The 140,681-nt window shown below is 44.4% G+C and overlaps 13 protein-coding genes across 16 annotated transcripts in view; 6 read left to right on the top strand and 7 right to left on the bottom strand.

The window, feature by feature from the left end:
* The window catches only part of LOC310816200 (uncharacterized protein), a 4,843-nt gene extending 2,581 nt beyond the window's left edge, over positions 1–2,262 (bottom strand). The window contains exons 1-2 of the mRNA XM_083686246.1: positions 2,248–2,262; positions 561–2,118 (exon numbers count right to left, since the gene is read on the bottom strand). Coding sequence (XP_083542372.1) covers positions 561–2,111 — 1,551 coding nt within the window. The 5' untranslated portion in view covers positions 2,112–2,118; positions 2,248–2,262. The remainder of the gene's footprint in view (positions 1–560; positions 2,119–2,247) is intronic.
* Positions 2,263–4,739: 2,477 nt separating this feature from the next.
* Positions 4,740–11,986, bottom strand: LOC310816182 (uncharacterized protein). Of its 3 annotated transcripts, none has more exons than XM_083686220.1 (11): positions 11,891–11,986; positions 10,151–10,210; positions 9,684–9,822; positions 9,348–9,521; positions 8,863–9,036; positions 8,221–8,394; positions 7,736–7,909; positions 7,094–7,267; positions 6,609–6,782; positions 5,967–6,140; positions 4,740–5,264 (listed from the first exon to the last, which is right to left on the bottom strand). In XM_083686220.1, exons 2-11 carry the CDS (start codon positions 10,182–10,184, stop codon positions 5,081–5,083), a joined length of 1,575 nt encoding a protein of 524 aa, XP_083542346.1. In that variant the 5' UTR covers positions 10,185–10,210; positions 11,891–11,986; the 3' UTR covers positions 4,740–5,080. The 3 variants fall into 3 exon arrangements, with proteins under 3 accessions (XP_083542346.1, XP_083542344.1, XP_083542345.1); XM_083686218.1 differs by lacking the exon at positions 11,891–11,986 and adding an exon at positions 10,685–10,876; XM_083686219.1 differs by lacking the exon at positions 11,891–11,986 and having other exon boundaries at positions 10,151–10,588.
* An 8,358-nt stretch (positions 11,987–20,344) lies between these two features.
* On the top strand, positions 20,345–29,356 carry scyl1 (SCY1-like, kinase-like 1). Its single transcript, XM_083686731.1, has 18 exons — positions 20,345–20,472; positions 21,290–21,430; positions 21,887–22,009; positions 22,198–22,421; positions 22,696–22,786; positions 22,917–23,072; positions 23,474–23,632; positions 23,922–24,029; positions 24,234–24,347; positions 24,654–24,809; positions 24,947–25,135; positions 25,412–25,487; positions 25,610–25,801; positions 26,089–26,234; positions 26,406–26,498; positions 27,344–27,652; positions 27,764–27,842; positions 28,203–29,356. The coding sequence occupies exons 1-18, from the start codon at positions 20,365–20,367 to the stop codon at positions 28,325–28,327; spliced, it is 2,589 nt and encodes an 862-aa protein (XP_083542857.1). The 5' UTR covers positions 20,345–20,364; the 3' UTR covers positions 28,328–29,356.
* Positions 29,357–29,703: 347 nt separating this feature from the next.
* On the bottom strand, positions 29,704–32,736 carry LOC310816500 (phospholipase A and acyltransferase 3-like). The gene is made up of 5 exons (XM_083686733.1): positions 32,705–32,736; positions 32,228–32,283; positions 31,759–31,867; positions 30,993–31,261; positions 29,704–30,871 (listed from the first exon to the last, which is right to left on the bottom strand). The coding sequence occupies exons 2-5, from the start codon at positions 32,240–32,242 to the stop codon at positions 30,749–30,751; spliced, it is 516 nt and encodes a 171-aa protein (XP_083542859.1). The 5' UTR covers positions 32,243–32,283; positions 32,705–32,736; the 3' UTR covers positions 29,704–30,748.
* Positions 32,737–33,097: 361 nt separating this feature from the next.
* On the top strand, positions 33,098–37,508 carry ints5 (integrator complex subunit 5). Its single transcript, XM_083686594.1, has 2 exons — positions 33,098–33,311; positions 33,742–37,508. Exons 1-2 carry the CDS (start codon positions 33,235–33,237, stop codon positions 36,707–36,709), a joined length of 3,045 nt encoding a protein of 1,014 aa, XP_083542720.1. The 5' UTR covers positions 33,098–33,234; the 3' UTR covers positions 36,710–37,508.
* A 465-nt stretch (positions 37,509–37,973) lies between these two features.
* ganabb (glucosidase II alpha subunit b) lies at positions 37,974–49,033 on the top strand. Its single transcript, XM_083686588.1, has 24 exons — positions 37,974–38,142; positions 39,001–39,102; positions 39,340–39,448; positions 39,631–39,758; positions 40,195–40,374; positions 41,528–41,597; positions 41,779–41,863; positions 41,981–42,077; positions 42,317–42,497; positions 42,698–42,851; positions 43,190–43,425; positions 43,604–43,730; positions 43,889–43,968; positions 44,282–44,422; positions 44,636–44,732; positions 44,908–45,009; positions 45,366–45,609; positions 45,811–45,875; positions 46,185–46,261; positions 46,439–46,513; positions 46,884–46,997; positions 47,153–47,265; positions 47,378–47,478; positions 47,611–49,033. The coding sequence occupies exons 1-24, from the start codon at positions 38,123–38,125 to the stop codon at positions 47,718–47,720; spliced, it is 2,808 nt and encodes a 935-aa protein (XP_083542714.1). The 5' UTR covers positions 37,974–38,122; the 3' UTR covers positions 47,721–49,033.
* A 1,185-nt stretch (positions 49,034–50,218) lies between these two features.
* On the top strand, positions 50,219–66,933 carry LOC310815882 (uncharacterized protein). Its single transcript, XM_083685832.1, has 22 exons — positions 50,219–50,253; positions 50,924–51,031; positions 51,343–52,044; positions 53,108–53,809; positions 53,992–54,681; positions 55,074–55,775; positions 56,158–56,865; positions 57,283–57,987; positions 58,627–59,325; positions 59,769–60,473; positions 60,986–61,621; positions 61,747–61,824; positions 62,190–62,267; positions 62,496–62,582; positions 63,235–63,312; positions 63,774–63,860; positions 64,382–64,459; positions 64,882–64,968; positions 65,489–65,566; positions 65,807–65,893; positions 66,124–66,201; positions 66,647–66,933. Exons 2-22 carry the CDS (start codon positions 51,016–51,018, stop codon positions 66,784–66,786), a joined length of 7,221 nt encoding a protein of 2,406 aa, XP_083541958.1. The 5' UTR covers positions 50,219–50,253; positions 50,924–51,015; the 3' UTR covers positions 66,787–66,933.
* Positions 66,934–67,066: 133 nt separating this feature from the next.
* Positions 67,067–69,020, bottom strand: LOC310815883 (vacuolar ATPase assembly integral membrane protein vma21-like). Its single transcript, XM_083685833.1, has 3 exons — positions 68,856–69,020; positions 68,524–68,633; positions 67,067–68,354 (listed from the first exon to the last, which is right to left on the bottom strand). Exons 1-3 carry the CDS (start codon positions 68,915–68,917, stop codon positions 68,209–68,211), a joined length of 318 nt encoding a protein of 105 aa, XP_083541959.1. The 5' UTR covers positions 68,918–69,020; the 3' UTR covers positions 67,067–68,208.
* A 6,094-nt stretch (positions 69,021–75,114) lies between these two features.
* LOC310815637 (melatonin receptor type 1C-like) lies at positions 75,115–85,881 on the bottom strand (the record flags this gene model as incomplete). The annotated part of the gene is made up of 2 exons (XM_083685493.1): positions 75,115–75,980; positions 85,680–85,881. 2 exons carry the CDS (start codon positions 85,879–85,881, stop codon positions 75,115–75,117), a joined length of 1,068 nt encoding a protein of 355 aa, XP_083541619.1.
* A 3,424-nt stretch (positions 85,882–89,305) lies between these two features.
* LOC310816209 (trypsin inhibitor ClTI-1-like) lies at positions 89,306–90,548 on the top strand. Its single transcript, XM_083686264.1, has 4 exons — positions 89,306–89,421; positions 89,659–89,690; positions 89,870–89,979; positions 90,251–90,548. The coding sequence occupies exons 1-4, from the start codon at positions 89,376–89,378 to the stop codon at positions 90,294–90,296; spliced, it is 234 nt and encodes a 77-aa protein (XP_083542390.1). The 5' UTR covers positions 89,306–89,375; the 3' UTR covers positions 90,297–90,548.
* A 100-nt stretch (positions 90,549–90,648) lies between these two features.
* On the bottom strand, positions 90,649–101,325 carry neurl1b (neuralized E3 ubiquitin protein ligase 1B). Its single transcript, XM_083686166.1, has 6 exons — positions 101,080–101,325; positions 95,846–96,090; positions 95,224–95,557; positions 93,096–93,830; positions 92,118–92,243; positions 90,649–91,835 (listed from the first exon to the last, which is right to left on the bottom strand). The coding sequence occupies exons 1-6, from the start codon at positions 101,108–101,110 to the stop codon at positions 91,588–91,590; spliced, it is 1,719 nt and encodes a 572-aa protein (XP_083542292.1). The 5' UTR covers positions 101,111–101,325; the 3' UTR covers positions 90,649–91,587.
* A 21,040-nt stretch (positions 101,326–122,365) lies between these two features.
* dusp1 (dual specificity phosphatase 1) lies at positions 122,366–126,081 on the bottom strand. The gene is made up of 4 exons (XM_083686456.1): positions 125,403–126,081; positions 124,965–125,110; positions 124,529–124,748; positions 122,366–123,771 (listed from the first exon to the last, which is right to left on the bottom strand). The coding sequence occupies exons 1-4, from the start codon at positions 125,803–125,805 to the stop codon at positions 123,416–123,418; spliced, it is 1,125 nt and encodes a 374-aa protein (XP_083542582.1). The 5' UTR covers positions 125,806–126,081; the 3' UTR covers positions 122,366–123,415.
* A 3,463-nt stretch (positions 126,082–129,544) lies between these two features.
* ergic1 (endoplasmic reticulum-golgi intermediate compartment 1) overlaps positions 129,545–140,681 on the top strand; it is a 14,542-nt gene continuing 3,405 nt past the window's right edge. For both annotated transcript variants that reach the window (XM_083686639.1, XM_083686638.1), the window contains exons 1-5: positions 129,545–129,671; positions 133,437–133,498; positions 136,042–136,114; positions 136,727–136,821; positions 139,128–139,252. In XM_083686639.1, coding sequence (XP_083542765.1) covers positions 129,652–129,671; positions 133,437–133,498; positions 136,042–136,114; positions 136,727–136,821; positions 139,128–139,252 — 375 coding nt within the window. In that variant the 5' untranslated portion in view covers positions 129,545–129,651. The remainder of the gene's footprint in view (positions 129,672–133,436; positions 133,499–136,041; positions 136,115–136,726; positions 136,822–139,127; positions 139,253–140,681) is intronic.

Below are 140,681 nucleotides of genomic sequence, written 5' to 3'. Positions count from 1 at the left end.
TTACCATTAACTTGGTTTGTCACTTGCTAATAAAACCCCTTAAATGTAATTTAACGTTTTTTCGACAGAGATACGTTGAAAAAAAAAGCTATGAAGAATGACAGTGAGAGAGAATGATAGGGACACGATTCGAGCAGGAGAGAATTGATTTCTGAACTCTTACGTTCCAGGAAAAGCAATTGATTGTGCATCACACGGTGCAGTGAACTTAATGAAACAACTCTAGCAGGGTTACCCCTCTCTGTGTTAGCTAGCCCTAACTTAACTCCATACCTACGTAATGAAGGGCTCTTCATTACCTAATCTTGTTCAGTGAGTACAATCATCACAGAAGGTGGATGACGCTTGGGTCCTACTGATGTAAGTGGTGTGTGACGTTTTTGTGGTTAAGGGCATTCTTTGACTCCTCCTGCATAGTTTAAAGCGCTTTGACTCTTACTGCCTGGTTTATCTGGGACTTGACTCCACTAGCCTTTTTCAAAGCAGTTTGTATAGTTCGAAGCGCTTTGCATCTAACTGTGACTCTCAAAGCACTGTGACTCCCTTTAGCACTGACTCACCCTGTGTGCTTTAGGGCGCCCCCTATGGGCTGCTCGGCTGTCTCTGTCACTCTGCTCGAAGCTGGGGCTGGCTGTGGAGGCGTCTCGGTTCCTTGACGAGTCAGACTTGCTGGAGGTAGACTCAGTGTCTGGGCCTGGTCCTGGGGGAGGGGAGTGCATGCGCCCCGGATTCCCAGGGATGGGGTGGGGTTGTTGGGGTTGTGGTGGTGAGGAACGGTGGCTCTGGTGTTTGTGTTGGCGGTGTTTGGGGGGGTGCTGGCTGAGCTCAGGGCTGGTGCTGGTGCCATCGGTAAGGAGGGGGCCATACCTCCCTTGCCTGTCCCCTACGGGGCCCTGGAACTCAGCCTGGGACAGAGGGCGGTCTTTGTGGCTGGCAGGCGGGTAAAGGTGGCCGGGGTGTTGTTGTGGGGGGCTACCCGGACGAGTGTGGTTCTTAGTAGAGTACAAGATCTTGGAGGGGTGCAAGATTTTCCTTGATTGTGGGTGAGAGGCGTTGCTGGGTTTCCCTTGAGGGGCCTGCTGTTTGGTTGGTGGCATCTTCTCCACCCCCTGGCCCTCTGCGTGCTTCTTGAGGGGAAGTTGGGGCTGGGTTTTGGGGGCAGCTGGGGTAGGGGCTGGGGCTGGAGCTGAGGCATGTCCTGGGGTCTTGGTGTTGACCCCCAGGGTATTGAGGCGAGAAGGGCTGATGACCTGCTTTGTGATCTCATCCAGGAAGGCAGAGAACTGCAGCTTCCCCGTCACCATTTTCTGCCTTGCTGCATCCCTCTGTGCCTGTAGATCGACCCCCTTCCCCCGGCCTCGTGCCTGGCCTCCCACCGGCAACCGGGGGGACAGTACCTCCATGGACTTTGCCTTGCGGATATCCGGCCGAGCTTCCCTACTCTTCAGGATGCCTTTACTGGGCAGATGGATGGACGACACGGCCCTCTTAGGTCCAGCGCCCAGCATGATCTCCTCGTTGAAGGCCAGGCTTCGGCTCAAGCTGGCTGACTTGTAGAGGGCTCCGTGCTCCCGGTGGGGGGGTTTTCGTGGTGCCCCTCGCTCACTGCCATGGGTCTGCAGTAACCCCTCTGTGCTGCGGCTGTGTCCGCGGTGGAGCTGGGAGTAGTCGGGGGCCTGACGTGGGACCCCCCCCTGGGCCTGACGGGGACCCTCTGGGCTTCCTCCGACCGGGCGGCCATGTTTGACGGCGGCGTACACCATTGGCTCAGCGTCGTCCTCCGGGAACTTTCCCCGGGCTTCCAGAATGTTGGAGCAGGACATGGAATGCAGGGGCCTGCTGGCGTGCTTGAGGGAGATGGGGTCGTTCAGGCTGGTTTCAGAGGTCCAGGAGGATGAGGAGGAGGAGGAAGATGAAAGTGAGGAGGAGGATGCTCTCGAGAGGGTGACAGAGGTCCGGTGTTCAGACGTCTCGTCTGCCTCGTGGAGATGCTGAGGCTGTTGATGGTGTGGATGTTGGTGCCTCTGGTGGTGTCCACGGTCGTCCTGGAGAGGGTGACCGTGGTGATGATGGTGATGGTGACCCTGGATTTTGTCATTGTCTGCTAACATGGGGTAGCTGTGTGTGTGGAAAAGATAAGAGTGACGTGAGTTGTTCATTCAATAGCAACACACACTGGTTGTCTCCATAAAATGTGGAATTCTTCTGTGAAAATATAAACCTTTAAAATCAATACAGTTATCCTACCTGTGTGTCTCTCTGTCTTGGTGCTGGTGATGATGGTGATGAGGAACGGGATGATGGTGCCTCCGGGGTTTGACCTCGTCCTCGGAGTGGTTCTGAACAGGCATAAAGTACTTCTCCATCACTCGTCTCTTCCCTGGGGGAGCCCGTCGATGCCCTTCTGTCTCCTGTGCGGATGATGCCGTTGATCATGCGGGGGGGGGGGGGGGGGGGTACAGGTTTGCAGCGGCACGATCCTCAACTCGTCACTGCCCTTCCGATGTGGGTGGCGGTCCGACGGTCCCCTTTCAGTTTTTACTGCACCCTGGCCGTCGGCCCCGGAGATCACCGCTCCAGAGCAGAGAATGGGCTGGGCTGAACCACCATCACTCGCCCAAGTAGGCTACCAGTATGAATTATGTCAGGATTAACAATACACTTGTCCATAGAAGACACCTCAAATGCGTCAAGGTCAAAAAGGTCAGGGCGCGAAAAGCTGCTTTGTTCTCCAAATAATTAATTAAGTTAAAATGGTCTAGGATAAAAGTAATTGTCTCAATGAAGTATCCCGCTGTAAGAGAGTTAGGTAAGGAACCTCTGGAGTGTTTCTCCAGACAGATCTGTCTGTGTCCCTCACCGTCCAACTTCAGAATGACTATGTCACAGGGAAGGGGGAGGTTTGCCTCACTGCCCTGGCCCATCGGACCCTGATGTTAATTGTCTGGCATGAGCATCGAACCAATTCAACGCAGGAGACAATTGTCCTGGTAAATTCAGAACAAAATCGAACGGACGCGGGAACAAGAACATTAGTCCGGTTCATTTACTCTATTGATACGGACTACGTGTAGGGTTGTCGCGTGCTTGTGCTGCTGCATTTGAGGTGCTCGGGTTGTTAACAGGCCCAGGGATCATAATCATATGTAATAGGCCTATATTCTCACTGACACAACTTTAACACTGTCGGGCTGAGTGGAAAGTTCTAGTAAGCTTATTCAGAACAAGAGAGTGGATGTAACTGCACTGCCGGGAGGTCATGTCAGTCATGTGTTTCGTAGCATGGGTTCTTGTTAGTGAACTATGAACAGCTGAGGGATGGGGCTGGAAGAGATGTAACCTCTCTCAATTTCATAGAGAGAGCTATGGATGCAAGGACTGACCACCCATGAGATCAAAGTCATAGTTTTGATGTGTTGAAGCTAATCAGTGTTTGTATACAATTGCATTGTTCACAAACAATGTAGTAAAACAAGCTTATATTCTGGGTTCTGATGGGGTAAGACAGTTGAACTAAGCTCATGAGGCAGTTCTAAGTTATATTCTTCAAGAATCAGACATGTATTTCATAGCATGGGGTCTTGTTAGTGGACCATGAACTTGGTGGTTGGTGTGACACAGCGGCTAGTCTCTTCAAACAATAGTTTGTCATATTTACCTTACCCAGCAAGGCATTCTAGAGATGTTTTATTTATTTATTTAACCTTTATTTAACTTGATAAGACCCCTGAGGAAATGTCTTTAGTGACTGCAGCCTGGCAAGAATGTAACCTTTCTGTAGTCTGAGCTGAATGTTCTCTCAGGCTGATCATCATCATCATCATCAACAGTGACCATTCAATGCAAATTGGCAGTAATTGTTCAGTGTCTCACACCCAGGCACATCCAAATGGGGCTGTTCATCAGCCTCGCAAATAGGCCTAACTGCAACATTTCTTTAGGATGATTCTCTTTTCACTTGTTCCTTATTTAACATATGCCTGCTTAAAATCCACCCAACTACAATGATTGCGTCCAATCTTTTTTTGAGGTCACCAGGGACTGAAACTCACGCAACAACTGATTCAGAGGACAACCCTCCACTCCCTACTCTTGCAGATCAATAGATTCCTTGTGTAAGGGAGGGCTGCCTACATTTATAATCAATAGTCATGTAGCCGCATGTTGTCCGGACCTCCGAAAATGAACACGTCTGATAGTGTTCTCGCCTAGAGCCACAGACACATTGTGTAATTTTAAATGTTGTCTATTGTAGCGTATGTGGTCAGAGGCTATGCTTGTTCTTTTTTCCCCCCTTTTTTTTTTTTACCAGATCATTTAAAGGGTCACTTGGTTGTATTTAGTTCCCCTCAGTAGTACAGCCCTAATGCTTTTTTTCGGAGGCTAAACCCAAGCACCAAAATGAGTAACGCACACAGTTCAGAGAGAGACAGTACTGTACAAAACACAGTGACCAAGTGTGTTTAATCATACACCTGTATACAAGTTCTCTGGTTATTGAAGAAGAAAACGTCATAGCAGCGTCATTAGCCATCAAGTTGATTCATTTCAGGTTTCGAGTTGATTTAGTTTTAAAGTGCATGTTCACCGAGGTCTCAACACACTTTGCATCATATACAGTGCCTTCGGAAAGTATTCAGACCCCTTCACTTTTTCCACATTTTGTTGTGTTATAGACTCAATTTAAAATGGATTAAATTAAAATAATTTGCCATGAATCCACACACAATAACCCAGAATGAAATTTCAGTAAATTTATTAAAAATGAAATACAGAAATACCGCATGTACATAAGTATTCAGACCCTTTGCTATGACACTCTTAAAATGAGCTAAAATGCAAAAATATCATCAACAAATCACTCAATAAGTTGAACTGAGTCCATCTTAATGCAAGGATAATAGTTAATGTAATTTTGGAATTAATATCTTTGTTTTTATAGGGTCCCTGATTTGTATAGGAATCACCGTATGCAGCTCTGAAAAGGTGGGTCTTGAGGTTAGTTTTAAGGGTGGGCAGGCTATTGCATATTGTTGAATTGTTTCAACACAAGTCATTGTAGGTATTTAGATAATAGTTACTATTTAAATGTCAATGTCTCCAGTTTGCAGTGTGGATCCTCCAGAATAGCAGAAAGCAGCTCTATTCCTGCGTGTCCTGGTTTATTCCGACTCAGATCCAGCTCACTGAGATGGGAGGGGTTTGACCTCAGAGCCAAAGCCAAAGAAACACAGCCCTCCTCTGTGATACTGCAGTCTGGCAATCTACACAGAGAGAACCAACTGTCATTCTTACAACTCTGGGATAGTTCACTCTAACATCACATTTCTGTGATTAACGAAATACCTTCACTCCTGTCGATATACCAAGACACCTTTTACGTCCATTTCGCGGGTTATTAAGCAACTTGCAGAAGACACATTTTCTATTATATTGGAAGTGGACAGGGACCAATAAGGTGAAAATGGCGACGACATCCACTTCCAATATACTAGAAAATGTGTCTGCTGCAAGTTGCAAACAAACTGGGATATGGACATGAAACGTGTCTTGGTGTATGGATTGGAATGAAGGATGTGGTTCATCATTGTGTAGAGAACTATTAATGTTTGTATAAGTTTGGTTTAGAAACATCTGGAACCTGCCAAATCTTAACTGTCCCTCCTAAAGACCTCCTCATCCCCACTACCCCCCTGTGCAAGTTTCTCTCCTGAAAGTAAATTTAAAAAAAATAAAATAATAATAAAGATCTTTTTTGTGACTGCCAATCGCCCCTGGTCCTAGCATAGATTACTTTCTCTTATGATGACTGATGGGTAGATGATTCACTCACTTAGACAAATGTATTTGTTGTAAGTCGCTTTGGATAAAGGCGTCTGCTAAATGCCATGAATGTAAATGTAAACGTAAGACATAACAACAAGTAACTTTAGCAAGATGACCTCACCTCAGTGTCACAACCTCACCTCAGTGTCTCCAGTTTGCAGTGTGGACTCTCCAGTCCAGTAGAGAGCAGAATCACGCCATAGTCCTGCAGTTCATTGCCGCTAAGGTCCAGCTCTGTCAGACTAGAGGTGTTGAAACGCAGAGCTGAGGCCAGAAACTCACAGCATCCCCCAGCCAGGTTACAGCTTTTCAGCCTAGAACCAGCCACACAGGACCAGACACACAGATGCTGGTAAATGGAGTTGAGTGGTTTGTTATTATACAAGCGGAATAAGGAACATTCATTATCATGTTATTAACGGTGGCCTAGAGGTTAGAGAGGCCGGCCAGCAATCGGGAGGTTGCTGGTTTGATCCCCACCCTAGGAGGGAGCCGGGTGTGAGCTGGTAACTGGAAGGTTACTGGCATCATATCTAAGGCTCCTACCACTGCCGTTGTGCCCTTGAGCAAGGCACTTAACCCCTGCTCCAGCGGCGCCGAATATGGCTGCCCTGTGCCCAGAGCTGTGTTCTCCCTTGGGGGTGCAGTGTGTGTGTGTTGTCTGGTGTCAAATTCCTACAATTGATGAGAATTGATTGCATGCCAAGTAAAGAGTCTTCTTCTTCTTCTTAAACATCTTATCAGGATTCTTCTACCTACTAAGCAGTGTCACACAGCCTCACCTCAGTGTCTCCAGTTTGCAGTGTGGACTCTCCAGTCCAGTAGAGAGCAGAATCACGCCATAGTCCAGCAGTTCATTGCCGCTAAGGTCCAGCTCTGTCAGACTAGAGGAGTTGGAACTCAGAGCTGAGGCCAGAAACTCACAGCATCCCTCAGTCAGGTTACATTCATTTAACCTGGGGGTAGACATGTTTACATGGTAAGTCCTCAAATGAAGATGAAACAAGCAATGGTAGCACTCACAGATACTGGTTGTGACTGTACAATGTTTGGTCACACTTTACATCAAGTTGCCCTTACATCTGCAGTGTAACAATTACTTGTGTACAACATTGTATCAATATGTTAGATAATAACTTAGTCATTATATGGGAAATGGAGTGGAGTGGTCTGTGTCATTACATAAGTGGAACAAGGAACAATAATAATGAGCATCACAACATCTTCTACCCATCAAACACTGGCTCAGTTATTTTCACAGCCTCACCTCAGTGTCTCCAGTTTGCAGTGTGGACTCTCCAGTCCAGTAGAGAGCAGAATCACGCCATAGTCCTGCAGTTTATTGCAGCTAAGGTCCAGCTCTGTCAGACTAGAGGTGTTGGAACTCAGAGCTGAGGCCAGAAACTCACAGCATCCCTCTGTCAGGTTACAGCTTTTCAGCCTAGAACCAGCCACACAGGACCAGACACACAGATGCTGGTAAATGGAGTTGAGTGGTTTGTTATTATACAAGCGGAATAAGGAACATTCATTATCATGTTATTAACGGTGGCCTAGAGGTTAGAGAGGCCGGCCAGCAATCAGGAGGTTGCTGGTTTGATCCCCACCCTAGGAGGGAGCCGGGTGTGAGCTGGTAACTGGAAGGTTACTGGCGTCATATCTAAGGCTCCTACCACTGCCGTTGTGCCCTTGAGCAAGGCACTTAACCCCTGCTCCAGCGGCGCCGAATATGGCTGCCCTGTGCCCAGAGCTGTGTTCTCCCTTGGGGGTGCAGTGTGTGTGTGTTGTCTGGTGTCAAATTCCTACAATTGATGAGAATTGATTGCATGCCAAGTAAAGAGTCTTCTTTTTCTTCTTAAACATCTTATCAGGATTCTTCTACCTACTAAGCAGTGTCACACAGCCTCACCTCAGTGTCTCCAGTTTGCAGTGTGGACTCTCCAGTCCAGTAGAGAGCAGAATCACGCCATAGTCCAGCAGTTCATTGCCGCTAAGGTCCAGCTCTGTCAGACTAGAGGAGTTGGAACTCAGAGCTGAGGCCAGAAACTCACAGCATCCCTCAGTCAGGTTACATTCATTTAACCTGGGGGTAGACATGTTTACATGGTAAGTCCTCAAATGAAGATGAAACAAGCAATGGTAGCACTCACAGATACTGGTTGTGACTGTACAATGTTTGGTCACACTTTACATCAAGTTGCCCTTACATCTGCAGTGTAACAATTACTTGTGTACAACATTGTATCAATATGTTAGATAATAACTTAGTCATTATATGGGAAATGGAGTGGAGTGGTCTGTGTCATTACATAAGTGGAACAAGGAACAATAATAATGAGCATCACAACATCTTCTACCCATCAAACACTGGCTCAGTTATTTTCACAGCCTCACCTCAGTGTCTCCAGTTTGCAGTGTGGACTCTCCAGTCCAGTAGAGAGCAGAATCACGCCATAGTCCTGCAGTTTATTGCAGCTAAGGTCCAGCTCTGTCAGACTAGAGGTGTTGGAACTCAGAGCTGAGGCCAGAAACTCACAGCATCCCTCTGTCAGGTTACAGCTTTTCAGCCTAGAACCAGCCACACAGGACCAGACACACAGATGCTGGTAAATGGAATTGAGTGGTTTGTTATTATACAAGCGGAATAAGGAACATTCATTATCATGTTATTAACGGTGGCCTAGAGGTTAGAGAGGCCGGCCAGCAATCAGGAGGTTGCTGGTTTGATCCCCACCCTAGGAGGGAGCCGGGTGTGAGCTGGTAACTGGAAGGTTACTGGCGTCATATCTAAGGCTCCTACCACTGCCGTTGTGCCCTTGAGCAAGGCACTTAACCCCTGCTCCAGCGGCGCCGAATATGGCTGCCCTGTGCCCAGAGCTGTGTTCTCCCTTGGGGGTGCAGTGTGTGTGTGTTGTCTGGTGTCAAATTCCTACAATTGATGAGAATTGATTGCATGCCAAGTAAAGAGTCTTCTTTTTCTTCTTAAACATCTTATCAGGATTCTTCTACCTACTAAGCAGTGTCACACAGCCTCACCTCAGTGTCTCCAGTTTGCAGTGTGGACTCTCCAGTCCAGTAGAGAGCAGAATCACGCCATAGTCCAGCAGTTCATTGCCGCTAAGGTCCAGCTCTGTCAGACTAGAGGAGTTGGAACTCAGAGCTGAGGCCAGAAACTCACAGCATCCCTCAGTCAGGTTACATTCATTTAACCTGGGGGTAGACATGTTTACATGGTAAGTCCTCAAATGAAGATGAAACAAGCAATGGTAGCACTCACAGATACTGGTTGTGACTGTACAATGTTTGGTCACACTTTACATCAAGTTGCCCTTACATCTGCAGTGTAACAATTACTTGTGTACAACATTGTATCAATATGTTAGATAATAACTTAGTCATTATATGGGAAATGGAGTGGAGTGGTCTGTGTCATTACATAAGTGGAACAAGGAACAATAATAATGAGCATCACAACATCTTCTACCCATCAAACACTGGCTCAGTTATTTTCACAGCCTCACCTCAGTGTCTCCAGTTTGCAGTGTGGACTCTCCAGTCCAGTAGAGAGCAGAATCACGCCATAGTCCTGCAGTTTATTGCAGCTAAGGTCCAGCTCTGTCAGACTAGAGGTGTTGGAACTCAGAGCTGAGGCCAGAAACTCACAGCATCCCTGAGTCAGGTTACAATCATTTAACCTTAGGGAGATAATGTCACAGCTATGTATTAAATTCATATTTCTAACAAACAAACACACACACACACACATACACACACACACACACACACACACACACACGCACACACAGTACTTGTTTCCTTAGAGTCTGTAAGTACTCACAGGGCTACCAAATACTCACTGAGCTGTTCTGGAGGCTTCAACTACTGGCAGCAGCCTCAGAAGGCCCTCATCTGATCTGATGTATTTCTTCAGGTCAAACACATCCAGCTTTGCCTCTGAAGTCAGCAACAGTGCCCACTGTGCAGGGGGGAGATGGGCTAGGGGGGAGGGGGAGGGGGGTTCAGGTTAGTTTACAGTCCACTTTAGAGTTGACAGTAAAGTGCTATCACCCTTTTATGTCAGTAAGGGCCCTGCTTCCCAATTCTCTATCTTTTTTGCTGAAGTGTGGACACAGTGCTCCAGTGCTTTTAAATATGCAACCTTTATGTTTTTTTATTTTTTTATCATGCCTCATTATGGGAATCTCTCAGGACAATCTGTGCTTTACTTTCATGGTGGTGTAGCATAGTAGTCCACTATTCTCGGTGGGGTGTTAATTTGAGGGAATCTTTCTATAGTTTATTCTGAGTAAATATTCCACATTACCAGCGTCCTCCTCAAGACTCATGGCTGCAGCCATGATCAGGTGACGAGAAGCAACTTGATCTGTCTCGATTGAAAGGATGGGGTAGAGAGATAGAAAGAGAGACAAAGAGAGGGGGAGGGGGTAGAGATATAGAAGGAGAGGGGGAGGGAGATAGAAAGAGGGACAGGGAGAGGGGGAGGGGTAGAGAGATAGTAAGAGAGACGGAGAGGGGGAGGGGGTAGAGAGATAGAAAGTGCCTAAATACTGAGCCTCAATGAGAGCAGAATGTTGTACCTCATCTTTACAAAGCAAGTAGGCCACGTTACATTGTTTACATTTTTGTTGTCATCTGAGACTTTGTAAACAAATGATACATAGCAGCAAATAGTACGCTGCTCTCATGGAATGGCATTCCTTGAGCACAACATATACAGTATGTTGTAGAAAACAAGTGCTATTTGTATGTTAAAATGAACTGTCTCCATTGTTTATGTTTTTGGTGGCTCTGCAAGTAGAAATCACTGACAGTGCCTTCAACTCTGATGCTTTCTTACCTCAGTGTGTGTGTGTGTGTCTCTCTCTCTTTCCCAACTCCCTTTTAGTGTGAGACAGACAAACAGTGAAAGCTGAATAAAGGTCTACTCGGATATCTTCTAAAATGTCAAAGTCTATTCTCATACGGAAGTAAGATCCTGGTGTGTGCTTATTGGTATTGGCGGAGGTTTTGCTCTTGCTCCTCCTCCCTTGTTCAACCTTTGCAAACAATGCAGTTCCGTACTAGAAACCAACCATAGTTATATAAACAATAGAGAGTGCACTTCCCATCTTTTCAATTCATTGCTTTTGTAACAGCATGGGGAGCACCATGAAAGGCTGTCTCCATTTAACATTTGTTTGGTCATTTGTTTTTCGCCTTCTTTCTAACTTTAAATTAGGTAGTGAGTGATTTTCAAAAAATGTCTAGACAAGAAACCAAAGTAGTGCCTCAACAATGAGTGGTGAAAAATAGGGCACTTTACAAGTTAATAATGAAATGATGGCCTCCAAATCAAAGATGCGAATTGCCATTCTCATAGATTAGGACAAAAACTGGGTGCTAATTGCTTGAACCAAGCTTTCTTGGTACAACACACTTATTTACATGGCTACGTCACTCCCTCTAGCTTTAACTTCTTGTCCTTGGTGTGATGTGTAGAAATCTGATTCATCTGTATCCAAAATGTTAAATAATTAGTTTATTCATCTGTTCTGTTCATCTGTTCAAAGGTTCAAGTAGAGCCTAGATAACTGTTTGATAGCCAAAATGAAAGTTATGGTAAAAGGTTTGTCTCCATGGTTTCATGTAATGCATGTATGGGCTGGTCAACGTATCTTGACATGTTCTAGATGCTGAAATAAACCACATTTTAGTTCATTAACATTAGCTCGTTGACAATCACTGAGCATTCATTGGATTAATAGAGGGCGGCAAGAGGCAGCATACGCCCTCTGGTGGTCAGTGAAAGAACCTAACCCCCCCACCCCACCCAACAGTATTTTTCTACACAGCCTTAACAACTCTTCAAAATCTTTTGTCCGACTTTCAGAAATCCCGAGACCCAACTGGCCTTTACAAATGCAATCAATTAATAAGCTTTTTCTTCCATGATCTGATCAATATGTGGGTGTAGATTTGTTCGTACATTATGCGAGATTGCGTTGACTAGATCGGAGAGGATTATCAAAACAAAGCGTCCTCTATCAACGTGGCTTTTACTTACTGCATGGTCTTGGTTTGAGAGCTGGTCAAGGCGTTATTTTTGGGGTGATCATGTTATTTTTAGGGTTATCATGTTACACATCTTCCACCCAGATTTGTGTCTCAGGAAAGAGTGTAAAACTTAGCTGATTCTGTTCCACATATCACACACATCCATCTATCACCTAACTATGCTTGTTTATTGGGCACTGCTAGGAAAGAGAAGTGGGTGAGACTGGCTTTTTCGCATTGTTCTTTGCCGTCAATCATACAAACAAACCAGCAATGCACCAAGAGAAGGAGATCCGATAAATTCCAGTGAATACTGGTTTGATCCTGTTTGCCGGGACTGTTCACATTTAGCACAAAATCAATCCGCGCTCCAGTTCCATTGACGTCAGCTGTTGTTTTTCGAAAAGTTTATCGAACCACTTCGAATGACTCATCACACTGACTGAAAGTGACAATCTAGTGAAATCAAACCTAATTTACTATATGTTTACATTGATATAGTGTATATTCAACGTCTACAACATGTTGATACGTTTAGTTAAGGTGGCTGTGTGTCATTTAAAGAGGGGTGTGGCAGCATTTGGTATCAAACACGATATGTGCCCTTCTTTTTGACATGGGTATGTTTGCGTCTCCTACATAACTACTAATACGCTGAAAAGTAGAAAATAAACCGTTATTTTATACTGCAATTGGCTTGACAGAGTGGATCTATTTTCTCGAATATGTAGGTCGGAAGTATTTATATTGTGACGTTAGCCGCTTCACACCTACCTTATAAATAGCGCCCATCTCCCCCATTTTGATACACTGCATTGATGCGAGGTCGTTGCTGCGCGGTTCGTCTTGATTTTATTTTGTATTTCCTAACTTATATCGTTTTATTTCCTTTGATAGAATATACGCAGATACTCTAGATATAGGAAGTTACTTACAACGAGGAATTTAGATTTACAAAATCTGCTAGATAGTCGAGTTATTCTCAGGCAGCTAGGTAGTTAATAATATTGATAGCGTGAGCTAGCTTTCACTCGATCGTCGACGCCTGTGCGTCTTTTTTTCCGTTTTGATCAACTCTTTTCTTTGAGTTAAAGACGTTATAAAGCAGAATTGCCGAAAAAAAAAAAAAATCCCTAGATAGATTCGATGTCGTAGGCATAGACCGTGTAGTGTTATACTATTCTATCTAGCTAGGTAACAACAGCAGTTAACGTCAGCTAACTCAGTCAAGTGAAGTCAACCTTTTGTCTGCCAAAATAAGTTCTAACTTGATTTAGCACGTACCAAGCGTAGCACAATAATATAACTTACCCTAGGTAACTAATTTATCAGCGATGGTGATCACAATAGGGTTAGGGTTAACGTTTTGTGGCATCGTAAATTTATTTTGTCCATCGGCAGTTACGTGACGTTCGAGTGTGACTTAAGTTAACTTGATTTAACAGAATCGACAATAGAAAATGTCGACTTTAGCACTATTGCTAGGTGGGCAGCGACCGTTTTGTGGCGCAATTGTTGGCCCAACTCAAAATGGCGTCGAGTGAAGAGATGACCAAGAATGGCTGCCGCTGTTAGGGCGAAGACCAAAGAGCTGTTTGTCTGGGTAGCGTTACTTGTGAGTCAGCTAGCTAACCAGCCATGTAATGCCTAAATGGCGATTGTCATGTTTCAGTCAGAGCTATAAGCTACCTTTAATGAGCAGGAAAGTGCTAGGTATATGTATTACGGCAGGTTAATGTTATAGCAAGAACATAAGACCATAGGCTATATTTGAACCATTTGTCTGCTCGATCAAGTATTGAAAGATAATTGGGGACCAAAGCCCCTTTCATCAGATGTTCCAACGAGGTTTTTTTTTTTTTTTTTTTTTTTTTTTTCTCGAGAAGAGTGAGTCATGCTGCTGATTATTGCGTATCCAAGTGACGTTTGTTCTGACGTCAGAGCTCTAGCGACAGGCTTATGAAAAACACAGGCTCATTATGGTCTGTACTGTCAATAATTTGATAGACTTTTTAAACACAATTTGCTCTAGCGAAGACAGAAGATGTTCATCGGAGGAGAAAGGACTGAGTTTGTTTCATGAGGAAAAAGGACGTAGCTAGTCATTAGTGAGATCAAGGAAGGAAGAATTTCAGGACCAGAGGGAAGCCAGGCCATGGGAAACGGGGAGGACCAGAGGCGAGCAAGGCAGGACGCAGATGGGGGATGAGGAGCAGAGGGAATCCAGAGGAGCAGGAAGCAGCCGGGTGTACTCTTCAGGGAACGAGAGCCAGAGGGCAGGGTAGCGTCGCAGTTGGCCTCCAGTGGAGCAGTCGATCCAGGGTTGTCCAGAGCAAACAAGCCAGCCAGTGATGGGAGGGTCCCAGCAGCAGTCAGGGAGGGGATTGGGCACAAGTGTCATCTAGCTTCACAAGTCACAGGAGAAAGTGTTGGGTTTGTATGTTGGGTATAGGTATTGCTGTAATATTAATTAGCAAAACTATAATTTAAAATGGTCAAATCAAGTCTCTTTAGAACACAATTGCTCGCGAAGTTCTGTCTCTTCCTCTTTCAGGCAAGGTGTGTAAAGCGTTGTATTCCCTCGTCACCCCTCCTGTTGTGAGCTGAGTGTGGTGTCTGCAGTGAGTCCCTTGGTAGTGCGCTGGAGAGAGAGGACGTCATATTGGACTTCTCATCCCCCTGCGCTCAGATGTAGTACCCCCTGGCCGGAGAAATTTCTGTCGTTGAGTTCAATAGGTCGGCCCCCGGAAGTGGTCTACAGCGGAGTTTGTTGAAAGCGGAAGTTCTCCTGTACGCCCGTACCACAACGTCCTTTGGTGCTGAGCAGCTACATCTGCTGGTTAAAGTGAGCAGTGAGTTTAACGCATGAGATGATGTGGGAGTAATTATTTCCCTACATATTGATATCATGTATACGTAAACAGTATTTACAATGGTAACTGAAGGGACATTTCCCATAATTGCATTTGGATTTTTTTTTTTTTTTAGTTAACTGCATAGCCTTTTGTGGATAGTGGGGTTGAAAAGGGGAGGGGGGGGGAGAAACGTGTCGAGTTCTTCTTTTCACAGGCTCACCCCTTAAAGCTGACCGTCCAAAGGAGTCCCACTCTGTAGTGTCCACGTTATTCAAAACAAGTTGCGCTCACCACGTTAACCATAGTACTAAGGATGGGATCAAGTGAAACCACTTCAGTAAAGGAATGTAGGAAGGTATTTTATGCTGATCTTCTGTCGTAAATTAAATCTTCGGATGTCTACTGCCATAGCCATACTCAAATGTACAGTGTTTATTCCAATGTATTGTAATTGGTGGTACACATCATTGGGGTCTGGGAAGGGGAGGGCTGTGGGGGGCGTTAATCCAAATCTCTTCCTAGATTTCACAGCTTCGTGTAAAGCAGCTTTTAAAGGTCCAAATGGCTTGAATTGAGGTTTGGGAAGGAATCATCCAGGTGTTCTGCATCAATCGGGTGGACGTTTTTCCTTGTGGTGTAGCAATTCCTCGCGCATTTCCATCTAGGTCACCCGGTGTAGCCAGTGGCGTGCCGTGTTGGCGGATATCGGCTCATGGTGTTTTCCCAGGGAGTGTGGTAACAGTTACCTATAGATGTTGGTTCAATTCTGTCCTGGAATTTGATTTGAATTTGGGGTGTCTGGGGGTCAGGGGACTGCTTAATTGTGACTTTTCCAGATAATTTAAAATGACCCACCCCTCAATGAAAGCAACTGGAGGCCCACATCTACCCCCCCTTCGTCTTAAGGAGCAAAGCCTTCGCGTAGAGGCCAGTGGTATTAAAACAATTTCTTATGGCAAGTAGTTGTAAATTGCGATGTGTTTTAATTGTACCATGTAAAGATACATTTCTGGTTCATTCATACTGTATTGGTATATTGGTTGGTTACTACTGTTTGGGGAGGGTTGTCATGTACCTGTGGGTGGGATGGTGGAAGGCTTGTTTTCCTCTTTGCATTTTTCAGTGTGCTGTGTGTCCTGTGCGCTTTCGATACTCAAGACCGTCAGGAACTCTCCTAACTCATTGTATGTAAAGATTTACTTGCGCATCAAAACGCCACGTAAGGTCACAAATGTGTTTTCCCTTTTAATATTAGAAATTTTTTGGCAGCTTGCCTCATTTGCTCTCCTTTTGCAATAAGTTAAGAATGTTTTGTATTGATGAAACATAGAACTACTTGTAAAGGACTCATTGGATAATAAATGCATAGATTGTTGTGATTGAATACATTTTGGTATGCATTTGTTCTTTTGGGAATTTGGGGCTTGTCTGGGGGCTTTTCTTGTGCTTTTTCAGGTGTGACTTATGAGCTTGGCGCTTTTAGAGCACGGATGTGACCTGGGCTTGATGGCAGCTCTTACAAGGTGGAAATTGAAAGCAAGATAAGTTGAATACAGCAAATATTGATGTCCAAAAGTGGGAGGAGATTTTGATCCAAGTCATGACATCTGGTTGTCTGTTGAACGGGCCCAACTGCCCTAGTTGATTGGTCTTGATTACAAAAGAACGTAGCAATGCAACAACTCAGCACTACTCGTGGTATGCTTTGGTTTCTTATAAATCAATGGGTGCAAATCTCTCCTGTGAGAATGGGAAGATTTGTTAGAGACCCCATGTCTTCTGAAGTTGTCAGAAGTTTAGTTTAATACCATTGGTTAAAGCATAATGGGTAAGGGTAACAATGATACTGTGAGGGTGGGGACCGGTGTGTTGCTTGTTTGCCTTTTTGATCTTGCAGAATTGCAAAAGCCCTAAGGAAGAATGACATCCACCCGTGAAATGGCCACAGGAATCATCCAGTCCTTTGAACACATCTCTACAGGCAGGACAGTTTGAACACTTACTACACATAGAAGATAAGACCGTTGTCTTGTATGTCAAGATTTTATTTTAGACCTCAGCTACCATCTCTTGTGCAAATGTGCAAGTGGCAGTCTTATCATAGTAGCCTTTTCATTGCTTTGCAAATGTGTAGCAAGTTTGGTCATGATCTTTGCGGCCGCGCAACTGTGTGGCAAGCATTCCAAAAAACGGTAGCTGAGGAAAGCTGTGCAACTGTGCAGCTGTTATTCGGACTGATTAGCAGCGCAAATGTGTTGCTTAGGATTGGTATTTGTCGAGCTTTGGGTTGGGTGGGGTATCCTACACTTTTTTTCTTTGCAGAAATCTGAGTGCCAGACTGGTGCAAGCGCGAATGAAGTCTTCTAACCTGGAGCATGTAGTAAGGTGTTGGTTTCTAAACTTACTCTCAAAATCAAACTCAAAAGCCTTGCCATGTTAGTTTGGTTCAATGGACACCTCAAACTGGCTTTCTGTTAACCTGAATCATTAATACCCATCAACTGGCATATGCCTTTTCTTTGGCCCCAGAGCCCTACTGGTTTGCATCTTTTAACAAACAAGAATAGTAGAACTTGTGAAGTTGTGAGTACTGTGTGGTGGGAGTGTGTGTGTTTGTGTAGGAGACTCTTTGTTTCAGATCCATTTTCGTCTATCAACTCCGATTGCGCCTGCATCTGAATGTAAAGCCGTCGCTGGGAGCTGTCTGCAATGTGTGTGGCCCCTGAATGACGTACCAACCCCCCTCTGTGCGCTTGAGCTTAAAGTGAATCCCTGAAGTCCTTCACGGAAGTTCCTCGCTGTGTGTCTGTGTGCCTTTTTTTCCTTTCCCTTTTGGTTTCTCAGGTGACATTTCTCAGAAGTTAATTGTCTTTGATGAATTGGCATCTGGGATCATCTAACTGCGTGATGAATACTGAGAATCCAGTCACTTTCAGATCAAGAGTCACAAGCTTGTCTTGCTGCTAATTTGAGCATCACTTCAGTTTCTTGGGTACTAAGTTAAGTCAATTTGGATTCCTTTTGATTAACATTCCATGGCTATGTGTAACTCCCAACTTTTGACTCTGCATGCAACATCAGCTCTGCATAACAATTTGATCACAAAATATGCAAATGTAATGTTCATGCAGCCAATGCATAAAATGTAGTCAAAACACGTTTCAGTAGATTGGGGGTCGTGGGGGAGGGGCAACACTTTCTTTCTTCCTTTCAGGTTTTCTCTCGATACGTTAGTCACTACTGAGCCCGGGACAACTCGCACAGTTGCAGGGAGTCATGGGGGATACGCGTCATGTGTCTTGGTTCGATCCAGTACTAAAATAAGCCCTCCGTTGTCGTCTGGAGTGATGAGCGTCAGTGTGGAGAAACCTGTTTGTGGTTTGTACTTTTACTCAGGCCAGTGAAATGACGTCCGTCTCAAAGCGGTATTATTTGGAATGTCTGAAATCAAGGTGTACGGATAATGAACAATTTATTGGGTATGAAGTATCGGGGCACTTGAGTGGGAGGGGGGGAGGGATGGTATAAATTGTCCCTCTTTTCTCCTTACAGCTACAAATCTAACCGTGTGTACGGCACAACCTTGCAAGCCATCCCGTTTGACCTCAGAGTCCGGAGCAATGTCGCTGATAAGTTGATATGTGGGAGAAATATCTACAACAGTAAAGTCTTGTATTAATTGAATCATACTGGAACCATGGATTCATAAGCAAGGAAACCTTAAAGTTTATGTTGTGGAATTGCTCTTGTAGCATTAGTGCACAATGCAGTGTCTTTCTTGGGGTGTGTTGGGGATGGGGAAACCGCAGTTCTTTTCCTCTAGTTTCAGCCTCGTGATGAAGTCAAAATCCCCAGGTCGTGGCGGAAAGTTAGAAAGCAGCAGGTGTTAAAAGGGTTTTTCTTTTCCTGGAGGAACAAACCCTTTGGATTTGTTCCTCCAGGTTTTGCTTTTTGGCCTTTAGACAAAACAAAAGCAAAAGACTCTGGTGGTGGCACTCCTGGTTCTTCAGGACGGGGTTCAATTCCCTGCGGTGTCTTTGCTTTTTATACCTGCTGCTCAGAGAGGGAATCTAGCTGTGATGTGCTGGACAGTCAAAGGGCATTCCTTTGAAATCCGGTTATTAGATGAGGTTGGTTTAATCTGTCCAACCAAGCCCCCCCATTCAGTCCTTGTTCTGGTGTTGTGATTTTCTCAATAAAAAAAAATGTTTTTTGAATCCATGTAACTTAGCCTCTATAATAAAATGTGAAAGTATGTTAGTGGGTATCATGACTAGTTCCCAAAGAAGATGCTGGAATGTCAATATTCTGTTGTGAATAAAAGTATTTTTGCATTGGATTACAGTATTCAAATATTTTTTTCACTTGTCATATCTGTACTCATCACAACATTAAGGTGTCTTCAGTGATTTATCTTGACTCAGTGCTTTGAAGTGTGGTGTAAGACTAGTCAATACATCCTAGGGCAGGGTTTGGTTAGTGGGGACAGCCATATAATTATAACTTGGTAATATTTGTAGTCTGGTGCTTCCTTTCCATGGAAGTTGTCAATGGGTCAGGAGAAACTAACCCAGGGGCCAAAAGAAAAGTTCAACATTTGTAGCCACAGTCATCTCAAATGAACTCTGACTTGGTTGGAAGTTACTTCGAGCTAATTTGGCCACACATCTTGGAACTTTTTCAACACAAGGAATTGAAGTTCCTTACAGAAACTGATGGGAGGGGGTTATTTCTTCTGCGTCCATGTGCGCAGCTGCTCATGCTTCTGGTGTAGCAGGTAGAATAACTGCGCTGGCGGGTGTGTTTGCTTTATGCATACTACCCATGCAGCAGCTATATCTGGCCCATGTGACAAGTTGCCTATATTTCGTTTATGACTAATATTTCACACCTTATATGGATAACACTGATACACTCACACGAACCACAACTTGAACCAATAGTTGTACTTCCTCTGTTATATCAATATCCATATTAGCTAATAATTTAAACTGCTTATACGATAGTTTAGCTCTTTTCAATGGTGTACATTATTTTTTACTTACCTAGGTTTACTCCTTGGGGGGCCACATAAAGCCACATAAAGTTAGTGGTCTGTCAGTAGACGACCGCTGTACCTAGGTGTGGGTTAGCTTATACGGTTGTCTTATAAACCATACCTTGAAGACATTACTTCACTGTTTAGCCATTACTCAGATCTGCAGGGCAGGATAGGCTCACCTTGTGGGAAATAGTACGTTACTACGGTATTTTCATGCATACTTTGAAATGAACTGATGGGGTTGGGACATAATGTTGTGATACTCTCTGGGCTAACATTGACTGGATAGCACAAATTCAAAGCAGAAGTGTATAATGAGTGCAACGACAAAACATTAATTTGTATGTGCGCATTAAAATCATTTCATAAATTAAGTCGGAGGTGCAGATTGGACAAATTGAAGGTGATGCTACACTGCATTTCACCAAAGAGTACGACTTCACTGCACAACACCACAGAGCGGTACTCTGCCTCCCTCAAGCGGTGGAATCCAGTCTTTGCAGTCCTGACTCGACTCAGGCAGTCGGCAGTGCTCCTGTGTTTCCCCATAGTTGTTGTTTGCTTTATGAAGGCTGGAAGGAAGGGGAGATGTGGTCCTTTTTCGCACGGGATCCAGTCAAAGACTTTAATTATGAAATTTTACCGGACACCCAAGAATCGTCCGGAATATGGACTCTTCATCGGGGCAAACGAAAGGTAATGCTAAACTCGGGAGGAGGTTGAAGTATCACCATTTACCGAAGGCGATTAGCTAGTTAGCTTCACAAAAGGGCCTCGACTCACTCGCCTTGTCTAGCTAGCTAGCTAACCGTTGGCCAACGACTTTACCTGGCCAGTGATGTTATCCCATGGCTGAAATGTATTTGTCCTTTGACTGTAACAGAGTGGACACAGGCTGACATGATGACGTATACTAATTGTCTACGTTAGCTACCTAACAAGCTAGCTGCTCGCTGCCAAGTTCGCTAGGTAGCTAACTAGCTAGGGATGTTCACGCAGCCACGTATTCTCGCCACGTCAAGCCAGTTAAGCGAGCTACAAAACAGTCTCCAAATCAAGCTACAACTAGCTAGGGGCACATATCCTTTTCCTTTCTAAGCTATACATGCCATCAGATGATGAACTGTCATTTTTGACAGGCAAGATGTTTAGCTGCCGGGCCAAGACAGCAGCAGTCATGTATGGTCCAGGCAAGGGCCATGTTTAGTGACCATTTCGCCTCAAATAGTGATCGTTGTAAAGTAATAGAGACATTACGTTACTAAAACACGGATACAGCTACATATATGGTTATTCAGACTACCAGCTAACATCGAGGCACCAGTACTTTTATGTGCATAGAAATAGAATTTCAATGTATTTCTATTATTGTGTGCCTCATCTCCTCTAGCCCTCTCCTCATGCAATTGCTAAACAAATGGAAATGTCAGGTGCTGAAACCTGACATTCAGTGTTCTCTAGTGAAATCAGGTGGGAGATGTGAACATTTGCACACTGGCCTCTCTGTCTTCAGACAAGCGGGGAGCCGGTGTCGGTGTTCGTGTACGAGGTGTCTCAGGGGACAGAGGAACAGACACAGCTAGCCAAAGCTGCCTTCAAACGCATGAGGACTCTCCGACATCCCAACATCCTGGCCTACGTGGATGGATTGGAGGTGTGTGTTTGTATTGAAGGCGTGTGTGAGAGAGAGAGAGAGAGAGTGAGAGTGTGTTGTTTCACCTTGAATATAATATCCCACAGTCTTTGTGTGTATGAAGAAAAATTAGTTAGACTACATTACATTTAATTCAATAAGAATTCCGGTTTCCAACTATCTTTTAAATACACCTAAAAGTCAAGCAAGGGGATTCAGTGTAATACCTACACTGTCACCATTGTCTCAGTCTTCTCCTGTGTCTCTTTCTCTTTGCATTTATTCATTCAGATTGGGGTGAGTGTCAAGGACCAACCAGTTCCCACTGGGCTCTAGCTTTAGAAAGAGATTGTGTATTCAGTAGCCTAGTGAACTAGTCTGTGCTGCGTCGTAGAAGAATGCACCTAGACTTAAATGATCTTTTTAACCAAGTAAACATCAAAGCGTTGACGTTGTTTCTTCTTGGGTGACTTGCAGACAGAGAAGAGCCTCTACCTGGTCACAGAGCAGGTCACCCCCCTGGCAGCCCACCTGAAGGCCCAGGCAGAGAAGGGGGGCTCTGGGGAGCTGGAGGTCTCCTGGGGCTTGCATCAGATTGTGGTAAGTTGACTCTGGAGGGGAGCCATTTGAGCCATCAGAATTCTTGGTTCATTTGTTGAATCATGCCACCTCTGTCAGTCCTCCTTTTCTCTCAATTCAACATCAATTCTGTCTGTCTGTCTGCCTGCCTGCCTCACACACACACACACACACACACATACATTAACATATTCTCTCTCCTCCTTTAGAAAGCTGTGAGTTTCCTGGTGAACGACTGTCACCTGCTACATAACAACCTGGGGATGTCGGCCGTGTTCGTGGACCGGGCCGGCGAGTGGAAGCTGGGCGGCCTGGATCACATGACCCCAGAGCAGGGCGACGCCTCCACGTCGCTACCGTCGGCCAAAGCGTTCTACCCGGACATGGAGAAATACGACCCCCCCGAAACGCCAAACAGTGCCGGGGAGAAGTGGTGAGAGGGAGAGGATGAGTGGGAAAGCTTGTGGGAATGTAGCAGATTGATAAATGTTCTGTGTGTCTGACCTACAAAGCTTATAAAGTTCCCACATTAGTCTTTTTTTCCTTTTTTTCTAGTTGTTTTAGCTTTGTGACTGACTAACGTCACCACTCAGTGCTTCCGTTCTTTGAGTGTTTTCAATGAAAAGCCGGCGGCGTGGGCCTTTAAAGCTTTGCACACTGCCGTACATTGTTCTCACGTGGTCCCTCTCTCTCTCTCTACCCTCCAGGGCAGGGGACGTGTGGCGGCTGGGCTGCCTGATCTGGGAGGTGTTTAACGGGCCACTGCCTCGTGCCTCCTCCCTACGTTCCCTGGGAAAGGTACCACTCCACCCCCCCCTCCCCCCCCCACACACACACTAAAGATGAAAAGTCATGCATATTACTGGAATGGGAATTATGTGATGTGAGACAACATATGATGCCTGTGTGGTTGTGCCCCCCCCCGCAGATCCCCAAGGCGCTGGTGCCACACTACTGTGAGTTGGTGGGGGCCAACGCCCGGGCCCGGCCCAACCCCGCACGCTTCCTCCAGAACTGCCGCGCCTCCGGAGGCTTCCTCAGCAACAGCTTCGTAGAGAGCAACCTCTTCCTGGAGGAGATCCAGGTACAGGGGGACCTGACCAATCACTCACGTTAAAGGTGGCATCATGCGTAGAGATGGGGCTGGCCGATCACGTTAAAGGTGGCATGCACGGGCCGCTCGGTGCCGTAATACCACATAATGGCTTTGTTATGGAATGAGGAATGATTCCATTCCATGCATTACAGTGAGCCTGTCCTTAGAGATGACGCTGCTCTCTACTATCCCACAAATAAAATAAACATCAAATGCCTTGAAGTACCAGTACGACAGCACAATGAAAGAGCGATAGAGCGATAGGTTTTTTTCTTCTGTAAAATGTCTCTCAAAATGTGTGTGTCTGTCTGTGTTTGTCTGTGTGTGTGTGTCTGTGTGTGTGTGTGTCTCTGTGTGTGTGTGTCTGTGTCTGTGATCCTGTGATCCAGATCAAAGAGCCGGCGGAGAAGCAGCAGTTCTTCCAGGACCTGAGTGAGAACCTGGACTCCTTCCCCGAGGACTTCTGTAAGCACAAGGTTCTGCCACAGCTGCTCACCGCCTTCGAGTTCGGCAACGCCGGCGCCGTCGTCCTCACGCCGCTTTTTAAGGTGTGTGTGTGTGTGTGTACGCCACGACAGAGAGGAGAGGATTTAGGGAAACGGACCAGTCTTCTGGAATTACCGTGCCCCTTTCTAGTGCCCAAGACGAGGGCGTTTAACCGTAGTCCAACAACGATGTGAAGCATTATTGGTTTGGGATAGAAGCTTTTTCCTATTCAACAACTAAACACCTGCTGTTGGTATTTGCTGCTAATGTCCTCTGTTTCTCATACTCTTCCCTCCTTCCCTCCTCTCTCTCTCTCTCTCTCTCTCTCTCTGTTCTGTCTCTCTCTGTCAGGTGGGGAAGTTCCTGTCTGCGGATGAGTACCAGCAGAAGATCATCCCCGTCATCGTTAAGATGTTCTCCTCCACTGACCGCGCCATGAGGATACGACTGCTGCAGCAGGTAGAGAGACAGAGAGAGAGACAGAGACATTACTGTAGACAGTTCACCCAATAGCCTAGTTATCTAGTCCTCTTTTAATCTCCTTCTCTCTCTCTCTGCTCCTTTTTTTCTCCCCAACTCATTATCCCCCCCTCTATCTCTCCCCCTCTCTCTCCCCCTCTCTCTCCCCCCCTCTCTCCCTCTCTCTCTCCCTCTCTCTCTCAGATGGAGCAGTTTATCCAGTATCTGAACGAGGCAGCGGTTAACTCCCAGATCTTCCCTCACGTCGTTCACGGCTTCACAGACACAAACCCAGCCATCAGAGAGCAGACTGTCAAGGTACTGACACACACACACACACACATTACACACTACTCACACATTCCACACACACACACACACATACACATTACACACGCAGGCATGCACACACGCACGCACACATTACACATGCACATTACACATAACATACACACCTGTATGATCACTGTGTGCACACACACACACACACACACAAATTACCTCACACTGTCAACAACTGTAGATTTCAACATAACTAAGTTCCCCATCCCCGTGTATATAGGCTATGGGTGTGTGTCTTCTTGATAGAAACACTCTTCTGGATCTCCTCTCCTCCTCTCCTAGTCCATGCTGCTGCTGGCCCCCAAGCTGAACGAGAGCAACCTGAACCAGGAGCTGATGAGGCACTTTGCCCGGCTGCAGGCCAAGGACGAGCAGGGCCCCATCCGTTGCAACACCACTGTGTGTCTGGGCAAGATCGCCCCCTACCTCAATGCCGGGGTAATTGCACCTCACACAGCAATGTCTGTATAAACTCTCTGTGTGTCTCTCTCTCTCTCTGTCATTCATCCACTCTCCCTGTCCTCTGAACTGACACTGGCCCTTCTGTCCATTTCCCTGCCTCTCTCGTCCACTAGACGCGGCAACGTGTGCTGATCTCGGCGTTCTCGCGGGCCACTAAGGACCCGTTTCCTGCCTCGCGGGCGGCCGGGGTCCTGGGCTTCGCGGCGACACACAACTACTACAGCGTGGTGGAGAGCGCGGGGCGGGTCCTGCCCACACTCTGTACGCTCACGGTCGACCCCGACAAGAACGTCAGAGAACAGGTGAGGAGTCTCCCCCCCCCCCCCCCCCCCCAACACATACACACACACACACACACACACACAACCCCCCTAACCTAACATCCAAACAATACAATCTATCCTTTGAAGGAATCCTTTGAATCGCTCCATTCTGTATTGTACGGAGAGGAGAGGCCATTGACGTTTTGGTTTATAGGTTAGATTGAAACATATGTAATAGTCTAGGTCCCATTCTCTTCAGTAGTGGAGCCAGACTCATATGTTTTCCGTCATCCCCCCCCCGCCCCCTATCCTCAGGTGTTTAAAGCCATCAAGAGCTTCCTGACCAAGCTGGAGACGGTTTCAGAAGATCCAACCAAGCTGACTGAAATAGGTTTGTGTACCATCAGAAACCCCACGGACACCAAACACAACAGCAACCTCACACTGATGGAATCCCAACAACCTCTTACACATTTCCTCTCTCCTCCTCTTCTTCTTCTTCTTCCCCTCAAGAAAAGGATGTGATGTCGTCAGCGCAACCGGCTGGCTCAGCGGCCAGTTGGGCAGGGTGGGCCGTGACAGGCGTGTCCTCCCTCACGTCCAAACTAATCCGGACTGCCCCGGGGACGGAGGGAGCCCCGGCAGAGCCCCCCCCTGCCGCCCCCCCCGGCGCTGGGAGCCCTGTGACAGACGGAGGCCCCCCAGGTGGGGAACAGGCTAGCTTCTCTAACAGGCTGCTTTACCCACTTCTCCACTCTGACAGTTGTTTCTGTTTCTATAAACGGGGTAACATGAGCTGACCTGTTTTGACCACATCTTTCCTTTGCTCCTCTCATCACTCACTCCCTCTCTCCTATTCTCTCTCTCTCCTATTCTCTCTCTCTCTCTCTCTCTCTCCTATTCTCTCTCTCTTTCTCCTATTCTCTCTCTCCCTCTTATTCTATCTCTTTCTCCCATTCTCTCTCTCTCTCTCTCTCTCTCCTCCCTCCCAGGTTCCGAGGCTAAAGCACCAAAGCCCTCTGTGACTCGCCCCGCTGCTTCTTACCTTGCCAACCAATCAGACACTCCCGAGGTGACAGACAAAGATGAAGAGCCAACCGGTGACCGGTGGGAGGATGAGGACTGGGGGAGTCTGGAGGTAATTGGGTGATGGCAAGAGTAGGAACTGTTGGAGGGGTATGTGTATGTGTGTGTGTGTGTGTGTGTGTGTGTGTGTGTATATGTGTATATGTGTATATGTGTGTGTGTGTATATGTGTGCTCTGTCTTGTTGAATACCACCCCACGGTCTCCCGTTCCCTCACCTACAGGACCCAGAGAAGCTGCAGGCAGGACCAGATGACTGGAACTCCTCGGATTGGTCAGGAATGTCGTCAGTCAAAAAGAAGGCCACTGAGAAAGCAGTACGTATTACATTTTTACATTTACGGCATTTAGCAGACGCCTTTATCTAAATACATTTGTTTTAGTAAGTGAATCATCTATCCATCAGTCATCATAAGATAAAGTAATCAATGCTCAGACCAGGGGCCATAGGCAGTCACAATGCTAGAAGATTTTTTTTTTTATTAACGGGAGAGAAACTTGTACAGGGGGGTAGTGGGGATGAAGAGGTCTTTAGGAGGGACAGTTAAGATGTAGCCTGAAGAGATGAGTCTTCAATCTACAGCGGAAGATAGGTAGTGACTCTGCAGTCATGACAGCAGTGGGAAGCTCTTTCCACCAGCGGGGCGCCAGGACAGTGAAAAGCCGTGACCGAGTAGCGCGGCTGTCTGTTAGTTTGAGTCAGACAGGCAGGAATCCCCCACCTGTTGCGTCTGCTGTTCCATCCTACACAGTAGGCCTGTGGTGTGAAACCATGTCAGCGTTCTCCCCCAACAATGTCAGAGCGGCGCTGCGCCACGCTGTGAACTTGGCGGCGCCACCATGTAAACATTTCAAAGCAAATTAAACTAAATATTTAGTAATGACAGAGTAACTGTCTCTGATCGCCAACGACATCGTTGTCAGAAACGAAAGCTAAAGCGCTATGATGTTCCTCAGTTCAGCGCTTTAGCTGGTATTTTTTGCGCATTTTGACATTAGCGAACACGAGTCGGGTTTTGATAATGCAATCCAGCGCCACCATGTTCAAACGTCCTGGGGAGAACCCTGCATGTCCTGCTCCATTGCATCATTCCCCTCTTATCTCTCTCTCTCTCTCTCTGTCTCTTCCCTCCCTCCCTCCCTCCCTCCCTCCCCACTCCAGGTGGGCCCCACGCCCTCCGAGGCGGTGAAAAAGCAGAGCGCTGATTGGAGCAGCTCGGGCTGGGACGCCGATGACAGCTGGTCCAATGAGAAGGAGGCCGATGGGCAGGGTCAGAGTTCACCCGGGGAGGAGGGGTGGGGCAACGACTGGGAGGAGGAAGGGGGGACGGCGCCGCCCCCGACCCAGGGCGCCCTGCCGGAGGGCGTGAGGCTGGCCAGCGACTATGACTGGGACACCAGCGGACCCAAGGGCCCCACTCAGAGTGACTTCTTCTCCAGTGTGTCCCAGAGAGCCACGCCCATTGCCCCGGTGAGGACATGAACACAGATGGAGAGAATAGGAGGAGGAGGAGGAGGGTCAAATGGATGAAATGAAATGGTTTAGCTGGAGTCAGGTGTGTGTGTGTGTGGTCTGTGGCAGGCTGGTGATGGCTGGACTGCGGAGCCTGCTGGGGACTGGGGAGCAGAGGAAAGCTGGGAGTCTGTGGATGGAAGTCAGGGTGAGTGTCTACAACCTGCTCTGATCATTGATACCCCTACATCATCACCTCTCTCAATGAAATGAAAAACACGCACACACACACACACACACACACACACACACACACACACTCTCCCTCTCCCTCTCCCCCTCCCTCTCTCTCCCTCTCCCTCTCTCTCTCCCTCCCCCCTCCCTCCCTCTCCCTCTCTCCCCTCCCTCCCCCTCCCTCTCCCCCTCCCTCTCCCTCCCTCTCCCCCTCCCTCTCCCTCCCTCTCTCTCTCTCTCTCTCTCTCTCTCTCCCCCACTCACTCAGTGCTTAACCCAAGCATTAGCGTTGTTGTCTTGGTGATGACAGCTGTCTGTCTCTCTGTCGCCTCAGGCCTCAGCAAGGCCGAGCTGGCCAAGAAGAAACGTGAGGAGAGGAGGAAGGAGCTCGAAGCCAAGCGGGCAGAACGCAAGGCAGCTAAGGGTCCTCTCAAACTGGGCGCACGGAAACTGGACTGACTGACTGAGTGCGGGCGGGCGGGCGGGCGGAAGACAGGAAGGAACACACAATGCTATGACTGTTCCCTGACTGCCACAGGAAGGACGGCCAAGTATGGAAGGTTCAACATTCCATCATCAAATGACAAGAGAGGAGAGAGTGATGGGGAAGTTGTGGACCTCACTACCACGCTAGAAGCTGCTCACAGGCCGGGAGGAGGAGCAGGAGGAGAGTCCTGTAGTTCACCATTACCAGAGACAGGACTCAGCAAGACTATCACGGGATTAACGCATCACATCACATCTTTCCTTTGTTTTATAAACACAATATTTCAGTTGTAAAGTGTACATAGCCGCATTTGTCTGAAAAATGGCATCGGAAAAAATCCAAACTCTTTTTTTTTTTATATATAAAAAACAAATATATATATATATATACATATATATATCGATAAGTATTTCATGGAGGGTGTATATGCTGAATGTTTATTTCACATATCCGCTGTTGTGGGTTATGAATGTTGTTAGATGAGCTGTCATGAAAGGCAGGAATAAGTGTTTGCATGCGTCGATCTGTCCGTGTGAACGACCTAACGGTATACATTTCCACAGTACTGTGTAAAACCTTCCGGAAGAGTTTCGCTACTTTCTGGTTATAAACGGTGCCTCATGCAGAGTCTGGAATCGTACACACCTGCACCCATTCAAAGCGGATTGGCTGGAAGTGGCGGAGGGTTGACCGAAGCCTTCGTGTTCATTATACACGGTATTATCATGCATTTTAACTGTAGTCTAAATCCCATCGAATCGCTGGATTCACTTGACTATCTTACAATCCTAAGAGTTCAAGATCGTTCTGCCCATCAACGACTAGCAGAGATTGTTAATGGCGTGGGTCCAGGGTGAAGGAAGGCTTGTCTAGTTTCTATGTCTCCTTATTTCTGCCTTTTTATTTGACGGCAGCACCGTCCCCTGATGGGAGGTCAGAAGAGGGAAGATGCTGCTGTGTCATTCTGCATTATGTGGCGGGTAGAGAGAGAGAGAGGGGGGGGGGGGTTCCATGTCTCTGTGGAATCTGAGGTGTTGTTTTTAAAAGAGCTGGAATCTTATGTACCATGTGAACTATTCCAAAATAAAACCATGACAACAAAATGATCCAGATGCGGTGTGTCTTTGGTGACAAGAGACAGACATTGAGAGAGTTTGGCTCAGCCAAAGGTATTATGCTGCCTAATGTGGTGTTTGAGGTCAAAGTTGGCCAGACTCTGTGACTGATGAGAGGTTGTGCCCAGCGTTGCACAATGCATAGAACAAGTTCTTATTGTGTAAACATTACAGACACTGGACAGGGTTGGCACAAGGATTTCAAGAACCACAAAGGGCTGTTCTGTTTGCTAAAACAAGTATAAATTATTCAGAACACAAACTTGGTTAGATACTAGCAGAGAAATCACACACTTGCTGGAAACGGCACTTTGAAAAAGTTCCACAAGTTTTTGTTTCTCAACAGACTAATCTTTATTTATTTAATGTTTATTCAAAAATGTACAAACTATTAAACCACGGACAGATCAAGACCAAATCTATTCTCAAATACAAATCAGGTTCAGTCAATTACACATCAATAGGTTTCATACAAACATTTTTTTACAGATCAAACATTGGATAATGGATAATTACACATCCAATATATTAGATTGCAAATGTATTATTTCCAAAACGTCATTGCATTTACATTTACAGCATTTAGCAGACTCCTTTATCCAAAGCAACTAACAACAAATACATTTGTCTAAGTAAGTAAATCATCTATCCATCAGTCATCATAAGAAAAAGTAATCTATGCTTGGACCAGGGGCTATTGGCTGCCACAATGCTAGAAGAAGGAAGAATTACTTCTTTTTTTTAAATTTAATTTTATTAATTGATTTACAGTAGAGAAACTTGTACAGGGGGTTAGTGGGTATGAAGAGGTCTTTAGGAGGGACAGTTAAGATGTATCCTGAGGACCCACATGTGACTCTGAATTCTAAAGCGATAAGCAGCAGTGGTCAAATGCACTTGATCAGAATCAACGCAGATTGGTTCAGGCAAACACCAGTGTTGTAATTCAATTACAAATTGTAAAATCTGTTTACTGTAATAAAGTTAGCTTGTTATGTCAAGTTAAAACAGCTTAACTCTAGCTGCCTTCAAGCACCTCCAATAAAGTAAATAAATCCACTCAGTTGTAGACAATAGGACAATGTGAAATCTCTGCTTTGTGCTTTCAGTTCATGTCAGTTTAATACTCAAAGGTTTTAAAAGTATCGAGAGAAATAACCCTCCCCCCTAAACCTCAGGGTGAGTGTTACAGGTGACAAGGGCTAAAGGATTGACCGATTAGGCTTTCTGGTGATTGGCTGCTCATGAAGCTCTCCTATAGGTAGTACGGGGTGTCACTCATTGAGTATTTTTCTTCTCTTTGCTCCCGCCTCCAAAGATGGCACCTGCAAGAGCAAATACTCCGAAACCAACTGCCACGGCTACACCCATCCCCACACCTACTTCCACGGCCTTACGAACCTGGAACACACACACACAATCAAGAGAGAGCATGGTAATCTACCAATGGTGTGTCAAATGTCTAACAAGTACATCATATATTCTATGTTGAGCACTATCCTTGAGCCCTCAGTGTACTTACCTGCCGAGACTCTGCCTTGCCGTACCGTAGCTCTGTGGCAAAATGCTCACAGTTGCCACTGAAGACGCAGTAGGGCAGCTCTTGCCCCAAATAGAACTCTGCCTCTCTCAGGATCTCACGGACGGGTCTGGCCTCAAGCTTCTTATCCAGCAGGTTGTTGATATGCCACTCGTCCATCCCCACCACATCCCAGATCTCCTCCTTCTTAACCAGGGCCTTGTCATAGAGAACTGACATCATGCTGCTGGCTCCTGCTCCTGGCACCTCCGCTGGGGGGAGGGGGAGGGGGAGGGAGAAGAATTTATAACAAAAACAAAGTTACCACATTTACTGGGCGAAATACCCAAATGTTAAATCTTAGCAGCAAAATGTGTAACTTTGTGCCACATCCTAAGGACATCCAGTGGGCCATAAACTGTACCATAACTGTTTATTGGTTGTTTCTAGTTATTTCCCTTATTAGCTTATTAGTAACAGATTTTTTAACTTTCTGATTGTTTTACCTGTTTATCTATGATTGTTTGTGATGCTTTGGCATTGTAAACATTTGTTTGTTCATGCCAATAAAGCCAACTGAATTGAATTCAGAGAGAGAGGGAGGGGACATTCACGGGACATGAGATGTCATCAAAACAAATCATAGGAAGGCAGTTTTTGTCACTTAAGTCTTTACAACTCATTCTATGTCTCATGTAGAATGCCACCATATTTCCTCAAATAAAGAAGTGAATATCCTACAGCATATAATATAGTAGTTTAAACTCACAGGGGGGCGCCAGGTGAACAACATAGCCACTGCCAACGTACACAGCCCAATGCTGGTAGTTCCCACGGAATATTTCTATCAGGTCTCCTGGCTCGGGTTTCTCATCGTACTGGGAAGGGATACATTAATAAAATAAATCAGTATTGATTTAGCAATGTGTGTGTGTGTGTTGCCACATAAGCGTTGCTGGACTCTGGACTCGTTGGACATGAAATTGCCCAGGAAAGACAGCTATTCTGGACTAAAAGGGAGAGTCCTGAGATTCATTTGGGAAAACAATCAGTCAGGACAATACATCGCCTACATTCTCCACATTTTATCTGATCATGCCAAGCGAGGAAGAAGTATAGATGAACATGTTTCCTTTGATGTTAAATCCCTGACTTCTCATGTTGTCAATATTTAACTATAATCAGCATGGTCCTTAATATGCTGAACAAATAGCCACAATTGGTCGGACTTGACTTACCAATGTTGGAGCCATGATTCTCAAGCTTATCCGACCACTTTGAGAGATTTCCTCTGCTGCTCCAGAAATAGGCATCGAAACAGAAAATGTAAACAAGAATGCGACAAAAAAAACCTGTTAGTCTTGGGCAAGTTATCCCTCTTTTTAGATGTCTCTCTCTCCTTTTACAGGGATTTTTTATACATGGGTGTTTCATGCAAATAAATTACAGTTTCACATAGCATTTCACCACAGTCATAAATCTGGTAGCTATTAGTGACAGTGACAGTGACACTGCTGACGCTGAATCTCTCTGCTACTTCATCGTCGGTGTTTGGGGTCTGTTTATATTCAAACACGTCAGCTAAGCTAAATAATTGATTTGCTTGCTCTATAACATGAGGAGCCATGGCTGACATGCATACATCGAGATTCAATAACCTCACATCTACAATTTATTTTATTTGAAACCACAACTTCCAGTTAGTATGTTCTTACCGTGACTGTCTGATGCGGTGACCTCGGCGAAGCATTCACCACAGTGCGATCAGCTGTCAGCGATCAGCTGACGCTCCCAAAAGGCAAAACAAATGGGCGTCACTCCGCTGGCGTTCCCAGGGTGCTGACGTAGGCAATATGAACAGAATCAGCGTAGACGAAAGCGAAGCCAAGCCACCCAAAACATCTCAAATTATTATTATATTTCAGTTATGCGTATTGTATACATAATCTACCCATACAAGATTTGTTTATTTCTCGCCCATATTCCCACCCATCTTCTTCTCAGTGTTATTAATGATGCCAGCCCGGTAGATGGCGGTAAAGAGACGAACACGTTTGCTTTAGTGCCCGAAAATCGCCATCGAGGAAGTTGGGAAAATACTTCCGTTTTATGGGGCGCCCTTTTGATAATTTTGTTCTGAATAACACCAGAAAACATAACATTTCACGTAAGGTACTGGTCATTTTTTAGCTTGTGACCAGGGTAGAGTTGTTAATGTGATATTATAAAGTTGAAAAATCAAACTATGTCTGCCGTGTTTGACGGGACACCCCTGACAGCGATGCAGACCTCTCACAGTCACACGCCGCAAAATCCATTCAGGTGAGTAGCAGTAGTCTGGTTGAGTGTTTTGCTTGCCAAATGAGCTTGCTGTTGTACTGTAACACCTACAACTCAACAATACATGGCACTTTGGAAGTTATCATCCGACAAACCCAGTTAGTATTATGCCATAATGCCAAATAGTGATGTGAAAGTGCACTATTGTCTAAACCAGTTGTGTATTGGATGAAGTTACATTTTGATGATGAATGATAGCATCAGGTTAGGCCTATACTTATTATAATATACTTATTACTTTTGCAACAGTGAGAGGTTTTGTCTTGGAGTCTATTATGAAGTGTCTTTAGTAGATTGTCAACCTTAAGAATGCTATGATGTTTTCAATGTTCACATTTTCTCCATTCTCACAGGTTCCCCAAGTTTAACTAACCTCTCCTTCTTCTGCTCTCTTTGCTCCCAATGCGTGTAGCCCTCAGGAGCTGTCCCAAGAGATCAAAGCCTTCATCAGTGGGGTGGACCAGACTCAAGGACGGAAGCTAAGCGTCCGTGAGCATGCCCGCTGTGCGGTGCGCCTCCTGCGCTCCGTGCCCGCCTGCCGCGGGGCGGTGCTGGAGCACCTGAGGGGCGTTTATGACGAGCACGTATCCGTCTTCCTGCACAACCTGGAGATGGAGGGCGACAGCAACAACAGCGTCAGCTCCAACCTGGAGGATGTCATCCAGGAGGTCCACGGCGTGCTGTCTGAGTTCATCCGCCTCAACCCCCGGGCCTGGGCGCCGCTGGTGTCCGCCTGGGCTGTGGACCTGCTGGGCCAGCTGAGCAGCAAGCACGCGGGCCGCAGGGCAGCCCCCCACTCCTCCAGCCTCAACGAGCTGCTCCAGCTGTGGATGTCCTGCGCGGCCACCCGCTCCCTCATGGAGGCCTACTCCCAGTGCTTGGCGGCCATGTTGGCCTGGTGCCCGGACGCCTGCGTGGACGCGCTGCTGGACACCTCCGTGCAGCACTCCCCTCACTTCGACTGGGTGGTGGCCCACATCGGCAGCTCCTTCCCGGGCACCATCATCAGCCGAGTCCTGGCGTGCGGCCTCAAAGACTTCTGCTCCCATGGCGAGAAGGCCAGTCAAGGAGGATCGATGGGGCCAGACAAGAGCAGCCGGGTGCCCAAGATCGGCTCGGTGGTGGGCATCCTGGGGCATCTGGCAGCGCGGCACTCGGACAGCATCCGGCGGGAGCTCCTGAGGATGTTCCAAGAGAGTCTGAGTCCGCCTCTGCCGCCCAGCTCGGGGTCCTCGGCCTGGGAGAACTCGGCCCAGCTCCGGAGAGCTGCGGTGCCCTTCCTCCTCCAGCTGGCGGCGCTGTCTCCCTCCCTGCTGGGTGCCGTGTCGGCAGAGCTGGTGGAGTCCCTGCGCCCCCCCGTACTGTTGCAACTCCAGGCCGTTCTCCAGGGCCTGCCGCGGGACGAGCTGGACAACATGCTGGGGCTGGCCGTGCACCTCATCAGCCAGAGCCCTGCAGGGGGCGCCCGCGTGCTCCGCTTCCTGGCCGACACCGCCACGCCCGCCTCCGTCATCATCTCGGGCCCCACGCCGTCACCTCACGAGGGGGTACGGGAGGCCTGTGACCGCCTCCTCCAGATGCTCCTGCTGCACCTCCACAAGCTGGTCTACAACCGCTCGGACGGGGACAACGTGAACCCTCACTCCCCCTCCTCCCAGGCGCCGCGGGTGGTCCCTTTCCTGGAGGAGCTGCAGTCCCACGTGGGCGAGCTGTGTGCCGAGACTCTGAGACTGGAGCGGAAACGTCACCTCTGGCTGCACCAGCTGCTGTGCCTGTTGTCTGTGTACGGAGGCCCCAGCGTGGCCACGGAGGCCCTCTGTCAGCTGCTGACTCAGGCTCGTAACCCAGAGGAGCTGGCCCTGGCCTGGCAGCTCCACTCCCCGCTCTCCGCCTGCCTCCCGGGCCTCATCCCCGCCGCCATGGCTCGCAGTGTGGCCCAGATCCACACCCACACCCTGGGCCCGCGCCAGCTCCGGCAGCTGCTGCTCAACCTGGCGTCGGCCGTGCAGAGTCAGGAGGAGGAGCGAAGGGCAGGAGGCGCGGGAGGAGGCACAGGGGCAGGTGCTCAGTCCTCCATGGCTGTGCAGGTGGGGGCAGCGGCCTCGGGACACCTCCATGACTTCTGCCCGCTCCTCCTCCACGGTGACCCGGCAGTCTCCCACGCCACGGTGCGCCTCCTGTCCTGCAGCCCCCTGCCCCGCGCCGCCTCTCCCGCTCACCTGCTGCTCGTCAGCAGAGCTGCCGTCACACATTTCTTCCTGGCCCTGCGGTGGAGAGCAGACGGAGGGAAGGGGAGAGATGGAGGTCAGGCGGCAGAAGCCGTGAACTGTTCAGTTCTCCTTCTGTCTCGCCTGGCAGCCTACTCCCCCCTAACCCTCAAATCTGTACTACAGCAGCTGGTGGAAGGAGCCCTCCACAAGGGCAACTCTGATCTGTTTGGAGGGCAGAGTGAGGACGTCGGTGGGGACACCCCTCCCTCCTCGTCCCTCACCCCCGACCGGGGAGGCTCTCTGCTGGACATCAACTGCAGGTTCGGCACCACGGTCAACTTCTCCGGCAGCGTGTGGTCTGTGTTCCACGCCGGGGTGATAGGGAAGGGCCTGAAGCACCGCAACGCGAAACCACATCCGGACCCAGCGGGGGTCATCCAGAACGTGCAGACACTCCTGGCTGTCACCGTTCAGTGCTGCAGCGCCCCCGGAGGCACTGGTGGGAATGGCAACAACGGAGCGCACCACCTGCCCTCAGATCCCGATGAGCCACCACCCATCAACGCCGAAGCGGCCAAAGTGGTTGCGGTGACCCTGGTGGAGAACATCTGCCCTGACGTGGCCAACGGAGAACTGACGTGGCCGCCGGAGGACCACGCCCGCACCACGGTGGAGCGTGACATCCACATCCGCCGCTGCTTCGAGGCCCACCCCGTGCTCTTCCCCCTCCTGCACATCGTGGCCTCCGGCCGGCCGGCGCTCTGCTACTGCTCAGCGGTGCTCCGGGGGCTGCTGGCCACTCTGCTAGCCCACTGGGAGGCATCGCGGGAGGCCTTGGCGGTGGACTCCCCCTGGCACCTCGGGGCTTCCTGCCTGCTGGTGTCCTGTATGGGTGAGGGCCAGCTGCTGCCCCCAGTGCTGGGTAACGTCCACGAGGCCTTCCCCTCTCTGACGCCCTTCGAGGTTAGGCTGCTGCTGCTGGCCGTGTGGGAGTATGTGAGGGGCAACGGCCCGATGCCCCAGAAGTTTGTCTTCAGCGCTGAGAAGGGGCTGTTCTGCAGGGACTTCTCACGGGATGGAGATGTGGCGAGATACGTGGCACCTATACACAGCGTCCTCCATAAAAACATTGACCGGCTGGGGCACCTGTGCTGGCGTTTCCAGCTCTAGGGGCGGGAAGGAGAACTGATGAAGGGAGGGATGGCGAGGAAGAGAGGGGGCAAGAAGAGGAAGGAGAATGTGTTCATGAGGAATTTCGCTTTGTGTTTTTCAAAGTTGTTGGTCTCACTGTAATCTAGTTCTGTATGCACTCAAACATAGTTCACCAAGTGTTGAGCATGTTATTGCTTCTGTTTTATCTTTCCTATTTTGTATAATTTTTACATTGAATAGAATTTTCTAAGAAGCGGCTGTAACTATGCGGTGAAAAAGTAGCATCGATAAGTGACCAGAAAATGGGAAATGGTCACATTTTCATTGTCCCAAAAATTTAGCTGTCTAGGTTTTTTTGGCACTGAGCTTTTTGGGGGTAGAAGGTTATAGTAAAAGCAATAATATTCTCAACATTTTCTTTCCTTCATCTTGACAAAGTACTACAACTCTGTTATGGTACACTGATTATAATGTAATTATAGATCACCATCACAGCCCCCACAAGTCAGTGGTGATCATGAGGTATGGTCAAATATGCCTTTATGACTTTCTTTACAGACTACTGTAGGCCTACACAATTCACATTTGAAATCAATCTCATAATAAACTTGCAAGAATGCAACAAAACTCAATGTTATCTTTTTGCCAACCTATAACAAGCTGTTGTGTCATGTCACCCGGGTTGTACAGGTATCGGAAATACATACATACATACATTTTGAAGTATTCAGTATTCTGATACGATGCATTTTTAAAAAAAAATTGGTGTTCAGAATAGATACTTTCATAAATAAGAAAATAAAAATGTGCAACTGTCAGCAACTTAATCGATCTCAAAATGTTGCTCATACTCATTGTGTCCACGATGTGTTTTCTTCATGCTCCTGTGTATAAATGAAAAGGTATTCTGAATACTGAATACATTTTGAGCCATGTATTCAGTATCTGCATCTGTGTTGAGTACATTTTCAAAGTATTTTACACAACCCTGCATGTCACTCACTCCATGCTCTATGATAAGGTTTCGGGTGTTTATATTGGTAGAGCTTGCAAGTGTGTGAGGCCCTGAAGCCAAGCAAGTGCAGTGCACTGAATAGAGTAGAAATAAATCAAATAGGATTACAGTCAGTGTCTTGACTACCAAGCTGACGTGTCCGTGCCTGAGAGGATAAAGAAATAGGAGCAAGATATCCGTGTAGTGCACTCACATCAAGCAAAGGGTGTTGCTATATCTTCTCTATTTGCGAAGGAAAGTTGGACTACAATTTGTTTGATGCGTTAACCAGTTTATCACAGAAACCGAAAACTTGGATGTCAATATCCAAGAGGTCTCTAATAGACTCCAGTTACTGCTTCCACACTGTAGGTGAATCTTGCTCTTCTATATAGTCTTTGCTAGTGCGGGGCTGGACTGGGTTAGAACATATCAAGATGGCCGCCTTCATAGCAAGGTAAGACAAAGCAATTCCGCTGTTTAATCAAGCATCTAATAGTTTTCAATGAATATTGATCCAGCGATCGTAGTGTTTGTCATTCGCTTGCTTTACATGACAGTAGACTGGTTAAGATATTACGTTTACTGTCGCCAGGACTCGCAGGGAGAAGTCGAACCCCTTTCAATTGAATTAACGGCTTGAAACCCCGTTAGAGTGTGCTACCTCAGCTAGCTAACCTCTTAACCTTTTCAATCTGGTTATTAACCAGCCAGACAATGAGACACGACTTATAACGACAATGAAACTGGTAGGCAATATAAGTTACATATGCATCAATGTCTACGTAGATGTCGTAGCGGTTTCTCGTTGGAGGAAGACCAGTTGGAGCTAAGCTAGCTAGCAATACCAATAGCTACTCGGTCATTTTCAGATTTGACAGGATGTTGCAAGAGATGCTTCGATTTCGGTGGGTTTTAGAGAACGATATTAATGATATATGGTTAATTATCTTGTAGGTTTGCCAGGCTTTAAGGTTTATTTACACGTAAGTTATTGGATAGCGTTAAGTCTCAAGAATAATTTTAAAAAACCAGCACTACATGGAAACAGGAAACAGCCTATCAGCTATCGACATTTGTCTCCACCTTTCACCAGTGGAGGATGCACCATCAGGATGCTAGCTAGCTACAACATTAACCCATTGAGTTCAAAGTTCAAGGTCTATCGTTATCCTCTCAAATGCGTTCATTTCTGACTTGTTTTTTTGCATGATCATTGTCTACCACACACTACAGAACTGGATGGCCTTATCTTTTTGTTTTTCACTTCCACCTAACCTTTGCCTCCTCTCCTTTGCCTTGCCCTCCTTGTCAGTATGGGGCCTCTTCTTGTGCTCTGGCTGGCTCTCTGCCTGGGTGGAACCTGGGCCGTGGACCGGGGGAACTTTAAAACCTGTGACCAGAGTGCCTTCTGCAAGTGAGTCCTTGCCCATTTGAAGCTCAACCATAGATGACTTCTATTGATGATCTATAGTTAGTATCTTGGTGACTGAGTTTGAAATCGGCTCAACAAGTCCATGTCCATGCCCCCCCCCCCCCCCACCACCTGTTTACTCACAACATACATGTGCCTAGATATATCATACAGGAGATGTTTGCTAGCTAGGGAGTGCTGCATGTACGTGTCATTCTCAATGCCTGTGTTTGCACTCAGGCGTCAGCGAGCGTTGAAGCCTGGGCAGTCTCCGTACAGAGCCCTGCTGGAGACCCTGGAGCTTACCAACACCAGGCTCACCCTGCAGCTCATCAATGACAATAACAAGGTCTGTTACAGTCACACACACACACACACACACACACACACACACTCGCACTCACACAGACACACACACACACGATTTCACATATGATGATGTAAGTGATGTTATACAGTGCTGTGGTACAGTATGTTTTCTCCCTCGTGCCTCTTGTGATTTCTTTTCTTCTTTTTAACCCTCTCCCTCAGGTGCGCCTCTTGCTGGAGCTCTACCGTCTCCAGGGCAACATGACCAGGGTGAAGATTAACGAGCTGAAGCCACTGAGGCCCCGGTTTGAGGTCCCCGACGTGCTCATCTCAGACCCCCCCACTGAACCGTAAGTCTCTAAGTGAGGAGGAAGGAGGAGGAGGAGGAGGAGGAGATGATGATGATATAGGGACCAGGGACAGAAGGAGTCAAAAGAAAATGTAGCGGAGGAGGAAGCAGATGGACATTGCTCGGGGGGGATACATTAGATGTGCTGGCTAATAGGCTGTATTGCAGAAATGCTCATCATTGATTGCTGATCATGAATCCTTAGGGGATTGAGATAGCATCCTTGTGGATATCATGCCACAGACTTATCCCACTGAAATGTAATGGATGTTTTCTGCTGTCTTATTGCCTTCTAAAAGTATTGTACCCCTCTCAAACACCTTTTATCTCTCTCTGTCTCTCTCTCTGTGTGTTTGTGTGTGTCTTTCTCTCTCTCTCTCTCTCTGTGTCTCGTGTGTGTGTGTGTCTCTCTCTGTCTCTCCCCCCCCCCCTTCCAGTCTGTCTCTCCTGTCTCAGGATGAGAATGGCGTGGTTCTGTCTCTGGGGGCGGACTCTCAGCGAGTGATTGTCAGCGCCCAGCCATTCCGATTGGACATCATGGAAGGGCGGGAGGTGCTTCTGTCACTCAACTCCCGCGGGCTGCTCGCCTTCGAACACCTGCGGATCCGCAAGGACACGTGAGTCTCGCACGCACACACACTCACGCACACACACCATCTACAATGCATGGTTACATTCTCGTGCTTAACATAATGCATGGTTGTTTGTTTGTTTCCTTTCACTATTTTTTTGTTGTTTTTTCCTTTTTTCTCATGCTGTTCCGCCATGTTGTTTCTTCTCTTCAACCTCCCCAGTTTCTCCTATAAGATAACTAGCACAGTTGTTAGCATATTGGATAATATCAAGTGGGTATTCTCTAGGTAAATGACTAAAGCCTTGTAAGTTTGTTATTTGTGTGTGAGGCTGTATTGAGTTGCTGTCTAGACTAGTCTAGAATTGGCGTGCCTTGATGGGCCAAAGGTGAAGGATGTGGTGACTTGACCTGCTAGGCCTTTTAAAACCTACTTGAAACTGAACTAGCTGGATGTGAGAGCCAGCTCTGGGCTGCAGTCAGCTGGTCCGCTCTGTCTGAACTAGCTGGATGTGAGAGCCAGCTCTGGGCTACAGTCAGCTGGTCCGCTCTGTCTGAACTAGCTGGATGTGAGAGCCAGCTCTGGGCTACAGTCAGCTGGTCCGCTCTGTCTGAACTAGCTGGATGTGAGAGCCAGCTCTGGGCTCTGTCTGAACTAGCTGGATGTGAGAGCCAGCTCTGGGCTGCAGTCAGCTAGTCCGCTCTGTTCGCCGACCTCCATAAAAGATTCCTCACTCCTGTTTCTTAAAAGTCTGTAAGAACAGGTCATTTCACCACACCACTGACTTAAAGTAGTTCAATAGTAGACCTGTGTGTGTGTGTGTGTGTGTGTGTGTGTTCTCTCACTGGAATAGTTTGTCCTCAAAGAAGGCCTGTGTGTAAAGTGTAAACTAAAGCCACTTGGGAAGTTGTCCCTTGGTGTGTTTTAGCTCAAGATAGCCCCAAGGCATGGAGTTGCTCTCCTCCTGTTCCCCTTTGTCATTAGACTGAAAGAGGGCTTAGTTTAGCACTATTGAAAAGGCTAGGTTGGTCCATCATGGTTTCTCTCGTCTCTCTCCCCTGTATGTCTCTTGTACTCATTTATGGAATCAAATGTGTGTTTTGTTGTTATTTTTTTGGTATTATTTCCTCAGTTATCAGTAGTGTATTCTTCTGTCTTAGTGACGTGTATGTGTCTCTCTCTCGTTCTCTCTCTCCAGTAATCAAGCGGACCCAGAAGGTGCTGAGAAGAAAGAAGACACTGAGGCTGCCAAAGAACAGGCGGGGGAGGTGTGAAACTGTAGACCAAAATTTAACCCCCTCTACTTTCTTTTTACCTCCTGTTTTCTTTCTCTCTGTATGTATGTGTGTGTATATATATATCAGCTAAATATATAGTAACACTGTTACTCTCCCATGTCTCACTTGGTCTCACCCGTGTGTGTCCATTGTCTCCTCTTCTCCCTCCTAGGCGGCAGCGAAAGAGGAAGATGAGAAAGTGGAGGATGGGATGTGGGAGGAGACATTCAAATCACACACAGACAACAAACCCAACGGTATGCAACCCCCCTCCTCTGCTCTAGTCCACTGAAGAAAGTCGCCTGAATTCTGATTGGATTGTGTGCTAGCTGTGCTAGCTGTGTTAAATCCTAATTGGCTGTGCTCCTCCTCAGGCCCCTCCTCCATCAGCCTGGACTTCTCTCTGCCGGGGGTGGAGCATGTCTACGGCATTCCGGAACACGCAGACAATCTCAAGCTCAAAACCACCGAGTGAGTGACATTGATGTAGGCCATGGCATTAGGTAGGGATTGGAAGTGGATGGCACTTTTCCACAGAGCTTTACACTGTAAGGGAGGGAGGGGGACTCACTTCATTCACTACCAATATGTCACACCCACACGGGTTTACTGAGATCAACGTAAGCCACTTTCGGCTTTCAGATGTTTTCCTATGTACCATGAGTCCTTTTGAGCTGTAACGTGTGTGTGTGTGTGTGTGTTCGTTCCAGTGGAGGGGAACCCTACCGGCTCTATAACCTTGACGTGTTCCAGTATGAACTCTACAACCCCATGGCCCTCTACGGAGCCATCCCTGTAATGCTGGCCCACAATGCACAGCGTACCATGGGCATCTTCTGGCTGAATGCTGCAGAGACCTGGGTGGACATCAGCTCCAACACGGCGGGCAAGGTAGGACAGCCAGATACACACACACACAGAGTCACTGTTGCTGTGCAGGGTGCCAGTAAGAGATGGAGAAATGCAGAGCACAGTACACACACACACACACGCACACGCACACTGAGTCACTGTTGCTGTGCCTACAAGGAATAGACACATGCAGTGCCCACCCACCCTAACCCTTGCCTGGTTCTCTGGTTGCTGGGCAGACTGTGTTCGGCCAGATGCTGGACTACGTCCAGGGCTCCAGCGAGGCGCCACAGACAGACGTACGCTGGATCTCCGAGAGCGGCATCATCGACGTCTTCATCATGCTGGGACCCGCCCCCACGGACGTCTTCGCCCAGTACGCCTCCCTCACAGGTCAGCCCTCCTGTCCGTCACGTCCTAAAGATTGATAGCAAGTAAAGCCGATGGCTATGCACCGTCCGTTTTCGACGGTCATTCTATTGGCTTAGTCTGACGCGTTGCTCCACCAGAGCTTTCGTGCAAGTGTCTGTTGGTGCTGATTGTTTTGAGGTAAAGCCAGGGTCTATGCGACCAGCATTTTCCTCCCGGCCTTTCTGTTGGGTAAATGAAGGCCAAGTTTGACATTGTGTCTCAGGCAGAGATGAGTATCCCAGAACTACGTATCTCCTCTAAATGACCCTCTCCTCTCCTCTCCTCTCCTCTCCTCTCCCCTCCCCTCCTCCCCCCTCCAGGCACGCAGGCCTTCCCTCCCCTCGCGGCGCTGGCCTACCACCAGTGCCGCTGGAACTACAACGACCAGGAGGACGTGCAGGCGGTGGACCAGGGCTTCGACGACCACGACATCCCCTACGACTTCATCTGGCTGGACATCGAGCACACGGACGGCAAGCGCTACTTCACCTGGGACGCCCACAAGTTCCCCCAGCCCAAGGAGATGCTGCAGGGCCTGGCGGACAAGAGACGCAAGGTCCGGGGGGGGGGGGGGGGGGGGGGGGGGGCACGTCTTACCATTCATTCATTGACGCATCTATTCTGCTGATACTGCATGTGAATTGTACAGTGCACTGCTAGTGTATTCAAAGGAATGATTTTGATCTTCATCGTTCCCTCCCCCCCTCCCTCATCCTCCTCCCCCGCTGCCGTAGATGGTGGCCATTGTGGACCCCCACATTAAGGTGGACAGCAGCTACAAGATCCACAACGATATCCTCTCCCGAGGCTTCTACATCAAGAACAAAGATGGCGGAGACTACGAGGGCTGGTGCTGGCCTGGTGAGTGACGCGTGTCTGTGTGTGTCTGTCTGTGTCTCTGTCTGTCTACTGTAGTGTACTAAGTGACGCACTCAGTCGGAATACTTGCTGTTGCTAAATGTTTTTCTTTCTTTTTTTATCCCCCTGTTTCTGTCTTGCTCCCCCCCTCCTTTCCTCAGGTAATGCTGGTTATCCAGACTTCACCAACCCAGAGATGAGAGCTTGGTGGGCCAGTATGTTTGCCTACGATCAGTATGAGGTGAGAATCAGGCTTCTCTTGCATCAGTCTGCCATATGTCCATCAGGGGAGGCTGGTGGAGGTAGAAATCGGGACGGGCTCATTTTATATATATAAATATATATATATATATGCCATTTATCCAAAGCGACTTCCATTGCAATGAGTGCATACATTTTTCAGTATATATGATCCCAGTGGGAATCGAACCCCCAACCTAAGCGTTGTTAGCGACATGCTCTACCAACTGAGCCACAGAGGACCACATTTTAATGCAGGGAATGAGGAATGGTGTCTAACACGCCCTCCCCCCCTCCCCCCCCCCCCCTCTCAGGGCTCTATGGAGAACCTGTACACGTGGAATGACATGAACGAGCCGTCGGTATTCAACGGCCCTGAGGTCACCATGCACAAGGACGCCGTGCACGGAGACTGGGAAAACCGCGACGTCCACAACCTCTACGGCTTCTACGTGGTGAGTGACCTGCCTGCCTGTCTGTCTCTCTCTCTGTCTGCTTGTCTCTCTCTCTGCCTGTCTGTCTACACACTTGTCTGTATGAGTGATGATTGTGGAGCTTTGCGACTAAATGAAACCTATTTCACATCTTTACCTTTTGCATTGCACTGCCACCACCTGCGGTCTCCCCGCTGCTTTGACCCGTTGTTATCCACCTCTCCCCTCTTTCAGCAAATGGCCACGGCGGAGGGTTTGATCGAGCGCTCCGGGGGAGTGGAGAGACCTTTTGTTCTCACCAGAGCCTTCTTTGCTGGGTCACAGCGCTATGGTGAGCCCCAAACCCCCCCCCCCCCTCCCCCTTCTAGTGGGGCCCTGCAAACCAATACCTTTTAACTTTTTAAGTACTTAAGTTTTAAGTAACCTTTTAACTGCATGTTTATTTTCATCTCTGACTGAGAGAGACAGTTGATACTGATACTGTGTGTGTTTGTGCGTGTGTCCAGGTGCTGTGTGGACTGGTGATAATGCTGCAGAGTGGGACCATCTGAAGATCTCCATCCCCATGTGTCTGAGTCTGGGCCTGGTGGGAGTGTCTCTGTGTGGAGGTAAGCAGCAGACCTCAGCCTGCATCCCTGTACCCCACCCCCTCCACCCCTGTACCCCACACCCCGTACCACTCAGCTGTTCCCCCTCACAAGGAGCCACACTGAGGCCATTTGATGTCCTTTTTTTTTTCTGTACTATGAATCAGAATATTAACATGGGAATTAGTAGTTCCTTAAAAACCCTGCCTGTTTAATATGTGTTCGTCCTCATCAGTCACTGTTAAACTGTACTCACAGACGCACCCCCCCCCTCTCTCTCTCTCTCTTTCTTTCTTTCTTTCTCTCTCTCTTTCTCTCTCTCTCTCTTTCTTGCTTTCTTTATCTCTCTTTCTCTTCTTTCTCTCTCTGTGTGCTAGCTGACGTGGGGGGGTTCTTCAAGACCTCCAGTAGTGAGCTGCTGGTGCGTTGGTACCAGACCGGGGCGTACCAGCCCTTCTTCCGCGCCCACGCCCACCTGGACACGCCGCGCAGGGAGCCCTGGCTGTTTGGGCCCGACAACACGGCTCTGATCCGCGATGCCGTACGCCAACGCTACGCCCTCCTGCCCTACTGGTACCAGCAGTTCTACCACACCCACCGGACCGGCCAGCCTGTCATGAGGTACCATGGGGGGGGGGGCAGGGACGTGGGTGTTGTTTCCATAATATCTGTATGACCTTGATTATATTTCTTCATTGGTTCTTTGATGTAATGCTTTACTGTGAACCCAAAGTGTGTGTGTGTGTGTGTGTGTGTGTGTGTGTGTTTGTGTGTTCTCCTCCACCTGCATGCTGTGTCTCACCTACCTGTCTTTTGTCGCAGACCCCTGTGGGTGGACTACCCTGAGGACACGTCTACGTTCTCCATGGATGACCAGTTCCTGCTAGGTGAGAGCCTACCATATGTTCTGAACTTTTAGCCCCAACTCGACCGTACCCAGGCGGGTTCGGATTTTTATGACAATTGATTCGAGCTGGGCCAGGCTCAGGTTTTCCGCGACAGAACTGTGTTGTTTAGATATAATCTTGCATGCTTGAAAGAATTCTTTGATGTCGGGCTCGGGCTGGGCTCGGACCTGATCTCTTTTTTTTGTGAGTTGTTACATTTTACATTTATGGCATTTAGCAGACGCCTTTTTTTACGATGGTGTAATACTAAAGCCTCTGTCTCTCTCTTCCTGCCCTGCCCTGTTTCAGGGAGAGATCTGCTGGTGCATCCCGTGACTGAGGAGGGGGCGAGGGGTGTTACTGCCTACCTGCCTGGGAAAGGAGAGGTGTGTGTGTGTGTGTGTGTGGGGGTGAGAGCGTGCATGCGTGCGTGCGCGCGTGGTGACATTTAACTGTCATAGCTTCGGAGGTGTCACCCCAGTGACAGCCTTACGTAGGTGTTATGACAGCTGTCGTAGTTAACCTTTCTCCTAACCAGTCTGTCTGCTTTGTGTGACCCTCAGGTGTGGTTCGACGTCCACACATTCCAGAAACACAATGGAGCGCAGAACCTGTACATCCCTGTCACCATGAGCTCTGTAAGAGACGGCTACAACACACACACACAACACACACACACTCCCAAAAGGTCACAAGTGTATACTGTGGGACGCTTAGTGGCGTAGCACGCTAATGCGCATACCACATAATCGCAAGGTTCCTGGTTCGATTCCGACCCCCGACATATCTTGCATGTCATCCCTCCTCTCTCACCCATCCTTCCTGTCAATCTCTACTGTCTCTATCCCAATAAAGCAGAAATGCCCTAAAAACATATTTACAAAAACAAAACAAGTGTATACTGTAGTATTAAGTCGAGCACTTTATAAAAAAATAAAATGGGGAAAAAAAGAGCTTATTGTCACAAACTCAGAACCTGATGCACTTCCTGTGATCTGTCGTTGCCAGATTCCCGTATTCCAGCGCGGCGGCTCCATTATTCCCAGGAAGGCCAGGGTTCGAAGGTCATCCTCATGTATGGAAAACGACCCATACACCCTATATGTCGCTCTCAGCCCCAAGGTAACACACACACGCACTCTCAGACCCCCCCCCCCCCCACACACACACACACACACACCTGTAGTAACTCCTACAACCCTGCTTGACTTCGATGTTTACCTGCAAAATACTGGGAAATGGCCGCTGACTGTTGTCTTCTGACACGTCCATTGCAGAGAACTGCTGAAGGCGAGCTCTACACGGACGATGGCCACACCTTCAACTTTGACAAGAAGAAGGAGTTCATCCACAGAAGACTTTCCTTCGCCAACAACATCCTCTCCTCCAGGTGTGTAACAGCATTGACTCTGTCTGTCTCTCTCTGTCCTCTAACTCTGTCTGTAGAGAGTGTAACTCTTCAGGCCTTCCATCTCTCTCTCTCTCTCTCTCTCTCCGTGTAGTAACCTGGCCCCTGACGCCCACTTCTCCTCCCCTTCCTGGATCGAGCGTATTCTCATACTCGGGGCCAGTAAGCCTAGTAAGGCCACCCTGAAGACTGCTGGTGAGTGCCTGAGTGGTTTGAGAAAGGGGAAAACGGCATCAAAATATTCACATAAAGTGTTCACATAAAATACTGCGTTAGCAAGTTGAATACTGAACTACTCTGACATCATCGTTGTCCTTCTATCCTCAGATGGCACGGAGAGCCTGCTGGAGTTTGAGTTTGATGCCTCCATGTCGGTGTTAACCCTGCGCAAGCCGGGCGTGAGTGCCGGGGAGGACTGGTCCGTCATGCTTCAGTAACCACGGAGACTGGAGAGAGGGAGAGGGGGAGACGGGGGACTGTGTGGACTCGGGCTCCAATCGCAATGAACCAAGCAAGATACAGGAAGGACTGCTTGAATGTGGTACACAAAGTGACCAAGAGATACTGGATTATGGACAAATAATAATGCACACTCCCTCCCATACACGCTAACTACAATCTTACACACACACACACACACACACACACAAAAGTAGACTGGGCTGTAGATCTGAGCCATAACAGGTTGTCTCTTCCATGTCCATCTTGAACTCGGGTCTGTCTATGACAGTTGGTCAACTTGCTGAAGGGTTGCTAGATAGATTAGTATTGTTTGTTGAATTTGTTTGGTTTAGAAAAGATTGATTCCAATTATGATATCATTGTGGTAAATGTTTGCGAGGTATGCAAAGACATTCAAGTGAGACCCGAATGAATCCGTCGTTACTACGCCATTTTAATATGTTTGTTGTAAACGACGACAAACGTGGTCATCGACTACTGAACGGAAGGAGACATGGCATTCTACAGTGGCTCGTAAGGGGAGTTGTTCAGGGGATAGAACCACTCATTCTGTAGAAGCTCCTCATCCTACTAATGTGTCTTCTCTGGTTTGACATGTTTCATTTGTTCTGATTTGTCTATGTCCAACTTTATTTACTTGATTTTCAAATGCACTTGAGGAGAATGCCTAGAGTTTTTTGTCTAGGTATAGGCATTGGGATTTTAGATACGGGGGGAGGGAGGGGTTGGGGACAGCGTCATGGTCCAGGGTCTTCAGAGTCTATCATGCTCTTTACATTCATTATTTGAAGGCCAAATCTAAAGGTGACTTTGCAAAGAAACATGTTTGTTTATAAGGATGCAGTGACACCTCTGGAGACAAACTGACCTGTCCTGTCTCGTCAAAATATGGATCCTTGTGGGGTTGAATGTCCTACTGTCCTTTTAGTGTTTTTCTTGATTACCTTGTGGTCAGGATGAAAATCTTGCTGCAACTTTCTTAGGACCTATGTTATTTGGAGAATTAAAATGGAGTTGTTGGAAAGGGGAACAATGGAGACAACCTTTATCATGGCGAACGTTGAATTTGACAAGATGAGACCAAGTGATAACAGACTTGACCAAATGTAAGAGGGTATTGTTTTTATGAATTAAAGTGGTATAAATAGTTTAACAAAGACTGGAAATAAAATAACTACATTCCCAAACGGATGTCTCTCTCTCTCTCTATTCTTTCTCAAATGGAAGGTCTGAATTCAGTGTACTATCCAGAATGTTGGCTTTTTTAATACAGAACTTTTGCATTGTTTTCAGTGTGAAATTATTGTTGTTGCTCATACGTGTCATTATTATCATAATTAGTGGGCTTGCTTCAGCAATGGTGTGTACAAAGCATAGTGAAGGCCTAGATCAGCCCTCCCCTTGGCAGACTGATGCAGACAGATATAATGCAGGGCTAGATTGCATTACTGCAATGTAGACTGACCTTCACACTGAACACACACACACACACACACACACACACTGAATAGACATACAGCTACACACACACACACACAGCAGAATCCAATAAGTCCATTATTTATTACATGTTTATTCAGCAGACCAATGAGTATGGAATAATAACCTGTTTATCCCAAATGATCATTTCAGTAAAACGTGATTTACAATCATGCTCAGTAAATCCTCTCCTCAACACGTGTTAAAGAAGCAGCTAAGTGACACCGTGTGGTTGCCATGGTAGCGTGTGTGTTGCAGAACCAACAGTGGTCCTGGTCTCTCCTTCGTTGTGTTGGTCCCCAACTCGAATTTTCCTCCACAAAAGGCTAAAGTTTTACCTTTGACAGAGAGGCTGAGGTTTTCTCTCACAGTGTTTCCCCTTCTGTTAATACCATGAAATGCATGGGAGAGTCGTTACTTTACCCTATCAGACAACTAGCAACGTAAAACACATACAACACATATTCGACATGCTTGAACACACACATGCCGCTTTGACCATGACTTTCTGTAATTCCTCTCAATCCCATGTTCATGTCTCTCACACAACAAATAGTCACTCATGATGACAAAACTAACACCTACAGCTCTGCTTGTAGCTGTGATCGCCTCCTGTAACTTGAAGTAACAGCACCCTCTGGTGGTACTGATGAAGAACACACAAGGAAAATACATATTCCAAACTGCTGTGCTCTGACAATTAGCCAGCAAAAACAAACAACAACAAAAAAAACGTAGAGGACATTCGTACATCAAATACAATTCAGTGTGCTTGACACAAATAATAATAATAATAAAAAACTAACAGCATTTCAGGTTTAGGCGGTTGCTCTACTACAGTGTATCATATAGGATGAATAACAACATACTACTAGTTTAACACAACCTTACATTGAGAGACTGACATCTTCCCCCAAAGAAGCTGAACTCCCGACTTGACAGTTACATTATTTTTTCACTTTCACTTTCATCTTCACTACCAATTCACTTTTCAAGTGCCCATTTTCTCATCTTGCATGCGAAAGAAAGGTAAGCATTGTTTCTGTGAATTGTTTTGATAAAAGTTGATCGGAATCGAGAATCAGAAGTTGTTGATGCCTGTTAATAAGCTAACATTAAATGCTTTACAGACCTAGGCCTGTCGATTTTTTAAAACCACTAGTCTAGAATAATACAATTTGAGTTAACTTTGAGCAGGAGTCGTGCTGCTGGGGCCTATTTCCTTCCATGTTCTGTTAACAACAACACATCTACCAGTTTCGTAGCTCATTGTTGTACTGAAACTTCAAGCTCATTATAGATGTGATTTGATAGTGTATCTTCGCTTTGTATGCTATATTGCACACCGTTATGGCATATCGAGTACAACCTCGCCACCACGTCGATTCCAAAGTCCACAGCGGGTTCCAGCAGAGGAAGACATTTCTCCCATATGCAGATTCCAATACCAAGCAACATTGCCTGGTGGTTGTGACGCCACTCACGTAGCCTACTGGTTATGTTCTACTGCATAATGTTCTGATAGTCATATAATATTGTATGGGTTTTACTCCTGTACTTGTGTTAGTGGAACTCCACCTCTGATCGCAGGAGTCCTACACTCCATGCTACATTTCACACTGCTGGTCATTCATCCATTAAGTACATCTCATACAGTGTTCTTGAAAAACTAAATGATTTTCTTTCTAATCTACTGCAGGAGTGATTGGATGTTTCAGGCTGCAGAGAGAGAGAGAGAGAGAGAGAGAGAGAGACTGAGCGAGAGAGAGACTGGGCTGTGGAGAGGCTATTATGGCCACCTATTCAGGTAAACACTATGCTTTGTAAACACCATAATCTTTGCCAAAGATACATTTGGCATTTAAGTGGCATTCATAATTCAGAAATTCTGAGAGATATTATCTGACAAAATACTGTTGTGATTTCAATGATCGGTTTCACAAATACAATTCAGTGTAAAGGCTAATGATACCCAAGTACATGTGAAATAACAACTTTATTGAAATAAATGATCGTGAATGATATATAATAATAACAATCAAACCCAAACTATATTCGTTAAGTACTGAATCATTGTGTTGAGATTGAGTTGATTAGGTGGTGTTTATTTCATACCAGGTGACTCCTGCGGTCTCTCAGAGCTGAGGATTGTGCTGCTAGGAGGGAATGCAGCAGGGAAAAGTTCAGCAGGAAACACCATCCTGGGAAGAGAGGAGTTTGACCTGGAGACAGCTGCTCAGTGTGTGAAGAGACAGGGAGAAGTGGCAGGGAGGCAGGTCACTGTGGTGGACACTCCAGGCTGGTGGGCAAATCTCTCTATAGAGAGGACTCCTGAGGTGCGTAAACAGGAGATTGTACGCAGTGTGTCTCTGTGTCCTCCAGGACCTCATTCTCTGCTCCTGGTTATACGGGCTTCTGGTTCATTCACTGAGCAACGCAGAAAATCAGTAGAGGAACACCTGGGGCTTCTCAGTGAGAGAGTCTGGAGTCACACTATAGTGCTGTTCACCCATGGGGACAGTCTGGGAGACAAGACCATTGAGCAGCACATTGAGAGTGAAGAGAAGGCCCTCCAGTGGCTTGTTGAGAAATGTGGGAACAGGTATCATGTCCTCAACAATAAGAACAGGGGTGATGGCTCTCAGGTCACAGAGCTGCTGGAGAAGATAAAGATGGTGGCAGGAAACGAAGGAGGCCATTATGAGATGAAGATAGAGATAGTAGAGGAGATGGAAGAGAGAAGGAAGGCAGAGGAAGAGAGAGCCAAACAGAGACTGATGAAGATGCAGGAACATAGAGAGAGCCTCAGATCACTAATGGGTAAGTTTGCAAGCCAAGGTTGCCAAGCCAAGCTGTTTATCTCCACCACTCCACCAGCCTCCTTATATGGCGTTCCGTCTTCAGAATCAGAATCAGAATCAGAATTCTTTTATTTGGCCAAGTATATTTGCACATACAGGAAATTGACTTGGTGAGGTTGGTGCATGGACATAAAAAACAAATAGCAAATATTGACAAGTAATTTACAAAATAGCAAAGTATTAATTAAAGACTACAAACAAACAAAAAAGTGCGCACCAACACACCGTGGCAGCCGTATGAGGCGCCATCTTGTCACACACACATAGTCATCTGCCAGTATAGCTAAACGCATCAACCAGGACACGATTGGGAATGCATACTGTGTTGTTGTGTATAAGTATGAGATTTGAGTAGGAGGCCAGTCTGTTATAGTCATATACTCTGCCAGCAGAGCAATGAAATGCGTAGTTTACACAGGGTTATACACAATATACAATAAATATACAATATACAATAAAAACTAATTAAAGTCTAAAATACACCTAACTAAATTTCACAATATAAAATACTGGTTATTAGCAATAGATTATGACATTAACATTATAAGTGTAGGTGGTAGTGGGCAGTGGAAAATACAGTATGTACAATCGTATTGAAATCATCTATCCATGGTGCAAATTATCCAATAGGTAGCAGCAGTATAAAAGTCAATAAGGCCGCGTGTTGATGAGTTGTGTGGGAGAGTCAGTGATCAACAAGATATGGTGGTGGGGGAGAAGCTGTCACAGAACCATTGGTCTTGGGTGAGGCTCTCCGGTATCGTCTGCCAGACGGGAGCAGGGTGAACAGTGGCTGGGGTTTTTGTTGGCCCCCCTCAGAAACATGTTGGTGTAGATGTCTTGGTATGGATTACGGATATGGGTATTGAATATGTAAATTACAATAAACACCACTGTATGTACAGTAGAAATGTGACTTGCATTGTAAGCTTACAAACACACACTTTCTCTCTCTCTTTCTATCTATCTCTCTCTCTCTCTCTCTTTCTCTTCTGCTTTCTCTCTCTCTCTCTCTCTGACAGATGACTCCCTCCATCTCTCAGAGCTGAGAATTGTGCTGCTGGGATGGAAAGCATCAGGGAAGAGTTCAGCAGGAAACACCATCCTGGGCAGAGAGGAGTTTGACCTGGGGAGAGCTGTTCAGTGTGTGAAGAGACAGGGAGAAGTGGCAGGGAGGCAGGTCACTGTGGTGGACACTCCAGGCTGGTGGGCAAGTCACCAAGTAGGGGCCACTTCTGAGTGGGTTAAACAGGAGATTGTATGCAGTGTGTCTCTGTGTCCTCCAGGACCTCACACTCTCCTCCTGGTCATAGATCTGGATGACTCATTTACTGAGCAACGCAGAAGATCAGTAGAGGAACACCTGGAGCTTCTCAGTGAGATAGTCTGGAGTCACACGATAGTGATCTTTACCTGTGGGGACTGTCTGGGAGACACAACCATTGAGCAGTACATTGAGAGTGAAGGGAAGGCTCTCCAGTGGCTTGTTGAGAAATGTGGGAACAGGTATCACACCCTCAACAATAAGAACAGGGGTGATGACACTCAAGTCACAGAGCTGCTGAAGAGGATAGAGGAGATGGTGGCAGGAAACAGAGGAGTCCATTATGAGATAAAGGGAGAGATACTTGAGAAGATAGAAAGATGGAAGGCAGAGGAAGAGAGAGCTAAACAGAGACTGATGAAAGTGCAGGAACAGAGAGAGACCCTCAGATCACTAATGGGTGAGTTTGATTCAGTCTGATATTGAAGTTACATGGAAGCCCTATTGGTTACATGGAGTGCCTCGAGGTTACATGGAAGCCCTACATCTGGTTACATAGTGTCCTTTACAGATCTCTCTCTCTCTCTTTCTCTTTCTCTCTCTCTCTCTCTCTCTCTTTCTCTCTCTCTCTCTCTCTGACAGGTCACTCCCTCCATCTCTCAGAGCTGAGGATTGTGCTGCTGGGGTGGAGAGCAGCAGGGAAGAGTTCAGCAGGAAACACCATCCTGGGCAGAGAGGAGTTTGACCTTGAGAGAGCTGTTCAGTGTGTGAAGAGACAGGGAGAAGTAGCAAGGAGGCAGGTCACTGTGGTGGACACTCCAGGCTGGTGGACAAATTATCCTCCTGAGCTTGTTAAACAGGAGATTGTACGCAGTGCGTCTCTGTGTCCTCCAGGACCTCACACACTCCTCTTGGTCATACGGGTGACTTCTTCACTCACTGAGAAATTCAGAAGAGCTATAGAGGAACACCTGAAGCTTCTCAGTGAGATAGTCTGGAGTCACACTATAGTGTTGTTCACCCATGGGGACGGTCTGGGAAACATGACCATTGAGCAGCACATTGAGAGAGAAGGGAAGGCCCTCCAGTGGCTTGTTGAGAAATGTGGGAACAGGTATCATGTCTTCGACAATAAGAACAGGGGTGATGGCACCCAGGTCACAGAGCTGCTGGAGAGGATAGAGGAGATGGTGGCAGGAAACGGAGGAGGCCATTATGAGATAAAGGGAGAGGTACTAGAGAAGATAGAAAGATGGAAGGCAGAGGAAGAGAGAGCCAAACTGAGACTGATAAAGGTGCAAGAAGAGCGAGAGACCCTCAGATCACTAATGGGTGAGTTTGATTCAGTCTATGCTTTAGGTCCTGTGATAATTCTACTGTGTTGCATGCAGTATATGCCAGCAACTGTGGCACAACTGTAATTGTGTTCATGACACACAGAGAAAACTGTTTTCTATATAAACAACCCTGACATTGTAAGACAATTAACCTTTATGTGTGTCCAGTTTGGCAATAAACAAGATCTATGACACAAGGGACAAAACACATTTCTATTGAAACAGAAACATTATTTGTAATTGACATCATGACAGCATATGTTTATTACAATAAACACCACTGTATGTAGAGTAGAAATGTAACTTGCTTTGTGATCTAGGGGAAAGAAACAAGTGTATTCTCTTACAAACATGCACACAATCTCTCTCTTTCTCTCTCTCTGACAGGTGACTCCCTCCATCTCTCAGAGCTGAGGATTGTGCTGCTGGGGAGCAGAGGAGCTGGAATGAATTTAGTAGGAAACACCATTCTGGGCAGAGAGGAGTTTGACCTGGGGAGAACAGCTCAGTGTGGGAAGGGACAGGGAGAAGTAGCAAGGAGGCAGGTCACTGTGGTTGACACTCCAGGCTGGAGGAAGAATGCCCCTCTAGAGAACACTCCTAAACTTGTTCAACAGGAGATTGTACGCAGTGTGTCTCTGTGTCCTCCAGGACCCCACACTCTTCTCCTGGTCATACAGGCGGATCTTCCATGTTTTGAGGAACACAGAATAGCAGTGGAGGAACACTTGGAGCTTCTCGGTGAGATAGTCTGGAGTCACACCATAGTGCTGTTCACCAATGGGGACGGTCTGGGAGACACCACCATTGAGCAGCACATTGAGAGAGAAGGGAAGGCCCTCCAGTGGCTTGTTGAGAAATGTGGGAACAGGTATCATGTCTTCAACAATAAGAACAGGGGTGATGGCACCCAGGTCACAGAGCTGCTGGAGAGGATAGAGGAGATGGTGGCAGGAAATAGAGGAGGCCATTATGAGATAAAGGGAGAGATACTAGAGAAGATAAAAAGATGGAAGGAAGAGGAAGAGAGAGCTAAACAAAGACTGATGAGGGTGCAAGAAGAGCGAGAGAGCCTCAGATCACTAATGGGTGAGTTTGATTCAGTTTCTGCTTTTGAGTTAATTTGGCAAGTAACTGTAAATACAATAAATAGATGTTGCCCTATTTATCAGTGGAGATCATTTCAGGTCATTATTTAGATACTTAATGCCTAATCAGCATTTAGAGCATCTTTTGGCCATTGTTTTCCTATGGAAACTCTGCTAAAAAGGGATTCTGTCGAAAAATAAAATAATTGGCAGCCATATTGGTTATCTGTGAATTTTGCCCCCCCACAAATCGGCATTGGTATTGGACCGGAAAATCCAGTATCGGTCTGGCTCTAAAAATAAACAAATGTATTTACTTACAAACTCTCTCTCTCTCTCTCTCTCTCTCTCTCTGTCTCTCTCTCTCTTTCTGTCTCTGACAGGTGACTCCCTTCATCTCTCAGAGCTTAGGATTGTGCTGCTGGGGTCCTGGACTTGTTCACATGGGAAGAATTCAATAGGAAACACCATCCTGGGAAGAAAGGAGTTTGACCTGGGGAGAACTGCTCAGTGTGGGAAGGGACAGGGAGAAGTAGCAGGGAGGCAGGTCATTGTGGTCGAAACTCCAGGCTGGTTGGCAAGAGACTCTGTAGAGAACACTCCTGAGCTCATTAAACAGGAGATAGTACGCAGTGTGTCTCTGTGTTCTCCAGGACCCCACACTTTCCTCCTGGTCATATGGGGGGATGGTTCATTTACTGAGGAAAACAGAAGAACAGTAGAGGGACACCTGGAGCTTCTCAGTGAGATAGTCTGGAGTCACACTATAGTGTTGTTCACCCATGGGGACTGTCTGGGAAACACCACCATTGAGCAGCACATTGAGAGAGAAGGGAAGGCCCTCCAGTGGCTTGTTGAGAAATGTGGGAACAGGTATCATGTCCTCAACAATAAGAACAGGGGTGATGGCACCCAGGTCACAGAGCTGGTGGGGAAGATAGAGGAGATGGTGGCAGGAAACAGAGGAGGCCATTATGAGATAAAGGGAGAGGTACTAGAGAAGATAGAAAGATGGAAGGCAGAGGAAGAGAGAGCCAAACTGAGACTGATAAAGGTGCAAGAAGAGCGAGAGAGCCTCAGATCACTAATGGGTGAGTTTATATCATTCTCTGATTCAGTTCTTGGGATTCTACTGTGTGGCATGCAGCAGTAGACGCCAGGTCATGAAACAGTATAGTTTTACTGACATTCTGTTCATGGATATGTGGAATGTCAATAAAATGTCTAGAAACAAACATGCCTCTTCATTGAGAATTTACCTTGAATATGAGTCCTGTCCTGTCAGGCACAAGCAAGATTTTGAAAAGGAAGTACAACACACAACCATTACGTAGCCAGAAAAATGTCTATAAGTGATAACATGGAACAGTTGCTTTCTATGAATACAATGGACACTTCTGTATAGAGAGACTAGAAATGTGACTTTCATTTTTGAACAGGGGAGAATAAAAGTGTTTTTTCTCTCTCAATGTCTCTCTCGCTCTCTCTCTCTTTTCTCTTTCTGACAGGTGACTCCCTCCATCTCTCAGAGCTGAGGATTGTGCTACTGGGGTGGAGAGCAGCAGGGAAGAGTTCAGCAGGAAACACCTTACTGGGCAGAGATGAGTTTGACCTGGAGACAGCTGCTCAGTGTGTGAAGAGACAGGGAGAAGTAGCAGGGAGGCAGGTCACTGTGGTCGACACTCCAGGCTGGTGGAAAAATTATAGTTCAACGAACACTCCTGAGCTGGTTAAAGAGGAGATTGTACGCAGTGTGTCTCTGTGTCCTCCTGGACCCCACACTCTCCTCCTGGTCATACGGGTGGGTGTTTCATTTACTGAGGAACACAGAAGATCAGTAGATGAACATCTGGAGCTTCTCAGTGAGATAGTCTGGAGTCACACGATAGTGCTGTTCACCTGTGAGGACTGTCTGGGAGACACAACCATTGAGCAGCACATTGAGAGTGAAGGGAAGGCACTTCAGTGGCTTGTTGAGAAATGTGGGAACAGGTATCACACCCTCAACAATAAGAACAGGGGTGATGACACTCAGGTCACAGAGCTGCTGGAGAAGATAGAGGAGATGGTGGCAGGAAACAGAGGAGGCCATTATGAGATGAAGAGAGAGATACTAGAGAAGATGGAACTGTCAAGTAGAACCAAGGAAGCTAATGCGAAACAGAGGCAGGTGAAGGTGATGGAACAGAGAGATATCCACAGACCATTCATCGGTGAGGTCATTTCTGTTCATGATTGAAGTATCAAACTGTTTGTCAGACCTCTGTTACAGAATGATGGGCTGGACATGGGTGATATGTTTGATATGTAGCTACTTATCAGTAATGACTTGGGTAGGGGACAGCTATGCCTGCACAAGGACGTATTTTAGGTTTACTTGATTTAGCTTGGATATTACATACATATTACATATATTGTAACATGTTTTTGAGACTAGTTTATTATTTCCATTGTACTGGGCAAAACTGACTTTCATTTTGAATACTTTGTATGGCGCTTCAATCACAAGTTTGGAATGCAACAGATCCTAATTCCATCATAATAGCATAACACCTTCTAAATGTTATCTTAAACAAGCTTAAATGATCATCACTTAGTGACTAATGTGACATAAATCGCATTGCAAATACTGTTAATTCAGTCTTTTTTTTTTCAATTTCACTGTGTTGAAATGCAGGCAGAATTTGTTTTACAGTGACAGTGCATTTATTGTATTATGTTCAACACCCAGTGTTGAAATATCACCCAAAAGGTCATGTCCAGCATGTAATCATGTTATCAAATCACACAATCATGTGTTACAGAGGAGGTTCAATGGGGATTAACTGAACTGGATTCTCTCTCTCTGACAGGTGAATCCCTCGACCTCTCAGAGCTTAGGATTGTGTTGCTGGGTTGGAGACATTCTGGAAAGAGTTCAGCAGGAAACACCATCCTGGGTAGAGGAAAGTTTGACCTGGGGAGAACTGCTCAGTCTGTGAAGAGACAGGGAGAAGTAGCAGGGAAGCAGGTCACTGTGGTCGACACTCCAGACTGGTGGACAGGTGCCCCTGTACACAAGATTCCTGACCTTTTTAAACAGGAGATTGTGCGCACTGTGTGTCTGTGTCCCCCAGGACCTCACACTCTGCTCCTCGTAATCCAGATGAATAGTTCGTTAACTGAGGCACACAGAAGATCAGTAGAGGAAAACCTGGAGCTCCTCGGTGAGGTAGCCTGGAGTCACACTATAGTGCTGTTCACCCATACGGACAGTCTGAGAGACACAACCATTGAGCAGTACATTGAGAGTGAAGGGAAGACCCTCCAGTGGCTTGTTGAGAAATGTGGAAACAGGTATCACACCCTCAACAATAAGAACAGGGGTGATGGCACTCAGGTCATAGAGCTGCTGGAGAAGATAGAGATGGTGGCAAGAAACAGAGGAGGCCATTATGATATAAAGAGGGAGATACTGGAGAGCATAGAAAGATGGACGGCAATCGAAGAGAGAGCCAAACAGAGACTGATGAAGTTGCAGGAACAGAGAGAGAGCCTCAAATCACTAATGGGTGAGTTTATATCATTCTCTGATTCTGTTTTTATTCTACTGTGTGACATGCAGCAGTAGATGCCAGCTATAGTGACATAACAGTCATAACAGAGTATAGTTTAACCGACATTCTGTTCATGAGTATGTGAGGGGTCAAAAAAATATCTAGAAACAAACATGCCTTTTCAGGAGAATTTACCTTGGATATGTGAGTCCTGTCAGGCACAAGCAAGATTTTGAAAAGGCAATACAACACGCAATGCAACAATACAAAACTTAAAAAAACACAGATAGATTTCTTCAACAGATAACATATTAGTTTACTATAACTACAATGTACACTTTATTTATACAGAGACTAGAAATTTGACTTTAATTTTGAGCAAGGTAGAATAAAACTATTCTCTCTCCCTCTCTCCCTCTGTTTCTCTTTCTTTCTCTCTCTCTCTCTCTCTCTGACAGGTGACTCCCTCCATCACTCAGAGCTGAGGATTGTGCTGCTGGGGTACAGAGTAGCAGGGAAGAGTTCAGCAGGAAACACCATCCTGGGCAGAGGAAAGTTTGACCTGGGGAGAACTGCTCAGTGTGTGAAGAGACAGGGAGAAGTAGCAAGGAGGCAGGTCACTGTGGTCGACACTCCAGGCTGGTGGTTAGATGTCTCTTTAGAGAACACCCATGGGCTGGTTAAACAGGAGATTGTACGCAGTGTGTCTCTGTGTCCTCCAGAACCCCACACTCTCCTCCTGGTCATACGGGTGACTGATTCCTTTAATGAGCAACGCAGAAGATCAGTAGAGGAACACGTGAACCTTCTCAGTCAGATAGTCTGGAATCACACTATAGTGCTGTTCACCTGGGGGGAATGTCTGGGAGACAAGACCATTGAGCAGCACATTGAAAGTGAGGGGAAGGCCCTCCAGTGGCTTGTTGAGAAATGTGGCAACAGGTATCATGTCCTCAGCAATGACAACAGTGGTGGCGGCACCCAGGTCACAGAGCTGCTGGAGAAGATAGAGGAGATGGTGGCAGGAAACAGAGGAGGCCATTATGAGATGAAGAGAGAGATACGAGAGAAGATAGAACTGTCAAGTAGAAGAAAGGAAGCAAAAGCAAAACAGAGACAGGTGAAGGTGACGGAACAGAGAGAAATCCACAAAACATTCATCGGTAAGGTCATTTCTGTTCATGATTGAAGGATCAAACTGTTTGTCACACCTCTGTTACAGAATGATAGGCTGGACATGGGTGATATGTTAGATATGTAGCTACTTATCAGTATTAACTTGGCGAGAGGACAGTCAGCCTACGCAAGGCATGGATGATTTCAGTGGCAGACCTTGGTCAAATACATATATGAAATACTTTAAAGTAATATAAATAAGTAATATAAAAGTAAAGTAATTCAAGGTATAGTTCAAAATCACATATTTGGTTCCTTATCTTGAAAGGAGTCTATGGACAAGGACGTACTTTAATCCACTTTGGTTCTGTTTATCTGGGCACCGTCATTAACTGCTAACTGTTAGCATTTTCAACCAAAAAACGATGGAAGTCAATGGACCCTGATTGGAATTATTATGTACAGCATGTAATGATATTATGTTACCAAATCACACAATCATGTGTCATGGAGGATGTTCAATGAGGATTGACTGAACTGCATTTTCTCTCTCTGACAGGTGAATCCCTTGATCTCTCAGAGCTGAGGATTGTGTTGCTGGGTTGGAACCATGCTGGGAAGAGTACAGCAGGAAACACCATCCTGGGCAGAGGAAAGTTTGACCTGGGGAGTACTGCTACTCAGTGTGTGAAGAGACAGGGAGAAGTAGCAGGGAGGAAGGTCACTGTGGTCTATACTCCAGGCTGGTCTTGGAAGGCCACTGAAGAGAAGACACCTGAGCTGGTTAAAGATGAGATTGTACGCAGTGTGTCTCTGTGTCCTCCAGGACCCCACACTCTCCTCCTGGTCATACGGTTGGGTGTTTCATTTACTGAGGAACACAGAAGATTAGTAGAGGAACACCTGGCGCTTCTCAGTGAGATAGTCTGGAGTCACACTATAGTGCTGTTCACCTATGGGGACTATCTGGGAGACACAACCATTGAGCAGTACATTGAGAGTGAAGGGAAGACCCTCCAGTGGCTTGTTGAGAAATGCAGCTACAGGTATCATGTCTTCAACCATGAGAACAGAGTTGATGGCACTCAGGTCACAGAGCTGCTGGAGAAGATAGAGGAGATGGTGGCAGGAAACAGTGGAGATTACTTCAAGAAACCATCACTGCCAATACGGGGAGCTAGGAGCATTACAAGCAGTGAGTATGGTACTCTGTAGAAGAGGATAACATCAGTCTGGCAAAACATTGATAATTCATAGTTTGTGGGAAATGTAAAGTTACCCAGTCAGTTGTTGTTTTTATGTTTTTGTTGTGTTCTTCAGTGACTGGAGACAGCAAACCAGAGACTGGGTTTTACTCTGACCTGATATCTGAGGCTGGATCACTGCTGTGGTCTGATGGTAAGAGGACAGAATAGTGCAATGCCTTACATTTGATTTCACCTTTACAATATAAAGAAGTTTACTTTATACCAATAAACCTATATCAGGTAATATGATGAGAATAAATTCAAAAGTTCCGTTAAAAACGTGTTTCATATCAGGGGTTCGGAAGACAACTACAGTAACAGTACAAGTAATCTAAAGGTCCTTAGAGTCACAAAATAAAACATAGCATATGCCTCATGACTGACTGTTTAAATCTATAGATACTTGCCCTTTGTTATGAAGTGTCAAAAGGAACTCACAACAAAGAGCACCAACATTACAAATGGGCTTGCTACTGTATTTTAGTGGAGTAATGTCCTAACGTGATTTTCTCTAAGGGACTGGGTTGGAGGAGATGTGGAAGAAACCGTCACTGCCAATAAGAGGAGCTAGGAGTATACTTCCTCCACCAAGCAGTGAGTATAGTACTTTGACTAACTTAGCAGAACAAGAATGGTGGTACTGTGTGCCTATTGCTCACAGGACAAGAACATCTGATGTTGATTTTAAGAATAAGTTTGTTTCTAAAGATTGATTGACTTAATGTCATGATACTCTATCTTGGCAGTTGCCAATCATTATATATCAGGAGAGCAAAGGTCCCAGAGGATCTGAGCTGTTGTTGTTGTTGTTGTGTTCTACAGTGAGTGGAGACAGCAGACCAGAGACTGGATATGATGGACAGATGTCTGAGGTTGGACCAGTGGCTGAATCACTGCTGAAACCTGATGGTAAGATGACAGAGTTACTGTTGATTATACTGATGTACCTCCTCAAAATAGGTTGTGGACGTCAATAAAAGTTTGATGATGACTTGAATCCAAATGTTTAGTTCAGATAGTGATACATATTAGGAGGTATGGATGTGAAACAAATACTGCAAACACTTTATCTGAAGAGAAGCAAATCCGTGCGATCCTAGTCCCGTCCAGCCAGACAGGCATTAACAAGACTTCATGTCCGGTTCATCAGACTACAGCAGTCCAGACTCAGCAACACACTGTAGGTGCCGGAAGGGGAGGTCCACAGTGTCCGCGAACCCCCCACTTTTAATCTCACCCTCCATAGAGCATATGGAAACAATATATCTAATGATATCAAATACATATCCTGGCCCCCCTCACTTCAAAACTGATTCTGCCGCCCCTACCCAGCGACAATAACTGATAAAGTTCACCCAAATGACAAACCATCTTACTTTAATGGACAACTAGCAAGTCATCCACAGATCCTGAGAGCCAGTGACCAAAACATATATACTGTAGCTACTGCCTCACTGACTGACTGTTTTGCCCATTCCTACGAAGTGTCAAAAGAACTCACAGCAAAAGGACGTGCCACTGTATTTTCGTGGAATAATGTCCTAACGTGATTTTCTCTAAGGGACTGGGTTGGAGGAGATGTGGAAGAAACCGTCACTGCCAATAAGAGGAGCTAGGAGTATACTTCCTCCACCAAGCAGTGAGTATGGTACTCTGACTAACTTAGTAGAACGGGAATGGTGGTACTGTGTGCCTATTGCTCACAGGTCAAGAATATCTGATGTTGATTTTGTCATCTAACCTTCATCATTAGAACCAGTGAGTGCCTTGGTATTCTGACCACAGGCTTAAAACAGCAGACATGGAGATGAACTGATTTATTAAAGAAAATAACACATTTGATCTGTCTCTGTTCTTAAACTAATAGCAAGATTGCAGTCCTGCTAAAATAACACATCTAAGGGAAAGTACATCCAACCTCATAAAAATCTGCTGTCCACTTTGTTTCCAAAGATTGATTGACTTAATGTCATGATACTCTATCTTGGCAATTGCCAATCATTATATATCAGGAGAGCAAAGTTCCCAGAGGATCTGAGCTGCTGTTGTTGTTGTTGTTGTTGTTGTTGTTGTTGTTGTTGTTGTTGTTGTGTTCTACAGTGAGTGGAGACAGTAGACCAGAGACTGGATATGATGGACAGATGTCTGAGGATGGATCAGTGGCTGAATCACTGCTGAAACCTGATGGTAAGATGACAGAGTGACTGTTGATTATACTGATGCACCTACTCAAAAAGTGATTGTAGATAGTGCCCACTCATGGTAGTGTGGAAGCCTTTGTGGAGACCCCCTAAATGTGTCATTTAGGTATACTGTAGGATAAACTCTTGTTGGGTGGTTATTGTTTTGTAGCTATACTGACAGTGCCCTCCATAAGTATTGGAAAGAAGAAGAATTTTGTATTTGTTTGGCTCTATACTAAATAGCAATTGTTTGATTTCAAATCCAAACTGTTGAAGTACAGAACTCTTTCCAATACTTATGGATCGCACTGGATAATATCAGAGTTATTCAAATCTATAAAGTCAAGGACCTTACGTCAATAAAAAAACATAGCGTATGCTTCACTGACTGACTGTTTAAATCTATAGATACTTGCCCTTTGTTATGAAGTGTCAAAAGGAACTCACAGCAAAGAGCACCAACATTACAAATGGGCATGCCACTGTATTTTAGTGGAGTAATGTCCTAACATGATTTTCTCAAAGGGACTGGGTTGGAGGAGATGTGGAAGAAACCGTCACTGCCAATAAGAGGAGCTAGGAGTATACTTCCTCCACCAAGCAGTGAGTATGGTACTCTGACTAACTTAGCAGAACAAGAATGGTGGTACTGTGTGCCTATTGCTCACAGGACAAGAATATCTGATGTTGATTTTGTCATCTACCCTTCATCATTAGAACCAGTGAGTGCCTTGGTATTCTGACCACAGGCTTAAAACAGCAGACATGGAGATGAACTGATTTATTAAAGAAAATAACACATTTGATCTGTCTCTGTTCTTAAACTAATAGCAAGATTGCAGTCCTGCTAAAATAACACATCTAAGGGAAAGTACATCCAACCTCATAAAGATCTGCTGTCCACTTTGTTTCTAAAGATTGATTGACTTAATGTCATGATACTCTATCTTGGCAGTTGCCAATCATTATATATCAGGAGAGCAAAGTTCCCAGAGGATCTGAGCTGTTGTTGTTGTGTTCTACAGTGAGTGGAGACAGCAGACCAGAGACTGGATATGATGGACAGATGTCTGAGGATGGATCAGTGGCTGAATCACTGCTGAAACCTGATGGTAAGATGACAGAGTGACTGTTGATTATACTGATGCACCTCCTCAAAAAGTGATTGTAGATAGTGCCCACTCATGGTAGTGTGGAAGCCTTTGTGGAGACCCCCTAAATGTGTCATTTAGGTATACTGTAGGATAAACTCTTGTTGGGTGGTTATTATTTTGTAGCTATACTGACAGTGCCCTCCATAAGTATTGGAAAGAAGAAGAATTTTGTATTTGTTTGGCTCTATACTAAATAGCAATTGTTTGATTTCAAATCCAAACTGTTGAAGTACAGAACTCTTTCCAATACTTATGGAGGGCACTGGATAATATCAGAGTTATTCAAATCTATAAAGTCAAGGACCTTACGTCAATAAAAAAACATAGCGAATGCTTCACTGACTGACTGTTAAAATCTATAGATACTTGCCCTTTGTTATGAAGTGTCAAAAGGAACTCACAGCATGAGCACCAACATTACAAATGGGCGTGCTATTGTATTTTAGTGGAGTAATGTCCTAACGTGATTTTCTCTAAGGGACTGGGTTGGAGGAGATGTGGAAGAAACCGTCACTGCCAATAAGAGGAGCTAGGAGTATACTTCCTCCACCAAGCAGTGAGTATGGTACTCTGACTAACTTAGCAGAACGAGAATGGTGGTACTGTGTGCCTATTGCTCACAGGATAAGAAAATATGATGTTGATTTTAAGAATAAGTTTGTTTCTAAAGATTGATTGAATTTATGTCATGATACTCTATCTTGGCAGTTGCCAATCATTATATATCAGGAGAGCAAAGTTCCCAGAGGATCTGAGCTGTTGTTGTTGTTGTTGTTGTTGTTGTTGTGTTCTACAGTGAGTGGAGACAGCAGACCAGAGACTGGATATGATGAACAGATGTCTGAGGTTGGATCAGTGGCTGAATCACTGCTGAAACCTGATGGTGAGATGACAGAGTGACTGTTGATTATGCTGAAGTACCTCTTACTTTAATGGACAACTAGCAAGTCATCCACAGATCCTGAGAGCTAGTGACCAAAACATATATACTGTAGCTACTGCCTCACTGACTGACTGTTTTGCCCATTCCTACGAAGTGTCAAAAGAACTCACAGCAAAAGGGCGTGTCACTGTATTTTAGTGGAGTAATGTCCTAACGTGATTTTCTCTAAGGGACTGGGTTGGAGGAGATGTGGAAGAAACCGTCACTGCCAATAAGAGGAGCTAGGAGTATACTTCCTCCACCAAGCAGTGAGTATGGTACTCTGACTAACTTAGCAGAACAAGAATGGTGGTACTGTGTGCCTATTGCTCACAGGTCAAGAATATCTGATGTTGATTTTGTCATCTACCCTTCATCATTAGAACCAGTGAGTGCCTTGGTATTCTGACCACAGGCTTAAAACAGCAGACATGGAGATGAACTGATTTATCAGGTCATCTGATAAATCAGTTTGTCCTCTTATCATATGAATGATCTCTCCCTCTCCTGTGAATATGATGGTATATGGACCTCAAACTCAAAACAGAAGACAATGTATAAAGGACCTGATCTCTCTTCTTAAGCTATCTATTATCAGGATCCCTGTAAACAAACAGAAAAACACGAATGAAACGCCAGCCTCATGATATATGCTGTTGCTAACTAGTAAACATCTTTCCCCAGGATCTGAACTGTTGTTGTTGTGTTCTACAGTGAGTGGAGACAGCAGACCAGAGACTGGATTTGGTTCTGAGCAGATGTCTGAGGACGGATCAGTGGCTGATTCACTGCTGAAACCGGAGAGAAGGATGAGAGATTTCCACTCCGAGGACCCAAATGTTCTTCAGCAGTAGACTGGTGCTGAGGGCTGTGGTTGATACTTTTTTTTTTTTTAACAATTGAAGGACAAAGGCTTATGAATGTCAGGATCAAAGGAAGGGATTTTACAATATTTTTATTGGATGTCTGAATCAACTTTCAGTAAATTAATTTGAATTGTCTGTTTGCTAAGCAGTCTTTAAAAAATATTTTAATCAATCAACATACAGTATATTAAAGCAGTTGGTCTGCTGTTTAAACATATTTTCCATTTCAGTAATAAGCAATGTTGCTCTGATCTTAGATAACATCAAAATGATAACATCAAAATGATAAGCAAGGTTGCTGGTTCGAGCCGGATGTTAGCTGGTGACTGGAGGGTTACTGGCATCATATCCTGGTGCCTACCACTGCCGTTGTGCCCTTGAGCAAGGCACCTAACCCCTAACTGCTCCAGGGGCGCCAGAATATGACTGACCCTGTGCCCAGAGCTCTGTTCTCCCTTGGGTGTGTGCACGTGTGTTGTCTCGGAGGGGGGGGGGGTGCAGTGTGTGTGTTGTCTCAGGCGGTGCAAAAATTAAACAACGTAATAATAAACAACGTTTTTTTTTTTTTTGGGGGGGGGGGATTAGAATAGATTAGAGTAAACAGCAATGTTCTGATGTTCACTTTTAATTAATTTATTGATCTTATTTTACTGTTTGGCTTTTTGTGAAACAAAGTCAATCTTTGTTGTACCCATAAACTATTATACACAATGTATCCACAACACAATCTAAATGTTCATAGGTTATCACACACAGTAATGTAAATAAGTAATAGATTTAGTCATTTAAGAATTTCCTAATATTTACTTGAAAACAGTCATACAAAAACAACAGAACATCGCCAACATAACTTTGGCAGGAAATGCTAGAAGTAGTATACTGATTATGTTGACAAAACACTTGAAATCTGGGCCAAAAAGAAGGTCTACTGTACAGTCACACGCATTTGAAATACACAACATTCCAAAAAAAAAAGAAGGAAATACAACCCACGAGGATGGACTAATGAGATCACACAACGGTACCGTCAGTGCCGAGATGGCGTTTTTACAGCCTGTGGTCAGGCGCCACTTTATGACTGAGATACAGTACTGAAGCTACTGCACATGAGCTGTATTCAGTCAACAAAGGTATCACAGTTCATTCCAATTACACTGGGTCAGCCGAGGTTCACAATACACTGCCAGTATACTTCTCAACACAAGTAAATGTAGAGTAGCAAGCAGCATCAACCTGCCATTTGGATCCCCAGTAGGATCACCCGGGTTGGGTGTGAGACGGTCCTTTGGGTGGGGAGTGGGGTGGGCTGGGCTGGGCTGGGGTGAGGTGAGGTGAGAGCAGGGGCTCCAGCCCCTGGTCCCTACTCTCTCTGCTGGTCGTCGGAGCAGGAAGCAGGAAGCAGGACCTGCGTTAGTCATGCTTGCCCTTGCTTATGGTGGTGCCTGAGCCTTCATTCCAGGCCACGTACACAAACAGGGCGAGCACCACGTGGACGGCCAGCACCGCCACGATGGCGGCGTAAAAGTAGCTGTCAGTGTTGGACATCTTCATTGTCCCTGGAAAGAGTGAACAGATAACTCAACTAACAAATGTCTATGGAAAGCACTGGACACCCAACCAGACAATAATGCAGAATGTTCTATCATGCAATTAGCAAAGGATAGTGTGTGCCTTTGTCAACAACGGTTTCACTGTCATATTATAATAAAGAAAATAGATAATTACCTTCAAAGATGTATGCCTTTGATGCAAAGTATAGTCCTATGGGTAAGGTTACCATGAGAATAGTGAAAAAGAGCAGTGTCTTCAGGGCAGACACCATGGAGCTCTCATTTCTGACGGAGAGAAAACACACCATGTCATCATGGTTAAATAGCAAAGACAGAAGAGAATGGCATGAACCAACAGATTGAGAAAATGAAAACGTCACACACAGCCAGCTGATCTTGCATAGCTCGCTATCTAGACTAGAGTAGCTTCCACTAAAAGCAGTGGACACACAGACAGCTTCTATGACGACAGGTTATTCTATCCACAGACACATCACTTTTTCTTACCCTCTGAAATCAGGAGCTGCACCAGACGTGGTGCTAAGCGATGTTTTGACAAACCCGTCCATTATGTGACAGCGTAGCTAATCGGATATCGATTGAGAATACAGAGATAGCTTGCTGTTGTCGTTGTGGAAATGTATACACTTCCGCATTTAGTCACGGGACAAGGGTGACTCTTCTTCGTCCTTCTAATCTTGGTGAATAAGAGGGTTAATGCGCCACCTACTGAGTTGGAGTGTATAGTTATAGTGTGGAGATATCTGTAATGCACATAAATAAATAAGAAAACAAAAAATAAAAATTGCATTACTACCAAAATTCTGAATTATGTTCACTTCAGTTACCACACAGCTTTCTCAAAAAAAGATCTATGCCACATGACTGGGTTTTGACTTACAGATTTTGCTAAATGTATGTCCCTCATTAAATGCTTATCAACACAGGGAATGCAGACACCAACTTGGATTTCTCAAAACCTATGTGTTTTATCAAAAGATTAAGATCGAAAAAAAAACCGTTCTGCTCCAGTTGGTTTTGTTGTAAACACTCCTGTGCTCAGCAGGTTTCCAAACCCATTTCACTTGAAGAGGCTCTCAAGAAGGGCTTATCAAACCCCTCTGAGCTAGCTCTTTGTATGCTTGATGCTCGATCCATTGACATTTCCTATCTTTAAGAAACGCTTTAAAGGCTAATACATATTTCTTTTAAATGTAGGTCTACACGTCATAGTTCAAGTGTTTGTGATTCCGTTTAAAAAACCTAAGCCTTCCATTGTCAGACTTCATGTCTGCAGTTGAACTACTGTTGAACTACAGAAAGCCCTAAAAGATGTCATCAACTATTTACAGAGATTAGAGTATATGTGTTTCATGGCATCTCAAAACAATATCTGTTCTTGGCATTTTCCAAAAAGTAAAGGAATAGTAGAGTTTGTGATGCTTACACATATATATTTATACATAACAGTTCAGGCATTGCTGTTGTTCAAATTGAAATTGATTGGAAACATCTGTTAAAGATGAGAGAGACACACACACATCTCTGAAAACAGATGCCAGATTAAAAAGCAATCAGAACATTTGGAAATAAAACTGAAATTAGTTAATGATCCTGAGAAAGCAGCCAGTGAGACCATTGCTCACACATGCACTAAACACTAAGATGTTTTTGTAGAGATATACTACTAATTAAACACTATCCAGTTTGAAATAAACACACCTTTTCTTATAAGATTTACATCATGGACATTTTCAATATTCTATACATTGGATTCAAGAGAGAGTCTCTGGGTCTCCCATTGCAAGGTCAATACTAGGGTCAGAACATTTTCCCTTCCAGTAGCATTTCCCATGGCTCTCTCCATCTAGATTCTATTCCCCAGACTCAGCTTGGTCCATTCAAACTGTAAACAGCACTGTACTAGTATGGACCATGCTACATATCCATTCCCTTGGTTATGCCAATTTTCCCAAGCAGCCAAGACAACATGCTTGAAGTAATTGCTCAACAACACTTACAGGGGGGTGTTTAAAAAAAGATTAGAATTCAAGCCATGTTGGGTAATACAATCTTTGACAGCTGCAGGGCATGGAAACATTGCCAGCAGTGTTGGGTCATATACACTGTATAACCTACAGTACCAGTCAAAAGTTTGGACACACCTTCTCATTCGATGGTTTTTCTTTATTTTTTATTATTTTCTACATTGTGGATTTATATTGAAGACATCAAAACTATGAAGGAACACATATGGGACTATGTAGTAAACAAAAAAGTGTTAAACAAACCAGAATATGTTTTATATTTTAGATTCATCAAAGTAGCCACCTTTTGCTTTGACGACAGCTTTGCACACTCTTGGCAAGGTGTGTCCAAACTTTTGACTGGTACTGTATGTGTATGCATGCCCTATGTGTATGGAAACACAAGCTGTCAAGCATGGATAAGAACATGAATAGAAAATCATCTGCGTAATCCCAACCGTATTCGATTCTGTCGAAAATGAAGTTTACAATCTGATGCAAACAATAATCATCTCTCACTTCCTGTTCTCAATTGGCTTCCCTGAACCCGCATGGTACCTAAGGGTCCTGGAGTAGCGACCCAGTGGACTGTGGAACACACTGTAATGCATGAGAACACATGCTCTCCTTAATCCATTCATTACACAAGTCCATTAGGAGGCAACAAAGTTTATTAAATGTGATAGCCACCCCACTGTCTGCTTCCTGTGCAATTAAATGCACTGGTGTGTAAGAGCTGTATAAATTCCACTGTGTACAGTAGTGACTGTATTCTACCTCATCCAATGGGGCAGCTGGGGTCTAGTCATGTCTGTGATACACTGTTTCTATCATGGAAAATGTTTATGTTTATATAAACATATGGAAAAAAATATGTTAGCCAATGTGTACACTAGCTGGGGAACTGTTTTGTCCCAGAGGTCCAGGGTGTTTCAGAGCACTCAGGAAGTGGAGCGTTGTCTCCAGAGGACATTTTACTTTTACGACTTCCCAATTCGCATCAGGCTGGGATACATATAGTAATCATTCAGTGACAGTACGTGGATAGAGGGCAGAGGATTCTGACTCATGCCTCCTGTCTTGTTGGATTTCAGTGCATTTGCAGAGACAGATAGGCAGCCATGTCCTGCACTGGCAGGCTCCTCTGTAGACTATCTTATATAGGGCAATAAAATGATGTTGAATTCTTGACGTATGCTCGATGACAGTTTAGAGGAGATTTATATCATGACTCATATTAACGGGCTCTTGAAAACTCACCTGAGGCGGACAGAAAAGCCAGGAGGCGGTGTAATACTGTATGAGGGGAGACAGGGGACTGGTCGGGCGGGGGTCATAAAACATCATTTGGGAGCAGAACCACAGATGTGTGTGAATTCTACGAATAAGGATGGAGGAGTTACTGACCCAGTAGGCCGCAGCAGAGAGTGTCTGAGTGCACAGGGACGGATCATACTGTCCTTGAATACAGCAATACGACAAATGTCTCTATGACACAGCGCTGAGATGACAGGGGGGGTTCTGCCAGTGGCATACAAAATGTTCGTGAAAAGTTGATCCAAAACAACATCACTTGTGATTATATCGTCATTGGGAGAGAGAGAGAGAGAGAGAGAGAGAGAGACACACACACACACACACACACACACACACACACACACACACACACACACACACACACACACACACACACAGAAATAGAAAGACATTTAGAGAGGTGCAGAGAGAGAGCTAGAGAAAAATAGATAGAATGTGTGGACCCTGGCATCACACCACGGCTGTGGTCTGGCGGAGCCCACAGTGTCCGCCCTCCTACTTCTCTCCGCTCCCAGTCACCCGTCAGTGGTCGACCTTGTGCTGTCTGCCCACTGGCATGTGGGCGGCTCCTTTATCAGATCAGAGCTGACAGGCTGTAATATCACCTGAGTGGAGGACTGAGTACTTTCTTGTCATTCTACAGTAGCCTACTGTACCGTTGGGGGCATAGCAGCAGGACAGTGCAATTTCTGTGTTTTGGCGCCTCTCGGATCATGGGGGGAGAAAGATTCCGATCTAATGTGTTTTTCCAAGTGTATTTTACCCCAGGTCTTACGAATTGTCAGAAAACAGGGGTGAAAGAAAAATGAGCCAAAATGCATAAAAAAACGAGAAATAATCAATTTTATGTCATACCCCCAGCATCATCGCCGGAAAGTTCCACATTTCCATTTCATCCTGTTTCCTCCGGTATCTATCTCCCTGTGAGGTAAATCATTGCTCATGTTCGTGAGGTGGAAGTTGTGCTTTAGGGTTGTCAGAGCTCATCCTGGGTGGGGTGACATGCACTCAGACACTCGTGCTGTAAAAAGATCTATATGCGCATTGATGTGTCTCATATCCTCTGGCCTTTTGAAACAAATGTTGTCTTTGTTGATCATTTAAACCATAGTTTCTTAGCATTTCAAGTTTTTTTTGTATTTTTATTTTTTTTTTAACATTTTCCAGAGACACATGTAACAGGGGTTAATTGTAACACTGTGCTTTTCTCCAATCAGAAACTCTCCAATTAGAGAGATGAAAATCACTCAGTACATGCACAGTTAGGTTTACTCCCTTCATTAAAAAATTCTGTCAATTAATTGAATTTATAGTCTGCTGTCTTATCGTGTCTATGAATCCTAACTCATTATGATTACTGTTCTGCTGGTTCCTAGTTGACATGATTGACTTGTCAGAATTGTTAAGGTTTGTTATGGCTGCTAGGGTTGGGGGCAAATACAACACAGTGTTGGGCAAGTCCTGAGCATACGAGGACTGCACAGATGGGAGTGACTGCTACACTTTCCACCATTGTGAATTACAATCAATCAATCAATCAATCAATCAATCAGCCAATCAATCACTCACTCAATCAATCCGTGGCTGGGCATCGGGTTATTTTAAACTAGAGGCTCTATATTGCCGTAATGTGATTATGATATTGGATGGAAAACCCTTATTGGTGCATCTGGTCATTGGACTCAAATCAGTGTTGCGGTATCGTGGAGGGACTGATTTAACATGTCACTGGAGCATTAGCGTGTGTTTATTTTGTCTTTCGCATTTTGTTTGGAGTTCAGTGAGTTTATTTGGTGTGTTTTTTTTAAAAAGTGTTATATTTGCCCCAGCCTACTGTTACAATGTTCAATACTGTAATCCAAGCGTCCTCTTTGGACACCCACACATTTATGAATGGATTAGGGTTAGTTCTTCTGGCTATTAGTAGACAAAAGTTTCTGATATCAAAAACTTACTGGACTAGATGGGATGGTCTCTGAGTAATAGTTAATAGTTAATTGCAAAAAAAATTACAATTGCCCGTTGTCGCCTCTACTCTACTATTTTCCAATTTGACAAGTCAGAGATAGATAATGACAAACCCAACAAGGAGTCCACTGTGTTTAATTGCACACACCAAATGAAATGCCCGTACATGAAAAAAAAATTTGGTGCTCCAAAACACAAAGGGTGCTCTCATGCTGTCTTCTGTAGTTAAAACACACAGCTCTTTCACAATCTCAAAAAAAAAAAAGAAGTGTGTTCTTTGAGAGAGACACCCATCTCTTGGAGACAAGCCCAAGGAAGGAGCAGTATCACATTGCATCTGGATGAGCTATGTTAACACTGTGTATGGAACACGGAAGGCACAATCACACATCAACACAACATCCCCTCTACATTGATGATGATGATGATGATGATGATGATGATGATGATGATGATGAGATGCTTACTGCTGCTCCCATCTTTTGGTACTGCAGTTCAAAGTGTCAGTGCCAGCCTGCCTAGAAAAGGTCATTCTGCTTCGCTGCCTACGTTGCTCATTATGTGGTCTGAGTCACAGTGAAAGAGAGGGACTATACCTCACTTAAACTATTCTTAGTCACAAACGGGCACCGTAATGACTCTCGATCCGCCATAATTGAGCCCTCCACCGCATGTCTGAGGGGACAAATACTTGAGTTTGAATTTAAGAATAAGGTTGTTTCTTTGAGGACAGCACGCAACCTGAATGTTTTGTGGCGATTATAATAGATACTGAGAGGTGGAAAAACAAAACCTTCATGGAGTCAAAAAATAGAGCCATTTGCTAACCTAATGTTCCCAACATATTTGGCATTTTTATTTGTGCAAATGCAGCTGTGCGTCACGCTCTTATACATTGCATGAGGTGAATTTAAAGTTTGAAAGTGGTGTTTGGCTTGACTGGACATCAGAGCTTGATTCTTTTTGTTTAACATGTTCACTCTTTCACATGCAGTAAGTAAGATGATAAGGATATGGTTTTTGGATTGCAATTTCAACTGAAATATTTGACACACAAGAAAATGTGTTGCTAAGCAACAATCTACTGCATTCAAATGTACTGTGTATAGAAGTCATTGATTTGGTGGTTGTTATCCCTTTAGCTGTTGTGTTTTTGTTATTTTCTTTTAGAGTGATAACACACTCACGTTGAATCATAATGTGCAGGAGGTGGAAGTGGCATTATATTGATCGTACTGTACTGTATCCCAAACTGCATTATAAAAATATTATACTGAGGTGACCAGTTACAAAGGGATGTGATTGCATGTTCTGTCAGAGATCATGACTGCTCCATTTAAGAGACAGAAACTTTTCTAACACAAGCAGAAATAAAGGCACAGTGTGATACATCTCAATTTCAACAATAAGGCCCAAATTAACATATTTCCTATTTTAAAAACCCTAAAAAGTCTTCATACGTTTATCTCTGCCATGTTATTGTTAGTTACGACCGGTGATGGTTTGCTCTTCAGTCCCTCAGTTCCACACCTCGAGGTCTCCATGAGGAACATACGGGGGATGCATATGGCCAGCAAGATTGTTTTATACTCCTTACGGAAGTTCTGATTTAGCAGCCCGTATATGATAGCATTGAGGCAGCTGTTGAAGTACGCCATGAAGTAGCTGGTGACAAAGAGCCACTCTGGGATATGAGGTGCCACCCTGGCGGGGTTAATCGCTACAGCCAGGCCGATCAAGTTCAAAGGGGCCCAGCACACGGCGAACAACACAAAGACCATGAACATAGTCAGGAAGTTCCTCACGTCGCTGGGCATGACTTTGGTCCTGTACTCCGGCTTGACCCTGTGCTTCACCTGGATGACCAGGACCCATATCCTGAGGTAGCAGAAGGACACCACCAGCAGCGGTATGAGGAAGTGAATGACCACCACAGAAATGGTGTAGGACGCACTGACCGTCTGGGCGAAAGTGCACGAGTAGATGCGCGGGTCGTACTGCAACGACCCCACGTAGAAGTTGGGGACCGTGGCGATGGCGGTGAGCAGCCAGGTGAGGCCCAGGTAGCAACAGGTGTTCCTGAGGCTGTAGAGGCGATCATACTGCAGGCTGTGGCAGATGTAGCAGTAGCGGTTAATGGCGATGGCCGTGATGTTGAAGATGGAGCCGATGACGCTTAGGCCCATGATGAAGCCGCTGGCCTGGCAGTGCAGGTCTCCCATAGTCCAGTCGTTGTGGAAGATGGCCATGAGGACCAGCGGGTAGGGGTACACCGCCACCACCAGGTCAGCCACTGACAGACTCACCACAAAGATGTTCCCTGGAGAGAGAGAGAGAGAATAGAGTTAGATTAGATTGAGACCGTTTGGGATTATAGCGACACAAACACTTTCCAGAAACAACACCCAGCCCCTTCACTTATTTCCTACCACTTCAGCATTCACAGATTTATAGGAATCTGATCGATATAAGCAAAATGGTGATAGCTCCACCACCTAGCCTATTAGTAAGCTTCTGACAAAAAAGTCTGACAGAGCTTCTGTCAGACTTTTTTGTCAGTTCCTTCCTATCTGCCAACATCTAGATGGCTGGGCAAAGAGGAAGGGATTATTTCTGGACCAGGCCCTTTAAAAAAGAAAAACGGTTTTGGTTCATCCGGTCCATCCAGGGATAAACAGAGTGAGTTATTGTCAGGTCAATATAAATTATTAAATATACCCATCTCTGTAACTGGTCAAATTGGGACATCTTTGAGGTTTCTTTTGAAAATCTCTGACACGGCCCTGAGGATAGGCAAGTGAAAGGCTCTATTATATCAAAACAAGACATGGATGATTTCAACCTCTGATTGCAGGCAAATCAGTTCCTGCCTCCCCGTAGTTGAGGTTTATAGGAGAGTGACAGGATGTCTCCTCTGAGGACATGAATCATACCAATGAAACGACTTCTGACTTTGTTACGATGCAGCTGTGTTCTGGGTGGGGGGAATTAAAGCATAAATCAGATATGTAATGGCCTTGACAGATATCAAGATTGACAACAATGCTGAGCAGTGCTAAGCAGGGATTCAATCAAACCTGCATTGCGTACAAATGACATTGTTCCAGCTCCATGAAAATACACAATATAGCTGACGCAATTGTTTATAAAATGCCTAGTTTGTGATAACATCAAAAGTCATTTTGATGGGGGCGCTTAGTGGCGTAGCACACTAATGCGCTTACCACGTAATCGTAAGGTTCCTGGTTTGATTCCGACCCTCGACCTATCTTGCATGTCATCCCTCCTCTCTCTCCCATCCTTCCTGTCAATCTCTACTGTCTCTATCCCAATAAAGCAGAAATGCCCTAAAAACATATACAAAAATAAATTTAAAAAAAGTCATTTTGATTCTGAACGAGGGTGCATTTGCACAGGGCAGGGAAATTGTAATTTACCTCAGCGCGGGTTTGACTGAATCCAGCTCCTACAAAGAAGGCAGAGACGGAGGGGAGATATGAGGAGACAGCAGCTGCAATAACTGAGTTCTCTGGCACAGGAGATAGGAGTGGTATGAATGCAGGCATGGCTCTCTCCATGACCTCTCATAATCCCTTCTCCTGAGGGAAATGTCAAACTATGTTGTTTACCAATGCTAATTTGCAGAACATGTGTCTCCAAAGCTTATTTCAACAAGTGTCTTAAAGGCATAGTTCGACATTTTGGCAATATATTTGTTCTACTTACCCAGAGTCAGATAAAATCTATCTATTTGTATGTCCCCGTGTGCAGTTTGAAGGTAGTTAAGGCCTCAATACCTTAGCGCAATGAATGGAAGTCCACAGGAACAGCTAGCTAGCTCCTCTCAAAAGCAGGGAAATAGACCTTCTAAATATTCCAAAGCTTGTTGACTTGAGAGGCTGCACCCAGCCTGTCCGTCATGGTGGATGAATGAAATGCTGGGTTCGGAGAAAATAGTTTAAAAAAGGAACGGCTTCAACAACAGCTGTCACTGAAATATTCTAGATAGAGTATATTATATTGACTCTGGGTTAGTAGGAACAATTATTTGCCTCGATGGAAAAGTGAATGAATGCGCAGCACACATACACATACAATATGTGTAGAGCAGCCCTAACAGAAAACCTAATAAACCTAATTTCAGAGAATTAGCTGGTATAAAGGTATAAAATACTAGCTGTTTTCTCAAACCTGATGAGGCTAAAGCAAATAGTTGTTTTTGGTCTCAGTGAGTCAAGTTCACTGGGAAGATCTGTCGGTTTGCATTTGTGAAGCTCACAGCATTTACCGGCCCTGTGCATTTGTCATGGTGCAGAGGTTTGATTAAACTCTGACATAATGCATTTCTGTGTTATTGCACACAGTGTTAGGCCTCTTTGGCTTGCCCTGACTCAATGTTATCATCAAAAGGATGAGGTATGTGTGTGTGCTAATTCAACTCTGAGAGGATCGTGATGGAGCGATACAACCCAGTCTGTTTGTGTTGTATGGGCAGAATGTTGGCACCCATTATAACCGATTACATATCCCTGCTGAACTAAGCAACATGAGCAAACCACCCCTCAGACCCCGGCTCACAGTGCTAAAAGGATTGTTAGTTCCAGGAGGACCAGTCCAGGACACATAGATTAGAAGAGATTTTTATGCATGGATACAGGGGCAAGGAGTCATAACTGCTGACATCTTTGAGAGCTATTATTATCAGACTGTGTGAATTGGACAGAACAGGGTGCTGATTGGCCGTTGATCACAGCCGACTGACAGTCTTTGGTCTCACTGACGCCTGTGGCCCTGTAGTTATCTGGTCACAAGACCTCACACAGCTGTCAAACATGTGAATTCTGCTCACAAAACACACCCACACACACCCACACACATACACACACACACGCACACGCACACACACACACACACACACACACGTTTGGCAGAACAACAAAACCCTACAGTACCGAAATAAACTGTTTAGCTCCACGTAGCAGAATGAGGACAGTCATCTCCAGCATCTGCTAGGACACTCTGGGCCACAGCATTCGAAAAAGTGTGATCATCAGACACGTCGGCTCTGGAGGTCTTTCACCACAGATCTGATATGCCAGCAGATACATACTGTGCAGTGCAATGCCTTTCCTAACTACCTACCTGACTACAGGATCGTACCTAACGCTCAAAGTGATACTGAGCCATAGAAAAATAGAGAAAATCGTCACGATAAAAGAGAGAGAGAGAAAGCGACCGTGAAGCAACTAAGAGTTTTATAAGTCCAGCTCCATAGATAAACAGAATGAGAGAATCAAGGCACCTCTGCCAAGTGTCTGGTGAGTGGATTTGCATTCCTGGGACTCATATGGCTGTGAGCCCACGTCAGTTCCCATTCCTGGGACTCATATGGCTGTGAGCCCACGTCAGTTCCCATTCCTGAGGGCATACTGTATGTTGTTCCTGAAATCGGATCGGCAAAGCGCCCTGGCAGGAATACTGTGCTTTGATTCGTACAGTAGAGCTATATTTATAGCATTGACAGGACCTCAGGAAACATGTACGATTGTGTTGGCATTACTTGAATCCGGTTGGCATTGCACCAGTGAGTGTGTGTTAAGCAAGAGGGTTGCCATTATGTGCAAGTTACAAATAAGATAACACTGAACTGAGCCATGCATGTTATTAGAAATAAGTAAGCAAAAATAACCTTTTGGCGAGGGCATTGTGCCCTGATGAATTAGTAGTGACTACTTCATGATCTCATTTTCAAGAGGCCAGAGAATTTTTGGAAGAAATTGGAAATCACAACTGACACAAGCTGCCTCTGGTGATGCAGGCTGCCTTGGCTCAGCCAAAAAACATCACCATCACCATCATCATCATCACCATCAGCATCAGCATCAAAGCAAATCTGACCCTAGACCACCAAGTTATGAGAACATGAGCCTCTCAAAACATGAGGCCAGTTGACCAATCAAGAAGATGAGGACAGCCAAGAAAGTTTTTCTTCAGTGTTAATCACAGTAACTTAATAATGCACTCGGAGAATTTCAAGGACATGACATGAATCCACCTCTAATGGGACTTTTAATGTACCAGTATGGAGGTTTGAGCTTTAAAATAGTACTAAACGACCATGATAAATCATCAACAATCAACCATTATGAAATGATATCACATGATAAAGAACGTTCAGTGAAGAGCGCTGTTTCGCACTGTTGAGGTCGCGCACTGGCCTTTACATACCTGTTCACCGCTTTGTTTGTTCTTAAGAATATGCACATATTGTCTGTTATGAGGAAACGTATTGAGAAAGCATATTTACGTTTTCAAATCTTCAGTGTGGCCAAAGAGTGCAGCAATGCACAAAACAACATGCTTTACCTTTAACCAGACCCAACGCGAGTGCTTTGGGTCTGGACTTACATATCTATTCTTGCTTATTTGTGATAAAAATGTTGAATCTCTCGAAAAGTCATAACTGGTTATATTTGTTATGGAATGATTTTTAAAGACACACTACCTCATACGATAACCAACAATAGCAAATCAAAATCTCCCTGATCAGAAAAGACAGTTCAGACAGTTCAGACTACATCAGAATGTGTCTACTCAGTTTCCATTATGTAATTCTGTTTCTTTTTTTTTCTTTTTTTACGCAGAGCAGATTGAAGGAATTCACTGCTTGTTCTGTTTCATGCATGTGGTTGAGCATATGATGCTACAACTTCCTAGAATACACTCCCCAATGATCCCACACTTGGGGGTTTTACCTCATTCATAAATCTAACCTCAAAACGCATGAACACACACACACACACACACACACACACACACACACACACACACACACACACACACACACACACACACACACACACACACACACACAAACACATGATGCATGATAATGCACCTTGATTCACATCAATGAGCTGTAACATCAGCAACTGATCTTTCACTGATCCTGTATGATATGACTATATGTAAAAAAAATAAAATAATAATAATTTAAAAAAAAACAATATCTGTTGTGTCCATACCTTTCCTTATATACAAGTAACTACCACCAAGATACTTGGGTTTTGGGAGTCAAATCCTTAAGACTGTGTCAGATTTGTACACATCAATGAATGAAAACAGCAAGCCTTGTGGTACATCTGAAAATGTTGGCATACAATCAGATCTTACGCTTGGGCCACATGATGTAACCACATACTTAAAGCCACCGGAGAGCCTGAGGTCTGAGACCTATCAGCAGACCTACCATATGCACACACATAATCATCCATCTGCTGTTTATATTGCTTACTGCTTATACTGTTCATATTGTTTATACTGTTTATACTGTCCATACTGTATATTTTTTAGTACTTCTATTTTTATTTTATTCTATTTTAAAACTTATTGTATTGTCGCACTACTCTGTGGCACTGTCACTTTTGCATTTCACTGTATACTTGTATGCACGTGACAAATAAAGAATCTTGAATCTTGAATCTTGAATCTTGAATCTTGAATCTTGAACCTATCAGAGACCAAGGCTGACTGAGAGAGCGGGAACAGTTAGAGGGCAGGGAAGATTTAGAGAGGCAGCAGGAAAGGCAGTGGCGTTAAACTGAAGCCAAGCAGAAAGCTGCTACAGCTGTCTGTCTCCATTGAGGGAGACCAGCAGTTAGTCTGGTAAAATAGGAAAAAAAAGGAGACACAGAGCAGATGGGTTTTGTGTGTGTGTGTGTGTGTGTGCGTGTGCGTGTGCGTGTGAGTGTGCGTGTGTGTGCGCGTGAGTGTGCGTGCATGCACGTGCGTGTGTGTGTGTCACATCATACTGAATCATTTGTCGTGGCTAATTAATCTACAATATACTTTAGCTGAGGTTTAAGAAGAGGGTTGTGACTTTCACATAACCCCTAATATTAAGTACTAATTGCAATGCACAGCAATAGGCCTAGCTGTTAGTTACAACAACAGTTTTTCAATTGTCAGTTCTTTTTTCTTTTTTGACAACTCTTACCAAATTAAACTTTCATATTTAGAGTGCCTAAAAATCCCTAAAAATAGCTTGTTTTTTTTTAGACAGAATGACTAAAAGGGAGGACTATGGTGGGGCAAAAGAAGTGACGTTTTCAGAGCCCAAGGCCCAGACATACATGGACACATGGCTGAGAAGAGAAAGAGCCAAATTCTCCAAACAGCTGGTTACCTCTCCATTGAATCTTACAAACCCCAGACTCATTTTAAAAACTCATGTCCGCAACAATAGCAGCAACAACAGTCACACTATATACAGCAGCAAGGTAACTGTCAAGCAATCAGATCACTATGTGCAGAGTGACATCAAGGACAGCAGATGTGATGTCACATACATGATTTTTCAACAGGCCAGTTTTTCCCACCATTTTATATTTAGCTAGTTTAGAAAGATATAGATATACAGTGGAACCTCGAGATACGAATTTAATCCGTTCCGAGACTTCCTTCGTAAGTCAAAACATACGTATCTCAATTTTTTTTTTTTAAAAAGGGTTCGTGTGCAGGCGGCTGCCAGTTCTCGAGCGCGGCTGCCACTTCTCGCGAAAAAAAAGGATTCGTATCTCAAATTTTCATTCGTATCTCAGAGCACAAATTCTACGAAATTTCAATTCGTAACTCAAAACATTCGTATATTGGGGCATTCGTATCTCGAGGTTCCACTGTAGTGCCCTGCATAAGTAATGGGACAGTGAAACATGTTTTCTTATTTTGGCTCTACACACTTTCATTTGAAATCAAACAATTACTGACGTTAAAGTAGAGATTCTCAGCTTGTATTTGATGGTATTTGTGCACATTCAGAAATTACAACACTTTTTATGCATAATCCCCTATTTTAGGGTACCCAAAAGTAATGGGACAATTGGCTTGACAGGTGTTTCTGGTAAGTCAGGAGGGTTCCATCACATCATTTGTGCAGGCATAAGAGAGCTGTCAATGTGTATTATAGATTCTAGGCTTTGGATTTGCCTTTGGAGTTTACTATTGTTGTCTGTCAGCATGAAAACCAAAGAGGAGTCAATGAAAGTCAAGGAGGCCATTATTAGGCTTTCATAACAATATGAAAAAAACACTATCAGGAACATAGCCAAACCCTTAGGCTTGCCAAAATCAACAGTTTGGAACATCATTAAAAAGAAACAAAGGCACTGGTGAGCTCAGCAATCACAAACTGGATGGTAGGCCAAGGAAGACTTCCACAATGGATGACCAATGAATAACCCCAAAACAACTGTCCCACAGATCAGGCACACTCTTCAGGAGGTAGGCATGAATGTGTCAGAGACTTCCATCCGCAGAGTACATCACCAGCCAAACTACACACGCTTCACTGCAAGCTGCAAACCACTAGTTATCCTCAAACAGGATCGTCAGGTTACAGTTTGCTAAAAAGAACCTAAAAGGCCTGCAGAGGTCTTGAAAAAGGCAGATAAGGCACATAATATGAATATTATCATGGACCAGAGTGATTGCAAGAGGAAAGTGAAACATGGTGAAACATGGTGCAGGTGTTGGGTTTGGCCATGTATAGCTGCCACTAGAACTTGCTAACTTGTCTGAATTGATGATTATAACTGCTGGCAGCAGCAGCACATTATATTCTGAAGTATACAGAAAAAATCTTCTCTGCTCGAGTGCAAGCAAATGCCTCCAAATTCATTGGATGGTACTACACTGGCCAAGTCTTCAGATTTAAATCCAATTTAACGTGAGTTCCATTTCCTGATGATAAGATTTTAGGCAAAAATACCTCAGAACAAACAACAACTGAAGATGGCTGCAGTACAGGCCTGGCAGAGCATCACCAGAGAAGATATCCGGCGTCTGGTGGGGTCAATGGATCGCAGTTATTGCATGCAAAGGATTGTCCATCAAATACTAAACATAAATGCTTAATTTGAACATTTGATAAATCTCTCCCATTACTATTGGGTACCCTGAAATAGGGGGACTGTGCATAAAAAGTGGTGTAATTTCCGAATGGTGAAACCACTATGTACACATGTACCATCAAATAAAAGCTGGGAATCTCTACTTTAACTCTACTTTGTACTTTAATGTTTTGATTTCAAATCCAAACTTTTGGAGTGTAGAGCCATAAGAAGGAAACATGCTTCACTGCCCCATTACACAGGCAACAGTATTCTAAACATGCTTGTGGGCCTCCCAATAAACTGGCTTGGCCGTTTTGTTGTGCAACCACAAGCTTGAGCACAACTGACATATTATGTCATGAACTGTATATTAAATGATAATTAAAATTATTCAAAATGTTCAATGAACCATACTTGCAGCCCAATTTTCCCCTGAGCCTCATTATGTTGTGATCAGTTAGCTCTCTGTTGTTTCAACTGCAGTGTTTTGTCTCTGTTTTGTATAGCAATGAAGCCACTTGTCTACAGTTTGTTGAGCATGAAGCTATTTAAGACCTCTGTGGGTGAAGCTACACAATATTAAAGGCCATTAGAAAACTTCCCAATCTTACTGTTTTTTTCTGCTTCAATAGTAATCACAGAGGTGAGTGGTTGATTTGAGGGTGAAAGCATTGGAGAGCTAATTCAGTTGTGACAAGGCTTGTGAGTTGTGACTAAAACTGAGGATGATTTAGACTAGTATTCTAATTACTGCATCACTGATGAGGTGAAGCTTGTATTTTCATCACTGATGTCATACTGTGCCTTGTCAGTAGAGCCCCCAACAAAATTAGCACAATATTGATAACACAATCAAGTTACAGCAAAAGCCCCATAGATTGCTGCACATGGATGGAAAGGCCAGACAGAAATACCCTTAACCTTGGCTGTTCATTGGAACACTACAATCCCTGATAGAGGGAGGTGATTTATACGGGGACAAGGTACCCAAGGGTACAGTTCGATGGAGGGGGATATTATTTATGAAGAGATATGGAGGCTGCCAGGCAGGGGTAAGGTAGCTCCATCACTATGTCCGAGGCAGGAGACTCATTTCAGATAACAGAGCTTCATAACTACAGACTCGAGTACAGACCCCATGTCTGAGTCACCCACATAGGTCACACTACTCATTACTGACTCACTTCACTAATCACTCAAAGGAGCGTAGCCTAGGGCATGCACTGTGACATCATTGTTGGATTGAGAGAACACTAGCTGTGTCTTAGTGAATATTAAAGCATCTAAAGTAGTCAAACGAACAGCAATTCAGAGGAAATGAGAGTGAAATAGCATTTCACTATTTTGGATAAGCATTGCATCTCAAAACAACCAAACATTTGATATTTGCTATAACATGTTTCCTTTTATTTTTCCTTTATTTAAATTGTTCATATTTTCTTTTTGTTTTTCATAATTGTATGTAATTATTTTTGCTGTATGTGTGTGTGTGTGTGTGTGTGTGTGTGTATATACAATATACTGATTTACATAGAAAAAAGAAGTTTGTGTGTTTTCTGAACACACAAACACTTAAGTGCTTACACATAATACTGACACTCACTCCGCGGTGGTGGGTTTGGGTGTGGGGGCTGAACCACGAAGCGACCTCCACTGTCGGAGACTCCCTACCATTCAAATGTCTTTGTATGTGATTGTGTCTTTGAAAAATAAAAGTCCCATAATAAAAGTATTGCATAATATGATGAGATCAGCAAGCTCAGGTCAAACTGACACTGTTTTGAAGGACACCTGTCAAGCCAAGGTTAGATTGTTTTCAGTTGTAAAAACAGTAAACAAGTTGTGCATTGTAGCTGACTGTGTTATTGCCCTAAGGTGATTGTGAACAGCTGCAATGTTTTGAGTACTCTCTCTGGTGCATCCTGATGTAGGCTACATCTTTCACTGTGCTGAAGACCTTTAACAACACCACCACCACCACCATCGCCACCACCAACACCAACACCAACAACAACATAGTTTTAATCAAACAATCTATTTTAGTCCAACCATTTCAAAACAGTCTGAAACTATTGAAAAAGATTCATGAGAACTGTCGATGTATCACGATGACCAGCCCTTTACCTCACCTGCATTCCTGAGCTTTTTGTTCCTAAAAACGGAGAGAATGACAAGAACGTTCCCCAGGATGTCAACAACGATGGTAAAGATCAGCACGCTGGCCAGCGCAGTAGAAACTCCAACTGATGAGCTTTGTGCCGCCGCTTGGTTGCTCTCATTCCGACCGTGGAGCAAACAATTGACACCGCTCACATTTGCATCTAAATCCATGTCCTTCAATGCGGCATTTCCAGAGTATTGATTAATACGTGACTTTCCCAGAGTCTTTAACTTTTGCCATAGCAAAAGAGGTCGCCGAGTAGCCTCGTCTACCTACCCCCGATGTGTGGATCCATAACATAGCCTAATAATCGAGAATTAGATTAGCCTAATAACCTCCCCAGAATTGGTATTCCATTTTCAAGAAAGAAAACTTAAAACTGTATGTTCCGACTTCAAGACTGTCTCTCGGTGTCATCCTCCTCGTCCTGAGTCTCATACTGTCTTCTACCAGGTCCATTCTGACGGCAGCGCTCCGTGTAACGCACCCTTCTGTGCGTAATGGGTATGATGGGATCCCTCGTGTGGACCTCACACTAACCAGGCAGCGAAGATTTTAGGCGCATCAATAAGTTATCTAAGAAGAACAAAGTAGCCTACTCATTCCATTCGCATGCAGGCGGATACGAGAGCGTTGGTTGTATTTCCAGTTGGGTTTACAGATATACATTTATAGACAGCAGTAGTCTTACGTGTTTGCGCCCTGACCAGCAGTCTGCCACGGTCTCCACCTCGCTCTTTTATACATCAATCGAATAGCAGCTCTATGTGCTGCCCAGTTTGGCTAGGAGGATGTTCATGAAACCACGAACTTTGTTCTATTTCACAATTTTGATAACATTTTGATATTTTATATGCCTTATAGGCTCCTCGCCAAGAATAAACCATTTTCGTTGGAAAAAGTTCCATTTACACCACCACAGCCACAAACCAAACCAATCAGTAGGCCTACCGTAATTTAATTAGGCCTAGGTCTATGACGTTAGAGATGGAATCCATTTAAACGGACCCAATATTCAAATCTATCAATTTGATATTTTAAATTAGTTCCGGGAACTGCAGCTGGCCGATTTAATTTAACCTATTCAATAGGCCAAGCATTGAATTTACCAGATGAATGTGAAATGCTGTGTTTTTCCCCTCTTGTCCTATCATCTGGGAAATGGCGCCTTCGTGTGACAGATGTTGACAGTTGCAAACGACTTTAAACATGTATTATTCCTTCCTTCGTTCATTGAATGTATCACTTTTTTTAACGATTGGATTAGTGTTAAGGATTCCATTACAAACCTTTCATCTTTCCTCTCAAATTAGGGATTACGGATGGAAGGAAGAGAGTCATAATAAGAATGCATAAGCAAAAGCATTCACCCCCGAAATATTCAAATTGTGTTGCCTCAGAGCCTTGAGCAACTTATTGTGTAACTTGAGTGTTGTGATTTGAGTAGAATGTGAAATGTGAAACAAACATGCAACAAAGATTAAAGCATTCATTTTGTGAACAAGATAAAAGCATTCAGTTAGGTTGGTTTACCACCAAGTTGCTGTATGACTTGTTGAAGATTATTTTTTCTTTTTAAAAAATATTTTTTACATTTGAGCCAATAGGAGTGCCACAGCAGAGGGGGTGGATACTACGGAGAGTACCCGTTTTTTCAGCCTCTGGCAACAGATAAAATTGTGCAGGTGGGTTAAAATACTGCAAGTCACTATAAAGCATTATTCTAACTGGTGGGAATAAGCAGAACATAGGCCTACATGACTGTTGGGAGATGTTTCATAAAAGGCTATTCAGGTCATTGAGAGAGAGCTGATTATCCCTGATGACTTGCTAGTTATGGTCTAGTTCATTACAAGACAAAGTTTATTGATGCAAATACATATAAACTTGTCAAAGTCTTTAATTATACCTGCCATTTTCCCACCCAACCTACTGTAGGCATCTGTAACTCCTCAATCTTCGCTGGTCCCATTTCAAAGCGAGACACTAGTTGGGTGTGAGACCGTTTGCAGAAGAAACGGCCGGGTGATGTGATTCATTCAAGATTATGAAACCTTGAACTTACACAAAAGATCAAAAACATGGTGAAATAGGGAGATTGAGTTATTGGGTAAGGGGAAGCATTGAGAGAAAAACAAGTGACTACATCATTCAACCACAGTTTAATTTTGAAGAACACCGAGTGTCCACAATCAGGGAGTGGTTGGATACAGCATGCGTGTCTAAAACTAAACTCTGTGATATGAATTTCTCCTTAAGGTTTCAATGAGGAGAGCAATTGTTTAAGGCATGGTTCAAAGTATTGATAGGAGTCCGAAAGACGTGCCTCAGTTTCCTCTTCATTGTCTCCTCATTTGGTTCAGCACACATCTGTGCTGCTGATAAAGATAAAGTCAAGTTCGGTTTCCATGAAGAAAAACTATTGAGCATTATGAAGAAATTGCACAGTTGACATAATTTGCACAAGTAATACCATCAGTTCCACAAACTGGTCTGTAAATCGCATGTCAAAAAGGACGTGTGTACTTGGTGCAATGCACTGTTGGAAAAAAAAGCATGTTACAGAATACCTGGTACTGGCATTTAGATCCTCTGATGACAGAGCACACTAAATAACAAGTGGGAATGCAATTAAACAGCAGTGTAGCTGACTTTTACAGCTGGCACACTTGCTCCCTGCACTAAAACTGAAAGAAACATTATTCATACAGATGCATTATTCATATGATGTAAAACCACACAGTGATTAATGCCTGCAGAGGCACACATGGTAAATGTACTAGTGTGCTACTGTACTAGTACATCTACACAAAATGCTGATGTTGCATGTTGGTCTTCTATCAATGTATTTAAAGCCACACTGTAATACGTGCGTATCATCATTGAGTGAATAAATATGCAGCCCAAACAATGGAAATGCATTCCATGACATTTTCTCATGCTAATAATACTGTATTTCAATTACATATTTGTAGTGCCCAAATAATGACATTACATGAGAGCAGTGTCAACATTTTTTTTTAATGAATGCCTTATGTACAGTATCTGCTGATGGTTAATTTAACATTAACCTGATACTGCATGTTAGTATCTTCTTGTTCTTCTTGATATTAACAGTTTGTCATTGTAACAGGATGACTTTACATGGGTTTACACTGGCTCCAACTGCCAGTACACATGCCTGAGACAAGGATATCACAAAGATGACAAACATGCATTGTATTATGCACACTCATCACTAACACACACATTGTAGGGTGGTGGTGATGATGATTATGATGTTTGTTATTGAGTTTGTTCTTAATTTTCAAGGACAAAGTGACTCGTGGTCTGGTGTGCCTTTAAACAAGGCCATTGGGATGTGTGTTTTACACAGTGAATACTCATTATGCAACTGAAGTCCCCCCCCCCCACTCCCTCTCTCTCTCTCTCTCTTTGTGTGTGTGTGTGTTTAGTTCAGAATCAGTCAGTACAGTAAGAATAGGCCAACACACCCACCTGTTTTACAAATTACTTGAATGAGGATTTTTAAACAAATAACAACTAGAGGAATTTATCGAGTTCCAACTGGTTATTTGAGGGGTGGAGACTGAAAAAGGAAGGTATAAATACGCCTCTCTGCACTGCCTGCGTCACATTCCTTACCTTTGTACCAGACGCCAAAATGATGAACTTCTTACGACTGACGTTCGCCCTTCTCTGTGTAGCCGGTAAGTTTAAGTTAAGTAAAGCTTTTCAAAATTAATTGAGTACTTCTACTACATGCCACTTGTCCGGTCAGATAATACCAGCACATGGAAATCAAGTGTCCGGGTATGCTTCTCCTCCACAGTAGCCTAATGAATAACCGTTGCCCAATGAAGCAGTAGGAACCACATTGGGAACACATTATAGCGAGACAATTTCTTATTTGTTTACAATCATAAACGATGTTATGTTTCTTTCAGTTTTGGCACGAGCAGCGATAATCCCTGGTGAGGTGAGTGAATTATTAATTTGCTGTCCTCTCGTTTTGTTGATACGACAGGTATGTCTTGACGACAGGTATGAATTCGCACAGTACAGTATAGGTACAGTACAGGCCATGATCAGCCCCCGCACAATGATGACAATCATCAGCAGGCTCTAGTATAATACGTCGCATGTTTTTCCCCACAGCCCGACTGCGCACAGTACCCATTACCAATGTGCCCACGCAATAGCGATCCTTTATGTGGAACTGACGGCAAAACTTACGCCAACGAATGCATGTTGTGTTTCGACAACAGGTAAATTGACGTGTCTGTGTCTGTGTGTTTGTGTGTGTCAGCATTGATTACTTTATCTTATGACTGATGGATAGATGATTCACTTACTTAAACAAATGTATTTGTTGTAAGTCGCTTTGGATAAAGGCATCTGCTAAATGCCCTAAATGTAAATGTGTCTGTGCCTGTGTCAGTGTGTGTGTGTGTGTGTGTGTGTGTGTGTGTGTGTGTGTGTGTGTGTATGTGTGTTCTGCTCAGTTTGTTTCATTCTCCTCCATTTTTGTTTCCTCAGTGAGAACGACCTGAACACCTTCATCAGCAGTATGGGTCCATGCTGAACCAAATGAAGAGGAAATGAGTATATCAAGTCAATGTGGGGCACTTGAATAGAGCCTGTGCCATTCTTTATACCATAACGTAAACAAACCTGTATGTTGGCCTGCAAAATCAAATGTTTGCCCATGTATATCTTGAAACACATCTGTAAAGACCTGTGAAGTCGTTTAATTTGATTTCTGTTTCCCTAGGTAGGCCTACTTGTGTAACCAAATTGGTCATTTTACATCTAATTAAAACTTTTAACAACGTCACCAGCACATGTTTTTCCTTTTTCATCAAGGCTATGCATGATGTGAAGATATTGAAAAAAATGTGTTTTTGCATATGGATCTCAGGTGCATATTCACAAAGCAGGATCAACTATGAGTCAGCCAGTAACTTCACCAGAACATCATGCATTTGAGCCATGAGGAAACAAACTTGTCTGGCTGTTTTTCCATCAGCCTATTTTTCAGAAGACTTGCAGGTGGATAATAAACATAATTCTCACATTCACTCTTACTCTGTATAGATCACACTTTAATATCACGTTTCATGTGCAATGCCATGGATTCCTCATAGACGATCACTTCACAATCCTAATAAGAAGCCTGAACAACAAACCTTCATACAGTTTCACCTTTTCCATATACATTCTTATTCTGCATAAACTTATTTTGCATTTTCCCTCACAAACTCTGCAATGTATTTTACAAATATATACCAAATAGGATTGTCATCATATTGTTATTAACTTTTGACAACACAAATACATTGAAAAACATTGTCTAAGGCACTAGAAGATTTTAGGGAAGGAGTCATGGTTCCAGATGTGCTAGCCAACTCCCAGCTACCATAGTCAGACTTGGGACCAGGTTAGTGACAAACAAATATTCACACAAAAAAAAAAATGTCCTTAGGTCTCCGCCAAACACTTGAGGGCCTAAACCACACAGGAAAACAAAGTAGCAACCGCCAGGCTAATAGACACACAGCCCTGCTTCAGCTGTGACATAGGAGCACAGGTGGACAAAGTCTCAGGCTGAGCATGATTGGTAGGCAAGGCTCTCTTAGGCTATGGTATCCCACTAAAGCAGGCATGTTCAACTCCCAGGCTCGCTCAATTCCTGAACAGCGTGCTGTCCTGGAGCATGTGACCTCTTGCAGGGGTCATAGCTAATTGTCATTCTAGCTTTAAACCTCCACCTTTAAAACAAAGGACTGTGGACCAGGTGGCATCCAGATGTCGCTGTCCCTGTGGGCATTGTCACAACGTCTGGTGTGAACGACCCGGCTGATGCCGTTGTCCAATCAAGGGCGATACGTTTTGATGACGTCCTTTATGGGCCGTCTGCATATGGGGCAGCAGGCATTGATCTGTCTCTTCAGCTTCAGTCCACAGTCATTGCACAGACACATGTGTCCACAGGTGTAGATCACTGTGTCCACCTCCTGGTCGAAACACACGGTGCACTCTCCGTTCTTGCCAGCAGGGGGCAGCTCTGGGGCGGAGAGCGTGGGAGAGACGGGGGGACTGAGAGGGGAGCTGGGAGCAGTCACTGGGGGAGAGAAAGGAGATAGGACAGGAAGTATTAGAGGAGGCCTTTGAAAGGTATTTAAATGAAGGAGCTATGCTGTCTGCTTTTGGCTCTGAATAGAACCTACGTGTACTGTACTGTATGTATTCTGATCTACTTGAGTTGTTCTATTATTCTGAAATTAAAAGCAATGCGTGGTGACTGAACACAGATTTTTCTTGTCCTTTCCAACATGTCCATTCTAGAGCCTTCCTGAGGAGTGCAGTAAAGACTCCAGTGTGAGGTTAGGGTTAGATAACTCACCCAGGGAGGACTCGGAGGCTGAGGAGGATCTGTTGACACTGAAGGCTAGGTCAGAGTCACTGTCATCTGGGCTGCTGCTCTGGGAACTGGAGGGGGATGTGGAGGGTGGGCTGGACTGCATTGTCCCTACATCAGAGAGAAACAAACACAAAACAAACCTCATTATTTTAAGTGGTTTAGCCTTACAGAGATTTTAATGATCTTTTTTTTTAGGGAAACATGTTCAAAGTGTTTGTCAGAAGACAATAAAGGTCAACAGCTGTCTGAATTTTTCTTGACACAGAAACATGCATTTTTGTATCAGGAATGATGTTTCCTGAGAATCTGAACAGTGCAGATTTGCAGAAAAAAATGTGAGTAGGTGATATAAATCACAGATAAACAGGATTCACAAGCATACAATTTAGAGAGATACTGCAACATTGTATGATTTATTACTCTCTACTGTGTTCTATAACAAATAAGACTCCTCTAAACCAGATTATTAGTGATACAGTATATTGTCATTACATAATCTAGTAATTCAATTTGCAATATTTCAGAAAGTGACTTTATTGAAGTTATTTATATATTGTTTAACAAGCCCCGCTGGGCTGTAATTCATCTGAGTGTTGGACTGAGTTGACAGAGGGGTTTTATGTGGGAGAAATGGGATAGGGCAGATAAGTCACAGCCAGAAATAGACCAGAGAGGGACACATAGGCATCAACTACGCAAGAGCATTCCTCCCAGCCTGGGAAAAAATGATAAATTGGAAGGACTCTTGGAAGCGCTAGATGAAGAATAACTAACTGGAAATGTAGCAGTTGACTACTGGAGGTCATCGTGTTTTAGTCGTGCATTGCCCACCCTATCCAATTACTTGCATAGCACATACATTGGTATGTCAAGAACATATTGTACAATAAAAAACAGGTAGTCACAAACCAAGCTCTGCCAAGTGTCCTCTAAAAATGTTCGGCTGTTTACTTCACCTACCCAGTATCCTGAGTCTGTTGACTGCTCCATGGAGGCTGAAGAAGGCCCAGAGGACCTGGGAGGAGTCCACACACAGCAGCCTTCCCCTGGCTGTCCCGTTCACCCCGTGGTGCACCTCTCCATTAGGCAGCAGGGTGAAGCTCATGACGTCCCCGGAGCAGGGCATGGGGAACCCTCTGTGCACCACCCAGTACTCCTTCCGGTCCAGCAGCACCTCGGGGTCCGCTGGCAGCTCCGCAGCGTGCAGGCTCCCCGGGTCGCAAGAGGTCACCCCGAAGAGGAGCGCCCCGAAATAGGGCAGGCCCAGGTGGCCCACCTCCACGTACAGAGTCTCGCCCACATGCAGGGGCCGGTCGCCGAACACCAGAGTCCGGCTGCTGTCCAGGAAGTGAATGCAGGCAGCGGAGCGGTCGGCCGAAAGGATGACGTCGGGGCCGCGGACAGGGTGAAAGTGCAAGTCTGTGTCCAGAGGGGAGGGGAGACCCCGGACGACCCGGGGGGCGGTGAAGGCGGACGATGACGACGACGATGAAGACGACGACGTGGAGGAGCAGCAGGGGATGAGCTGGCTGTAGTTGTTGAGCTGGAGGTTGGCGATCTTCGCCGCAGCCGCCTGGTTGTTCTCCAGCTGGTTGTTGCTGTAGTTGGCTGAGTCGTGGCTGCTCTGGGGCAGGTAGGCGCTGAGGCGGGCCGCGCTGAGGCAGCTGGAGCCCACGCTCTCTGCAAACGTGCTCTCTAGGAACAGGCAGATGGGGAGGGCAGTTGGTCAGACAACCACTCAATTTACCAAATCTTTATTGTCTCTGAAAAGCCGACGATGCAGAATATAAACAGCCGGTGTTAGTTTGGAGAGATTTGAAAACAGGGCTCAATAATCCATGATAAATAGTAGTTTTGCCGTAGTTTGGGTATATTGGATCTGTGTGAACGTGTGCGGCTCAAGATATGCAAGGCAAAGGCCTGTAATTGGCAAATAAAAGTAAATTCTCGTTTTTACCATTCGCTATCTACTTACACAAACCATCACAATCTCACTCACATCCTGTTTGTGTTCTCTTGTTGACAAGATCAAACATAGACGGGTATTGAAGCTGGCATATCATGACATCATAAAGACCAACACGTCATTCGAATTCTAAGTATTGCTACAACGGCCGATACATTATGGGCTGGTGTACACAAGTCTGGCACTAAGAGCCCTTCTTGGCCAATGGTGCTGTCCCTGATTACTATTTCCAGGGATGCTGGAGCAGTGGAGCACTCTGGCCCCTCACAAGTGCTCCTGGGTTCAGCAGCCTTTACCAAACATGGCCATGGCTCCTGTCAGACGTAAGATAAACACAACCAGAGAGACAGAAGGAGAGGCGGGAGAGGGAGAGGCGGGAGAGGGAGAGGCGGGAGACGGAGAGGGAAAGCATGTGTAAGAGAGTAGAGTGAGGAGAGAGGGAGAGAGAAAGGCAGAGAAACAGGGGGAGGGGAAAGAGAGAGAGAGACAGACCAAGAGAGAGGGAGGGAAAGAGATAGTGACACTGAGGTTCTAGATCCTGGTTATCTGTGATGTTGTGAGGCTCAGGTGGGTTTTGTCTCAGTCTCGGGAAGAAGAGCTGATTTACTATCCACCCAGCAATACAGACTGCTCCTCAGTCTTGTCAGAGAGGCAGGGTGAAGTAGTGACCCTTCCCAGCCCCCAAACACTCCCCCACTGCTTCTCCCACCATTCCGCCCTCTACTCTTACAGATCCTCTCGGCTTAGCTGCTCTTTGTAGGCCTCTTGGGCATCTGCTCAACACAGCTGTGAAGGTGTTGTCACTATAAAAATAAGTTACTGAAGTGTTTTTGGCCACTACAATGATGCAATGGTATTAACAGGTCCCCTCACTCACTACCGTAGGCCCTACTTGTTGAAAATAGTTCAAACGTGTCATAATGTGCGGCCAATATCTACATTGAGATTTAAGCAATTTCATTTGTTTCAATTTTAGTCTTGGAAGTACAATAATGTTGCTTAGCCTCAGTATCCCCTCATGTGATTAGAAATTAATCACTTGAACAAAATCTCAGTCGCACTTATATGGTCGTCACCAACCTAATCAGTGAAGCTCGAGGGGAGAGAAGACAGAGGACTCACCGAGCAGCGTGACCTCCTGAGTGATGCCGTAGATGTCTATGATGGCCCAGAGAGGGCAGCCGATGCTCAGCCCGCAGTGGAACAGGATGGGCTCCCCCTCATTGATGCTATAGAACACTCTGCCGTGGCGGTCAGCCCAGAAGGCCAGCACATTGTCCCTCAGGGCCAGCCTCTCAGGCAGGGCCTTGGCCCAGTAGCCTGGCCGTGTCACCAGGTCTGGGCAGGCGTACTTGGGGATGTCTGCGGAGGCAAGCTCGCTGGGGTCCAGGCTGGTGAAACCGAAGCGCAGAGCCCCGCTCCAGCCCGTGTGCACTCCCGAGAGGCGAAGACGCACCTGATGGGGTGATAGTTGTTAACGTTATGTGCACAGGGATCCTCACGCAGAGCTTACAATCGTAGATGAGGCATACCATGTTTGTTTGCAAGTTTAAAACTGAAACAAAAGACAGAGAAGGAGACAGGGAGAGAGAGAGAGAGAAAGGGAGTGAGTGAGTGAGTGAGAGAGAGAGAGAGAGAGAGAGAGAGAGAGGGAGAGAGAGAGAGAGAAAGAAAGACAGACGGTCATTATACTATATATTACATTATACTATGATACTATATGTTGATCATAAAAAGCACAGACCTTCTCATAGAGGCGTACGGGTCTCTGGCTGAATGTGATGCCATTACAGAAGCTGTTTTTGCGCGTGGCACGGCGCAGCTGGCCGTCCAGTCGGATGTTCTTGCCCTTGGCCTGGGGGTGGAAGCGGGGTGACTCCAAGCAGATGCTGACTGGAGGAGCAGACGTCCGTCTCTCTACACCTGCACCACTGTGAGGCAGGGTGTAGTAATGCCTGCTCACCACTGGGCGGGGCTGCAGAGTTGCATCTGTTGGGGCAAAAGATCAGACAAAACAGCAGATTGATCAGTTGCAATGGAAGTTCACTGCATGTTTGCATTGCATTGCATGAAATGTACTTTTTTTTTTGTTATTCATGATGGCAACATTTAGTCGGTATCAGAGAAACAAAAAAACAACTGACGACATTTAAGACACTATGTACACGATATAAGATGTAAGAGAACATCCTTTTTGGTGACTCAGATGTCAGCATGGGAATTTTACTGATACCAGCTGTTGTGCATCAAGCAGAGAGCTTGTTGCTGGTCTATGACTGTTGTAGAGGGCAGAGGCTACTCATGCAGTGCAACCAACTGTCCCTCAGACTTCCTTTCCCACACTGACACTATAAGGCCATCCTGTTAAGCCAGAGACTGCATTTAATACCCTGTTATAGCCTGTAACCCATATTTACAGTACAAAACAGCTTATTTCCCACACTGTTCCAAATAAGTCTTATCATCATATCCCTCTAAGACCGCTCTATCTCAAAAATAACACAAGGCGTATTTATACTGCAGACCCTTGGAGGATGTATCACTATCCCTATTTTCCCCAAAGGAACAACATGAGGAAAATGTTTGGCTTTCACCATGAGTTCAGGACACGAGGGGCAGAGAAAGGGGAGTATTACCACGGGACGCCATGGCTAGCCTATGAGGAGGGGATCGACAATGGCGGCGATAGTCGCACAAACCGCCACAGGATAGAAGGAAAAAGACGAACAAACAAAAAATAGAGTCAACTGCAGGATATATCTTCCATACATTAATGGTCGTGGCACCTCCCACCCCGACAGTGTCAACACACTGTGAATAGCTTCTTTCATTCCTTTCCTGAGGTATCTTTAGATTATTGTGTCGTGATGGGATCCTATGCTGTGTATTCAGGAAAAGCATTTGACAAACTACATTTGATCTCTGGTCATTTCCACACAGGAATGAAACCCGCTCAAATAACATTTTTGGTAGAGCAATGATGACTAGTGGTTTCTATGATCTAAGGGTGTACAGTGCCTTCGGAAAGTATTCAGACTCCTTCACTTTTTCCACATTTTATTGTGTTATAGACTCAATTTAAAATGGATTAAATTAAAATAATTTGCCATCAATCCACACACAATACCCCAAAATGACGAAAACAGGTTTATAGAAATTTCAGTAAATTGATTAAAATTGAAATTCCTCATGTACATAAGTATTCAGACCCTTTGCTATGACACTCTTAAAAGTAGCTAAAATGCAAAAATGTCATCATCAAATCACTCAATAAGTTGAATTGAGTCCATCTTAATGCAAGGATAGTTCAAGTCATTTTGGAATTAATATCTTTGTTTTTACTGGGTCTCTGATTTTCATAGGAATCAATTACAAACTGTGTAGATTAGGATGTCACCACAAACTGAGCAAATGGAGAGGACCAAAACTGCACAAGAATGCGACCCTGAGGCCCGGGGAGACAAATTTACAAAGTCGAATGGTGGAGAGGAAAAAACACAGTCGATGGGACAGCATCATCTCAGTCACTCTACAAAATTGGTCTGTAACCAAGTGGCCAAAAAGAATCCCTTAATGGAAAATAATCTCTCTCATATCCATAATTGTGTTTGCAACAATGAATTCAGGTGATACAGCAAAGAAAGCGACTGGAACCCTAACCCTTTATTTGGTCTTACTACAAAGCATTAAGTTTGGTGCAAATCCAGCACATGCAATGCAGTTTCCGCACCATCTCTCGTGTGAAGAATAGTGGTACAGTAGCTGCATCCAGTTATCGGTATGTTTGTCACTGGCAGGGACTGTGGAGTTTGTCAGGATCAAGAGAAAATTATGAAATAAAGAGACCCTATAAAAACAAAGATATTAATTCCAAAATTACATAACTACTACCCTTGCATTAAGATGGACTCAATTCAACTTATTGAGTGATTAGTTATATTTTAGCATTTTAGCTAATTTTAAGAGTGTCATAGCAAAGACTCTGAATTCTTATGTACATGAGGTATTTCAATTTTAATAAATTTACTGAAATTTCAAAAAACGTGTTTTCGCTTTGTCATTCTGGGATATTGTGTGTGGATTGATGACAAATTATTTTCATTTAATCCATTTTAAATTGAGTCTATAACACAACAAAATGTGGAAAAAGTGAAGGGGTCTGAATACTTTCCGAAGGCACTGTAGATTAACCTTGACCGTGTTGATTTAGGAGTAGGACATCAGTTCTAGGATAGATCAAAAGCTGACACTCAAATATAGGGTATTGTTTGCTAATCAAAACAATACCCTAGGTCAAACAGCATGAAGAATAACAGGGGTACCTACATACCCTAACCCAGAAGAGGTATGCTTTGAGGGTATTTTCCAGGCTATGATCTGACCGGAGTGATTGAAGAGTGAGTTTCTCTAGTGCTAATTCACTCTGATCTCTGTTAAGGGAATCACTCAGTGAAATGTACCACAGCACATTTCCGAAATTAGACATTATCCCTAATTACATTCTAAACTACGAAGCAGTGGTGAAACATCTGCAACATTTCGAAAGATCTATGCCCACTCACTCTCTCCTGAGGTGTGTTACTAAGATATATTAGCTAGCAGAAGCAGCTCGGGACCCTCCTCCAGTGTATCTGCTTGACTATTGCACATTGTAATCATAGCTCACAAACGGAGGCATATATGTATGTCTTCTCCTCACTGACAGACACTCTGAGAGCTTGTGGTAAGGGGAATAGTGGCGGAGGGAAGAAGGGAGACTGATATAGCGGCTTGGTTGCCATTATTAGATGAAGCGCATAGCACAATAGGTCACGTTGCTAAGGGAGAGCTGACAGGAGGGGGGGTGAATGCCAACTTTAGATTACTCCTCTGCTTACCTAGTCATGTCTACCTTTGTAGGAGCAGAGATACCGTCAATGTTAAGAGTCACTATATGTCTATATTGTCTTAAAAAATTGTGGTAGCATACTATCCATGGCTTCAAAACAGTTATATCTGTGAATGAACAGCAGCCTAAATAGCTGTTCAGGTCTCAATACACCACTAATCTAAACAGCACTTCCTACTGAGGAAGACCACGTCAATGAAGAGACAGCAACAAAAGGTTTTACTGTGGGATGAGAGATAAAAGGAGTTCTGTCACAGAGTCAGCTGCCAAAACTCAGATGACCTCTCCCAGAGCCAGACCCAGACCCACTATACTCTGTAATCTGTGTGCCTGTTAGTGCATTAGGGCTATTTTCTTATCGAGAGAACGAGAAAGAGGGGGGGGCAGAGAGAGAGAGAGAGAGAGAGAGAGAGAGAGAGAGAAGGAGGAAGGAGAGGAGGGATAGAGGAGGGAGGGAGAGAGAGAAAAGATAAAATCAGTTAAGATCGGCAAATTTGTCTTGGACATTTTAACTTAATTTTAAAGAGAGATGGGAAGAGAGGGGGGGGGGTAGAGGGTGGTTGAGGCAACTACATTTACATTTACATTTTAGACATTTAGCAGACGCCTTTATCAGGCAGTCACAATGCTAGAAGAAGGACTTTTTTTTGTTTTTTAATTTTTATTAACAGGAGAAAAACTTATACAGGGGTAGTGGGGGTGAAGAGGTCAAGTGGCAACTGATCAACAATGTGGTTTGGATTCACAGCCTTTTCTTGGCTCAGGGGCCATTTGTTTATTTAAAATGGTCCTCAAGGAAGTAGTAATAAAAAAAGAATAACATCATAAGATTGATCTTTATACTAAAATGATCTTTAATACTCTCATCAGGAGGGTCTGAGGATGATGGAGAGGGAGTCTGCTTCAAGACACAGGTGGAGAATACTGCATCAAGCCTATAGACTATGAGCAGATAGTCACTGATATGATATTTACCTCACATACAGTCATGAAGGTTGAATATAACAACTGGATTACACACCCAACACAAACTGTATAGTGCAGTAGTGGATATTGGATGTACCTATCAGTTGTGAATGATGAATTTCCTCTGTGTGAGAGGGCAGTAAATCTGGCCAATATCTTGGTCAGGTATGAGATCTCAAGGCAAGAACATAAACATTGCTGTATCCATCCCTAACACTTCATGAGTATGTAACACCCAAACATAGTAATTACCTTCCCTGCAGAAAGGACTGGGCCACTACACCCATGGTTTAGAGTGGTGTGTAGATCAGTCCAATGAATACAGTTTAGAGAAAGACCATGCATGCAGTAGAGTACAGTAGAGTGGAGACATCACAAACAGCGAGAGGTAATTAGTGCCAATCAATTACATCTGCTTCTCACATTCATGCATTCCCAGACGTCACATGCCCAGCAGTCTCCCCCATCCTTGATGAGTACAGAGTACACGACAAAGCCTCATAGAGGACCATTTCAGAAACGATTCTAGAGGGACCTAGAAATATGTCAATACATTACCACTAATCTCTTACTTCATCAATCTCAAATAAAATAAAAGATAATCTCTATTGGGGCTTTGATGGGACCTAGAAATATGCCAATACGTTACCATTAATCTCAGATAAAATAAAACATAATCTCTATTGGGGCTTTGGAAAGTTGTTATGAATAGGCTCAGTTTAATTCAACACCAATGCGATTTGATGATACTGAATAATGAAGCACAGTTGGTATTACACGCGTACACACTGAATACAATTAATGCTATATGGGCCTTTCCTTAGCTGTTACTTAATCTTAGATTTATTCAAAATAAGTTATCTAAACCTCGTATTTCAAAGATCTCTGTCTTGGGAATCACGCGTTATCTCTCCCACGCATCGGAGCGCTCCTCTGCAGCGCCTCCAGACGTTCGTCAGGGTGGCCAGTACCAAGCATACAGTACAGCTTCAAGTCGCAAAATTAGGACAACCCATCAACACAGCAAAAGCGCACGCTGTCGCATAGAAAGCATTAACATATCAATTGAAAGAGAGATATACGTGAACACGTATTTAATGTCATGATTAAAAATAATCTCTTACCTATTAGAGGTTTAGGTGTCGTGTTTCCCATTATATCCGGTAATTCCTCTCACCGGTTGACACCAAATGCAATATTGCGCTGTCCATCCATTTATCTCATTCAACTACGGGTGTACTGTATAAGTTGCTACTTATTCGCCTTTCAGTCTGAGTACAACTGCCGTTCGAATTGCGCTGTATCTTCCCATTGAAGCGTGGACATGCTCCTCTTATCTCAGACAAAGCTGCGACAGACAGGCAGCTCAAACGGCTCCCCCACCGATTCACTAACTGGCGCAGAACGGCCCCCCCTCCTTGCTTTAGTATAGTCTCACTTCTGCACGACTTTAAAGACACAGTGAGCTGCGCCTTTATGAGCCTACCCTCTCAGATAGGACACAGTATGAACCCCAGATGCTTACAATATGCTACATGACTCCTGCTTTGATATTAATCGGTCATCTCGATGGATCATCGTGGACCATCATTTTGTGACCTTATTCAACATCAGTTTGATGTCAAATTGGGTTAGTTTAGTTGTATTAGTTGCTTCAGGTCAATGCTTGAATACAATGGATCAATGCCATAATTTCTGACCTTAATCAACATCAATTTGATATCAAATAAATGGTTTTAGTTGTATTAGTTGCTTCAGATCAATGCTTGAATACATCCTTTAGCATTGTCTTGGGATTACGTATTTCATAACTGGGGTCAACGACAAAGACAAATAACCATAATGAGATTGCTATACATTTGATAACCAAATGATTTAATCAGAGCTTTGTTTATTGTTCCATTGCAGTCAATGACGTGATCTTCCTGCCACCAAGATCCCCTCATGACGGGAAATAGTCATTCAACCCCAACCTTACCCCTAACAGTTATAGTAGTTCAAAGGACAGAGAGTTAACTTAATTAGACCATGACATGGACTTAGAGAGATGGGAGACACTGATAGATAGACATTTAATCAATCAATCAAACGGAAATTGATTCAACTGATGTCCACTGCCTTGCCACAAAGAAGTGCTGTGTTAGTGTATACTTTTGAAAAGTATCCAAGCGCCGTATGAGGAAATCCCCCCCGTTCCAACCCCAGTCCCTCCCCCCTCCTCCAGCCTTGACCGCTGGGCTCCTCTCAAGCTGTTTCCTGCCTTCTGAAACACACTGGTCTCTGAGGAGCCTGGGCCCGCAGGGCCTGAAGGGCTGGGTCTCGGGGAGCAGCAGTGACGGGAAAGCCAGGCCAGCCAACAGACCATGAGCTCTATTGAATTTGTGGATCTGGAGCCAGAGAGCCCCGGGGCGCTGCTACAGAGGCCACAGCATGCACTGTGTGACGGACTCGGATGGCCGGATGGTCAGAGACGACAAAAGGACACCATCTTGTGCTGGTTGTGGATAAGTGTGGAGGAAAAGTTATAAATGCTATTGACGAGCTTGTTGGGTTTATTGAATTAAAAGAATATTGGGATTCATTTATTTTCATGTGAGGGTGTGTAAACCAATAGAACAACCCTGATGTGTTTGTTCCACATTGGCCTGCTACAGTAGATGGACATCCTATACATGGGCCAGGTCTTGGGCCGCCTTCTCTGGGTACAAGGTAATATCTGATCCCAGTCCCATACGTCTTGTGAGAGAGTGGCATTCGGGTAAAAAGGCGGGCTCTGCTAATTATAACTCAAAGACAAAAATGTTTTGTTTCTCAATGTTGTTTGTGTTAGCAGGAAATGGTGGGTCCTTATGAGTCTTGCGAGAATAGCGTTTGGGGGCGAAGTGAAGCAGAAGTGAAATTCCTCTACGCCCTTGTCATCACCTCGGAAAGAAAGGCCTGCCGTGTCGAACAGGATTAAAACAGGAAGTGAACAAGAGGCAATGATGGAGGTCGCAATCAAGCCCGCTGCATAAACACAGCAGCGCCACAGTAACAAGTGCTCTCCCTGCTCTGACGTTTGTGTGAACGCTTGAGCACAGAGCGGGAAGTGTGAAATAAGACAAATGACACTTACGTTGGCTTTTACCCCCCCCCCCCCCAAGTGATGATATTTCCATTACATCTTAGATCGCTCATTTAAGATACAGCTGCATATATCTTTTCTTAGGGCTTTTGCAAACATTCTTGAAGAGATTCTCTCTTTGAGCACCGTTTGAGGTTTTTGCGTATTTATTCTCTGATTGGGTATCAATTCGTCACGCAAGTTGGGCGTTGACCATGATAATCTTGTTTCATTATTGTATTATTCCTCATCTTAGTAAGACTATAGAAGGTGATATCTTCCCCTGTTCATACACCTGTCTATTTCCCGAGGTTTAAAACTACAAGACACTCACCCTGATTCAGTGACTGCAGTGCTGACACAGGAATGTTAAACAAGACACTCTGGTTTAGAAAGTGTGTCATTGGTTTTCCTCATACTCTGCCATATTTCATAACTCTAAGCCTACTTCACTACCCAGTGTTGCTCCTGCTCCTGTCCCTGACCCCTGGAAACAGTTAACACAGATCTGTCAGGCTGATTGTTCTGACAGTGTGACGACAGCGAACAAGCCACAGGAACGAGAGTCAGTAAAAGACAGAGGGTCAGTGGACGGGTTAGCGTGGGTCTCTTATCTATGAACCCACACAAAAGTAGGGTAAGGACATAGCTGACAAAAGCTGCGTCTATTTATATTCATTTGGATGCAAATTAAAAATGTTCCTCTCTGATGAAGCTCAGCGCACACCGCCCTCTTTTCATGTACCGAGCATCTGCGATGCAGCTACTTCATGGGGGCCACACAAATAATAAAAAGAGCATGTTTGCAGGGAAGGAAGATAGAGTCCTTTGCACAAGGAAACTTGGCCCACGGTGATGAGACTGCTGCCTTGCGGTAGGGTAGAGTGACTGGTCCTTGGACTGTGAAGTGTTACATTTGCAGTATTTTAATTCCCCTTAAAGTTTCAAAGGCGCTGCTGGAGAAATGCTGAGCAGATGGCCGTTTGGGAGGTTTGGATGTGGAGGTCTCTGCGTCAGGGGGAGGCTGCTGTCCAAACCCCCAGCCAGCCACACATCTAATGGCTGAAGTGAGTCATACCCAGCTTCTATGTGAACGCAACCATCTCCGTCTCCATCCAACACATATGGAACGGCACAATGAGCTACATTCATCCTACAATGGTTTTCTTGTTATCTGTTTATGAAAGCGAACGGAGAAGACGGGCATTAAACCGAGGGAAGCTCTGGTACTTTGTCACAGGAGTGCTTTCACATCTGTTTCCATTCTGTTACGCTGTCATCTTATCATCATGTTTATACTTGACCAGTCTTTACACTGTACCTATGCCAAACGTGCTTGGGTAAGGGTTGGGTAAGCCATTGCATCAGTTTGCCATTCAATGACAACCCACCACCCACACATAAATAATGAGTTGAAGTTGTTTATTTAAATGTTTCAGGCCAGTAAAATGCCAACTCTGCAGCATTCTAATTGGAGCCATTTTAGAGGGAATTCTTGCCATGTGCTTAGTGCCCCCACAGATTGTTCTGATTTCGAAAATCCTCGGATCATGAGGCTGAATGTTGTGGCAGTCTTGAGCAGACAAAAAGCACACATGCTAGGTTTCACTTCTGCAATCTTCTGTAAATTAAAAACACCATTTGGGGAGTGAATCACAGGCAAATGGTAGATATTATAATTCTATGTAGAACACTGGATGCTTTGTGAGGTAACTGCATAAACTGTCATCCATGGTTATGATGACAGATCATCCTGATTTCCCTGAATTTTCTGTGTGTTTTTTTTTTTAAATTGCCATGTGCCATGCATTTTAAACAGTTGCAAGACCAACTGCCTAAGTGTGGGACAATAAAGCTTTTCTGAATCTGAATAACGCCTTAGGATGGTGCTACGAACGATTACAGCAGTAATACTGAGGTAACATTCAGGTAAAGTGTTACCCTCCATAGCTTTCAGGTCACATCTAGACATCTTTAATGGCTCAGTGTATGGCAATAGCGCCACTGAGTACATAAAGTACACAGAGATTTGTGAGGTAGCAACGATGATGTGATTGAAGAGGTTGCCCCCTAAGTAAAGTACTCTGGGACCTGTTGAAAGGAGCTATATTGAAACTGATTCATTATTAATAGAAGTGGTAAGCTGCAGTCCTCACAACCACACAACAACATATCTATATGGAGCTGTGTACTGTGCTTGAGTATACAGCACCATGACCTGTACAACATATTTAGCTTTGATGATCACAACAGTAGGACAATGAGAGTGTCTGAACAACTTATAATCACACACACTGTAGACTAGATTCCGTTGTTATGAAACAGGTCACACTGCACGGTTACAGCTCGCCTGGGAGAAAATGGACAGAAATATTAAATGTGGTATGTCTTTGGAACTTCCTGACTCCTTTTCCATTCGTGGAATCTAAATCACTACATTGCATAACACGTCAGCCTCTGACACATAGTGACCCTGCGATTGTAACAGAATGTAGGGAGCCAGGTGAGTGCGGTGTCTTTGGAAATCTAATGCCCTAAATTGAGGCCAGCAGTTAGTCTGACATACCACTAATCACATCAATAGGCACCGCCACAGTCGTAAATTAGCCTGGCCTACACTCTGAAATGTCTATTTCAGGAAAGGAATTATGCAAGGATGAGATATGTAGTAAAAAAATAGACATATCAAATAGACTGAATAAAGAAAGTAAACAGAGTAACACATTGAACGTGGTGAATCGTTGTTACATGGTGCTATTTTTTTCCCCAGGATCGGCTACGTGATAGGGCACTAAAAGTATGTAGTTAGTCAATGAAAGACGTGCTAAAAATTGTCACTTTGTGCATTTTACCAGATGTGAGGACAGTGGGCTGGCTTCCTCCAGCTGTCCTATTGTCTTTGTGTTCTCTGGAATAAGGAACGGATGAACTGAAGGAGCTACAGGAAATACATGTGTCCATAGAAAAACATACCCGTCTTCTGCTGCGTGCCCTCCTCACATCAGCCTATCCACTCTGTATATTAGGTATATTGGGTTAGGGTTAGACTAAAATATAAAGAATAGGTCTGATAGGAAGATATAAATAAATCAATAAAACGCCCACCACCACATCTCTATTCTAGTTTTGAATCTGGCACCTTCGGAGGGGAATTTGGATTTTTACCTCATTCCTCTTTGTTAGATTCTTATATAACCACAGATCTCAAAACCTGTCATCTTTTCAATAGAATAAACGTCACTAACCCTTCTTCACACCTTTTAACGATTTTTTCATCCCAACCGGGCTGCTATATTTAGTCCTCTCCTTAGCTAGCCAGAGGTCTAATCACAGGTGGCAGTGGTCTCCTGTCTGCCTCCAGACCGAGAGGCTGAGAGAAGGGAACAGAGTGGTCTGTTAAGGTGCTGGAGAGTCAAGTGCTCAGTCTTCTTTAGTGTGCTCTGCACAGAGAGCATGTCCTCTCAAGCAGGGCAGCGGCCTGTCAGGCATGCTCCACAAATAGCTGGCGTAGTCTGCAGCGCCGCTCAGAAGGAAAGGCTATAGGCATATTTCATGATTTTGTGAGAAGAGAGACCAAAACAACTTAAGAGTGCAGCAACCTAGAGAGGATGGCAAGACTATAGGCATGTTGAATCATTTTGTAAGGAGATTGAGCGGCCAAAACAGCTTAAGAATGTGCACCAAGCGAAAGAGAGAAAGTCCCTTTGATTTTCATTTAACATGTTTTGAATAGGATGTTTAATCCGCAGGGCTTTATACATTTTTCTGCATGCAGAGAAGAAAGGAGGCTGATCAGCAACGAGAGACTTGTGCTGGGAGTGGGAACAGTGTTAGGGAATCGTGACCCGTGTGGCAAGTCAATGTGATACAGACTTTAATAGCATGGTTAAATTGGGTGCCAGTGCTGGTTCTTAATCAGGGCCTCCTTACTGCTTGTTGTCGAGAATGTGAGGGGGAGTGTGATGGACAGATTGCCATGTTGAGATGCTCTGTGTGGTGAGAGGGTAGATGTGTGAGGTGTGTGTGTGTGTGTGTGTGTGTGTTTGTATGCGCGTGCACGTATGTGTGTGTGTGTGTGTGTCTGTGCGCGTGCGTGCACATGTGTGTGTATGTGTCTGTGCATGCAGGGAAAGGCTATCAGGAGAGGTTGGAAGTCATCCAGTTGCAAGGATATAAGAGGACTTTCATTGTGCTCTACCTCAGCTACACACTTGTGCCATGTTGTCATCAACCCTATTAAAAAGTACAGAGAGGAACAGTGAATTCTTGCGGTAAATATTAAACAAGGAATCTGTAGTAAAAAATAAAAATCCCAATTAAGCTGTTTTGCGTCATTAAAATTTATGACACCGTTTAGGAAATCGCTCCTCAAGCATTTTTAGGCTTGTCAGAATCCGCCTTCAGGCTCCCGAATCCTGACCTCCAAATCGCTTCGCTCTCAGATATCCGGAAGAAAAAGAATCCAGAATCTCATTAGAGTAATGCAAGTGGTTTTGGGAGAACTAAAGCGCTGAGCGGCTGGGCTTTGTGGCTTTCAGCTACTACAATTTTACCATTTTCACCATTACTTATTGTTGCTCCCTTTTAATGTGTTGACCATGTGATGTCCTTTCTCCATGCATTTGTGGCAATCAATGCACATTTTATTTCACACAAAAGCCATGGGATTGAGTCTTTATGCTTTTAGTAGTAATATATATTGATATAGTTTTTATACTTAAGACACTACTCAAGGGGTATTAGGGATAAAGAATGACCAATGTGTTCTGTCACTGAGTTTCCTTCTGAAAGCTTGATCTGTATTTTGTGCATACATTCAGACACTGAAGACATCAGAGTCACATTGAAACAATAAGGATCAATGTTTATAACAATTACAGGCTGAGTTTATTCACGATGTAGCTGAGTGGTTTTCAAGCATAAACACACTATATGTATATAACTACTAGCCCTTGTTTATAGATATAGTATTTCCTCTATACAATTCACGTCCCATATGGATTACACTATTGACTATATATCAAAGACGACTGAAAGGTCCCTAACAATGAACATAAATAATTAGTTTATTTACATATCGATGTGTTCTCAAATGTTTTTGGGAATTTCTGTCTAAAATCTAAAATATATTTGCTGTGAGCGGCTTTGAGTGCATTCCACAAGGCGTCCGTCGGGAATTCTGGGGCGTTGTCCAAACAAAGACAGAGGCGGTGGTGACAGCGATGTAGATCTTGACCACCGAGGTTCAACTGGCCAACAAAGCCTCAAAGGTTAAAGAGGTCTACATACCCCAGGAGCAGCCAGAAATGGCTGGCTATTATTACCCACCCAGCCGTCACGCCATAGGTAAACAAGGACATATAAGCCCCCCTTTCAACAGGAGGGGACAACCGTATGCTTTCACAAGCATGCCCTGTCTCGTCCTTCCTTCACCATGTTGAGTGTTGAGAAGTGTGGGATGAGAGTGGTCCTCTGTGGCTCAGTTAGTAGAGCAAGGCGCTAACAATGCTTAGGTTGTGGGTTTGATTCCCGCTGGGACCATATACAGTACCAGTCAAAAGTTTGGACACACCTTGCCAAGAGTGTGCAAAGCTGTCATCAAAGCAAAAGGTGGCTACTTTGAAGAATCTAAAACATATTCTGGTTTGTTTAACACTTTTTTGTTTACTACATAATTCCATATGTGTTCCTTCACAGTTTTGATGTCTTCAATATTAATCTACAAATGTAGAAAATAATAAAAAAAAATAAAGAAAAACCATTGAATGAGAAGGTGTGTCCAAACTTTTGACTGGTACTGTACACTGCAATGTATAAATGGATAAAAGCGTCAGCGAAATGGCGTATATTATTATTATTGTTGTAGAGCGAAACTAAGGTCAGTTTTTATAACAGGGTTGGGGTTAGGATGGAACTACAGTAGCGTAAGCTCACCCGAGATCGGTGTTAGGAGCAACCTCTATCCCAAGCTATTGATACTCCTCTTTGATCCACAAACGGCTGCCACCAAAGCCGGCCTACAAAACACCGAACATTGATGCATCTATGCAAAAATACAGTGCTTAATGTCATATTTTTGTCTTTTTTCACTGTCAACATCAAACAACATATAGTAGTGGTCTTCTCCTTACATACATACTGTAACATAGTTGTTCTCCCTTTTCTTTCCATTACGTTTGATAGCCAGAGGGAGTGAGAGAGAGAGACAGAGAGAGAGAGGTGAATTTTGACCAGTTTCTGTCCAACAGGTTTTCCTTTGGAATGTTTTTGTGCAAGTCCCCCCTCTCTGTCCCTCTCTGGGTTAGCGACTGAGAGACTGTCCACAAAGACTGAGACTATCCAGCTGCACTATTTGCCAGGGAAAGCTGTAGGACCAGGCCAGCCAGACAGCGCTGACCCACTGAGGTCAAAGGTTATAGAGATACGTTGTAGCAGTCTGTCAATGACTAATGTCTCAGGCCCCGGCCCTCACTTGAAATCGGCGTAAACAACATACAGAAATCGCTTATAACTACCATTGACAGGATTGTTTGATTTACGCAAACATGCACGTTAATGACGTTAAAACCAAACCTTTAATACACGCAATAATACCCCGCATGAGTTCCAGCCATGTCACACACATTTTCATCTGGCTCCTTTCTCTTCCATCTGTAGACCAGAGTTTACTAAGCCTGACAGGCTGGCGTGTCCACATGCCAAACATGTACATGTCTCTGACACGAAAGAAAGCTAATTAAAGAGCGTATTTCCCAGAGCACAATAGTCTTCCAGCCACTCCACGAAGCGCAAGCTAAAGGAGTGATTGTTTCCTTTCCCTAGACTCGATTTAAGTCACTCATTCAAATAGGGCCAGTGGTGTTCAGTGGCCGTACTCCACGTTTTGTTAATCTGAAAATATATCAGAAAATTAGGCCATTGAAAAGTGGAGCTTAAAGATTGGCCAAAAATTACGTGTTTTCACCCACAGCTGATATGAGAAAAATCACATTTCACAACTAGGAAGAGCTTAGCTAATTCCCACCATGCTCTGCTTCTGGTTGTGTGTCAGTCTGAAGGACACATAATCGACACACTGTGGGGCAGAAATGAAATGTCCAGTCTCACTGCTTCGGGTGCGCGATCATGTCAACTGTCACAGAAGTAGTCCAAGCCCCTGTAAGCCATGTCCAATTGACCTATTACTATGGACTGTCAAGGACGATTTCAAACACTGAGGCTCTGGTTGCATGTCCTCTAACAAAGGTGAACAGCATTGCATCGCAACAGAGCAGAGAGGGTCTGTAGATGACATTTACTCTGAAAGGGGAGAGCAAACTAGGATGTAACCAACTTGATGTGCACATTTTCACCACTTACCATTTGAACCACATTTTAACAACTTAATGCCCCGTGATCACCCCATTTCACCCTCAGAACTGTTCCAACAAGATAATCAGAACAATTCTCTTTTACCTTTGCCCGTAGTTCTAGAACTACTGCCAGCATTGTGTTCCAAAAACCTGTCTCTCTTCCCTTCTAGCTTCCCTGTCCTCTGTCCCTCCCTGACCTCTTCCCTTCCTGAGCTTGGTCAAGAGAGTGTGAACATTGAACATAGGAGCGTGGTTTATGCCTACACTAAAGCGGCGGAGGCTGAGGGTCTCTCCTGTCTCCTGTGCTGCTCTCCTGGGTGGGTGGCCTATAGGTAATGAGAGATGACTGTCTGGTGCCTCAGGTCCCCTGGGGTAGAGGAGCCATGTGTAAGCCGCCTCACAGTCTCCCTGTTCCAGGTGGGTTCCCTTCAGAGAGCACACAGAGACAAGCATTCCTCACTCACCTGGTACCTGGGGATCACAGATTCACCTCCCTCTCACACACAACATCCTACCTCTGCTTCACACACAAAATCCTACCTCAGCAGTCTTTTCTTGGAAGACCTAATTTGCTTCACCGGGACGTATAACCTCAATATTTCAAATCATCAAGGTATGCAAGACCTAGAAAGGCAAAGGACAGTAGTGCAATACTGAGCTGTACCTGCTTCCTCTACTTGTCATCCATCCTTGTTTTCATAATCTACACCAATCACTGTACTGGTCAAGGCAAACTGCACCAACCGACTTGCTACACTTTCCTACAGATCACGCATCCAGTGAAGGCAGTCTATCGTGTTGAGAGGCATCCGGGACTGTCCTACGTGGGTGGAACAGAGCTGTACCAGGAAGCAGGGTGAGTTCAGTAGTGGAGGCCTAAGGCCAGGCTCCCTCTGTTTTCCTACGATTCAGATCTGCTTATTTTGGCGGCCCCACGCAACACTCCACCCCAAGATAAACAGTATTGTAAAGGGGATTTAATAAAAATAAAGACAAGAAAGGATTTTTTCTTAGTAACTGCTCATTGTTTCTATCTATATTGGCCGATGAACTTTGACGCCTAGTCATGGGAGATTTTGATATTGTGATTTCAAAGTTAAATATAACTGGCTTCCATAATTATGCAAACAATTGAACAGATGTACAAAGGAGAACAGATTATACCACCACGCTTATAAGGCCTGTTTTTTTTAAGACTCAATGTTCTAACCTAAAACAGTAACTGCCCAGCACACCAAATTCACCAATGAGCTTCTAATTCTCCAATGAATTGCCCAATTGTATCTTTCTTTTTCAGACCCAGACTATGGCAACGAAAACTGAGTGCCTGTACTGGAGTAGTCAGTCACAGACGCCAGAACAAAGACGATAATGTGAGTGTTGTCACTACAAATGGCTGTGGAATGTGTCAGATTGGACACTACATCTCCTATCTAGAGTCTCTCTTAATACAGCGACTGCACATCAGACGTCAAAGACACCTACTGTATCATAGAAGGGGGTAGAAACGTTGCTTGATGAGCTCATGTTTGGAACCCCTCATGATGTCACAATGTACAGAATGTGGCGCAGCAGAGTTCAAGAAGGTAAGCAGAGGGTGTTCAACACATGCGGTCCTTTGCCAACTGCCTGGAGATTGTTTCAGTGTCTCCTTGACCACTGAGATGAAAGACAAAAGCTGAGGCCTCTCTAAACATCATGTTACGTAACCCCTCCATTTTCATTTGAAGGGGGGAAACAACAAGGTCGATTTCACAGACACGCCATTCACCTTTAACCCCCCTACCAAGCTGCGTGCTTCCGTCCATCTGTGCCCCTCTTTCCGTTCGCCATCCCCTCTCATTTCCATCCAGTCCCTCCCCCCCCCCCCCCCCCCCCACACACGCACACACACACACACACACACACACACACTTCATCTTAAGTTAACCTCTCCCTCTTTCTTCGGCCTCTCCCTCTTTCCATTTCTGTTCTGTTCACCCTGTTCTATCCCGCCGCTGCTGTCTTTTCTATCCCCCCCCCCTCAGCCTCCTGCCTCCCCTCCCCTCCCCTCTCGTCATGACATCAGTCTATGACACATGTGGGAAACTTCTGTGTGCCCCCCGCGCGGGCCTGGACACTGATACACTGGGAGTGCTGGGTGACAGGCTATTTTAGGAACCTGTCAATATGGGAACTTCCTTTCCTAAAGTGTATCTAATATCCCAAAGGGTCCTTTTACATTATTAACCACAGCTCAGTGTGTTTTCCAGTAGCTTACAGGCAGCACTTTCGCAATGTTTTCTACCACAGCACTTCCAATCTGTTTAGATGTACAGTACCAGTCAAAAGTTTGGACACACCTTGCCAAGAGTGTGCAAAGCTGTCATCAAAGCAAAAGGTGGCAACTTTGAAGAATCTAAAATATAAAACATTCTGGCTTGTTTAACACTCTTTTGTTTACTACATAATTCCATATGTGTTCCTTCATAGTTTTGATGTCTTCAATATTAATCTGCAATGTAGAAAATAATAATAATATATATATATTTTTTAATTTAATGAGAAGGTGTGTCCAAACTTTTGACTGGTACTGTACGTACATGGGGGTAATGTAGACTTAGTTAAAAAAAAGTGTTTTAGAACAGCTGCTATTCGTACATGTTCACGGACAGTCAGAGACACACGCGGATGACAAGTGAGACTTCGGCCAGTGACCCGGTCTGTGTGCATCTGTGCCTCTGTGTCATTGTTCTCCATTGTGCTCTCTCCACTGTGACTGTCTGCGTGTGTCCTATGTTACGTGCCTCAGCCCTTCCCTAGACCTGGGCCGGGGTGCGTAACAGTCCACATCATCTGACTCTCCATCACTTTTTCCATTCGATGTGGAAGCAGCAGCGTGTGGTCAGTCACTCATCCCATCACTCATCTCATCAGTCACTCATCCCATCCAGCCAGTCCACTGCTTTAAGGAAGTTCTCACTCATCCCATCCCATCCAGTCCACTGCTTTAAGGAAGTTCTCCCAATTCGGCAGCAGAGCCCCTGTTCCTTCTTCATCCTGAAGTGAACTTCCTTTTCTGACATTCCAGCTCTCCAGAGTTCCCGCTCTTTAAGTACCTAGCTGTCGCCATCTTTTCAGCTCCAAGCAGGGCAGAGGGTATGGGTGTAGCTAACCTTACAACACCAGGAACTGTGGACAGGATGTTGTCCCCCCCCCCTATAAAACACAGTCTTAACATGTGGAAGCACCTGAGAATGCTATTATAGAGAAAGGGGAACAATTGCTGTTGGGTAAAAGGTGGCATATGAGGACCATACAACTGTCTTTAGAGCTAGGTTATTTCCATCAATCTCAATGACTTGCCCAACACCCCCTACGACATGTAGCACAGTTAGAAGTTTGGCTACTGAAAACATGATATTTCTGTCGTGCAGTAGACTGAACAATACAATGACTGTCCAAAATGAGTAGGAAACCAGACCATGCAGATGATCATGAGTTTAGATGCATCTATGGAGAGCGAAGATGGGGCAGAGATATGCCTATTCTATCCACTGGCTAGAAAATCCATGGTGTGCTCTCTGGGCTTTGATGAACCTTAGGGCTTTGATGAACACAACACACACACACACACACACGCACACGCACACGCACACGCAAACACACACACACACACACACACACACACACACACACACACATACACACACACACACACACACACACACACACACACACACACACACACACAAACACACACACAAAGAGAGGCAAACAGAGCCATGACAGACATGAATAATTGAGACTGTGTTAAATGTTTAACCAACCCTCCTTATGCCATCCTCCTTATGCCCCATGTGAGTGTAAAGGACCAGGTCTAGTTCAAAGTAGACAAAGTGACATGTAACCTCTATTGCTTACTTCACGTGTTTAATGTTTACGATACTGTCTGTCCCAAATAACCTTTGTCCTTCTTTTTAGAAACAAAAACATCTACAATAACCTCTATTAATTTAGAAATAGCTGTAAGCGTATGTATGTTATTCCAGTTTAATAAAATCATCAAGTAGATACCGTAGATATCATTTAAAGACAATAGATAAATGTTGTGGTCCTGTCCTGTTCCATTACGCAACAGCTTGTGTCCATCCTGAAACTCTATCCCCTTGGCTTGTTCCACCCCCCTTTCTCCCCTCTGCCTCCCCCAAACCCCCCGTTCTATCATCTACAGCACCTGATGACATTTCGTGGGCTGCTGTTGTGGAAAACCATAGCACATTCAGTCAGTAATTGACGGGTGGATGGAGTGACTTTGACACAACGGTCTCACTAAGGTACAGAATAACTACACATAAACAGAGCGCTGTACCACTCGGGTTTCAAATATAGACATCGACCGTACTGGACATATTACCCAACCCCACCTGTTGCTTGTGTCAACAAGACATTCTCGGCTTTCAAATAACCACTTCCACTCGGTCCTGCCCTTGTAAACACATCTTAATATTTTTACGTTTTACCATATGTGTTTATATTTGAGGAGATTTGAAGTTCTAATTAGCTTTAAATAGAGTGTGTTGGGAACACAACAGAGGAAAAACGCGCAGCCAAGTAACATGAGAGCACTATTGAAGTCCATGAGCCTGTTTCGGCCACAAATACGAATGAACAAACAATCGTTCCATTGACAAGACACTCTAATGCTCTTAGATCATGATATTCAAAGAGAAGTATTCGTACTAAAGGGAGGCACATAAAAATAATCAGAAAAGCATGCCATCTAGTGGATATGCATGGTACACACACACAGACATTTTACTATGGAAGAATGACCATATTTACAACAATCACATTAAGGACCCCAGATGTCCAGAAGGAATTGTGTCACATTCGACTATACGACTTAATGCATTAAAAGAGGTGTTAAATTAGGTGTTAAATGTAACATTTTCCCCACTTGATGTTATCCTGCCATGCAGATTACTTTGGTCCAGGTTTCAGTTTTCTTTCTTTCTTAACATATGACATTCCTCTCCTCCCACACACGTCCACACTTTTTCGCTTCATCCATCTCTCTTTGTTTTCCCATCACCCACAGGGTCCTGGGAAAACTCTGACATCATCATCAGCCCCTCAGAACCTCTCAGCACCCTCTCAGGGGTCTGACCAATCAACAGTCAAGAACAGGAACAGGCATTTCCTGCCTTTCAGTCATCCTCAAATACATTTCATCAAACTTTTATTTGGATAACTACTAGGCTATATCGACAGTAAGCCATGTGGAACTAAACACATTCTAAATGAGTATAATATCTCAGTAATAATTCTGTTATTAATAATGAACAAAAAATACACATTATTGGATGGGGTTGGAGGACTGTGAGGTGGGGACTTTGTATTTATTCTTTGGAGAATACAGCACTGGACTGTAGTGGTCAGTTGCAGAGGAGTGTCATTAGACCAGAGGCTGTAGACTAGCGGCGGGCACTGGCAGTTCACCAAACCACGCCCCTTTCCAATACCTCCTGAAAAGCATAATCTCCTCACCTGTACAGTTTATTTCATAAAATGTGGGGGTATGGATAATCAATATTCTTTCAAGATTCAACTTTGTTTACCCTATTTGCAAAGACGTGACAACTAACTACGTTATCCCAAGTAGGCATATGTGTGTGCCACTTGCTTCTATAACTTGTATTTTCATTTAATGTATATATTCAAAGCATATGTCTAACATATTATTGTAATGGATGCGAATAATATAGCCTACGTGAGATGAGATGAGAGATGCACTCCCATTATTAGAATACAAAGGCGAAATAGTGTAGTATCGGAGGAGGTATATATAATTGACTCACCAGCTTTGCAGCAAGTGGCTTCGTCTCCTTTGCTAAGGCACTGCTGGTCGTATAAAGGCAAGGGATTGCAAATGATGGAAGTTGATTCCTTGTTCCCCATGCTTGGCTCTTGCCGTGTTCAAATTGAGTTTTTGACTATTTCAAAATGTAATAACGGAGAACTAGTTGGATTATTCTTGTTGCACGCTCCTGTCGGTTAAGATGTCCATGCGTCTCGATGTTCTACAACCAACCTGCAACCAAGCCTCATTCACAGGCTTATATTTAAAAGAAGAAATCCCGCCTGAATTTAGTCTAAACGAGGGAAAAAAAAACAAGGGCACGTGGACATCCTTATCTTTCTTTAACTGTCCAATAAAACTGTCTGTCTGTGAAGGGACGGACTTGGCACGAGAGTGAAGTGTCTGTAAATGTCGCCTGTCGTTAACCGCCATCAGGTATTTGAATACATGTAGGCCTATGCTTTAAGACTGAATTTCGCACACTTTTCACGAAATGAGTAGAACATTTGAGGATTCAAAGTACGACTTGTCGGCTACTTCAGCCAACTTCCTCATGGATTCTGTCGGCGGCAGTGATGCGCAGTGATGGTGGAATAAGCGGACTAAAGAGAAGTCCATACAGCTGTAGCAGTTTTCATGACTGTATTCACTATGTTTATGTATGGAACATGTATGGAACAGGCCTGATGCGTTTCAGTTTCATCCTCAAAGAAAATACTTCTCGTGGAATTCATTCAATTCCACTCTGTTGTACCTTCCATCAATGGACTTGCAGATACATACTTGATTGGATTTATGACTAGTGAGAGCAGCATAGTCATTAATTTAAAATAAAATGATTTGAAGCTAAGCATAATTTCAAAATCTCATGTGACAACACAAACCTAACCAATGGAGTAATAGGTCCTTATTTCGGTAAAGCCTATGCAGTCAGAATTGTACATCAATGGTTATTTATTAACATTGGTTGAAAAGTAAACACCTTTGACCGTTTGGTCAGCAGCACACTACTACCAGAGGTCGTAGTTGACACAATGCCTATTTATATTTTGTCATAGTTTGCCTAAACCAGAGCCATATGTGTCCTAATTATCTATCCTATTTCCTGAAGTGTACACATATGCACTCCCCTAGACACATTTAGGAGCATATAGGCGTGGTGTAACCATGGGCTGTAACAATAGGCTCTCACACCAGTCATAGCACTTCAGAGGAAAGGGTGAAGAATTGGAACGCAGGCTCTGACCTAGCCATGTCTTAATGTTAAATCTCTATAGCAGTTCATGGCGTGTCTGTATTGGTGGTATGTATGTTGTCAGTACAATTATAGAAACATACTTCACCCTAATGTCGTATGCCAGTAAGATCTGAGATATAGTCTGGTGCAGATTTGTCCAGTCATATTTTATTATTTTGATGAAATTATTCCATTTGATCATCTGAGATTTATACTATTGCAGTGAGGCAACACATGAGGGTGCCAAAGGCTTGCTACATAGCTAGTGGACACGTTTGAGGAAAAAGAAAAACCCTCCTAGAATTGATGTACTTACACTAGGGGGCGCTCACACACCATTACAAAAGGGAGGTACTTGTTCACGTGGGCCAAGGGAAGAAGAAGGCTCTGTGACTTATACATTAGGACATCAGCAAAATAGACTACATACAACATACCTTCCCCCACTGCTTGAGAGGCGTCCTATTTTCTGCAGTCATCAGTATTTCTTAAAATACATTTTAGGCAACATGATATTTATTTTTCAATATGATATTTTGACATTATAACATGCAAATGTAATGTGCCATCGGTAAATCCTCGACTTGAAGTCTACACACACACTCTCTCTCATACACACACACACACACACACACACACACACACACACACACACACACACACACTCTCTCTCTCTCTCTCATACACACACACACACACACACACTCACTCTCTCTCTCATACACACATACATACGCACACACACTCTCTCTCTGTCTCTTCCTCTCCCTCTCTCTCACACACACACACACACACACACACACACATACAAAAACACACATATGCGGACACACAGTCTCAAACACACTTCCATCTGTCTGGAGGCTGTTAATTTGCGTACATCCATATTTCACTTCTGAGTGTGTGACATCATGCACTGTGAAGAAATGTGGATGCCAGACATTCCAAGAATACTTCACACAGGATCTCATTTCTGGCTGCAAACAGCACAAAGGAACAGGACCCTCTAGCCCAGGGGAGTGGAAAAATACAGCCTTTGTCCAGAGTCCTGAATGTGGCTAAAGCTGAAATACTGTAGGCTGGATACATGCTTGATGCCAGTGTTAATATGTTTGTAAATTCATAGTTGTAGTATCAAAGTCTCACTTACGTAGTACTTAGTCAAATCTCTCTCTCTCTCTCTCTCTCTCTCTCTCTCTCTCTCTGTCTCTCTCTCTCTCTCTCTCTCTCTATATATATATATATATATATTGTTACAGAGCAGTTAATAACTACTGTTTGGTTGAAACAAGCACCACTAAGAACCATTTTGCTAGCTAGTTAAGTTCAGTGTTTAAGTATCAGTGTTTCTGAATGCTTTGAATTAAGGACCAAAAAGCATGTGTTATTACTACATAGCTTTGGGCTTCGCACAATGGCTCCCCTCAACTTAATATTTACCCCTACTCTCATTATTTTGACTTATACTATATATGTCATGTGTGACTCAAAGTTGGTATTTTTCTCAAGCACATATGTAGTATTTCATACCGACAGGAAGTAGAAAGTCAAAGCTGTTTTCTAGGTCACAATTCTAAGGCTCATTCTAAAACTAAATGTTTTCATGGTCCAAATTTGCGTAACAGTCTTGAAATTACGACCAATCTGAACATCACGCCACCTCGAGACTTCCATGTAATTCACCAGATCTGCCCACGGTGCACATCTCCAAGTACTTCCTTCATCCTTTAACATTCCAGAGGGTCGTTAAGGAAAGAGAGTCCTGCTGGCAAGGAAAGGCCACTTCAGTGAGGTCATACGTAATGTCCTGACAATCTATTGAGCCCCATTGGAGACTGCAATTATCGCTCCACAGATCTGGCCTTACTTCGGCTGCTGCCACGCAATGGTGGCTCATCAAATTCCTTTTCTCAGGGTTGTCAATGTAGGTTAAACCCCACATCTGATAATGACTCCCCTATGATACAGTCATGAGCTATGAGGAAATAAGAGCAGAATGGTGATGACTGTTGGATAAATGATTCACTTACTTAAACAAATGTATTGTCACCATGCCTTCAGAAAGTATTCAGACCCCTTCACTTTTTCCACATTTTGTTGTGTTATAGACTCAATTATGGATTAAATTAAAAGAATTTGCCAGTTTTTTTGTCAGGATCAAGAGAAAATTATGAAGTTTGCTGAGTTGGTAGTGACATCCTAATCTACACAGTGTGTAATTGATTCTATCCTATGCAAATCAGAGACTATAAATCAGATCAGAGGATATTTTGCATTTTAGCTAATTTTAAGAGTGTCATAGCAAAGGGTCTGAATACTTATGTACATGAGGTATTTCTGTATTTCAATTTTAATAAATTTACTGAAATTTCTAAAAACCTGTTTTCACTTTGTCATTCTGGGGCATTGTGTGTGGATTGATGGCAAATTCATTTAATTTAATCCATTTTAAATTGAGTCTATAACACAACAAAATGTGGAAAAAGTGAAGGGGTCTGAATACTTTCAGAAGGCACTGTATATCTGACAACATACTGTAAGCAAGGTACAATCAATTCTCCTATCTTTTCTTGAGCATATCCCCTTGCTTTTCATTGCTTTATGGTGTTTGTTTCACTGTCCTGGAGTCATACAGCACTGTAGGCTATAGGCGGTTCTCTTTGTAGTTTTATATTCGGGTGTGTGTTGGTGTAAAGGTCATCACAAGCCATTATATCCCTCACAGCTCCACAAGGCCTCACTTAAGTTACTGTATAATCACAATCCTCTGAAGGATCTCTCCCGGTGAGAATTCTGCCATGACATCAACATGTGACCTCAAAGCTTCCCTGTCACGGCTGGGTGTGTGTGTGTTGTGGGTGGGGCAGGGGTGAGAGATTTATGCCAGCTTTAGAGAGGGATAAAAGGTGTGAGTTGTCAATGGCCAATCTAGGCCACCGGTAATGCAGACAGACACACTGCTGAGTCTAGCATGTGCGTCAGATGGCAATACACACACACTGAGTGTGACAGAGCTTAAGATGGGTGTGTTGATGTATCATCTCCTTAAATCTTACTTTGATTATAGATACTCCATTAGATCCTTTGTAATGCATGAGACTAATTAAATTCCAAAGAGATTCAGTGTGTGTGTGTGTGTGTGTGTGTGTGTGTGTGTGTGTGAGAGAGATAGAGAAGAGGGAAAGGGGAGCTATTTATGTCACCTTTCCTGTCATGGGCAGGAGTGTCTGACACATTAGCCAGACATTGTTCTATCTAATAACATGTTCAACAAGAAAATGACAGCCACATTAACAGCTAAAGAAAACAAACAATTAGATTAAAAACTTTTGAATTTCACTCATTTTTAATCTGAGAAAAGAAGGAAGAGATGAGGAAAATGTGAAGATCATACAGACTTGCTGGCACCCATGTTTATTTACTGTCTTCATCTTGACCTTGTCTCTTACACACTTTTACAAAGCAGCAAACCAATATAACGTCCCCGGCCTGGGAGTTGGTTGGTTTCTCATAAAGGAGGCCATCGTACCTCCCATCCCCCATCCCCCAACACACACACACACACACACTCACACACACACACGCACACACCCTTCTCCTGCTGACCTCACTCCTTAACAACAGGAAGTCAAAAGACACAAAAGGCCAGGCTGGGAGGTGGGGGGGGGGAGCGGGGAGGAGAAGGGGGGGTGGAGTAGCGCATATGTCACCAAAATCTCAGTTTAGCTGTGGCTGCTGGTGAGGTAAAGAGTTTTGGGCAGAGTTGTGTTTTGTTGTTGTTTTTACTTTTTCTTGCGCTCCAACCAGTCCTCTGACTGTCATTGTGTTTTTGGTACATTGTTTTCTTACAAGTATGTTGATTTCCAGAATGGCCACATCCCCTATAATGACATTCAGTGTGGGTAAGTTCACACCTCATAGACTTCGTAGGCTCCATTGAGTGGAGACAGTTTGTGTTGTGAATGGAGGCCTAGTCGGGTGTTATCACCCACTGGAAGACTTTTTTCTCACACCAGTGAGGGGTCAGAGCCGTAGCCAATGTTGGGGCTAATTTGCAACCCAAACATATCTCTGTCCTTTTCACAGCCGTCTGCTCCTCCATCTCTCATTGGACCCGGAGGCAGGGGACACAAGGCTGCTTTTTGACTGAACCCTGAATGCTCTTTGGTTGTCACACTTTTCCCAAACGCCTTGCAGCTGCTCCTATTGTGCCCTTCAAGGGGGGGGGCTTGTTGGCTGATTCTGTTTGAGCCTCCTGCTGCTGGCCCGGCCTCAGATGAGTTCGGAGAGAAGGAGTTTGGGCCAAACAATGGGAGACATTAATATGTATCCTATATGGTGAAATCCCGATGCATTCTCAGATCTGTATTGCATAGGATTCCATCGCACCCAAGCCATCCAAGCCATAGAGCAGAAGGTTGTGTTTCCAAAGGCAGTTCACAAAGGAACCTCTCACAAGCCAACTTGACCTGGAATTTCATTATTTTTTTATCTCGCACACTAAATTGGTTTTGTACATATATGTTTTGTGTAAATGGTCAAAATAATCTAAAATGTATAATGATTAAATTAAATTTCTATCTTGAAAGTGAATGTATTAGGTCGTTCTAGCTATTGTACTACAACTATTGGATAGTTGTGATCAAAACTTGGTATCTAACAGTGTGATCAGTAATATAGGACTTTGTGTACGGTCAGTTATATCTTTATGCAATTAAATGACTGTGTTAAAACCAATTAAGGGGTTAGTTTGTATCTATAAGGAATCTTTCTTCATTATATTAGAGTATTGGTGCTGTGCTGTTGAATCATTGTCCATTATTTTGAGATTTCTCTCGAGTCACAAGACAAATGAAAGACAAGTTCTCCAACCAAGTACAAAAGACAAACGGGATTTATTCAATGGTATCAAAACAACATACAATAAACATATGCAAAAATAGATATGACAATGAAATATATTACTTTAGTTCAATAAATATCACATATCAAACAGCAGTCTCTTGAGATACTGTTCCCCGTCTTAGTGCTTTTGGGGTTCTGTCTCGATCCCAAAGCTGCTGTACACAGTACAGAGGCATGAGGTATTTGGTGTTTGTTTTCCCCAAAACTGTTTGTCAGGTTTGTCAGGGTTTCATGAAGTTTTGAAAGGCAGTTGCATTTGAATGGGCCATCCCATCCATGTCATTCAAAATAAGAACTTTCTGCCAGAGCTAAATCCAGCTAGAGATGAGAGATACATTCATTGTTCGTGAAATATAAGAGTCTGAGGCGTGATTTCCAAAATGGCATCATTTGTTTCGCAAGAAGTTTGTGGAAGCCCCTTTAGAACAGCTTGAGTACGTGTAAGGGAGGCAGAGGGACCACTTGAGAGCAAGAAATTCCTGATTCCTGAATTCCTGAGAAACTGGTTGAACAACAATGTTATTTAAGAAAATGATGTAAAAAAAGTATTATGATTATCAAAAGCGAACATTCTTTTCAAATGACACTTACATAAGAAACAGTTCTTTGAATAAACATGCTCCCAACTGAAATACTTCTAACTTCCTTCAAGGAAGGAATGGTCCACCCAACCACCTTCAGCCTTTTCTATTGACATCTATGGTGCACAATAGGCTTAGTCGAATTGTGGGTGCCATTCACATTTACACAGGATGTTGTGACAACAATACTGCCATGTGGTAGTGAGAGAAACGTCTTGAGACAATGGGTCTAACCCATACATCAGTCCGAAAATCAGCACTGACTGAGCCCATAAACTTGGCCAAATGGCCACCTCCAACCAAAAGTCAACCCTTCTGTCCAGCGACATCACTTCACGATGCGAATTACAAAGTGTCCATCCAGACTTCAATGGCTATGGTCATGAGTGTAACAGTACAAATCCAGGCCCAGCCCAGTGTCCATGGCGCGTGCGTCCATTTCAGCAGCTTGGGGAGGTGGTGATGGGGCTGTGGAGGAAGGAGAGCTGTCCGGCTGTGGAGTGTACAGGGATGGAGACAGGGAAGTTGAAGACCGTACTGCTTTTGCCCATGGCTGGACTCCCAGCCTCAGAAGAGCAGGTAGAGGAGGCCAGGACCTGGGACTCGAACTGCAGGAGTTGGCCCATGAAGCTGAAGTTGGGGGAGATTATGCTGCGGCGCTGCTTGACAAACTCAAAGGCCTCGTCGAGCTTCACGCGGTTGGTGCGCATGAGGTAGGCCAGGCAGATGGTGGCTGAACGGGAGATGCCGGCTTGGCAGTGCACGAACACACGGCCGCCTTTATTACGCACAGAGTCTGTGGGAGAGAGAAGGAAAGCAAGGATGAGTACAGTGTGTTTTGTGGTGTGAACAGGGAGTAGTTACAACGTTACAGACTTGTCAACTGTTGTTGAGGGAACTGCCCAGTTCTGTCCTGCCACAGCAGTAAATGGCCAATGGAGACCAGGCACAAGCTCAACTGTCCTCATAACACTTTCAGTTTCAAACCAAACTCAACAGTGTTGCTAACGGTCCTCATTAGGACACAGGAAGAGGCTGGGGGGTGTTAGGTTGGGGGGCTATTCCCTAAGGAGGGGGTCTGAATAGACAAAAGGGGGGTGGTTGCTCCCCCGCGGAGTGTATTGATCTGGGAGGAAGGCCGGCGGTGTGTGGAGAAACTGCCTTTTGTTCAGACAGAACAAAGAGTGAAGCGGAGGGAACCATTCAAACCCAGTCAGTCTCCCCACTACAAAAGCAGATTGGGGCCGCGGCCGCGTGGTTCAACATGAATAGGGGGCACCTCTTTAAATTGAGTTGAGAGGCGATGATGTAACCACCATTGTGGTGGATCAGGGGGGCCTGGGCCGAGCCAGCTGGTCAATTTTGGAGGGAACTTTTTTAAAATTCAAATCGAAGTCATTGAATGGACAGAGGGAGGGGGGGGGGGGGGGGGGCAGGGGAGGGGGTTGGGTGCTACGTAGTTTGCCGCCAACAGCTTCCATGGCAACAGCTGTGCATAGTAATTGTGTTTGTCAGTTAGGAGAAAGAGGAACTGAACTGGTGTAGACACTCACCGATAAACTCAATCGCTACGTTGAACCAGGAGCTGATATCAGCTTTGTGGTTGTCCTCCACGGGAATACTCTTGTACTGGAAGGAGTCCTCAAAGTGGTTCGGGCAGTGGGCAGACACGTTTATGAGAGCTGTGATCCCCAGCATGTCCAACATGTCTTTCCTGGAGGCATGGTAGGCACTGCCTAGGTACAGGAAGGGCAAGATTTCTACCGGTCCCCCCTGAAAGATGACAAAAAAAGTACCCAAAATGTCAACAAAACAGGCAAGACTAGCACTAGAACTGAGGTGCCACAATATCTGTAGTGTTTGTTGTGGACAGTGAACACAATAATATCCAGACCATTTCAAAGTAAGAACATTGTAGTAACAATAATATTGTAATTGTTGTAGTAAGCCAACAACAAACAAGGTGTCAGTAATTACAGGAACACACACCTGGTCATAAAGTGGTGTACTGCATGGGCTGCAGCCGGGCCCTGCGCTGTCCGGGTGACTTGCGCTCAGGGGCAAACTCAGCCCCTGTGGAGGTGACGGTTTGGTGCACATCTCAGGGAACTCAGAGGAAAACGCGTCAAAGCCACCTAAACAAAAAAACAGACAACGTTAGACTACAGCGTAGACCTCTAACATCATAGTGTACATTACAAAATGCGGCAGCTGTCTATCAGGCTATTTTGGCACAATGCATGTGTTTACTTCATAACGCGACAGCTGGTGCGGTGACAGCTGTAATCCACATTTGTTGTGAACTGTAACTACGTTACTATCGCTTGTGCGTAACTGACATGGCCTAGGCCATACACACATGCATAGGCTTAACAGATTTAGCCTATGTAAAGCATATATTGTTAAAATATAGCCGGAGATGCTTACCCTTTAGAAAGAATACACTGGCACCGCACGGGTCGCGACACAAAGCTGTCACCGCGAGCATCAAAGTCCCGTCTTTCTTCACTTGGCCAAAGTCCAAACTCCGATCATCGAGGAACACCACCGACTGATACTCCCCAGAAATAAGCCGGTTCCTCATGTCTTCATTTGGAACAATGTGTTCCAGTCCCAAGCCCCCTCTCGCTCTACGGCGCACTATAGTGCTGAAGCGCACGTTGGCGGAGCCGGGGATGTGCGAGGAGTTGAAGGAGAAAAAAGAACGACAGTCCAGCACTAGGCAGACCGGATCGTCCTCCTCCAACAAACCACGGAGGGACGCAGAGTCGATGCTGGGGACTTCCATTATGACCATAGTAGGGCGAGAAAATAGTAAATCCAAATACATAAAGTTAAAAAAAGAAAAACTCTTTTTAACCTGTGTAGAATATCCTATTCGTGTGTTCTCTTTTTTTCTCAAGGGAATGTCTTGAAGCAATACGCTCTTTTGTTCTAGTTTTCTAGCTTATTTGAGGTTTTACCAGATAATGGTGAAATGGAGTAAAATGTTACAGCAATAAAAAATAACTATGTTTCAAATACAGTCCGTTCCCTCTTCTCAGGTTTCCGTTTGTTGTTTTTTGTATAAAATGGTTCCTCTTTTGCTTGGAGTTGTTCTGAGGGTTGCGTCTATCCAATGCCCTTTGAAAAGGACTTATATAGTAGCCTCTCCTTGTGAATGAGAAAGCGCTTACGTCAAGCGCCCGCCCATTTTGGCACCCTGCCCGCTTGAGCTTTCACATACGTCATTGTGTCACTGAGCCAAGCTAACTAGACTCTGGGAAAGCATCTGTGGGACTCGTAACAATATGGGAAATGTCGATATGGATGAAAACTAAATGTTTTGTCATCGATTTTTTGGTTTTACAGTAATTGAAATACAAAATACATCAATATTTCCCCCCTTGTTTGCAGCAGACTATTTCCTTTATTTTTCCTTTTTTATTAGGCACGTGTTTGTAAATGGAAATATTATTATTATTATTATTATTATTATTATTATTAATATTATTAATATTATTAGCCTATCATTATTATCATTAACCTATTGTCATCATCATTATCATTTTCTTATTATCGTATAAAGTGACTACTACTCCTGTGTGAAATATCTGTATATCAGCAAATTAGGAATTTTACAAATTTTCCATGATGCTATTGTTGAATTTAAAGATTTTTATTCTACCCCTTCAGATGAGAGCTGACAAATAACAAGATAATAAGTAAATACCTGTCATGTCGGCCATAAAAGTTTATGCTTTGTTTTAACTAGGCAGAGGTACAGAGTGTTCAATGCAGCGCGACCAAAGGCTAACCATAAAAGTTAATCACTGTATAGAAACTTGAAGTCCAGTAAATTTCCACGCGCTGGAAGCAAAACAGTGCACTTACAGGAAGACAACACCAGAAGGGAGATCTGTTTTGAATTAGATCTTTATAGGCCGTTCTTCTCATCTTTAAAGCAAGTTATTCTGGTAAAAAAAGCTTTTAAAAAAAAGCATACATGATCATCCTTATGCTGGGAAACACTTCTCAGTTCTCAGTTCTTCAAAGTGGTTTGCTGAGTATTTTTTAATTTGTATGTATTGATTTGCATTGACACAAAAACAAATTAAAGACAAAATGAAAGAAACCCTGAAGAACCCTTAAGAAACCCTGTAGGGCTTGTTGAGAAACCTCCCCTAAAACCAAGACACTAGGCACTTTAATTATCTCACAAGGTAGAGGAAGCAATTGTGGATTGTTATTGACAGACACACATTGTGACAGACTCTTTAAATCACAAGGACACACCTGAGGTGTTGTTTTGTTGTGGTATGTGTGCTACTTTGTCCACACAGGTTGACAGACGGTGTTGCCACAGTGACAGTAAACAGTCAGGTGGGATCTACTTTGTTGGTGTGGTATCTATCTACCTTTGTGAATCTTATGCAGTATCGCTCCTGTATCTAACTGGTCACAGTGGGTTTTAACTTTGAAGAAATAATTCATAACTCTTTTTTACCAACGTAATTACTATCCAATTGCTAGCTAATCTTAAACCCTAAGAATGCTTCTTTGTTTCTCCAATTTGACCAGCACCAGAATAGGAGACTGGATATTGGAAAAAAAACAAAACAGGGAGATGTATGTAGGTCATGACGTCAGCACCGTGTCTCAGTAACTTGAGACAGGAGGGCCCTCTATTTGGAGAGCTCTATCCGCCTGTCAGAATCAGGATTCAGAATCAGAATTCTTTTATTTGGCCAAGTATATATACAGTACCAGTCAAAAGTTTGGACACACCTTGCCAAGAGTGTGCAGAGCTGTCATCAAAGCAAAAGGTGGCTACTTTGAAGAATCTAAAATCTAAAACATATTCTGGTTTGTTTAACACTTTTTTGTTTACTACATAATTCCATATGTGTTCCTTCATAGTTTTGATGTCTTCAATATTAATCTACAATGTAGAAAATAATAAAAAATAAAGAAAAACCATTGAATGAGAAGGTGTGTCCAAGCTTTTGACTGGTACTGTACAGGAAATTGACTTGGTGAGGTTGGTGCATGGGACATAAAAACAATAGCAAATATTGACAAGAAATTTACAAAATAGCAAAATATTAACAAAATAGCAATAACAAATTCACAAATTTACAAAATAGAACAATAAAACAATACATTTTGTTTTACCTAAGCAGAGGGAGAGACAAAACATGTATGTATGAAAAAGAAAGAGAGAGAGAAAGAGCCCAATGGGGAAGGAACTGAAACCATAGCATCAGCTTGCAAAACCTCTGCCACAGGTTTTTAACCTCACACTCCTCTGTGATGAGTCAACTATGAGACACATGCCACAGAAGTGGAATGTTACACACATGGGGGGAAGGGAGGGAGGATGGAGGCTGGGGGCCCTGAAAACAATCTGTACCCAAACATTCTGTTCTCATTGTGAAGGTTTTCCCCACAAAGTTTGGTAGCCAACATACTGGAAATGATTAATTAATGAGTGAAACACGTGAGGGGGTTTCTTTCATAATCACCCTTTTCCTTTTTCCTTTTTGTGTGTGTGTGTGTGTGTGTGTATGTGTGTGTGCGTTCCTACCTGCCTGCCTGCCTGTCTGCCTGCCTGCCTGTCTGTCTGTCTGTCTGTCTGTCTGTCTGTCTGTCTGTCTGTCTATATGTCTCTCTCTCTCTCCCTCTGTGTGTGTTTGTGTGTGTGTGTCATTGTTTACATTCTGTTGCAATAGGAACAAAAAATACACTGCGATTACTTTGCGTTTTGGCTTCCTATCATCAGCTGTGCTCTCGGACAGAAAGGGAACTAAAACAACGGGTGACAGCTTGAGACATTTCCTGTGTTAGGACTGTTTCACTTGCTGTCATCCCTGGTCACTTACTGTCATGATTGCCAGGGCAACAGCTGAATCAGGACTGGGAAAACACAGGGCCTATCCATCATCGTCACCACAATATAAGAAACCTGAGTTTAAGATGTTTATTCATCAGCTGTGAAGCGGTCCACTGATGTCAGTTAGACCTCATATAGCCTCTTTTGCCCTATTTGACTAATATCTGCCTAAAAACCAGACCCAAACTAAACTGCTTATAACATTAGAAATATGATGATCAGATGCAAAAGCAGTATTCCATTTGATAGGTCACACCTTGATGTTTTGTGTGGATATGCTCAGATCATAGTTCAGAATAACATACTACACATGACGAGATAAAGTAATCAATAATGAAATTAATACTCAAATTAAAGCAGAATTTGGGCCCAATGATGGGCCCGTCCGGCTTAAGAGATTTCCTGCATCTGTACCAGGCTACCTTAGTTTCCTAAAAAAAATAGTTATGAATGAATTAGTTAATTTTGCATGTGTTTATGTATGATATTATTATTCATAAGCTACATATAAAAGGTTTTTTTTTATTTAGCCATTAAAACTTAATAATAACAATCCCTGTCATAACCATCGATCAAAGTACAAACAAGGAGGCATAATGATGCTGGTCCTGGAAGTACAAAACGGAAGCAGAATCATACAACCAGGAAACCTTTTTGACCAATCGGGTTGTGCAAAGCGTCCTAAGCTGACGTCACCCTGGGATCGATGAACAACCGGTAGGATTGAAGAGAACCTTTTGGTTGAGCGTGCGTTCTCCCATTTATTGAATTATTCAATATTTCCCTGTAAAACTTGCAAACACCATGCCTTTCGATGTTAGGAGGTGAGTAGAGAACTTCAGTTCGTCATTCGTTGGTTACATGACACGCGTAATAATTTAACGTTTTTTTGTGTGCAGATGAATCAGATGGAGAAACCCTATTCTCAAGTTCGCTAGCCAACAAGTTAGCGGCAAGATACATTGTTGCAAAATTGTTCCCACTAGATTGTAGTCAGTGGTTCACATGAAACTATTGTGTTGCCAATGAATAGGCTACACTGCCCCTGCTTGTAAGCTTTTTCTGAAGTTTATCCCCCATGCATGCAGACAGTTTTGATGGCCTAACCTGAAGAAGTACCCTGAGATATTTTTTTCAATGAAGCCGAAAAATGATGGAAGATTATAATCCTATAGAAGTTAAATCCACTATTTTGCAAGTTGCGAATAATATGAATGTATTAACTGTTAATTTCCATATAGCTTATGCTTTTATAATAATAAAAAAAAACATCTTCTCTGTGCCAGACACTCATGGTAATGAGTCATGTGCCAATTCACTATTCTAAGTGTGGGTCATCATGGCTTGTTTCCTCAATGATTTGATCAATGATTTGATCAGTTGCTAAACGTTACTAAACAGTAAACAATCTATTTAGTGTTTATGCAGTTCTGGGATTATTGCAATCAAACGTATAGTGATTTAGGCCGACAGCTTTAGAGATACTGCAGTTACACACCCTTGTATGTAAATAAAGAACAGGATATGCAGCCACATCCATTCATTCCTTATCTAGATTGGACGTGCAGGAGTTTGTCAAACATAAGTTGCGAAATGTATCACCACTGCCAGCTATGCTCACAACAAACAGAAAATATTGTCACATGTTCAGAGCAAAACGTCATCATACGTGCCGCCTACCTCCTGTGAAGACCAGAGAAAAATTTATTATGAAGTTTGGATTTGCACAGCTGACTATAATCTGACTATAACTATAAAGGGGTGACCTGGAAAGTCCGCAACGCAAGTCTTCATCTTAGCATTTACACTGTTGAGCATAAATCAGGACCCCTCTCATACAGTAAGACAATTTATGGAATGCGAAAACATTTTCTCTTGATATTTTGTTGATGTTTTTGATACATTTACATTTGATATCTGTTCAGATAGATGGGAGTGCTCTGAGTAGGGTAGCTATGTACATACTGTATCTGGAGTTTTAAACACTTTTACAGACTATTTTCTGTAAGAGAATAATATAAAAAATAATATGCTATAAAATAATAATAATAATAATATAATATATAATAATATGCTCCAAATATTAGGATATTCCATAATATTAAATATTGGCCAATTCCTAGCTCTGAGTGCGGCCTACAGGTCAAAACACTGGATGACAGCAGCCATTAGTGACTATCCCCCTGGTAACCCACCGTTCTGGAACACAGCTGGGTCATGTGATGGTGATGTCACATATTGACGCTCAGTTGTTATCTTGCTGACTCTGAAGTTGTGATGTGCTCCTACTTCTTTGATGGTGAGGTGATGAAGCCACTTACTGAACAGATGCAGCATGATAGTGACATGTTGTGATGGGATGTGTTTTATGATGTTGTGCCGTGAAGTACTGCTCATCTGTCCTTCCAATAAGTACCTCGTTAAACCACATCATCTCTCACTTAGGAGAAATTTCTTCCAACCAGTCATTATGAAAGTTTACTCAGCTATCAGTGAATCTACCACTCTCTGACTGATTACCTCAGTGTACTCAATTTACTCAGTTTAACCGATCATGAGCTTTCGTTATGAGCTTTCATTTCATGCTTATGCCTGGCCTGAGAGCTGATGGGACACGATGTCCCTGATTGGAAGGCCCGGGCCCTTCTCGGAACACAGAAGAGAACAGCTGGGGATGATGGAGAAAAAGGTGTGATTCAGGATATTGCAAAAGCAGTGATGGATCTGGGGCTGAACACTGAAGGGTCAATATTTGGCTTTGTGAATACAAAATGTTCTATACTCAGTCTTAGTCATTGTGTATGTGTGAGAGAGGGAGGGAGAAGGAGAGGGAGATGGAGAGTCAGACGGTTTAGCCCAATTCCTTAGGAAATTTGACTTAGAACTAGCAACTATATTCCGTCAGCAACGTTAGTGGAACTCCGCCCACCGGCCTTAATGTTGCCAGTTGTTGTGCATCGCTGAGCTTGACCTAGCTACCTGCCCTTTATCCTGGCAACCTGAGCTAGAAAAACACACTTGAGCTCTCACTAAACACTAACCAATTCCATTTTAGCCACACAGAATTTGGATGCAAGTGTAAGAGCCTCATGTATTCTAACAGAGAGTTGGTTTAGGATGTGTCTCATTGGTTTAATGTGACTTCCTTTTCTTAATATAAATGATATGCCGTTTAGCTGACGCTTTCATCCAAAGCGACTCACAGTAAATTTTTGGTATTTTTCATTGTGTCCTCTCATTAATAACTCGTGAGAAGATTTGCCAGCAGTGTAAGCAGTATGGCTTTGAACTGTTTGGATCTGTCAGGTCAATGCAGATGAGAAAAGAATGACACTGTGAACAATTGAGAAACAGCCTGCCAGGAAGTGTGGCCAGTCAGTCATGACCCATCATCCTCTGGTACAGTACGGCCCTCTCTCTAAGGGCAGAGCTAACCGCTCACACACACACACACACACACATCACAGGGGTTAAGTATGCCCTCCGCATCCTGTCAGCTCAGGACACAATGATCCTAATACTAATCAGGACGTGGAAGGAGGAGGGAGGGAGAGGGAGGGGGGTTGAAGGAGTAAGGGAGGGGGGAGGTAGTGAGAGAGAGAGAGAGAGAGAGCGAGGGGGACGTACTGTAAGGCGAAGCAGTGGGTGCGTAAAGCGGGACGTAACAGCAGGGGTATGGGCCTGGACAGGAAGCCCTCCCTCCCACTTCCTCCCCCTCCCTGCATTGCGTCAGCTGTGTTATTTTACTGGCAGCACTTTGTGTAAGAAATGTGCACAGATGTGGATGTTTTGGGAGAGGGAGGGGGGATGAGATGAGAAGAGGAGTGGGTGGAGTTTCAGGGAGCCAGTGATGGAGTTTGTGTTGAAAATATTTCAATGCCGAAAAAGGGCAGGGTTAAGACCATTCAGAGCTTGTGAGCCTGAATAGTTTTGCTGTTGAGTAGCAGCAAAGTTTTATTTTTTTTCACTCCCCAAATAGGCAATACTGAGGAATCCTGTCAAAGGAGGAGGTTCAGTGAGATATAGTCATCGGTTTTTGATTCATTATTTTGTTTCCGTACCAATCCACTTTGCCAAGAGAAACATTCTTAAATAAATACAATTTAAATAAACATAAGCATTTGACAGCCACCAAATTCTGAACTTACTTTCACTTGCAGTGTTGCGTGTATAGAGAGAGAGAGAGTGATACACACACACACACACACACACACACACACACACACTCTGTCTGTCTGTCTGTCCGTCTCTGTCTCAGTGAAGGCTGTATGTGTGTTGTGTCTCTGTATGTGTTTTGAGGTCCGTAGGTCCCTTATCTGGGTCAGAGCTCCAGTTGAGGAATGCAAAGAAAGGGATGTAAACTCCCGTAAGATAAAACAGGCCTGTGTGTGTTCCGCTGGCTGTCTGGGCCTGTTTGTCATGGCTGCGTTCCAGAGCTAACATTCCAGTGCTCTTCTGTAATACCGCACGGCCTGCTGGGTACAGAATGTGCTCTGAGACTCTCGTTCCAGCACATTGTGTTTACTTTTTCTTCCTTTTTCCCCCCTCACTGATCCATCCCTTTTTCTTTTCTTTTCTCCTCTCCTCAGGTTGGATATCTACAGGAAAGTACCCAAAGACCTCACCCAGCCCACATACACAGGAGCTTGCAGTAAGTAGCCCGTAGTCAGTTGGGGAGGGGTTACCTGACCTTATTACCTGTATGCTCTTCCTGGTATAAGGAGGGGTTGCCTGTCATAATTGCCTCTCAATTAAATGGGCTTTTAAGTCAAGGAGTGGGTCAAATCTAGGTTAGGGCAACCAGCCAATAGTGAACAGGTACTTCTCAAAGGGGGCGGTTACCCGTCATTGTAGTGTGTAAGTATGTTAATTATCACCTCCACCCCCATGCTCTCGAGACCTGTCAGACCAGTGCAATCTTTGTCTTTGTTGTCACATTTTCCGGTTCATCATCAAGCTGTCGATGTGTCACCGTCCATGACATTGATTATTCATTGCTTCCTATTTTAAGTATGTGAAGATATTGTTTGTTACCTAATCAGTGACTAGTATTCATTCATCATTTCCCCCAACCCTGATGACACTACAGTATGCTAACCGTAACCCTTACACAACTGTAGGTTTTGTTCTTTGACATTACCAAAGGAACGTCTCCTGCTGATGGCACTGAATAAGTCCACCTCTCCCTTGTCCTCTTATATGCTTGGTGGAACTTCTTATACTTATTCAATCCCTCTAAATCCACACAAACATTCCTGAGGGTCCGTCTGTAGCAAGACACAGTTTCAGTTTCCTAATCAATGACTCGTATTGATTTGTCATCGCCCCCGACCCTGATGACACTACAGGATGCTAACTCTAACCCTTATGCAACGCTAGCTTTTGTTCTTTGACATTATCAAAGGTCTCCTGCTGATGTCACTGAATGAGTCTTGCTCCAGACGGACCCTCAGGAATGTTTCTGTGGATTTATAGGGATTGAATAAGTACAACAAATTCCACCCAGCATATAAGAGTACAAGGTAGAAGGGGAGTTATTCATGGTATTGCTAATACCAATCCATCCTTTCAGACCTATTACCGTTGCCTAGGGGTGGATTGGATATTGGGTAACTGTTATTGGTTTTCCCAGCAGGGACACTCACATTATGGCATGTCTGACTCCACAGGCAACCACAAACAGACCCTCCCTCCCTCTTAAAAGGCTAAATATTTGACCCTTTGTTATTTTTTAGGACTGAATTCCACTGGGTTCACCTTGAGGGTTTTTCTTAGACAATGGACATGCCGAGTTAGTTCAGAACCAAAGCTTGGGACAACAGACTACACGGATGCTGCTGTACTCATGCGTGATACTGGATGAACGCACGTAGAGACGATTGATTTTCCTCGGACCCGGGTCTAGTTACAGTACACTGATGATAAAAATGCAAATGCTTTGTTAGCTCATACGCGAGCTGATCTGAACACATCCATTTAGGCCAGCTATATTTAGACGGAACGTTTCGTGGGGCATTGAGAAAGATGTCTGGTGATCAATATTTCCATTGATGGTTACTGTAAGAGATTAGTAACCTGACCCTCCTTCTATTATAAGCCCTTTCCAGGAACAGGACTTTTCAAGCCTGGGAGAAATTAGGTATCCTGTGATGAACCTGATTGGTGACCTATGTGTCATAACGACACTCCCTATTGTTTGTGTCTTGGTTAAACACTACCTCCTGTAACCCTCACAAAACCACCGGTTGGCCAATGACGCGCTCTCAACCGCAAGATCACGTGACTACAGAATCCTAGGAGCCACATAAACAAGCCTCACCTGCTGAGTGAGAGCTTTCTGACTCAGTCTAGTCACATGATTGCCATGGTAACTCACACCGGTAGACCTCAGTTGCGCAGACATGGATCAGTTACTCCTATATTTAACTGTGTAAACACATATAGGTGTTAGGTTTGAATCTGGAAGCGTGTGTGTTTTGAAGGACTAGAAACAAGGGGCAGCGTGTTGAAATATACACCCTGAAAGCCACTTCTTCATTTCAGTTTTAGTTTTTTTCCCCTTTGGCTCAACTTCAAATAGAGTGTGTATTACTGTTTATGCTTGGTTCAACATCCTAATTTGGTGTCTTCCTTAACGAAAGGGACTGATTCCTCCAAAGCTAAGCACTTTAAGGGAAGCCATTTTAGCTAGAGGCGATGATCAGCATGAAAGCTTGGCTCAGGAAACCAAAAATGACCGGTTTGAATGACGCTTTCAGCATGAGCTCAACAGTCTCAAAGCAGATATGTCGTAATGGCTGCCTTATGTCAGTATTAAGGAGTAATCACTACAGGAGGGTCTTTAAAAACAGCATAATGGCAGGGCTCACACCACCAGTAAAACACTGCTATTTAGAGAACATTTTTATGACTGGGTAGTGATTTCATTGATGTGAATAGCTTAGGTCAGTGTTTTTCCAAATGGTGGGTCATGGCTCATTTGTAGTGAGCTATGCCTTGAAACATTAGCTTTAATCAGTCCGCCTTCTCGAGACGATTCCAAACCCTTTTAGGTAGGTCATCATAGCCCAAAACCATTTGTTTACCACTGGCTTAAGTAGGGTCTGGTTGTGGGCTAGCTGTGTGCCCAGTAGAGTGAACAATATCTAACAGTGTGACTCTTTCTCCCTCCTGTCATCCTCTCTTCCTCTACAGTCTCCATCCTCTGCTGTGTCTTCATGCTCTTCCTGTTCCTGTCCGAACTAACGGGATTCATAGCCACTGAAATGTAGGTGCCTTACTCCCCCTCCCCCCCACACCACACCACACACAATACCCAAATGACCATAATCACGTAATGTCTTGTCATCGAAAACATTACCACCTACGCACAGTAAATGTCCTCAGCCAATACACAGTTACACACGTAACTACTAAATCATGAACAAGGATGTTCTCATTATCATATCTGCGGCGCAAGTGTCGTAACCAACAAATGGAGTCAATTTTCGCACAGGATATTGGCTTTGTGTCTGCGTCAACCTCTCTGAGCTGTGAAGGTTTGACCGTGGGTGGAGGGAATGAGAGGAAGGAAATTAGATTGACAAAGATGTACAAAATGCAATTTTCTTGAAAATGTCGACAACATTAACATTTTGGGTACAAAATGGACCTACATGGACAAAAATGGCTATTACATAAAAAGTTGAACTTGTTTTCAGATTCTGGTTTTCCACCATAAACATGAACATCTGTTGTTACTTGACTTCTGTTTGTCTGTGTATAAGTGTTCATGAATAATATTAAATATTGTATAAACTATATATAATTGTGTCTAACCATTTCTCTCTCTCTCTCTCTCTCTCTCTCTCTCTCTCTCTCTCTCTCCCTCCCTCTGTAGAGTAAATGAGCTGTATGTGGATGACCCAGATAAGGACAGTGGGGGGAAGATAGAAGTGAGTTTAAACATCAGTTTGCCAAACTTACACTGTGATTGTGAGTATATATACATAAATACACCTCTCACTGTCATCCATTGTATTGCTGTGCCTGAATCTGAATGTACTTAACTTAACTGAACGTCCTTAACTTATATTACTGCCTTTGGTATCTTGGTGATCCAATTCATTGTTTTATGACATGTTGTTGCCTTAAACATGATGCCCGAGATATCCAACTGTATTGCCAAACAAGATATGAACATGGTTCATTGACCTCACTGTATATGACGGTATGAATGTTGAGCAATTCTAGATAATGTCACACCCTAATCTGACCTCAGCCTGTTTTCTATTCACACACAACAAAGTATCATGGCCCATATCTGACACACAGTTGCTTTTGTTGAGGGCTGTTCTGTGATGTCAGAACTGGGCAGGCCTAGTGAGCCTCGCAAGGATAGAGACCAGTCACTTGTTATTCCCTGCTCATGACTCCCCTCAGAAACTATGCATGTCCAATGACAAATCACAGAGGCAACTATAATGAACACACTCACTCACTCACACACACACACACACACACACACACACACACATCCTCACACACATGCCCAACACCCATCCAGCACAGAAAACAGGGAAATTAGTTTGTCCACTCCAAAAATGGAAAGGCTAATAGAACAGTGTGTGTGTGTGCGTGTGTGCGTTCCTCTGGCATCCAGACACACAGCTGCGAAGCATGTGTTTAAAAAGAAAGACGTCACTCACATCGTGCTGAAACAAAGAGTCCCTGCATAATATAATAATATAATACAGATGTGCCATTTAGCTGACGCTTTTATCCAAAGCGACTTACATTGCAGTGGGTGCATACATTTCAGTATTTATGGTCCCAGCGGGAATCAAACTCACAACCTAAGTGTTGTTAGTGCCAGGCTCTACCAATCTAGCCCTGTACTCCTCCTATCTACCGCGAAAGGTCATTTATGAATGTATGTGTGTATGGTGCTGTATGTTTACACTCATTCACCCTTTCAGCACTGCAATGTTAACGACACAGTGTTGAACAGCCAAACCCGTTGGACTGAACTGAATGCATGTTCCTCGTGCCGTCTTTCACATGGTCTTGGCACATCTTGCTCGGCAATTACGATTGCAATTATTAACAGTTTTGAGGTGATGTACTGTTATCTTACAAACTTTGTTGTTGTTGCTGTTGTTCCGTGCAATACAAGCAGGATGAATCCATTTCATCACGGACGGCTGGTGTTTCCATCTGTTAACTCAGTATCGTCCTCTCCCATTGCTGCTGCTTTTCCATGGTTAGGCCCTGCCTCCCTACAACGACCTTTACAGATACAATTTCAAGCCACGACTGGTTGTGTGACCTCATGGAAAATCTGAAATGACAACAATTTACCCTGGAAGCACTTGCTTTACATGGAGAAGGGTGCATACGTTGATAAAGGTTAAGAGCTTAAAAAAGAGAAACCACTCCCACGTAGATCCAGTATCCATCCATCCATCCATCCATCCGTCTATGCGCTGTATTTTGGGAGTGTAGCTTGTTTGAGCTTGGATGGATTTGGACTTGGTCGTCTCGAATGTCAAAGGTCAGACAGCATGTGACACCAGACACCAGGTCCACCAGACATCCACCAGACTCCCCTCTCCACTCCACCTCCCACCCCACTGACGGGCTGCTGAAATAGGCTCATGTCCTGCCAACGTGTCAGCCTAGATCAGTCCCAGCAGGGTTGGGGATAGAAGAGGGGGGGGGGGGGGGGGGGAGGGGGGGAGAGACACATAGTAAAGGGGGAGGGAGAGAGATGGAGAGGCAGACAGAGGAGGTGGAAAAACACAGGGAGGGCCTGGCTAGCCTGGGTAGCCGGGGTAAGAGCCAGCCCTGCAGAGACGGCACTTTGCTGCTGATCCTTTTGAGACTGTGGTTCCCACACGATTGGTGGCAGTTTTAAGACTGGGGTCCCAGCTAGAAAACACTTGTTTGTGTTTACTTGGTGCACAAGACGACTACTCTGTTGCTTCTGTGCGAAGCACTATGTAACGGTTGTAGCACTGTTGTATCAACCTAAAGAGCCTATTTGTTCCTCAGTCTCCGCCTCTAGCTGCCCATGGTTGCTTCCTGTGGGGTGTTTTTGTGTACATTGACTACCTTGGTCTCCAACAGAGATGGTCTGTGCTCTCACTATGCGCTCTCTCTCTCTCTCTCTCTCTCCCCCCCTCTCTCTCCTTCTACCCCCCCCCCCCCCCCCCCCCCCCCCCCACACACCCCTCCTATTTTTTTCCCTTCTTCCTCTCTCTTCCCTCCCTCTATCCATCCCATCCATCTCACCCTGTCAGTGGTGGGTTTGGACATCCAGGATGAGATGGGCCGTCATGAGGTGGGCCACATCGACAACTCCATGAAGGTGCCTCTGAATAACGGCTACGGCTGCCGTTTCGAGGGAGAGTTCACCATCAACAAAGTACGTCCGCATGACCTCACGACGACGCACGCCAACGGGGCAGCTCCGTTTGAAGAGTTCCCCGTTTGATTTTACATTTATGGCATTTACCAGACGCCTTTATCCAAAGCAACTTACAACAAATACATTTGTTTAAGTAAGTGAATCATCTATCCAACAGTCGTCATAAGACAAAGTAATCAATGCTCACACCAGGGGCCATTGGCAGTCGTTTTTTATTTTTGTATTATTATTTATTAACAGGAGAGAACTCGTACAGGGGGGGTAGTGGGGGTGAAGAGGTCTTTAGGAAGGACTGTTAAGATGTAGCCTGAAGAGATGGGTTTTCAATCTACGGCGGAAGTGGATAAGAGGGGGGGTGCTTTACCCCATGTGTACCCTATTAACAGCATTAGGATGGAACCCAATAAGAAGTGAATAAGAAGTATTGTCTCATGACCCTGGATCATGAGGAGCTTATAACAGGGGTGTATAACAGAAGGGTTGAAGGCTACCTACGCAATTCTCCCAATCAGAATTGAGTTATGGGGGGCGCTCAGTGGCGTAGCACATTAATGCGCTTACCACGTAATCGCAAAGTTCCTGGTTCGATTCCGACCCTCGACCTATCTTGCATGTCATCCCTCCTCTCTCTCTCCCCCCCCATCCTTCCTGTCAATCTCTACTGTCTCTATCCCAATAAACGCAGAAATGCCCTAAAAACATATATTTAAAGAAGTGCAGAAGTATTGTCTCGTGACCCTGGATCATGAGGAGCTTATAACAGGGTTGTATAACAGAAGGGTTGAACTACTGCTATGTAAGAGGCGTGCTACTCTCCTACGCATTTCTCCCAGTCAGAATTGAGTTATGGTTAAAATGCTGCAGGATCTGGAGGGCTTCCAGAGCCTGGCCTTTAAAGGCCTCTTTGTCTCACTACCAACTCTTTTTAAAAAAAATATATATATATATATATATGTTTTGAGGGCATTTCTGCTTTTATTGGGATAGAGACAGTAGAGATTGACAGGAAGGATGAGAGAGAGAGAGGAGGGATGACATGCAAGATAGGTCGAGGGTCGGAATCGAACCAGGAACCTTGCGATTACGTGGTAAGCGCATTAGTGTGCTACGCCACTGAGCGCCCCGAGCCCCGGCCTTTAAAGGCCTCTTTGTCCCACTCGCATCTCCAACGTCACTCTCTCTCTCGCCAGGACATTTAAAATGATTAGCCCAACGGTTTAAACGTTAAACAGCTTCATTGAGTTAAACACAACCTGAATTTGGGAGAATCACGGATAATCATCAGTGCAGTTAAAACAACAGAAAATGGTTTATCGTTGTTTATAGGTTTGATCTTCTTGTACGTCAGGGCCGTTTAGTGGACGGTACGACAGTAACAGACAGAAGGGGACGGGACACGTTTGATGTGACAGGGTCATCCGCTATC

This window comes from Argentina silus (genome assembly GCF_951799395.1).
Source record: "Argentina silus genome assembly, chromosome: 15".
In the NCBI taxonomy this organism is placed as follows: domain Eukaryota; kingdom Metazoa; phylum Chordata; class Actinopteri; order Argentiniformes; family Argentinidae; genus Argentina; species Argentina silus.
Note: the sequence above shows the minus strand (reverse complement) of the source record. Positions and strands in the feature narration are given on the sequence as shown.

Bases quoted from the DNA above. Each gene is read 5' to 3' on its own strand.
- scyl1 (XM_083686731.1), top strand. From the start codon at position 20,365: ATGTGGTCCTTTTTCGCACGGGATCCAGTCAAAGACTTTAATTATGAA. The intron at 22,422-22,695 runs GTGAGAGGGAGA...TCTACCCTCCAG, and splicing joins AACAGTGCCGGGGAGAAGTG to GGCAGGGGACGTGTGGCGGC. The intron at 25,488-25,609 runs GTTTGTGTACCA...CTTCCCCTCAAG, and splicing joins AACCAAGCTGACTGAAATAG to AAAAGGATGTGATGTCGTCA.
- LOC310815882 (XM_083685832.1), top strand. The intron at 56,866-57,282 runs GTGAGTTTATAT...TCTTTCTGACAG, and splicing joins GAGCCTCAGATCACTAATGG to GTGACTCCCTCCATCTCTCA. The intron at 60,474-60,985 runs GTAAGGTCATTT...TCTCTCTGACAG, and splicing joins AATCCACAAAACATTCATCG to GTGAATCCCTTGATCTCTCA.
- ganabb (XM_083686588.1), top strand. From the start codon at position 38,123: ATGGCCGCCTTCATAGCAAG. The intron at 42,852-43,189 runs GTCAGCCCTCCT...TCCCCCCTCCAG, and splicing joins CCAGTACGCCTCCCTCACAG to GCACGCAGGCCTTCCCTCCC. The intron at 44,733-44,907 runs GTGAGCCCCAAA...GCGTGTGTCCAG, and splicing joins TGCTGGGTCACAGCGCTATG to GTGCTGTGTGGACTGGTGAT.
- dusp1 (XM_083686456.1), bottom strand. From the start codon at position 125,805: ATGTATTTGGATTTACTATTTTCTCGCCCTACTATGGTCATAATGGAA. The intron at 125,111-125,402 runs GTAAGCATCTCC...TTTTTTGTTTAG, and splicing joins CAGTGTATTCTTTCTAAAGG to GTGGCTTTGACGCGTTTTCC. The intron at 124,749-124,964 runs GTGTGTGTTCCT...GTCATCTTTCAG, and splicing joins GTACACCACTTTATGACCAG to GGGGGACCGGTAGAAATCTT.
- LOC310816209 (XM_083686264.1), top strand. From the start codon at position 89,376: ATGATGAACTTCTTACGACTGACGTTCGCCCTTCTCTGTGTAGCCG. The intron at 89,422-89,658 runs GTAAGTTTAAGT...TGTTTCTTTCAG, and splicing joins CGCCCTTCTCTGTGTAGCCG to TTTTGGCACGAGCAGCGATA. The intron at 89,980-90,250 runs GTAAATTGACGT...TTGTTTCCTCAG, and splicing joins ATGTTGTGTTTCGACAACAG to TGAGAACGACCTGAACACCT.
- neurl1b (XM_083686166.1), bottom strand. From the start codon at position 101,110: ATGGGAAACACGACACCTAAACCTCTAATAG. The intron at 96,091-101,079 runs GTAAGAGATTAT...TTGCCCCAACAG, and splicing joins GACACCTAAACCTCTAATAG to ATGCAACTCTGCAGCCCCGC. The intron at 92,244-93,095 runs GTAGGTGAAGTA...TCTCTGATGTAG, and splicing joins CAACAGACTCAGGATACTGG to GGACAATGCAGTCCAGCCCA.
- ints5 (XM_083686594.1), top strand. From the start codon at position 33,235: ATGTCTGCCGTGTTTGACGGGACACCCCTGACAGCGATGCAGACCTCT. The intron at 33,312-33,741 runs GTGAGTAGCAGT...CAATGCGTGTAG, and splicing joins ACGCCGCAAAATCCATTCAG to CCCTCAGGAGCTGTCCCAAG.
- LOC310816182 (XM_083686220.1), bottom strand. From the start codon at position 10,184: ATGGCTGCAGCCATGAGTCTTGAGGAGGACGCTG. The intron at 8,395-8,862 runs GTGAGGCTGTGT...GGCTGGTTCTAG, and splicing joins TGCAAACTGGAGACACTGAG to GCTGAAAAGCTGTAACCTGA. The intron at 6,783-7,093 runs GTGAGGCTGTGA...GTCTACCCCCAG, and splicing joins TGCAAACTGGAGACACTGAG to GTTAAATGAATGTAACCTGA.
- LOC310815883 (XM_083685833.1), bottom strand. From the start codon at position 68,917: ATGGACGGGTTTGTCAAAACATCGCTTAGCACCACGTCTGGTGCAGCT. The intron at 68,634-68,855 runs GTAAGAAAAAGT...TCTCTCCGTCAG, and splicing joins GCAGCTCCTGATTTCAGAGG to AAATGAGAGCTCCATGGTGT. The intron at 68,355-68,523 runs GTAATTATCTAT...CACTCTTTCCAG, and splicing joins AAAGGCATACATCTTTGAAG to GGACAATGAAGATGTCCAAC.
- LOC310816500 (XM_083686733.1), bottom strand. The intron at 31,262-31,758 runs GTGAGTTTAAAC...CCCTCCCCCCAG, and splicing joins TGTTCACCTGGCGCCCCCCT to CGGAGGTGCCAGGAGCAGGA. The intron at 30,872-30,992 runs GTAAGTACACTG...TGTGTGTTCCAG, and splicing joins GCAAGGCAGAGTCTCGGCAG to GTTCGTAAGGCCGTGGAAGT.